General features: G+C 35.9%; 6 protein-coding genes and 1 long non-coding RNA gene across 14 annotated transcripts; 5 read left to right on the plus strand and 2 right to left on the minus strand.

Annotated features, from left to right (window-relative positions):
* Positions 1 to 27,262: 27,262 nt before the first annotated feature.
* On the plus strand, positions 27,263 to 38,267 carry LOC108204538 (ribosome biogenesis protein BOP1 homolog). Its single transcript, XM_017374029.2, has 18 exons — positions 27,263 to 27,446; positions 27,795 to 27,872; positions 28,167 to 28,301; positions 28,420 to 28,571; positions 29,371 to 29,488; positions 29,605 to 29,706; positions 30,573 to 30,723; positions 30,845 to 30,953; positions 31,036 to 31,138; positions 31,240 to 31,390; positions 33,446 to 33,578; positions 33,669 to 33,778; positions 33,872 to 33,942; positions 34,052 to 34,112; positions 34,540 to 34,767; positions 34,877 to 34,961; positions 36,305 to 36,483; positions 37,850 to 38,267. Exons 1-18 carry the CDS (start codon positions 27,342 to 27,344, stop codon positions 37,933 to 37,935), a joined length of 2,157 nt encoding a protein of 718 aa, XP_017229518.1. The 5' UTR covers positions 27,263 to 27,341; the 3' UTR covers positions 37,936 to 38,267.
* Positions 38,268 to 39,291: 1,024 nt separating this feature from the next.
* On the plus strand, positions 39,292 to 40,520 carry LOC108220196 (putative germin-like protein 9-2). Its single transcript, XM_017393893.2, has one exon. It carries the CDS (start codon positions 39,788 to 39,790, stop codon positions 40,403 to 40,405), a length of 618 nt encoding a protein of 205 aa, XP_017249382.1. The 5' UTR covers positions 39,292 to 39,787; the 3' UTR covers positions 40,406 to 40,520.
* Positions 40,521 to 42,244: 1,724 nt separating this feature from the next.
* Positions 42,245 to 43,236, plus strand: LOC108193361 (germin-like protein 9-3). The gene has a single exon (XM_017359975.2). It carries the CDS (start codon positions 42,468 to 42,470, stop codon positions 43,098 to 43,100), a length of 633 nt encoding a protein of 210 aa, XP_017215464.1. The 5' UTR covers positions 42,245 to 42,467; the 3' UTR covers positions 43,101 to 43,236.
* Positions 43,237 to 45,525: 2,289 nt separating this feature from the next.
* LOC108196662 (L-type lectin-domain containing receptor kinase IX.1) lies at positions 45,526 to 47,804 on the minus strand. The gene has a single exon (XM_017364061.2). It carries the CDS (start codon positions 47,683 to 47,685, stop codon positions 45,601 to 45,603), a length of 2,085 nt encoding a protein of 694 aa, XP_017219550.1. The 5' UTR covers positions 47,686 to 47,804; the 3' UTR covers positions 45,526 to 45,600.
* Positions 47,805 to 60,008: 12,204 nt separating this feature from the next.
* LOC108198563 (MADS-box transcription factor 23-like) lies at positions 60,009 to 97,699 on the plus strand. The gene is made up of 8 exons (XM_017366317.2): positions 60,009 to 60,100; positions 60,368 to 60,563; positions 85,976 to 86,054; positions 96,174 to 96,235; positions 96,948 to 97,047; positions 97,177 to 97,218; positions 97,317 to 97,400; positions 97,496 to 97,699. Exons 2-8 carry the CDS (start codon positions 60,382 to 60,384, stop codon positions 97,697 to 97,699), a joined length of 753 nt encoding a protein of 250 aa, XP_017221806.2. The 5' UTR covers positions 60,009 to 60,100; positions 60,368 to 60,381.
* Positions 97,700 to 101,367: 3,668 nt separating this feature from the next.
* On the plus strand, positions 101,368 to 121,682 carry LOC108197998 (MADS-box transcription factor 23). Of its 3 annotated transcripts, none has more exons than XM_017365777.2 (9): positions 101,368 to 101,524; positions 101,794 to 101,989; positions 106,185 to 106,263; positions 119,423 to 119,484; positions 120,507 to 120,606; positions 120,725 to 120,766; positions 120,865 to 120,948; positions 121,044 to 121,195; positions 121,292 to 121,682. In XM_017365777.2, the coding sequence occupies exons 2-9, from the start codon at positions 101,808 to 101,810 to the stop codon at positions 121,305 to 121,307; spliced, it is 717 nt and encodes a 238-aa protein (XP_017221266.1). In that variant the 5' UTR covers positions 101,368 to 101,524; positions 101,794 to 101,807; the 3' UTR covers positions 121,308 to 121,682. The 3 variants fall into 3 exon arrangements, with proteins under 3 accessions (XP_017221266.1, XP_063950625.1, XP_017221274.1); XM_064094555.1 differs by having other exon boundaries at positions 101,401 to 101,524; positions 101,741 to 101,989; XM_017365785.2 differs by having other exon boundaries at positions 101,439 to 101,521.
* LOC135153003 (uncharacterized) lies at positions 110,214 to 119,088 on the minus strand. 6 transcript variants are annotated; one of them, XR_010292432.1, is made up of 9 exons: positions 118,920 to 119,088; positions 118,724 to 118,794; positions 115,960 to 116,071; positions 115,247 to 115,333; positions 112,900 to 113,114; positions 111,912 to 112,012; positions 111,598 to 111,683; positions 111,331 to 111,402; positions 110,214 to 110,658 (listed from the first exon to the last, which is right to left on the minus strand). It is a non-coding gene; the product is annotated as an uncharacterized LOC135153003 (long non-coding RNA). The 6 variants fall into 6 exon arrangements; XR_010292431.1 differs by having other exon boundaries at positions 115,948 to 116,071; positions 118,920 to 119,087; XR_010292436.1 differs by lacking the exon at positions 115,247 to 115,333 and having other exon boundaries at positions 118,920 to 119,086.
* Positions 121,683 to 121,896: the final 214 nt, after the last annotated feature.

Genomic DNA, 121,896 nt, shown 5'->3' on the forward strand with positions numbered 1-121,896 from the left:
AGATGATAATAAATGTACAATGCGTAACGCCTCTTAGTCGTGGGAGAAAAATGAAAAGGTATAGCCGACCATCCTTTTGCGATGTCTATATTTGTTTCAAGGATAAGAATAAAGAAAAAAGACAAAACATAGTCATTCGTGAGAGAGAAAACGGAAAAGAAAAAATGACAATCATACAAAAAAAGAAACACTTTATATGATATTCGCAATATAGTAGAATCTCTGTGTAAGATTAACCTATTATCCTATTTATAATAATAAAATATATATTCTCCGTGAAAAGATAGCCACTATTTAAGAATACATTATTTAAGATAACAGTTTTTGAGATACCAACGATGTTACTGTATAGAGATTTTAGTGTAGCATGCAATTCCTTCATTATTGGATGTTGAGAATGAAGTGTTTGGATGTTGAAAAAGATTATTCAGGAACCACGTACAACTAATTTTCACCGATTTTTGATCAGTTCTTTGTGTCCTTACAAGAATATATCCAAGCCAATAGTTGTAACAGTACATTTTATTCAGATCATTCAGGCCTTTTTGTTCAGATTATTATCCGTCAAAAAAACCAGATCATTGTAGTGCTTAAAGCAAAAGGTGGAACATAAATTACATATTGATTGTATATATACCAGAATCATACGAGTTCCGTTATATAATTAAGCAATGTAAGAAAACAGGTACTTACCACTTCTAATCTGTGCTTAGTTATTTTAATTATTGCATCTGTAGACATGATACTCGGGAATTCCTGTAGGAGTTCCCTTTAGGTTCTCCTAGCGAATCTTCCCCGTACTCTGCGCCTTGTCTCTGCATTGGCCTTTCTGGAGCTGTATCTTATTGTCTTCTCGAACTTCCGCTCTTTCCTTTTCTCTCTGTACCTTAAGACTTTTGCCTTCCTGATATAGGGGCAGTATTTGATACGGTATAACCCGAAGTCTTGCCTACCCGGATTCATATATGGACCCCGGCACCAGCAAGACCGTCGACCACACAAGGCAATCAAGGCAACCCTCGATCTTACCCGGGTACACAACCACGGCAGGACTTCTTACCCGGGTACATCGAAGCTCACAACTTACCCGGGCACACCCGTACCAGCCGACACTTGCTGTACAAGGCACAGACTGACACGATAAAGACAAACATAACGGTCAACTACTGGCGATAGAGACAAGCCAGGGAACATTCCAAAATACTACTTCTACGCTGACACCTGGACACGTGTAGGGGATCAAACCCCTACACGTGTAGGACCAGGATCCAGGTACGCACCCCTGAACCCTAATCCTTGGCCTATAAATAGACCAAGGATAAAGAGTTTAGGGGTTAACTTCACACTCTCTCTACACACTCATTCATACACACACTTACACTCAGCATATACTAAAACACTCTCAGCCACCAGCAACCACCAGCCAAACACCTTCACCCACCACACATAGATAGCACTTTCTCTAGTCTTTATCCTTCCGAAACCTACGCTTACTCTCACGCCGGAGGCGCTTCGGGGCAAAACCCCCCCGCCGGCGTTGTTTTGTAGGCTCCCATCCAGCAGCTGCACCACGGAACCACCAGTCACGGCGGAGGAAGGACCGGGATCGGAGATTGGCGTTATCATTTGGCGCTAGAAGGAGGGGAAGGTGTCCTCTGTCCTGTGGTCACGGTGCCACTGGACTCATCTTCTTCAACAAACCCCCGAAACGGGGGTCCAAATCACACCAGTAAGCTTTCGTAAAACACCCAGCTCCTCAAAACCTTCAGCCATGGTTTTTCTTGATGTGTGCATGATAGCAAACCCTGCCTGAGCAAAACCCTAATCTTGTCTGTAGCACATAAAATCTTTTGTCTCACACCTGGTCACACTTTGTCACTTAACTACTTATAGTATTTCTGAAAATAGTAAGTTGACTACCTGTACACACTATTTCTGTCACCCTGTCACTATCTATACTATTTGCAAGCATTGTCACAAAAACAGCAACCATACGCCCTGTGTGAGTTCTTGAAACCATGACAAAAAGGACACGCTCCCACCTGGGGCTTCCCCAGAACCCGGATAACCCTCAGACAGACCAGGACAACCCGAACCAGGATCATGCCTCAGGACCCCTTTTCACCCATGTGAACCCGGACGAGAACCAAGCAATCAACCCTAATGATGCACGGGTCACGATCGAAGCGAATCAGTACAAGTACACCGACGTCCCGGTCACCACCCTCCACCTGTCCCAGCTCACCAATGTAGAGTTGGCCGAGGCCATCCGGCAGTACCATGATCGCCGGGAAAGCAACCGCAGACTTGAGGACATCGGTGAGTCCGAGGACTCCGGGAACAGCCGTCAATCCCGGGGTTCCGTCTTTGACCGGATCGGAGACAAAGCAAAGAAAAAGAAACAAAAGGAAAGTGAGGAGACCCGGCTGAAAATTTTGGCTGAAAGGAAAGAACAGATCCGAAAAGAGGAAGAGGAAAAACTTGAGCAAAAAATCGCCCTCCGGATCCAACTCGAGGAGGAGAAGTTAACAAAAGGATCCCGGTCCAAGCGATACCGGAAGGAGACAACACCCGAACTCATCTCTGATGAAGAGGATGAGAGACCAGGGCAAACCAACTTGAGAGACATGATCAATGAACTCAACCGGAAAATCGGAAATGATGCCGGGCTTGAAATTGGGGGAACCCTGACTCCCTTCAGCCACTCCTTGGAATCCATACCCCGACAAAAGGGTATGAAACACTACAACTTTGAATCCTTCAATGGACTGGGAGACCCGGAAGAACACCTGCACTACTTCGAACAGATAGCCCAGATCTACTACTACAATGATCTGACCAAGTGCCGTTTCTTCGCTTCCACATTCAAGGGAGGGGCACAGAGATGGTTCAGCCGGATCCCCTCCCGGAGCATCGGGTCCTGGAAAGATTTCAGGGAAGCCTTCCTCAGAAGGTTTCGAGCAAACAAGACACATGAACTCCACATGTGTCACCTGGAAACGGTTCGCCAATATGACAATGAGGCACTCTCAGACTACATGAAACGTTTCCAGGAAGCAATCAACAAAATTTCCAACCTGGATGAGCGAGAAGCCCTAAGCATATTCCGAAGGAACTTAGACCCGGAACAAAACGAGAGGTATGTGGTCGAGCTGATCAACAAGGAACCCCAGAGCCTGGCAGCTGCCTATGCCATGGCCGCCAAATTCATCAAGGAAACCGATGTACTCCAAGCCATGAGAATGACCCGACAGGGTAGCTCGAAAGGAAAACAGGTCGAGGATAGACCCCGGAAAGAATATCACCAGGATAAGAAATTCAAACCGGATAGACAGACAAACTTCATCCAGCAATCAGGTTCCAAGAGGACCAGCCAACAGGGATCCGGGTCCAGAAGTGACCCCGGTCCAAACAAAGCAACCAGGGAACCAAAACCAGAGCCCGAATGGACTCCTCTAAACAGATCCCGCGAGGACATACTCAAAGAGGTCAGGGACAAACCCTTTTACTACCCACCAAAACCCATGCAGACTCCTCCTGAAAGCAGACCTGCCAACAGGCACTGCGACTATCATGGCACCCATGGTCACAAAACTGAAAATTGCATATCCCTCAAGTACTTCATTGAAGAGCAAATCAGTAAGGGAAACATGGGACAATATATAGCCCGGAATACAGCCGACAAAACAGGAGGATCCGGGAAACAGAAGAACATTGTCAACGTAGTACTAGGCGGATCCTGTTCCCCTCCTCCCAGCCCGGACTCCTGTCAAGAAGTCATGTCCATCCAAGCCTTCCCCGAACAAGTCATCTCCTTCAGCAGCAAGGACTTCGAGGGTGTCACCCGGGGTCACAATCAGGCCCTGGTGGTAACCTTGGATATAGCCGAGAATGAGGTCAGACGGATCCTAGTGGACAACGGCTCTTCAGCAAACATCTTGTTTAAACATACCATGGACCGAATGCAACTAGGGAACATCCGGATGAACGACTACAGGGAGGACCCCTTATACGGATTCGGGAACAGCATCGTCCCGGTCCTAGGAACTCTTTACCTCCCGGTCCGTTTTGGAACAGCCCCAACCCAGGTCGTCCATATGATCAAATTCTATGTTACAGACACTCCTTCCTCTTACAATGTGATCATTGGCCGTCCGGGTCTAAACAAAATCGAAGCCATCACCTCTGTCACACACCTGAAATTCAAATTCCCAACCCCATTCGGTGTAGGCGAAGTCAAAGGAGATTCGGAAACAGCCGGGGTATGTTACAGCCAAGCCTTAGTTATGGCGGAAACCCACATGGACAACAAGAGAAAGGCTACCGTCTTCCAAAAACAGAGAAGTAACAAGAAGCATCGACCCTACCCGAGAACAAACCCTAAGGGTGAAGTCCAGGTCATCGATCTTGACCCGGGTAGTCATAACCCGGGAGCAACCAACCCTGATCCCGAACAAAGCAACCAAAAAGCAACCATGAGCTCCGCTCAAGATTTTGTGGAAAAGAACACTGACGCCCGGATCCAACAGATGATCTCGGCACAAGAACTAACCAAGGTCGAAGCTGCGGTAGAGACCGAGTCGGTCCCGATCGAAAAAGACAACCCGACAAGAAAAATCAAAATTGGAAAAGGCTTGGATACCGTTTTTAAAGAAGAACTCATCCAATTACTTCGGAGCTACGCAGATGTTTTTGCCTGGAGCCCGGACGACATGCCCGGGTTGGACGAGTCACTAGCAATGCACAGCCTGGATGTGGACCCCAAGAAGAAACCAGTCAAACAAAAACGAAGAAATTTCGCACCAGAAAGGCAGAAGGCAATAGATGAGGAAGTTGGCAAATTGATGAAGGCGGATATCATCTGCGAGATCAAATACCCGGAGTGGCTAGCTAACGTAGTCATGGTCAAGAAAGCGAATGGAAAGTGGAGGATGTGTGTCGACTACACGGATCTGAATGCAGCATGCCCCAAGGACCCTTATCCTCTACCAAGCATTGACCAGCTTATCGATGCCACGTCCGGACACCTGATGCTAAGTTTCATGGACGCCTTCTCCGGGTACAACCAGGTCAAGATGAACCCAGCAGACATAGCCAAAACAGCCTTCATAACCCACCGAGCAGTCTATGCCTACAAGCTGATGCCTTTCGGGTTAAGGAACGCCGGGTCTACTTACCAGAAGGCAATGAACGAGATTTTCAAGGACCAACTTGGAAGAAATTTGGAATGTTATGTCGACGACATCATCTCCAAATCTACATCAGTCCCGGGTCACATTTCAGATCTCAGAGAGTGTTTTGAGAACATGAGAAGAACTAAACTAAAGCTCAATCCGGACAAGTGCACCTTCGGGGTAGAAGCTGGAAAGTTTTTGGGTTTCATGGTAAGCAACCGGGGTATCGAGGCTAACCCGGAGAAGATCAAAGCTGTACAAGAAATGCAACCACCTCGGACTCAGAGAGAAGTCCAAAAGCTAGCGGGGTCTTTAGCAGCACTTCGGAGATTTGTCTCCAAACTCGCTGAAAGATGTCTACCGTTCTTTGAGTTGTTAAAAGGGGCAAAAAATCAGAAGTTGGTAGAATGGAGCCCGGATTGCCAAAGAGCTCTCGACGAAATAAAAGCATACCTGTCCAAACCCCCGATCCTGACAAAAGCCTTACCCGGAGAACCTCTCTATCTGTACCTGTCAGCCGGACCTCTGGCCGTTGGGGCAGCCTTGATCCGGGAAGAAGCCGGGCAACAGAAGCCTGTCTACTATGTCAGCCAAGTCCTCAAAGATGCGGAGACCAGATACCCCAACTTAGAAAAATTTGCATTTGCACTGATCACCGCATCCAGGAAGCTCAGACACTACTTTCAAGGAAGAGAGATCAGGATTGTCACAGACCAACCGTTAAGGAAAATTATCCACAAACCAGACATATCCGGGAGACTGGTGAACTGGGCAATCGAGCTCAGCCAGTTCAGCCTAACATTTCTACCCCGGACAGCAGTCAAAGCCCAGGTCCTGGCGGATTTCGTAGTAGAATGCAACTTCCCAGAAAATCAAACAACTCCCATGGAGACCGAACCAAAAGCCCCGGTAGACTCTAACCCGGGGTCTTGGATACTCCATGTCGACGGCTCCTCAACAACCGAAAGGTCAGGAGCCGGGCTAATCCTGAAGAGCCCGGATGGGTTCACCATCAAAACAGCAATCTCTTTCAACTTCGCAGCAACCAACAATCAAGCAGAGTATGAAGCCCTATTAGCGGGATTGAAGTTGGTCCGGACCTTGTCAATCCGGAACCTCACCATCTACAGTGATTCCCAGATCGTGGTCAGACAGACCAATGGGGAGTACCTTGCCAAGGACCCGATCCTGACCAAGTATCAGGCCTTGGTAAAAAGCTACCTTACCCTGATCCCCGGGTGCAAAATCTTGCAAGTCAACAGGGAAGAAAACGCGGAGGCGGACAATCTTTCCAGATTGGTCCAAAATGCAGCAGACCTGGATAGCTCGGTCTATTTTGAAGAGCTGCACAAGCCAACAATAGAGCAGGAAGAAATCTTTGAAATTAACAATGACCCTACCTGGATGACTCCCCTGATCAACTACATAGAGAAGGGAGAGTTGCCCGAAGACAAGGGGAAAGCACAACGGCTGAAGGCTAAGGCGGCCAAATTTTTTGTCGAAGGAGGAACACTCTTCCGCCGAACCTACTCATCCCCAATCCTGAAATGCATAGGTCCGGAGGAGGCCGAATACTGTCTAAGAGAAGTTCACGAAGGGATCTGTGGAGATCACATGTCGGCAAAAGGCCTGGCATATAAAATCATCCGGCAAGGCTACTACTGGCCAACTATCCACCAGGACGCCATGGAGTTTGTGAAAAAATGCAAAAACTGTCAGCTATTCAGCAACGTGCCCCGGGTAAGCCCTGTCCTACCCTCCTCAGTTCTATCCCCGATCCCATTTGCTGTATGGGGAATAGACATCATGGGACCCTTTCCCCGGGCTAAAGGAGACCTCAGATACCTTCTTGTCTCCATTGATTATATGACCAAGTGGGTCGAGGCCAAGGCAATGAGAACAATCAATCAACAAGATGTCATCCGGTTCATGGATAACATCCTAATGAGATTCGGGCTACCAAGAGTCCTGGTATCAGACAATGGACCCCAGTTCATAGGGTCAGATTTCGAAAGCTACCTGGCTGAAAGAGGCATCAAACACAAGAAGTCTTCAGTCGCCTACCCTCAAGGGAATGGCCAGGTAGAAGTTACTAACCGGATCCTCTTGAGAGGAATTGAGAAGAGGTTGGAAGAAAGCAAAAGCAAATGGCCAGAAGAATTGCCACATGTTCTCTGGTCATATCGAACCAGTCCCCGGACAAGCACCGGCGAAACCCCATTCAAGTTAGCCTATGGAACTGAAGCAATGCTCCCAATTGAAGTCGGGTCACCCTCCCATAGAGCAATCAACTTTGACGAAGTCACCAATGAAGAAGGACTCCGGGTCAACTTAGACTTGGTAGACGAGGTTCGAGATCAGGCAATCGCAAAAATGGAGAAATACAAGGAAAAGACCAGGGATCATTTTAGCAAGAAGTCCCGGGTCAGAAACTTTCAAACAGGAGACCTGGTCCTACGAGACACCGAAGCCTCTGATCCAACCAACACTGGCAAGCTGATGCCTAAGTGGGAAGGCCCTTACAAAGTCAAAGAAGTCCTAAGGCCGGGCACCTACAAATTGGAGCATATGGACGGATCAGAAGTATCCAACACCTGGCACGGACTCAGGTTAAGGAAATTCTACCAGTAGAATGAGGAAGAAGGACAAGGATCCTGGAAGACAGCTACATATCCCTAAAAGCAATCATGTACTTTTGATCGTTCTCAAAACTGTGTAATAGTTTTAATATCAATGAAGTCTTTTGCTACCGATGAATCTATGCTATTATTTACTTAGAAAATTTCTAAGGCAACCAAGCAATATCAACAATCAACCCGGGAAAGATCTACCCGGGTCCATCCATGCAATCATCTAACTTGGAAAAATTTCTAAGTATAAAAGCTAAAGAAAACAGCCAACCCGAGAAAAAGATACCCGGGTCCATCCATTCAACCATTTAACTTGGAAAATTTCTAAGTATAAAAGCAAACAAAAAGTACCCAACCCGGGTAAACATTGCCCGGGTCCATCCATTTCATTTCACTTAGAAAAATTTCTAAGTGCAAACATGAATAAAGCAGTCAACCCGGGTCCATCCATTTCATTTCACTTAGAAAATTTTTAAGCGCAAATATGTTAAAGCAGTCAACCCGGGTAGATGTTACCCGGGTCAATCTATCTTTATTTACTTAGAAAATTTTCTAAGTGCAAACATATTTAAGCAATCAACCCGGGTAGATGTTGCCCGGGTCCATCTATTTTTATCTACTTAGAAAAATCTCTAAGCACAAACATGTACAAAGCAATCAACCCGGGTAGATGTTGCCCGGGTCCATCTATTTTCATCTACTTAGAAAAATTTCTAAGTGCAAACATGTTACAGCAGCCAACCCGGGTAGATGTTACCCGGGTCCATCTATTCTTATTTACTTAGAGAAGTTTTCTAAGTACAAACATATCCTAGCAATCACGTAAAACAAATAAAAGCATCCACAAGGCAAAAGCACACATGAGTAAAAATGGCGAGACAATATTTGATAAAGAGCATCAAAACAAACTTCCATAATCCCGGGTCTACAAAGACCTCGGGCAAATACTCAGATCCAGCAAGACAAATTCGGAATTACAAAAGATTGTTTCAAATAACACAAACAGAATCAGGGAAGACAAGGACTAATTGAGGGGAGGATCGTTCGCCGGGGGACGGTTGACATTAGAATCCGGATCAACAGGCACATCCGAAGTAGTGGAGATGTTCGGGTTGGCACGAGCGATGAAGCTAGGAGTTGGGCCTTCGTAAGGCTCAGGTTCACCCTTCCCAGCTTTGATGTTATCTTTCGCAGCGAGATACAATTCGATGAAGCTCTGAAGATTAGCCTCCGGGTCAGATTTAATATGCCGCTCGGCTACATGCCAACACCGGACCACCTCCGCTGCCGCAGCATGGTTAAGGGCATCAGCATAGGCCGTCGACTTCTGAAATTCAGCGATGACCACCCCGGCCTCCTTCCTCTCTTCCAGGATCTTCTTCAGGGTGCCCACTTCCTCCTCGAACCCGGACGCCTTCTTTTCGGCATCAGCAGCCCGCGCCTCGGCCTCGTCTACTTTCTTCTTCCACTCGGCCCGCATCCGGGTCTCGACCTCCTTCACCCGCTTATCCATCTCAGATTCCAACTTCTCCTTCGCCGACCTCTCCAGAGCCAAACTTGACTCAGCTTTTCGGGTCCTCTCCCCGCACGCGTCAGCAGTATCCCTTTCCGACTTGATAACATCAAAAGCCATGGTGTTAAACCCGGCCAGCCGAGCCCCAAGCTGCAAACCCGGACCCATAAAGTTAATAATGTAAACAGAACACCAACATAAAAAGAGAAGGAAAGCCAAATCACATATACCTGCCCCCAAAGACTTCCGATCTCCCGGAAAACATTCACCAACCCGGTGTCATCCATCTTCACCCAGTCCTCATCAGTCGGGATACCAGACATCATCTTGATTATCTCCCTGGCCGAGTACTTGCCAGCACCAAGAACAACCCCGGTATCCTCCCTCTCCGGGTCCTCACTCTCACCAGTGTCAGACTCGGACTCCTCCATTATCTCCTTACCCCGGCCAGCCTTGGCCTTGGGAACCTTCGCAGGAGCCTTCCTCGCCGAGGGCTGTTTCCTCTTTGTCCCCCGGGTAACCAGGTCCGGGCTGCCAGACTCTTCGACCTCCACGGCCACCCCGAGAGCAACCTTTTCTGCAGCAACACTGGACTCCCCACCAGTTGCTTCCTGCCGGGAGGACCCGGATTCATCATTTTTTCCCGATCCGGACTTGGATTTAGAAGCAGGTTTTGGAATTGTATGGGTTCCCCCCAAATTCCTTAAAGCTACAGCAAAAGAGTCGTTAGCCATCTTCTTCCAGGCGGCCTTATCAAAATACGGCAGACCTACAAAGACAAATGAACACCCGGGTCACATAACAAATAACAAAGCAACACTCCATTTAAGCAACCAGCCCGGGTAAACATCACCCGGGTCCACCTGTTTCGTTTTACTTGGGGAAATTTTCAAATTCAAGGTACAACACACAAATACAAGAATATAAGGAGACAGACAAGGGAAACTTACATCCCCATTCATGCAGCTTATCATATTGCATAAAAGTATCCCGGGTCAGTTGCTGCCCGAGACACCCACAAAATTCCATCAGCTGGTCTCGGAATTTCCCAGAAGCACCCGGGGCCCCGAAGTTCGTTTTCACTAACTTATCATCAGTTACCAGATACGGCATATAATGAATATCAAGACCCTTAAGCATCAGGATTTCGCGATTCCAATTCTTCAAAGAAGTCTGATGCATCACCGGTTTCAGGAACCCGGGCCCCAAACCACATTCCTTAGACCGGAACCGGAGCTCATACAACGGCTTTTCCCCGGACTTCTTAAATTGAAAGAGCATGTGGAACAATTTGAAGGTAGGCTGATACCCCATTTCGTTGCAAGCACACAGAAACCAAGTCATCCATTTAATTGCGTTCGGGGTAATCTGCATCGGGGAACATTTGTACTCGTACTTACAAAGATGACGAAAAAACAGATGCCACCGAGGATTCCACCCGGATCTTAAATGTTCCATCCACACGGGAACAAACCCGTCAGCCGGTCAGTGATAGATCCTCTCCTCGGGCTCCGGCCATCTCCACTCAACCGCATCCGGAAGCTGGAAAGCAACCCGGATCAACCGATCCTGAACTTTCCAAGGCAACTCCCTAAAAGAACTCTTTACAGCATAAGGGGCCCGGGCAACGGCATACTCGCTAAACCGCTTGTCGAATTCCTCCTTGTTATAAGGTCCCAGAGGACCCTTCGGATGCTTAAATTTATAAAAAGAGGCTATCCCCCGGTAAAACTCCCTCTCATCCGCCAGAGGTGCTTTAGTGATAAAGTAGGACTTCGTGTCCATCCACATGCCCTCCGGGGTCATGATCACTTGTTTCCCCTCAGCCTGGGACACCTTCTGAAACTCCGACACGACCCCGGATTCAGCCACCTCCCTCTCAGCCATCTTCTCACGAGCCCGGTCTGCGAGAGATTGTCGCTCGTCGGTCTCGCTATCGCTAGAATACTGCCCGGGGACACCAGAAAAAGCTACAATATCTCGCCTGGCCCTCTTATGGATCCGGACCATAAACCTAAAGGAAAAGGAGAATCCGGGTCAGTTCAGCATTCAACCAATTTTATTTCAAATTTTATGTAGGTCCGGATCCCACCCTAAATCTATGTGAAAAAACAACAAATTGAAAAGCTACCAGGATACGACTAAGGTTACCCGGGTCTCTCGCTCTCTCTCTCTTCTTTCAAAGTTATGCAGGGAAGAGGTTACCCGGGTCCCGAAGTTGTTCAAGGAAGAGGTTACCCGGGTCCCAGAAATACCCTATATCTACATGAAAACCTCCGCGCTACCTACCCAACCCGGGCAGGAGATCCCTACCCGGGCTCAAGCAAAACCCCAAGAATCCCAAACAGCCACAAACAATTCCCAAAATCATTTCAAATCAAAATCAAAGATCAAAACAACCAAAACCCGCCTATACACACAAAGATATATACAAACACATAAACCAAGAACGTTCATATTCAACCCAAAAAAAACGAAATCAAAACCCAAAACCCACCAAAAACGCGCATAAACACAAACACGTTCATAAACTGATACTCCACAAACAAATCCAAACACAAACACAACATCCAGATTCGAAAAATCTACAAACAATAATGATCGAGCAGGTTAATGCGTATATACATTCACAAAGGAAAAAGCAGCCGAAAAGAAGAGAAAAGAGAGCGAAAAGGGGACTTACCGTGATAACCAGCGACGGAGCAAAAACTGCGATGACAATGACAACGATCCCCGAGACTCCAGTGAAACCTTCCGAGAAAACAAAACTCTCGAGCAACAGTGAAAGAATGGAGCAGAGAAACTACGAAGAAGAAAACAAAGGCAAAAGTAAAAAGTGAAAACTGAGAGGAAGGGCGGTACTTATAGTCACATCGCGGTCCAGGTGGCAATTTGTGATTGGCCCCTCAACAATTATTACAGCTGTAATAATAACTCCCTCAAAAGGCGCGCCGCTCCAATTTTCAAAAAACAAAACGGCTGCAGACCCCTCGAATTCCAAGGGACAACAATCGGTTCGACTCCCCTCAAACCCGAGTACAACCCCCCCCCACAAGACCCGGACACAACCTCAACACGGAGAACTCAAAGAAGAACTCAGAAGCAAAAACCCTAAACCATCCACCTGGATCTACCCGGACAGGGGGGCAAAAGCAAAAACTCTACCCGGGTCTACCCGGACATGAGGGGCAAAGCAAACCCTCTACCCGGATTCACCCGAGTACAGAAACACGAGCAAACCCCCTTACCCGGATACCAGAACAAAAAAGCAAAAGCAGCAACTCCACTCTACTCCCTCACATAGGAAACCTATATAAGGGAGTGGGGGGCAAATGATACGGTATAACCCGAAGTCTTGCCTACCCGGATTCATATATGGACCCCGGCACCAGCAAGACCGTCGACCACACAAGGCAATCAAGGCAACCCTCGATCTTACCCGGGTACACAACCACGGCAGGACTTCTTACCCGGGTACATCGAAGCTCACAACTTACCCGGGCACACCCGTACCAGCCGACACTTGCTGTACAAGGCACAGACTGACACGATAAAGACAAACATAACGGTCAACTACTGGCGATAGAGACAAGCCAGGGAACATTCCAAAATACTACTTCTACGCTGACACCTGGACACGTGTAGGGGATCAAACCCCTACACGTGTAGGACCAGGATCCAGGTACGCACCCCTGAACCCTAATCCTTGGCCTATAAATAGACCAAGGATAAAGAGTTTAGGGGTTAACTTCACACTCTCTCTACACACTCATTCATACACACACTTACACTCAGCATATACTAAAACACTCTCAGCCACCAGCAACCACCAGCCAAACACCTTCACCCACCACACATAGATAGCACTTTCTCTAGTCTTTATCCTTCCGAAACCTACGCTTACTCTCACGCCGGAGGCGCTTCGGGGCAAAACCCCCCCGCCGGCGTTGTTTTGTAGGCTCCCATCCAGCAGCTGCACCACGGAACCACCAGTCACGGCGGAGGAAGGACCGGGATCGGAGATTGGCGTTATCATTTGGCGCTAGAAGGAGGGGAAGGTGTCCTCTGTCCTGTGGTCACGGTGCCACTGGACTCATCTTCTTCAACAAACCCCCGAAACGGGGGTCCAAATCACACCAGTAAGCTTTCGTAAAACACCCAGCTCCTCAAAACCTTCAGCCATGGTTTTTCTTGATGTGTGCATGATAGCAAACCCTGCCTGAGCAAAACCCTAATCTTGTCTGTAGCACATAAAATCTTTTGTCTCACACCTGGTCACACTTTGTCACTTAACTACTTATAGTATTTCTGAAAATAGTAAGTTGACTACCTGTACACACTATTTCTGTCACCCTGTCACTATCTATACTATTTGCAAGCATTGTCACAAAAACAGCAACCATACGCCCTGTGTGAGTTCTTGAAACCATGACAAAAAGGACACGCTCCCACCTGGGGCTTCCCCAGAACCCGGATAACCCTCAGACAGACCAGGACAACCCGAACCAGGATCATGCCTCAGGACCCCTTTTCACCCATGTGAACCCGGACGAGAACCAAGCAATCAACCCTAATGATGCACGGGTCACGATCGAAGCGAATCAGTACAAGTACACCGACGTCCCGGTCACCACCCTCCACCTGTCCCAGCTCACCAATGTAGAGTTGGCCGAGGCCATCCGGCAGTACCATGATCGCCGGGAAAGCAACCGCAGACTTGAGGACATCGGTGAGTCCGAGGACTCCGGGAACAGCCGTCAATCCCGGGGTTCCGTCTTTGACCGGATCGGAGACAAAGCAAAGAAAAAGAAACAAAAGGAAAGTGAGGAGACCCGGCTGAAAATTTTGGCTGAAAGGAAAGAACAGATCCGAAAAGAGGAAGAGGAAAAACTTGAGCAAAAAATCGCCCTCCGGATCCAACTCGAGGAGGAGAAGTTAACAAAAGGATCCCGGTCCAAGCGATACCGGAAGGAGACAACACCCGAACTCATCTCTGATGAAGAGGATGAGAGACCAGGGCAAACCAACTTGAGAGACATGATCAATGAACTCAACCGGAAAATCGGAAATGATGCCGGGCTTGAAATTGGGGGAACCCTGACTCCCTTCAGCCACTCCTTGGAATCCATACCCCGACAAAAGGGTATGAAACACTACAACTTTGAATCCTTCAATGGACTGGGAGACCCGGAAGAACACCTGCACTACTTCGAACAGATAGCCCAGATCTACTACTACAATGATCTGACCAAGTGCCGTTTCTTCGCTTCCACATTCAAGGGAGGGGCACAGAGATGGTTCAGCCGGATCCCCTCCCGGAGCATCGGGTCCTGGAAAGATTTCAGGGAAGCCTTCCTCAGAAGGTTTCGAGCAAACAAGACACATGAACTCCACATGTGTCACCTGGAAACGGTTCGCCAATATGACAATGAGGCACTCTCAGACTACATGAAACGTTTCCAGGAAGCAATCAACAAAATTTCCAACCTGGATGAGCGAGAAGCCCTAAGCATATTCCGAAGGAACTTAGACCCGGAACAAAACGAGAGGTATGTGGTCGAGCTGATCAACAAGGAACCCCAGAGCCTGGCAGCTGCCTATGCCATGGCCGCCAAATTCATCAAGGAAACCGATGTACTCCAAGCCATGAGAATGACCCGACAGGGTAGCTCGAAAGGAAAACAGGTCGAGGATAGACCCCGGAAAGAATATCACCAGGATAAGAAATTCAAACCGGATAGACAGACAAACTTCATCCAGCAATCAGGTTCCAAGAGGACCAGCCAACAGGGATCCGGGTCCAGAAGTGACCCCGGTCCAAACAAAGCAACCAGGGAACCAAAACCAGAGCCCGAATGGACTCCTCTAAACAGATCCCGCGAGGACATACTCAAAGAGGTCAGGGACAAACCCTTTTACTACCCACCAAAACCCATGCAGACTCCTCCTGAAAGCAGACCTGCCAACAGGCACTGCGACTATCATGGCACCCATGGTCACAAAACTGAAAATTGCATATCCCTCAAGTACTTCATTGAAGAGCAAATCAGTAAGGGAAACATGGGACAATATATAGCCCGGAATACAGCCGACAAAACAGGAGGATCCGGGAAACAGAAGAACATTGTCAACGTAGTACTAGGCGGATCCTGTTCCCCTCCTCCCAGCCCGGACTCCTGTCAAGAAGTCATGTCCATCCAAGCCTTCCCCGAACAAGTCATCTCCTTCAGCAGCAAGGACTTCGAGGGTGTCACCCGGGGTCACAATCAGGCCCTGGTGGTAACCTTGGATATAGCCGAGAATGAGGTCAGACGGATCCTAGTGGACAACGGCTCTTCAGCAAACATCTTGTTTAAACATACCATGGACCGAATGCAACTAGGGAACATCCGGATGAACGACTACAGGGAGGACCCCTTATACGGATTCGGGAACAGCATCGTCCCGGTCCTAGGAACTCTTTACCTCCCGGTCCGTTTTGGAACAGCCCCAACCCAGGTCGTCCATATGATCAAATTCTATGTTACAGACACTCCTTCCTCTTACAATGTGATCATTGGCCGTCCGGGTCTAAACAAAATCGAAGCCATCACCTCTGTCACACACCTGAAATTCAAATTCCCAACCCCATTCGGTGTAGGCGAAGTCAAAGGAGATTCGGAAACAGCCGGGGTATGTTACAGCCAAGCCTTAGTTATGGCGGAAACCCACATGGACAACAAGAGAAAGGCTACCGTCTTCCAAAAACAGAGAAGTAACAAGAAGCATCGACCCTACCCGAGAACAAACCCTAAGGGTGAAGTCCAGGTCATCGATCTTGACCCGGGTAGTCATAACCCGGGAGCAACCAACCCTGATCCCGAACAAAGCAACCAAAAAGCAACCATGAGCTCCGCTCAAGATTTTGTGGAAAAGAACACTGACGCCCGGATCCAACAGATGATCTCGGCACAAGAACTAACCAAGGTCGAAGCTGCGGTAGAGACCGAGTCGGTCCCGATCGAAAAAGACAACCCGACAAGAAAAATCAAAATTGGAAAAGGCTTGGATACCGTTTTTAAAGAAGAACTCATCCAATTACTTCGGAGCTACGCAGATGTTTTTGCCTGGAGCCCGGACGACATGCCCGGGTTGGACGAGTCACTAGCAATGCACAGCCTGGATGTGGACCCCAAGAAGAAACCAGTCAAACAAAAACGAAGAAATTTCGCACCAGAAAGGCAGAAGGCAATAGATGAGGAAGTTGGCAAATTGATGAAGGCGGATATCATCTGCGAGATCAAATACCCGGAGTGGCTAGCTAACGTAGTCATGGTCAAGAAAGCGAATGGAAAGTGGAGGATGTGTGTCGACTACACGGATCTGAATGCAGCATGCCCCAAGGACCCTTATCCTCTACCAAGCATTGACCAGCTTATCGATGCCACGTCCGGACACCTGATGCTAAGTTTCATGGACGCCTTCTCCGGGTACAACCAGGTCAAGATGAACCCAGCAGACATAGCCAAAACAGCCTTCATAACCCACCGAGCAGTCTATGCCTACAAGCTGATGCCTTTCGGGTTAAGGAACGCCGGGTCTACTTACCAGAAGGCAATGAACGAGATTTTCAAGGACCAACTTGGAAGAAATTTGGAATGTTATGTCGACGACATCATCTCCAAATCTACATCAGTCCCGGGTCACATTTCAGATCTCAGAGAGTGTTTTGAGAACATGAGAAGAACTAAACTAAAGCTCAATCCGGACAAGTGCACCTTCGGGGTAGAAGCTGGAAAGTTTTTGGGTTTCATGGTAAGCAACCGGGGTATCGAGGCTAACCCGGAGAAGATCAAAGCTGTACAAGAAATGCAACCACCTCGGACTCAGAGAGAAGTCCAAAAGCTAGCGGGGTCTTTAGCAGCACTTCGGAGATTTGTCTCCAAACTCGCTGAAAGATGTCTACCGTTCTTTGAGTTGTTAAAAGGGGCAAAAAATCAGAAGTTGGTAGAATGGAGCCCGGATTGCCAAAGAGCTCTCGACGAAATAAAAGCATACCTGTCCAAACCCCCGATCCTGACAAAAGCCTTACCCGGAGAACCTCTCTATCTGTACCTGTCAGCCGGACCTCTGGCCGTTGGGGCAGCCTTGATCCGGGAAGAAGCCGGGCAACAGAAGCCTGTCTACTATGTCAGCCAAGTCCTCAAAGATGCGGAGACCAGATACCCCAACTTAGAAAAATTTGCATTTGCACTGATCACCGCATCCAGGAAGCTCAGACACTACTTTCAAGGAAGAGAGATCAGGATTGTCACAGACCAACCGTTAAGGAAAATTATCCACAAACCAGACATATCCGGGAGACTGGTGAACTGGGCAATCGAGCTCAGCCAGTTCAGCCTAACATTTCTACCCCGGACAGCAGTCAAAGCCCAGGTCCTGGCGGATTTCGTAGTAGAATGCAACTTCCCAGAAAATCAAACAACTCCCATGGAGACCGAACCAAAAGCCCCGGTAGACTCTAACCCGGGGTCTTGGATACTCCATGTCGACGGCTCCTCAACAACCGAAAGGTCAGGAGCCGGGCTAATCCTGAAGAGCCCGGATGGGTTCACCATCAAAACAGCAATCTCTTTCAACTTCGCAGCAACCAACAATCAAGCAGAGTATGAAGCCCTATTAGCGGGATTGAAGTTGGTCCGGACCTTGTCAATCCGGAACCTCACCATCTACAGTGATTCCCAGATCGTGGTCAGACAGACCAATGGGGAGTACCTTGCCAAGGACCCGATCCTGACCAAGTATCAGGCCTTGGTAAAAAGCTACCTTACCCTGATCCCCGGGTGCAAAATCTTGCAAGTCAACAGGGAAGAAAACGCGGAGGCGGACAATCTTTCCAGATTGGTCCAAAATGCAGCAGACCTGGATAGCTCGGTCTATTTTGAAGAGCTGCACAAGCCAACAATAGAGCAGGAAGAAATCTTTGAAATTAACAATGACCCTACCTGGATGACTCCCCTGATCAACTACATAGAGAAGGGAGAGTTGCCCGAAGACAAGGGGAAAGCACAACGGCTGAAGGCTAAGGCGGCCAAATTTTTTGTCGAAGGAGGAACACTCTTCCGCCGAACCTACTCATCCCCAATCCTGAAATGCATAGGTCCGGAGGAGGCCGAATACTGTCTAAGAGAAGTTCACGAAGGGATCTGTGGAGATCACATGTCGGCAAAAGGCCTGGCATATAAAATCATCCGGCAAGGCTACTACTGGCCAACTATCCACCAGGACGCCATGGAGTTTGTGAAAAAATGCAAAAACTGTCAGCTATTCAGCAACGTGCCCCGGGTAAGCCCTGTCCTACCCTCCTCAGTTCTATCCCCGATCCCATTTGCTGTATGGGGAATAGACATCATGGGACCCTTTCCCCGGGCTAAAGGAGACCTCAGATACCTTCTTGTCTCCATTGATTATATGACCAAGTGGGTCGAGGCCAAGGCAATGAGAACAATCAATCAACAAGATGTCATCCGGTTCATGGATAACATCCTAATGAGATTCGGGCTACCAAGAGTCCTGGTATCAGACAATGGACCCCAGTTCATAGGGTCAGATTTCGAAAGCTACCTGGCTGAAAGAGGCATCAAACACAAGAAGTCTTCAGTCGCCTACCCTCAAGGGAATGGCCAGGTAGAAGTTACTAACCGGATCCTCTTGAGAGGAATTGAGAAGAGGTTGGAAGAAAGCAAAAGCAAATGGCCAGAAGAATTGCCACATGTTCTCTGGTCATATCGAACCAGTCCCCGGACAAGCACCGGCGAAACCCCATTCAAGTTAGCCTATGGAACTGAAGCAATGCTCCCAATTGAAGTCGGGTCACCCTCCCATAGAGCAATCAACTTTGACGAAGTCACCAATGAAGAAGGACTCCGGGTCAACTTAGACTTGGTAGACGAGGTTCGAGATCAGGCAATCGCAAAAATGGAGAAATACAAGGAAAAGACCAGGGATCATTTTAGCAAGAAGTCCCGGGTCAGAAACTTTCAAACAGGAGACCTGGTCCTACGAGACACCGAAGCCTCTGATCCAACCAACACTGGCAAGCTGATGCCTAAGTGGGAAGGCCCTTACAAAGTCAAAGAAGTCCTAAGGCCGGGCACCTACAAATTGGAGCATATGGACGGATCAGAAGTATCCAACACCTGGCACGGACTCAGGTTAAGGAAATTCTACCAGTAGAATGAGGAAGAAGGACAAGGATCCTGGAAGACAGCTACATATCCCTAAAAGCAATCATGTACTTTTGATCGTTCTCAAAACTGTGTAATAGTTTTAATATCAATGAAGTCTTTTGCTACCGATGAATCTATGCTATTATTTACTTAGAAAATTTCTAAGGCAACCAAGCAATATCAACAATCAACCCGGGAAAGATCTACCCGGGTCCATCCATGCAATCATCTAACTTGGAAAAATTTCTAAGTATAAAAGCTAAAGAAAACAGCCAACCCGAGAAAAAGATACCCGGGTCCATCCATTCAACCATTTAACTTGGAAAATTTCTAAGTATAAAAGCAAACAAAAAGTACCCAACCCGGGTAAACATTGCCCGGGTCCATCCATTTCATTTCACTTAGAAAAATTTCTAAGTGCAAACATGAATAAAGCAGTCAACCCGGGTCCATCCATTTCATTTCACTTAGAAAATTTTTAAGCGCAAATATGTTAAAGCAGTCAACCCGGGTAGATGTTACCCGGGTCAATCTATCTTTATTTACTTAGAAAATTTTCTAAGTGCAAACATATTTAAGCAATCAACCCGGGTAGATGTTGCCCGGGTCCATCTATTTTTATCTACTTAGAAAAATCTCTAAGCACAAACATGTACAAAGCAATCAACCCGGGTAGATGTTGCCCGGGTCCATCTATTTTCATCTACTTAGAAAAATTTCTAAGTGCAAACATGTTACAGCAGCCAACCCGGGTAGATGTTACCCGGGTCCATCTATTCTTATTTACTTAGAGAAGTTTTCTAAGTACAAACATATCCTAGCAATCACGTAAAACAAATAAAAGCATCCACAAGGCAAAAGCACACATGAGTAAAAATGGCGAGACAATATTTGATAAAGAGCATCAAAACAAACTTCCATAATCCCGGGTCTACAAAGACCTCGGGCAAATACTCAGATCCAGCAAGACAAATTCGGAATTACAAAAGATTGTTTCAAATAACACAAACAGAATCAGGGAAGACAAGGACTAATTGAGGGGAGGATCGTTCGCCGGGGGACGGTTGACATTAGAATCCGGATCAACAGGCACATCCGAAGTAGTGGAGATGTTCGGGTTGGCACGAGCGATGAAGCTAGGAGTTGGGCCTTCGTAAGGCTCAGGTTCACCCTTCCCAGCTTTGATGTTATCTTTCGCAGCGAGATACAATTCGATGAAGCTCTGAAGATTAGCCTCCGGGTCAGATTTAATATGCCGCTCGGCTACATGCCAACACCGGACCACCTCCGCTGCCGCAGCATGGTTAAGGGCATCAGCATAGGCCGTCGACTTCTGAAATTCAGCGATGACCACCCCGGCCTCCTTCCTCTCTTCCAGGATCTTCTTCAGGGTGCCCACTTCCTCCTCGAACCCGGACGCCTTCTTTTCGGCATCAGCAGCCCGCGCCTCGGCCTCGTCTACTTTCTTCTTCCACTCGGCCCGCATCCGGGTCTCGACCTCCTTCACCCGCTTATCCATCTCAGATTCCAACTTCTCCTTCGCCGACCTCTCCAGAGCCAAACTTGACTCAGCTTTTCGGGTCCTCTCCCCGCACGCGTCAGCAGTATCCCTTTCCGACTTGATAACATCAAAAGCCATGGTGTTAAACCCGGCCAGCCGAGCCCCAAGCTGCAAACCCGGACCCATAAAGTTAATAATGTAAACAGAACACCAACATAAAAAGAGAAGGAAAGCCAAATCACATATACCTGCCCCCAAAGACTTCCGATCTCCCGGAAAACATTCACCAACCCGGTGTCATCCATCTTCACCCAGTCCTCATCAGTCGGGATACCAGACATCATCTTGATTATCTCCCTGGCCGAGTACTTGCCAGCACCAAGAACAACCCCGGTATCCTCCCTCTCCGGGTCCTCACTCTCACCAGTGTCAGACTCGGACTCCTCCATTATCTCCTTACCCCGGCCAGCCTTGGCCTTGGGAACCTTCGCAGGAGCCTTCCTCGCCGAGGGCTGTTTCCTCTTTGTCCCCCGGGTAACCAGGTCCGGGCTGCCAGACTCTTCGACCTCCACGGCCACCCCGAGAGCAACCTTTTCTGCAGCAACACTGGACTCCCCACCAGTTGCTTCCTGCCGGGAGGACCCGGATTCATCATTTTTTCCCGATCCGGACTTGGATTTAGAAGCAGGTTTTGGAATTGTATGGGTTCCCCCCAAATTCCTTAAAGCTACAGCAAAAGAGTCGTTAGCCATCTTCTTCCAGGCGGCCTTATCAAAATACGGCAGACCTACAAAGACAAATGAACACCCGGGTCACATAACAAATAACAAAGCAACACTCCATTTAAGCAACCAGCCCGGGTAAACATCACCCGGGTCCACCTGTTTCGTTTTACTTGGGGAAATTTTCAAATTCAAGGTACAACACACAAATACAAGAATATAAGGAGACAGACAAGGGAAACTTACATCCCCATTCATGCAGCTTATCATATTGCATAAAAGTATCCCGGGTCAGTTGCTGCCCGAGACACCCACAAAATTCCATCAGCTGGTCTCGGAATTTCCCAGAAGCACCCGGGGCCCCGAAGTTCGTTTTCACTAACTTATCATCAGTTACCAGATACGGCATATAATGAATATCAAGACCCTTAAGCATCAGGATTTCGCGATTCCAATTCTTCAAAGAAGTCTGATGCATCACCGGTTTCAGGAACCCGGGCCCCAAACCACATTCCTTAGACCGGAACCGGAGCTCATACAACGGCTTTTCCCCGGACTTCTTAAATTGAAAGAGCATGTGGAACAATTTGAAGGTAGGCTGATACCCCATTTCGTTGCAAGCACACAGAAACCAAGTCATCCATTTAATTGCGTTCGGGGTAATCTGCATCGGGGAACATTTGTACTCGTACTTACAAAGATGACGAAAAAACAGATGCCACCGAGGATTCCACCCGGATCTTAAATGTTCCATCCACACGGGAACAAACCCGTCAGCCGGTCGGTGATAGATCCTCTCCTCGGGCTCCGGCCATCTCCACTCAACCGCATCCGGAAGCTGGAAAGCAACCCGGATCAACCGATCCTGAACTTTCCAAGGCAACTCCCTAAAAGAACTCTTTACAGCATAAGGGGCCCGGGCAACGGCATACTCGCTAAACCGCTTGTCGAATTCCTCCTTGTTATAAGGTCCCAGAGGACCCTTCGGATGCTTAAATTTATAAAAAGAGGCTATCCCCCGGTAAAACTCCCTCTCATCCGCCAGAGGTGCTTTAGTGATAAAGTAGGACTTCGTGTCCATCCACATGCCCTCCGGGGTCATGATCACTTGTTTCCCCTCAGCCTGGGACACCTTCTGAAACTCCGACACGACCCCGGATTCAGCCACCTCCCTCTCAGCCATCTTCTCACGAGCCCGGTCTGCGAGAGATTGTCGCTCGTCGGTCTCGCTATCGCTAGAATACTGCCCGGGGACACCAGAAAAAGCTACAATATCTCGCCTGGCCCTCTTATGGATCCGGACCATAAACCTAAAGGAAAAGGAGAATCCGGGTCAGTTCAGCATTCAACCAATTTTATTTCAAATTTTATGTAGGTCCGGATCCCACCCTAAATCTATGTGAAAAAACAACAAATTGAAAAGCTACCAGGATACGACTAAGGTTACCCGGGTCTCTCGCTCTCTCTCTCTTCTTTCAAAGTTATGCAGGGAAGAGGTTACCCGGGTCCCGAAGTTGTTCAAGGAAGAGGTTACCCGGGTCCCAGAAATCATGTGTACTGCATGTCTGCTGCTTTGGGGCTTTTCAAGTTAAAACTATCGAATTCGTCGAGCAAAACTTAAAGTAATAGGAGGCATCCTCTCGAGTTGCATGAATGAGAAATGTTAGATGTAAATGTATATAACAAGGATCAGCTAATGTGATATTATCAAGGTTAAAATAAAACTGTATATATCGGAAGCGTACCTAATTCCATAGCTGTAGATAATAACTGGGATTGGGGACTTTAACTTCCACAGACTTTATTCGCCTCTAGTCGTATCTCGCTCAAACTGATGGGACTAGAGGAGTAGAGGTTGGAAGAGACTTGGGGATCAAAACTCTATATTGTTCGTATTTTTATCAGACCACATTAACCCTAATAAGGCTTACGAATGGGTATTACACATTACAAAGCTCATACCGAATGAGATGATTGAAGGACTCTTTATTTTAGACCACTTAATTAGCCCAATAATTACAATAAACATAATTGTCTTTAATTTGTATGCCCACATATTATTATTGGATTATTAAATATAATCTAATAAGAAATCCTTTAAGGTTGATATAGATGCAACTCTACTCGAGTACATAATACAAAACGAATCTTTTTATCTCAGGGTCACCTCTTATAGAGAGGGTCCCTGAAAAAATACTCCGTTTTCATCTGGATCCTTTCATTGATTAATGGATTATTTTTTTTTGAAATTTTATTTTTGGTTTCAACATTGAATATGCAAAATTTAGCACACCATCATTCATTCACTTATGCGCATTTTTCTAGGTTCGACTAATTCATTATATACTTACGTATTTAAAATTTTAATCTTCACTCTCCATTTTTATGGGATAGATAAATTCATGTACAATTATCATTCTAATTTTAATTTTCACTCCAATATATGACAAGATAAAATTAGGGTGTAGACGAGTCAAGTTGAGTCAAACAGTGTCAGCTCGAATTCGAATTCGTGCTCGAGCTTAGTCGAGCCAAAATTTTTAAGCTCAAAATTTGGTTTGACAGAATTCTAATAAGTCTAAACTCAGCCCAAAAAGTAGAATTAGTTTGACTAGATATTGATAAAAATCTCGAATGTGATATATTTGACTCTGGTTTGACACAATTTAATATTTGAAACTTTATCTAAATATCATATATTTATATAATAATCTAATATAATTATAACACATATAGTTAAATAGTTTCTACTACACACTTAAGAAACTCTCAAAGTATCATACAAAACGTATGGTAACATTTTTTTAATAGATTTATAATATCTTTACTTTTACTTATTTTGAAATGCAATCTTTAGTTCTTTACCTTCACTGGTATCCAACAATTTTGCAAACCCATTTCCTAGTTACATGTCTACAATAATCTCTTTTACTACTCAAAAACTCAACATTGTTTTAATTTCCATCATAACCCAACACCCCTCCTTATCATGCAAGTATGAGGTGTTTGATATATTTGTGCACTCAATTATCTTTATGCACTCTCCAGACTATATACTTAGTAATGGAATTCTAATACTACGAATTACTTTATATTTTTTGTTTTGAGTAGGTACTTTTGAGTATTATTCTAATAATAATGAGAGAAAAGTTAAAATACGAATCGTGGCACGATCTTTGTCACGTTTAATTCATTAACTAGTTTATATATATTTTTAAAAAATTGCAGTATTTGATTATGGTTATGGCATATGGTGTTGAGTGAATTTAAGAGGATTATATTTCATGTACCGTTCAAAACTCAATTAAAAAGCACACAATATTTTATTTGTGCTATAAATAGGCATTGTGCTGCTAGTATCAAACTTGCCACCACTATTTCCATCCTGGGAATAGCCATCAAACATATTCATAAATAATAGTTATTTTTTTAAACTCTATAACATCAACACTCATTTTACATTAGTTTTTAAGTTTGCAATTTAACATTTTAGAAATGAATTGCAAAATGAAATAGTTAACTAAAGCGTGTCGTGATTTGAAACAAATCTAAATTAGAGGAAAAATGTGATATCTGTATGACTGATGTTTGCCTATGGAACACTAGTTCAAAATGTCTTGTTATAGTTGTCTTGTTGAAGCTCAAAGTTTATGTTTGACAGTTGATGATGCGAGCTTTTGTAAATATCTGGATCATGTACTTATTCGCAGCTTCATTAAAATACATTATGTGTTAATTACATTGGAAGAATGTACCATGTTGTTCAATCTGTGGCCCTTTGACGGGCTTCCTGATGAAAATTTAAAGGTATGGAATTTTGATTATATTTAGTTATTGACATCAGTTAAATTGTTCTCAAGATTTTATTTAGGATTATACTATGAAAATTTATGTCAACTTTTTTTTTTTATTAATGATCAAGGATGGTAGTGCTGATTTTATTATGACTTATAACTGTTCTGCATTGTTAATTTATAATACTCCTACAAAATTAGAGATTTAGTCGCTAATAGTTTAGACCATGGGTGTTGATGATAGTTTGATGTGAGTATTAAAAATTGATTAAGTGAGATCTTAAATATCTCTGTCATTCCTTTCACAGTTTCATATTATAAGAGTTTAAAATTTTGCGTGATGTTTTATTGGAAAAAGCCGCAATATGATCTGTTTAACATAATTTCTTCTTTGATTTTGCTTGAAATAAAATGAGATCAGCATATTATATTCATTATTATATAATTATATAGTGGAGACCGATTGTCGCCATCTTGATCACTACGTCGGTCATGGAACACCAGCGAATCAACTAACCGAAGCAAGATTGATTCCATTCTAAATTACTGCAATAATATTTAATATCCTCGGTCAAACAAATAAAGCTCTAGAGATTATGGTGTAACTTAGACTCAGAGTTGTTTAATTATATGCATTCACTATCTATGTAAAAAAAATCAACACAAGATTATAACTAACGTAAATATTTTAAGAATATGTTTATCCGTTGATAACTGAAAATATTTCAAATATCATGCTAAATTGTTGACATAGTATCATGAACTCTCTATACATTAACATATATTGTAATATTGGTCGAAGTAGGATTTAGTGGGAGCGGCATATGACATATTGTGAGCTCTTGGGAGTTCCAAGAGCTTGCTTGCCGCCTGTTAGAAGCCTAACTGAGGCAACAAAAAAATCCAAGATGGATTGAGTAGGATTGGAAGTGGAACTCGGGTAGGTGATGTCATTTTAGGGGTGGTAATGGCATGTAATGGACGAGTAATGTTGTATAGGAGAAATCTGTTTTGATTACAATGTTTATGTTCTGCAGAACAAAAATCTTAATTAATTGTTAAAATTAAAAGATATTATTGATTAATTGATAATTACGTTTATGACAACTTATAAATGATAAATTATATATAAATTTAGATAATCAAAGATATTATTTTTGACTAAATTAAAAAATTATGACTTGTACTTTATTACTTCAATGTTATTATATATCCTATAAAACTAACCCTTATATATATGACATATGAATTTAATATACAAACACTCATAATATAGTAAGTTAAATTAAAATCTTAAGTTTTGACGATTTAATCTTACGATTGCAGTTAAATTATTTTTATGAGCTAACGGTTGAATACAAAAATAACTCATTAGATGACAAATTATGCCCGATAATAATCATAAATAATAATATAATATAATAATAATATAGAGAGGATACATACCGGAGCTTTGTAACGGGTTTTTACTTTTTTTATTCATGATACTATTGACTGTGAATCGAAAATACTTCTAATATTTGTTATCTACAATTTTTTTTTTTTTTGACAGAATTTGTTATCTACTAACAGTGTTGACTGTGATAGTGTGATATATGCACATATATCCGGCCCAAACATTTTACACACGTCATAAAAATATACATCCAGCCCAAACAAGTTTTACCCTAAACAATTTCGATACACAGGTCCAGCCCATCTCTAAGACCCGAATGCAACAATCTTCTTCTTTATCGTCTTAAACCTCTCTAAACCCTAGTCTCTCTCTTTCTCCTCGTAGAGATTCTCTCTCTCTCGCAATGAAGGCGCCAAAGTCAAAGCAAGAATCAAAGTCCAAAGAGAAAGAGCCTCAACAACACGTGGTCGAAGAAGAAGACCCCGTTGTTTCTGATTCCGATGATGAGGTATATATGACGCGCCACTTGAAACTAACTTTATACTTCATTTCTTTTGTAATTATTCTAAATAATTGTTTCTCAATTTTGTGTTAATTTGACCTGTTTGATTTTGAATTGTAAGAAAATAAAATTAGTTTGTATATATAAATGTGTGTATACTTCATGTGTTTGTTATAAATACGAATACTCGGCATTGTCGTATTAATAATTATGTAGCTGCTTGATGATTAAATTGAAGTTCAGGCAAGGTGTGTAGTTGTGAATAGTGTATCAGTCGGTTTGGCTTTATTGAGAGTTGAGTTTGTTGGAACTTTTACTGTTTAGATTTTAATCGTTTTGCTTATTTTTGTGTAGGATTGGTCGGTGGAAGAAGGTTCTGAAGGCAGTTTGAGTGATTCGGGATTGGAAAATAGTGATTTCACAGATAATAAGGTACAGTGTTAATGCCTTATTGCCTTGTAAATATATCTGGTAAGACGTAAGAGTATTACTATCATAGGATGATTTTTTTTCCTTCGCGTATAAACCTTGTTTTTGCCAATTATATTGATAAAATGGATGACTTAGTTGAGCAGTTTAGACGTTTAGGTATTTGTTTTGCTCAGGATGCATGAATTTATAATTACAATTCTTGTTTCAGCTTCGCAAAAAATTAATATACTTTCTAGACAAATTTTATATGTGACTATATATGTCTTATAATTTTCGCTTTAATGATAATATTAGGAGGACCTTACTACAAGCGATGATGCTGTCTCCCTTGACGACGAGGATGATGATGATGATGTTGGTCAGGACAGTCAGAGTGAAAGCGGAGAATCTCATCAAGGGGTTGAAGAGAGTGATTCATCCGAGGATGAGGTGTTTAACATTAGACCATAAATTTCCTATTTTTCTAGTTTAATTAGCTCTGCCTGTAACTAGGCCATGAAAAACTCCTTGCTGTTCATTCATTTCATTATCCTCATTCCTTCATTAGGCTGCACCGAGAAATACAATCGGCGACGTCCCTCTTAAATGGTATGAGGATGAGGAACATATTGGGTATGATATTTCTGGAAAGAAGCTGAAGAAGAAGGAGAAACAAGATAAACTCGAATCTTTCTTAGAGAGAGCTGATTTAAAAAATTGGTGAGTAATTATTTGTCTAACTGATTTTGGATATAAGAATAAAATACCCGAATTTTTCTTAGAGAGAGCTGATTAAAACATTGGTGAGTAATTATTTGTCTTAACTGATATTGGATATAAGAATAAAATATGTTCTTACTCCCTTTCACTCTCTATAGACTATAAATCTGTAGACACATATGCCTACATACTTGTATAAAATTCCTGTCTAATCTTGATTGTTTATGGCAATATTTCCATGATTACGTTTGCTCAAAGGCAACCAAGTTTGGAGCTTGTGTATTGACTCTTGTCTCATCTAAATAGTAGTATATATGTGATTGGGAGCAATGTATCTTCATCTTGGTTTCATGAGAGAATGATAAAGGATACTAAACTCTTAATTTAAAGAGCTTGCAAGTATAATTAAACACCATCTGACCATCTTTTGTGACAAGAATTTTACTTATTTAGCATCCTGGTATATTCTGTTTTCTAATAATTTAATAAAATCTATTGAAGTATCTTGACTTTCTTTACCTAATTTTCTGTCCTTGCTGTTAAGATGTGTTCAGATGATAGTGTTAAATGCAGTAATTTAAATCTCCAATAGAATGTATGCAATCTGTAAACTGTTTAAAAACTTTTGGCATTACTAAACAGAGTTAATTTGACTTTTAAAGTGAAGTAGTGGCGTACTAAAATTTCACCTTATCGAGAGGAAGATAAAGAGAATTTTAATGTAATCTTTGAAGTCCATAATTCCTTGTAATAGAAGCTTTTGAGATATATTTTATTGGTTTTTCTTTATAATGATCAGGCGTAAGATCTATGATGAGTACAATGACGAGGAAGTTGAAATAACCCCAAAAGAAGCTAAGATTATTCGTAGACTGCTGAAAGGAAAGGCTCCACATGCTGAATTTGACCCACATGCGGTGTGTATAACGTTACTGCTTAAAGCCCTCATTACTTCGTAATTGTACTCTATTATATAGGCGAGTTATTTTCTGTGTAGTGATTCCTTAGTTTTGTTTTGGTGTGTTGCATGCAGCCTTATGTTGATTGGTTTGCTTGGGATGGTGCTAAACATCCAATGTCAAATGCTCCGGAACCAAAAAGGCGTTTTATTGAATCAAAATGGGAACATAAAAAGGTAATCATGTTACAACACCTGCTCATTCACATTGCTTTTTGAGTTACATAAAAATATGTACATGTTTCGTCATGGGGATTAAGATAAAAAGATAGTGTGAATTTATTTAATAGAGAGGACTATGATGACTTCCTGAGGAGACAAAAAAAAAGACAAGGATGAGATATTTGTGGGAAGAGAAAAGATAACGGAAATATTATACTGGGATCGAGACTTTCAAAGTCATGAATCCCATGTATTCTGTAACACTGGCTATTTGTATTGGTGTTTATTTTATTACTAACATGCAACGATAAATATATGATCCTCTAGTCAGGATGAGAGTTGCTAGCTTTATCTGTAATTACATATATAATATCCGACTCCTGATCCGATCCGATCCGAATCCGATAAAATTAAATGAATTAGGATATGGATTTAGCTAGATCCGATCCAAATCCGATCTGTTTACAGGCCTACATATATCCCAAAGTGTGATGAAATTGTACTTGAATCATATATGCTTGTCTACTAATGACTCAAGTTGGAACTTCTGGATAAAGTCATAAGTTATAAGTGATAAAATATGAGAGAATAATATTAAAAAAAATTTGCAAGTCAAATTAAGAACTTAAAATAAGTTACTAAAAGTACTTATCTCCTCCTTTCATAAATTAAACTTACTATTCAGTTATAAGTCTTGTGCTTATTTTTTGCACATAGACAAAGAAGTAAAATTTTAAGCTAGAAGGCTAAACAATTAGCTTATTTAGCCCCTTCATGACATTTGAATTGGCGAGTTTTGACATGTTGGAAAGTAGTGTTTTCTTGGAACTGCCATATAGAATCGAGCTTATGTCTTTTGATTTCTTCCCACCAATCTGCAGATTGTAAAGTTAATCAGAGCAATCCGCAATGGATATATAAAATTCGATAAGCCGAAAGAAGAACCGAAAGTTTATAACTTGTGGGGTGATGATCAGACAGAGAAGGCAGGTGGCTTGGCATATATTCCTGCTCCAAAGCCTCAATTGCCAGGTTTGAAGTTAACAATTTCTTTTTCTATCATTGAACTTTCATTTACTTTAAAGATCTGAAATATTTTTCTTCATTCTTTGTCAACTGGATTTTATTGTGTTTATAAGCTTTTCCCTTGCAGGCCACGAGGAATCCTATAATCCTTCTTTAGAATTTATCCCAACACAAGAAGAGTTAGACGCTTATCAGCTTGAGTTTGAAGAAGATAGGCCTAAATTTATTCCAAAACGGTAATTCATTTAAGTTTGTATGCCCATTCGGTATGTTTAATATTTTAACATACTAGAACTTATTTGATTTCTATTTGTATAGGTTTTTGTCATTGAGAAGTGTCCCAGCATATGAAAAAGCTGTCAAAGAAACATTTGATCGTTGCTTGGATCTGTACTTGTGCCCTCGAGCCAGGAAAAAACGTGTAAGACTAGGAGCATGTTTTTTACTGTATATTTTGAACTCTAAAATCGCCTATCAGTTTCAGTTAAATTCACGACGATTGTACATTTATTTCATTTTCAGATTAATATTGATCCTGAATCTCTAAAACCCAAGCTGCCTAGCCGAAAAGATCTTAGACCTTACCCAAGCACATGTTACCTTGAGTACAGAGGTCACAAGGGTCCAGTCATGTCAATTTCTACTGATCCCTCTGGACAATGGATTGCTTCTGGTACAGATTTTTATTTGTAGAACTTTGAGTGCCGTTATTAATAAAATAGGAAAACTTATATTTTTATAGAAACAAGACTGCATGTCTGGGAATATCATGCCATGCTTTATGATGTGTAGGTTTAATTCTGTGTGTGTGCAAGTATAATGGAGAAGAGAAGAAGGATATAAAGTGAAATCATATATATAATTGTTATCATCTGCATGGGCTTTATGTAAGCCAGGAACATACTGAAATAACATATCTACCTAAAAGTACTGCTACTATTCAAAACTAATTCAAATTTAATCCTAATCTAATTTAACTTAAAGATTTGGTCAACATCCACCAATTATTAAGACAAATCTTAATTTTAAATTCAAAGCATAATTTTAACACTCCTTGCTTTTATATTTTAATCTGTCATTAAATCAAAAATCATCAGCTTCATGTTCTTGGGTAGTAGCCTCTTTTGTCTTCTCATCTTCTTGAAATATCATTTTCTTGTTGCACTTCCGACTATATTCTTGTACATACTCCTCATTAGTTGCCCCCCTCGCTTTTCGCCAATGTGATATTGTGCTTCGGTTTTTGGTTGTGTATTGGATATGATTTTTGTATGGCTTCTTAGCCATTGCATGTTGTTATTTATGGTTATGGTTATGTATGACTTCTGAGTCATGGTATGTGATTTTATGGTTATAGTTGTGTACTAAGTTACCCGGACACGGGTATGGGTATCGGACACGGGTACAGATCCAAGAGTCAGATTCGTAGTTTTAGGATAATTAGGATTCGTGGACATGGATCCGGAATTAGACTCGGGTACGGGGACTTGGCACTTAAGCTCCATGCAAGTAAAACTTTATATAGACTAGTCTATTGTACATTCATAAAAATAGTGTCTACTGCACATAAATCACATACGCTGAAAATTGAAGCATAAAATCAATAGAACAACATAGAAACAAGTCATTCATGGATCTTGATCTCTTTAAACAAGTTGAAACAAGACCTAAGTTTTCATTTTGACCTGGGATGTTACAAGGTGAGGTGTCCGGTTGTAATAAGAAGGATCCGACACAGATCCCATACCCACACCCATGTCATGTCCGGTGGACACGGGTATAGGCACAAAAATGGAGAGTCCGGGTAACATAGGTTGTGTATGACTTCTCAGTTGTGACATATGGCTATAGTTGTGGGTTATGGGTCATGATGGTGTTTTACAGGCCCCTTAATAAGAGAGCTCTTGAAACCATTTGTAGGTTTATTTATATGTGTACAAGTATCATAGAGAGAAAAAGGATATAACGTGAAATCATATATATTCTTATTATCATCTGCATGGGTTTTATATAAGTTAGGAACATAACCGCTACTATTCTAAACTAAATAAAATCTAATCTATACTATAATATAATAAGCCAACATAAGTTTAATTTGTAGTCGTACAAAATTTTGGTTTGGTCATCTCCTCTATAACTACAAGTCGGTCACATGTAGACTTCTCTTACTCTTACAATATTAAAGAGTTTTATACCGTTCAAATTACAAACACTTGTGATGTAATACAATATAAAAAAAACTTTACCATTATTCTTTTAAATATAATTTATATATTATTTATATACTATATTATAATTATAATAAACCGATATTGATATAATTCGTAGTCGTCCAAAAAATGTAATTAGTTGGTAAATATAATCTGGTTAAAATCTAATTCATTAATACTAAAATACTAATAAGATGATGTTAAAATTTAAATTATAATTAATAAATTACGAATTCTACACCCGCCCGTGCTTCGCACGGGTTAAAGGCTAGTTCTTTTATAATTTAACTAAAAGATTTGGTCAACATCAACCAATTATTTAGACAAATCTTAATTTAAAATTCAGAGCATTATTTTTAACATGATGGAAGCTAGATGATCAAGCAAGATAACTGGTGACTGTAAAATGTACTTCATTAAGCCGTTTCTCATCGGTGTGGAAAATAAATAATTTGGAAATTGTTTGTGGTGTGTAATTTGATTGATTTGAGTTTGACTATAATCTTTATTCCATAAAGGGTCAAGTGATGGAACTGTGCGTATTTGGGAAATCGACACTGGAAGATGTCTTAAAATCTGGGAGCTAGATGAATCTGTAAATTTTGTGGCATGGAATCCTTCTCTAGAGCTTCCTATTTTAGCAGTTGCTGTGTAAGACAAAGTTTTATATATACGTATATATAGCATTTGTTTCTGTTCTTCACTACTGAATACAAGTACTCTGGTGCAAAACAATTGCAGGGGGGCAGATGTTTACCTTTTGAACGCTGGTTTGGGAAGGGAAGAGCAACATAAGATTGAAGAACTTCTGCGTGTTGAAAAACCTGAAGCACCTGCACCAGATGAATCTAGTCTGTTTAAATTAGATTCGTCATTTTGGCTTTATATGTTTGTGTAGTGACTAGTGACTGATGGCTGATAATTACATAAACCGTATTGTATAGGTAAAGGTGCGCCCACTGTAATCTGGACTGAAGATGAAAAGCAAAAGGGAATCAGATTAAAGCACATAAAGGTACTTTTTTGAATTTACCTGTGACATATTTTGTAGCACAGTTGTATGAAATATTAATATGCAATTAAACTCTTAAGTAATTTCAGTTCCATGCTTTTGTACGTTGCAGACAGTGACTTCAGTGGAATGGCACCGGAAAGGAGACTATTTCTCCTCAGTAATGCCATCTGATATCCTTGTTATTGGTTTTGGGCAGTTCTTATTTTGGAATAATTAAGGAAGAGATATAATAAATTAGGAACTTATGATTTCTGCTCAACTATGTGCTCAGTTCTTTGTCTTGTTCATGTTTGTGATGACTAATACGTCCAGATTAGCAATTTTCTTAGATTGCAGGTAATAACCTATATGCCTTTTGGATTGTGTACCTGCATGAAGAAGATACTTATGTAAGTGTCTTCATGTATGAATTATGGGCTCGATGTCGCAACTTTTTAGGTTCCTAAATGATCCTATGAAGGTGCTTGTAATCTCATAGTATTCACGAGGGGCATGCCTTTTTGAGCTTGCTATGTATATATGTTCACATTTTTGCCTGCTCATTTAAATTAATTTCACTTCTCAATATTATGTGCTATTTCTTAATTCATTCGATACCAGAATCTAGAGCAATTTCAGTTCACCAGCTTTCGAAGAAATTCACCCAAAGAATACCATTCAAGCTGCATGGACTGCCTGTTTCAACAGCTTTCCATCCAAGTAGATCATTTTTCTTTATTTCTACGAAAATGACTGTGCGTGTTTATGATTTGCTGAAGCATGAGCTCGTTAAAAAGCTTGAAACCGGGCTTCGTAATGTTTCTTCTATTGCCATTCATCCTGGTGGTATGTTACCAGTTTCCTGTTTATTTCTAGTTGCAGTTTTTCCTTCTGTCTCATAAAAGCCAATTTGTGTTTTCCTTTTTTATTAGTAACATATATGCTGCTTCTGCAGGGGATAATGTCCTTGTTGGTAGCAGAGAAGGAAAATTGTGCTGGTTTGACATGGACCTTTCATCCCAACCTTACAAAATCCTTAGGTATCTAGTTCTTGAATCCTTACTTTTTCGAGTTTTCTGTTGCTTAATATTCAGCAGTTATTTTTAAATAATTTAATGGAGTTTAATATGAAAGGAAGGTCACTTTTAATTAGACATTTAGTTTTTTTTGAACATTTTTGTTTCTGTTCGCTGTAGACCCTTTCCCGACCCTAATTCTGAGTGGGACGTGGTGGGTATGTTTGACCCCAATGGTAAATTAAGAAATGATTTGAAACCCATGGTAACTTGTGGTCACCTCAAAATAATGTCTTATCTTAGTAAGATGTGGGTATGTTTGACCCCAATTGTAAACTAAGAAATGATTTGAAACCCATGGTAACTTGTGGTCACCTCAAAATAATGTCTTATCTTAGTAGAAAAAGATGATATAGGCTTAGGGTATTTAAGCTCAACTTTATCTGTACTTTCTCCCAATTGCAGCATAAACTGTTTTCCATACTATTCTCATCCCCAAAAATTTAATCTTTTGCAAACATTCAACGGGGTAGACAGGTGTAATATGAAAAAGATCTGCATAATAAATTATGCATATACAATGATAGTTAACATAATATCTTGCTATACCTGTAAATAAATTTGCAAGAAATAATTGTTTGTTTAATTGTTTATCATAGCACAAGTATTAAAATCATTAATGTTTTGTCCCCCTGAAATTCGAAGCATGATGTTTGGGTAATTCAATCCTTGCACTTAAGATATTTCCTGCAATGGAAGTATACTTTCATAGTCAGTAATACAAGTGTTGGCCCTTTGTGGTCCTGCCTCTCTGACACAGCTCTCTGCTTATAGGTGCTTGTTGCTGATTCAGTTAGTAAAGACAAATCTATTATAATGTATAATTTAGATGATACAATTTGTAATAATGTTGGCATGCATTGTTTTTATTCCAGGAAGTCGGGTATAACTAGTTTAGTTGAGCAAATATTGGCATGAAATTTGTTGGATTAGTGCTCTCAGGCGTTATTCAGTAAAATAATTGTCCTACTTATGGACTCTGTGACAAATTATAGCATTGTCATAGAGATGAGGGTAAAAAGTTTGATGTGGTGATTTATAGATGATTCATTGAATTTGTATGCATAAAGAAAAGTTTACCATTTGCTGCAGTGTAGCACAAATAGTTGAATAATGTGGTTAGCATATGCTTCAAAACTGCCTTTACTTTCTCAAATGGAGTAAATTCTTAGACCAGTTAATGTTGCTATAAGCTACTAGCCTGCAGTTGGTGTGTACGACTACAAGTGCATTTGCATATATCATTCTTGTATTAACATTTTGTCAATACGTGTTGAGTTTCTCTAATCTTATTTTTGAATTCATAGGTGTCACAAAAAAGACATAACCAGTGTAGCGTATCATCGGACCTATCCCTTATTTGCATCATGTTCTGATGACGGCACAGCATATGTCTTTCATGGCATGGTGTATTCCGATCTAAATCAAAATCCTCTTATTGTTCCATTAGAAATTCTTCGTGGGCATCATAGCTCAAATGGAAGAGGTCAGTGCTCTAACTAATGCCTCTCTTGTTATGTTGTATATATATGCACAATGCGTTTATAGCGTAAAGTATATAAGCTTCTTGTATATTTTACAAGAAATGTATTTATAAAAAAATTATTAAAGCTTTATATGCGATCAGGTCCCCGTCCATCTGTCAAGGACCATATTTTTATATAAATAATTTATCCAGTTCATGTGAGTTAACTTTATATTGTTGTAATGTATATATACAACTATACCTACATAAATACACACACAGACACAAAATTATACATATATAATATATATATGTGTCTGTGTTTGTCTGTGTTAAATTTGTGTGCGTGTAAATATTTTCATAGCATTTAAATAGAAGGAAAACAAAGCGGAACTAAACTAGTGATGGGTTGTCATATAAGCACTGACGAGCCACTTCATGAACTTGTTCAAGTTGCTGTTTAGTGCTCAAAGCCTCAAATCATCGAGTCTATTGGATTTTGTTGTATAGTATTTACATTAAGAACTATATATTGGCAACTCCTGATTTATTTGTCACTGGTCATATCCTAATGAGTTCTGTGTCTACTAAGGTACTGATCAATAACGGTTGGTTGAATATTCATTATAAGTTATAACCACCATAGATGATATTAAACTAAGAAACTAGGGACACGGTGTTTAGTACTGGTATAAGGCATATATGAAAACATGGGGATTCAGGTGCGTGGTTGGATACAACATATATAAAAACCTCATTATTGGTATGATGTTACACTTACATATGATATATTCAGTCGCAATCAGGCACGAGAAGATCGTTATACCATCTTTAACACAGATATTACTTTCTCAAACGAGAAACAATAAACATAAAAATAAGAGCCCTATTGTTGCAGAATTTATCGTCATGTTTAAGAGGAAAAAGTCAGAATCCTTCAAGTAAATGTGGATTAGCAGGAGGGTGGAGAAAAGATGAATTGTTTATGTCCATAAAGAAAATATCATAAATTATATGTTAAATACGTATTAAGTCTAACAAATTAAGAATATAATTAAATAATGGAAGAAACAACTTTTTTTTTACGATGCGCTAATTTATATATAATTATTGCCACTGCTGTAGCACAGACGGCGTGACTGCCAAACTGCCATATATTTGCTGCTGCTATTTTTAAACATGTGTTTTAATATCAAACTTCAGACTTGAATTTTTGCTGTTATGATTCATCAAATCTACAGTTATTAATTGGAAGATATTCTGTTGTAAATCATTAAATTAAATTGAGAAGTAAATTCCCTTTACTTATTATCTGTATGCCTAAATGATATTTTTATATTCATATTGAATACACACTGACATGTTTAAGTTGTTTTAATGTTTACAGGGGTCATGGACTGCAAGTTCCATCCAAGGCAGCCCTGGCTTTTCACAGCCGGTGCTGATTCTGTTATCAAGCTTTTCTGTCATTGAGAAGCCTGCAAGCCACCAATGTATTTCTATACAGGAGATTCAAAATTTTGCAAATCGAGTTGTCCAAACTCAGGAGTTGCTGACACCTCAAAAACATCCAACAGGTCACGCGCGGTATGTCTAATTGTGTGCTGATGCTAGTTTGACCTAGCTGGGAGTTCTGGATTAATTGTTACCATACCTCAGATGTAGAATTATGTACGCCACAGTATATTGTATGGTATGCAAGCTACTATACTTTGTTTATTTTATTTCAAAGGTATTTATAAGTCCAGCGGTTTTGTTACTACTTATTATGGATATGGGTTTTGTAAAAGATAAGTTAAAAGCCATTACCCTCCAGGATAAGACCACATAACTTGAAGTGGTCAAGATGAGCCCTAGTTACACAAAATTTGCATGTGAGGATTTTTAATTTACTCGAGTCATGATAAATTTTAGTGAATTGAATGGTCAAGTAAAACATATCAAATTCTCAGAGTTCATTTGAATTCATTTCATAATTTGATTATTATTGTAATTAATATTTAGTTGATAGTTGATTGAAACCGAACCTTCCAAATAATAGTTCTGCTAGATGGTATTCAGATTAATGGCAGTCCTTTCTTTATATTCTTCATTTCATTTTTAATTTCTTTTCAAGTCAATAATTAACTCACTCTTGTTTTAAGTGAATGAAGCGTGGTAATTTTGTTGTGAGAACTGAGAATTGAAAATGAGTCTGCTTTGGCAATTTCTGGTAGGTACTGATGAGAACCTATCTTGTTAAGTTACCAGTACCAAGAAATCTCGAAGCATCAGAGAAATGAAATCCAACTATATTATTTGTCTTATTTTACATATCCATTTTGACTTTTGATAGCTAAATTGACCGTAACTTGATCGAAATTTACATGTATCATATAATTTAGAAAAATAACAAAAACTATAACATTAGAGTATATTTATTCTAGTTTAATATATAATTTTCAGAATTTAAAAATAATGAATAGATAATTTATACTCTGATGTTCAATCAAAAATTGGTCAATTTGACTCCTTAAAAATCAAAATGAACATGTAAAAAATGACGGAGAAATTATATTTTAATCCTCTCTCTCTCACTTTAATCAACGAATCAATCCGTGGGGCTAAATGTATGAGTAAATTAAGCAAGGGTGGTGACCTCTCTACTCTAATAACATGTTAAATTAATATCTTTTCAAAACTCCAGAGATGTTAGGATTTGATTTAATTGGTTCATATTATACCGCCAAATTTCATGAAGAATTTTTTATGGGAAAACTCGAAAACTATATATGCTTGGGGTACATATTATGCTTGGGGTACATATATGGTGTTGGAGATTTTGAATAAGACAGTAGTCTCCGTCTATGTTACATTGCACTCTATAATTTGGGGTATAAAACTATATTTAACTCCTGCACGACCTTCATCCTAAAGGACAATAGTTATTGAAGCAAGCTTCACTGATCACTCCTCAACAAAGGGTTCACAGAAGGTTTTTTTTGTAGCATTTGTCGTGAAATCATCAGGCTGAGGAGCATAATATCGACCTAAATTTCATGCTTAAATGTTGTCTTTTAGCGTTCATCTTATGCACATCCTTTCAGCTAAACTTGTCATTTACCCTTTGTATTCTGCTAATTCTGTTCTAATCAAAGAGAACACGTTTAATTAAACCAACAGCAGAAAAATATGAAAATGCATTGTAGTTCCCACAATGTTGCCGCAGCCATCTTCATATCGACGAGCTTTGTACACTCCAAACACCTACTATAAGTACTGCAACATTTAGGTTCGTATCAGATATCCACGAAAGCAGTAAACAAGAAGTGACTACTATCAATTCATGGCAATGTTGAACCGTTTCTTCTTACTGGTAGCCTGTTTTGCGGTGATTGAGATAATAATGGCCGGTGATCCGGACATCCTGACTGATTTCATAGTCCCATCAAACGTGACCTCAGTTAACAGCAGCTTGTTTACGTTCACTGGCTTCAGGGCACTTCTTGGTGGAGAAAGCCCCCCTGCTTTTAAGGTCTTGAAAGCAAGCATGGCTGAGTTCCCGGCTCTCAATGGCCAGAGTGTGTCGTATGCTGCTCTCCAGTTCCCTGCAGGCGCCACGAATCCTCCCCACACTCACCCTCGGGCATCTGAGCTTCTCTTCGTGGTCGATGGAACTCTGGAAGTCGGCCTAATTGACACGAGCAACAAGCTTTACACTCAAACCCTTCAAACTGGTGACTTGTTTGTGTTTCCTAAAGGGCTTGTTCACTTTCAGTTCAATGCTGATGCAAAGAAGTCTGCTTTGGCGATTTCTGCATTCGGGAGTAGTAGTGCAGGAACTGTTTCGATTCCAAGCACAGTGTTCGCCACTGGGATTGATGATAACATCTTGGCTCTTTCGTTCAAGACTGATGTGGCAACAATTCAGAAGATCAAGGCCGGTCTCGTCCCTAAGCCTTGAAGAGTTAACATCTACCGATTTATTGTATTGAATAAAAATTCTTTCATGATGTACTTGCATTCTTGAACCTATTTGTGGTACTTCTTATAATTTTTTCTTACAAATTACAAGCACTTTCCCCTGTCCGATTCATCATTCATTAGGTTCTTTTCTCTATGTTATCTGTTACAACGTACCCAAAAAGTTGTTAGTTGACAATATTTGATTGGCTTTACTCACATTATAATAATGGGCTTGCACAGAAACCACCCAATTAAAATCAGCAATTTGTTTGTCACGTCATTGGGGAAAAAAAAAATTGGGACAAGATTTGGGATACGTAGCAATACTCGTCACAAAAGGGATGTAGGAGATTATATACATTGCTGATATCCTAAGCATCTTCTTAGCTGCAATTGTCTGATATACTTGCCAGTAACTTTAGTGAGGAATGCAATAGATAATATATATTGCTCTTTTTGTTAGATTTAGGATAACTGCCTTGACATGACTGGGCAGTTGGGTCTTAATCACACGGTCTATTTATGCTCCAGAAAACTGATTCTGGTTTTCTAACATAGATGTTGTGTTTGGCTGGGCAAAAACAAGGTATGAATGTTTATAATTTCATTCAGGCCTCTAATCTATCCAGTGTTCACATCCATCCATCTGTGATCCAAGAAGTCCCAGCTTCTCCATCCTACTCGTTTTCATCATTAGAAATTGAACTAGGAGAAGAGACTCGTTATTTTGAGGAGAAAATTGACGAAAAAAGACCCACATGAAAAACGTTGGATAACAAGAAAGGCATTTGCAAGATGACATATATTATTATATTAAAATCGAGTATTTCTCATGATCATATTCAAAATTGAAGATATCGGGCTTGAATTGTGGCTATAGTAATGATCAATGGACTGGTTCGTGAACAGCTCGTTTCGTGAACCGAGATTTTATCGAGCCGAACTCAAACTTGTTCGCGAACAGCCCTAATGATCATGTTTGCAGTTGCATGTTCACTCCATTTGTATTATTATTAGATTTTAATTAATATCTTTAACTGATTGAAAAAAAATAATTTTCGAGAGTTTTTCATCTTCCTGGATGGATTTCAAAAACTATCTTGCTCAAATTTGTGTGCTTTATTGAGTTTCCGTTCTGCATCAGATATTGCATTTTTATCACTCTCCCCTCCTACCACTGTATATTCTCCTAAATCACAATTTTCCATTACATTTGTTTCATTCTTAAAATTAAAATTACAAACTGAAGGCTAGGTGGGGAGATTCTGAGGATTTATGTTTCCATTTAACAAATGTAAAGGCTTAACGGTCAATATCTTAATAACCCCACGTTAACTTAATTCACTAAACGTAATGAATGACAAAATTATTATTCTTTATCACTGTTTGACATGATCAATCATTGACACCAAAACTTTCGGGCCGTTTGGGTTAGTTTAAAAGAATCGACTTCTTGCTTGAGTAAAGAACTCGAGCGGAAGTGAAAAATAAATTAATAACTATAAGTTGTTAAAGTGTTTGGAAAAGTAGTAGAAGTTGTAAAGAGAAGTTAGCATTTTCAACTTCCAACTTCTTTCTCACGACTTATTAAAATTACTTCTTACTTTTTTACACAAATGGGTCAAGAATTACTGAAGCAAGAAGTAGCTCCCGCTTCTCTCCCCCAAACAGGGGCTTGATTTACACACCGCCATCAAGAAATTATAGACATCTAACATGAGTAAGCCGGTTACTTATTCTTAAAGAAGATATTTCTGTACATAAGAAAAACAAAGGGAGCAGCTAATCTGCAACGTATGATAATACCAAATGGAATATAAACTATATCTTCAACATATTCTCATAGGTTTTGGCACAGCTGTAGCAACACAACATCAATAACAAAGTTAAAACATTGTAGTCCACATTCCACAATGAGAAGTGTTCCAGGTGCAACAACAACTAGAGTCCAAGGATCAAGATCATAATTCCATACTATAAATACTTGCCTCTTGTGGGTTTCTAGTCAACATCAAGGAAAAGAAACCAAAAGTTCACTTTAAGTGTAGACTACATACACCATGGGATCATCACCAAGATCATTTCTCTGCTGGTTCTTTTTCTTGGTGGCTTCTTTCTCTGTCGTCGAGATCACAATGGCTGGTGATCCAGATATCCTCACCGACTTCATAGTCCCATCCAACGTAACCTCGATTGATGGGAACTTCTTTACATTCACTGGCTTCAGGGTACTTGTTGGTGCACAAACTCCACCTGCTTTTAAGGTCTTGAAAGCAAGCATGGCCGAATTTCCAGCGCTCAATGGTCAGAGTGTTTCGTATGCTGCTCTTCAGTTCCCTGCTGGCACGACAAACCCTCCTCACACTCACCCTCGTGCATCTGAGCTTCTTTTCGTCCTTGATGGGACTCTGGAAGTTGGCCTTATTGACACGACTAACAAGCTCTACACTCAGACCCTGCAGACTGGTGACTTGTTTGTTTTTCCCAAAGGACTTGTTCACTTCCAGTTTAATGCGGATGCACAGAAGCCTGTTCTAGCAGTTTCTGCATTCGGGAGCAGTAGTGCAGGAACTGTCTCAATTCCAAGCACTGTGTTTGCCACAGGGATCGACGACAACATCTTGGCTCTCTCTTTTAAAACTGACGTTGCCACAATTCAGAAAATCAAAGCCGGTCTTGTTCCAAAGCCTTGAAAAATAAGCTTCATTCTCAAATTGTATTGAATAAACATTCTTCGCGCAAGTTCTGACTTGTTAGTGAAAATCAACAATATTTCACAACATTATCATAATTATCTGAATTCAAATTCTACTCGGGCTGTTAAATTAAGGAATATCTCATTTACTTCTTTGGGCAATTCTCTAAGGTGGGAATAGGATAACAGTAATTTCCTACACTTCTGATCCTCCACAATTCCATTAACCCCCCCGCCCCCAAATCATGATTGCTATTCGTAGTTTCCAATTTTGCAAGAACCTTCATACAAATTTATCCGGTAGTGAAACATAATCTATAATTTTGTTCATTGTATATTCCTACCACGAGAATAGAAACCAGAGTCATTTGAAATTTGCAGAAAAAGGTAGTCATTGCATAGTTTCTATTATATACTCCCTCCGTCCCACCCAATTGTTTACATTGTGTTTGGGCACGGAGGTTAAGAAATATGTATACAATAGTGGAAAAAAGGAAAAAAAGTGGGTGAAGTGGTGAGATCCATTGATTTTTAATATATAAGAGCATCTCCAACCATGAGAAGTAGGGCTGAGCATTCGGTCGGTTCGGTTCAAAACCGAACCGAACCGAAATAGCCGAAATCCGAAATGTCAAAATTTTCATAAACCGAACCGAACCGAATTATATATTAAACCGAACCGTAACCGAACCGAAATATTTCGGTTAATTCGGTTTTGGTTATGAAATAACCGAATTTTTTGGATTTTTGAATTTTAAGAAAACAATATTATGAAAAATCAAGATATGAAACATCAACATATGTAGCCAAAAGTGTTCTGAAGGCTTGATGTCGCTGATTTCTTCTGATGCCTGTATGCAGGTACTCAAAAGTCACAGACTCACAGGCCAACATCTGATTGGGTATAAAATCTAAACACAAAGTAGGCAAATCAGAAGATATATATAGTACTTAGTGAGTAGTCGATTAGATACCTTTGATGCTTTGAATTTTTGATTTGATTTTTGACTATATATACAGATGCTTGAAGTCAGCGGCCGGCGGTGAGCATTGTCGGGAGGCGGGAGAGCGTGCGTGTAATTAGGGTTGGTGTAATGTGTTTGGGTAGAGTCAAGGGTCAGACAATCAGACCTATCTATTCACTATTCTTTTTAACTAATTCTTTATTATATATAAATTATAAATTAAAATAATACATATATATATTTCGGTTATTTCGGTTAAAACCGAATTTATAATTTTAATAACCGAACCGAACCGGATTATAATTCGGTTAATAACCGAAAACCGAATTAACCGGAATTTTCAGAAAAATAAAAACCGAACCTAACCAGAATTGCACGGTTCGGTTCGGTTATTCGGTTTCGGTTCGGTTTTGCTCAGCCCTAATGAGAAGCCCTCAGCTAAAAGCTTAGTTGGCATACCAAATATAAAAATTATAGCCAACGTCTTCAAAAAACGACACTCCAACCACAGCCACCCCTTGTCTATAATTATAGCCAACCTGCTATGGATGACTATATTTGTCGATCCACTACAGGTCTGTAAGAAAATTACACATCACTTATTACCATATTAAAGTGATAGATTCTATTTATAACGATCTAAAATATTAGTAAGATACTATTTTTAAATTATAGCCAACCAATATAGCCAAGACCATCGAAGCAAAACTTCAGCAAATTTTACATAACATTCTACAGGTCCAATTTAGCCAACCATTATAGCCAACCCCGTTGGAGATGCTCTAAAAGAGAATTGGTGGAGTAAAAGTAGTGTGAAAAGGGAAGAAAAGTGATAAAGAGGTGGACCATTACTTATTTTGGGAAAGTTTTGTAATGTAAAGAATTGGGTGGGACGTTCAAAAATGAAAATTGTAAAGAAACTTTTGGGACCGAGGGAGTATGTTTTAAGAACCTTCTTGCTGATGTTTGCAGTGAGGTAATGCTTCATGACCAGAAACAATGACTTCTGCTATTTAATTATCTCATGAGTTTGCGGCAAAAGAAAATTATTATCGAGGTTAAAGTCATCAACAGAGTTTACCTAAAAATTTGCAGTTGGTCTAATTTATAAGATTAATCAACACGCTTGGTTAGAAAAACATTTTGAATAAATCAAAACAACTTTTGTTTCTAGTTGATGTATTTGCATGCCAATCTGGACGACATAAAAAATATTAGCGAATAAAGAATGCAATCAGTCAATGACTGAAAACTAAGCAAGTTTTGTTGGAAGATCGACAAGTGCCAAACCTTCGGTTTTCTTTCTTCTGTGCCATGACCTTACTGATATGATAACCATAAGCAGTGAAGAAAACTGAGTACCGGAATATATCCGGCAATTACTTAATAATTACAATCAAAGTGAATCCGATATAATATTCTCATTCTATCAACTCCGTAGAGATAGAAATTTGCAGAAAAAGAACTTATAGGCTACGTAGAAACATAATATGAACAAAATAATAATATTGACATGTTAATCATTAATCACTCCTATCTAGTATTATGTAGAAGTGCTGCAGAGGCAGAAACTGAAGAACCGGTATCATTACTATGGCCTGAATTCTGAGTTTGGCTGCTCTGAGTGGTGGACAAGCCATATCCTGAGGACACAGATGAATAGTTTAATGGGGCGGAATAGGTTGCCACAGGCATCTTTGGTGGAAGATTAGGCAATGGAGCATCAAAATTGAGAACGTGCATAGCTTGCCTAATAGAAGGCCGAATAGTGCTATCTGGATGTGCACACCAGAGCCCGACGATCATCAGGCGTTTCATTTCCTGCTCGTCATAGTCCCCAGAGAGTTTTGGGTCTGCCGCTTCAAGAATTTGTTCCAGTCCATAAAGGTCCCAGACCCACTTTACTAATTCTCTCTGGCTTTCTTCAACCTTGGGGTCAATAGGCTTCCGACCACATGCTATTTCCAATGCTACAACTCCGAAGCTGAAAACATCTGATTCCCTACTCGCTTGGCCCGTGATAAAACATTCAGGAGCCATGTATCCTCGTGTCCCAGCTACAATAGTTGTCTGTGCACCCTTGTCATGATCAACCAATCTTGCCAACCCGAAATCACCTAGCTTGGCGTTAAAACTTGAATCTAACATGACATTGCTTGATTTAATATCTCTATGCACCACACATTGCTCCCATTCTTCGTGTAGATAAAGCAATACCGATGCCAGACCTTGAGCAATATTGTACCTTACTCTCCATGACAACAAGCTCTGCCCCTTGAAAAGATGGAAATCCAAGCTACCATTCTGCATGTACTCATAGACTAGTATAAGATTTCTTTTCTCATGGCACCAACCAATGAGCTGCACCAAATTTTTATGTCTCAAACGACTGATGATCTTCACTTCTGATGCGTACTCCTTAATTCCTTGACTAGAATCTCTCGATACTCTCTTGACAGCAACATAACAATTTAATTCTTCCGAGAAGCCTTTGTAAACTCCCCCGAATCCTCCTTCTCCAAGCTTGTCTTTCAGTGCAAAGTTATTTGTTGCCTGAGCAAGAGCATTATATGAAAACCTTTTAGGTCCAATTCCTTTCTCAAATTCACCATCCATAGAATCATCCTCAACAAGAATATCATCCTCATCCTCCTCTCTCTTTTTCTTCCTCAAGATAAGGTATATGCCCAAAGCTGATGCACAAAGAACAGATCCCCCCACTGCCAATCCAACCACTAAACCGATCTTGTTACCTTTCGTTTTAGAGGGATTTGGGCCTCCAGGACCAGTTGGACCTGTTACATCATCATCCGACTCCAGACTCGAATAGAAGTCCCATGAATTGATTCTATTAATAGATAACAACTGTCCTGTTGCAGCTGAAAAGCCAAAACTGACATAATCTGGCAAAACCTCGCGTAAATCAACCACAAAGTGAAGACTTTGATTCCTGGTACTATTAGTACTATTCAAACTTGTACGAACGACAACACTAAGGTTCTTGGAACTAGAATCATAACTGATCCAGGCTTCATTTTCCCACCCCTTCTTAATACTAGAGCTACTATTCAACCAGGGAACACTAGCCTCAGATCTCACAGAGCTGATATCAACACCTAAATGCTCAGAAACATTCTCCGGGTCCCAACCGCTGTTCCTAAAAATGTCAAACTCAACAGCAACAAATTTGTTAACCGTGGTGTTCAAGGGCTCATCATCATTTGTAAGTCCTAATGATCCCCCTTGTTTTGCCCTTTCGGGTACCTTGGTACCATTTGGAGCTAGAAAGAACGCGATACCATCACCATAAGTTGTTCTATCCTGCGAATCAATGACAAAAGAAAAATGGGTGGTGAAGTTTGTAAGATTTCTTGAGGCCTTGTCCCACAGATGCATAGGCTTCTTATATGTCACTCGGCCTATGCTAGTAGCCAATGATTCGTCTTGTAAGTTCTTTGTGAGCTGGATGGCTTCGTTTGCTGGAACCGCGTCTCCATCATAAATTATATCATCACTATTAGGACTGAATCTGGTAAGGTTAAATTCCAAAGTTGCAGCAAAATGAATAGTACTTAAATAGAACAGAGATCTTATAAAAACAGAGGGGCTGAAACCCATGCCTAGTTGATTACAGGACTTTTGCAATGCAGTGGAAACTTATTTGCAGAACACTTGCATATATGTAATCATTCAAGATTTATAATTTTAAACTTGCTCAGCTTGACCATTTCTTTGCATTGAAATGTTCTGTTACACGCTGCAGTCTTTCATGTTACTATACAATTTTTTACATAATCTACGCATGAGTCAGAATATTTGATCATAGAATATTCGCAGTAGAGAAAAATACAATATCAAAAAAAAAATTCAACTCATGTTTAATTGTCGACATTTGGACTATACGATAGTTAAATCATGCGACTTTTCGTATTCTTATAGTGTTAGTAAAATAATTTCATTATTCTCAGTAAAAATTTGGCTTCTCGATATACATGTGAAAATCATCGTGCAGGGCCTAACAATGATATCGACATATTGATAATTCAATCAATAAAATTAGAAAAATATTCCTAACATACTCCCTCCGCCCAAGCCATTTGTTTACAAATGGTTTGTACATGGAAATTAAGAAACATATATAAAGTACCAAGCCATTTGTTTACAAATGGTTTGTACATGGAAATTAAGAAACATATATAAAGTAGTTAAAAAAGAGGAAAAAAAGTCGATGAAGTTGTGAGACCTATTGATTTTTAATGTATAAAAGGAGATATTGGAATAAAAATATTGTGAAAAAGGAAGAAAAGGACCGCACTCATATTGCTTCATTAGCTGAGTATTGAAGCATGAGTTACACTACTTCTGAAATGATTTGGCTTGAAGGTCTTCTGCAGGATCTGCATGTTCATGTGCCAAAGCCAATCAATCTTTATTGTGACAATAGTTCAGCTCAACATATATATATTGCAGAGAATCAAATATTTCCGGAGCGTACTAAGCATCTTAAGATTGATTGTCATTTCATTAGAAAATATGTTCAATCTCTGTTTCTTCAGATTGTCCATATTAGCACCTTTATTCAGTTGGCTGATATTCTCACAAAGCCACTGGATGCTGCTCATCACAAGTTCTTAAGCATCAAGCTTGGACTTCATTTTGATCCACCTTAAGTCCAGCTTGAGGGGGTGATACTGAGACATATATATTTGTATTTTCTATAAATAGAAAGTAAGAAATTCCAGCAAATTGTTAGGAGTTAGTTAGAGAGTGGTGGAGCTATAGTCTATTCTTGTTTCTATATATAGCTGATAGCAACAACATTTCTGTAACAAGTTTAGTTCAATACAGTACATATTTTCCATCTTCTCTTCTTTGCTTTGCATCATGATATGAGAGAAACTGTAACATCTGTTCAATTATTCTATCAAAATACGAGTTTTTAATATGATTAGTGCTATTTTAAAATAAAAGTTAAAATTATGGGACCCTAAGAAAGTTTTTCTCCTTCATTTGTTAGCACAACGGGACTTGACCTTAGGGACAGTCCTGAAAGTGATGATATGAATTTTGGAATAAAAATTAAATTTTGATCAAAATGATTCGTATATATTACCACAAAATCGAGTTGCAACTTGATTCTGCAGGAACACATGCACATATTCCCATATTCAAGATGCTAAATTTTCGTAAACATGCACAATGTGACTTCGAAATGTAATTTTCTTACCTTTGAAATGTTCTGACTTCTTACCTTTTATATATCAATATTAGTTGTTATATTATCATCTTTATTACAAGTTTACAAACTGAGAGAGCTGGTATATGCTCCCTCCGTCCCAAAATAGTTGTCACATTTGGTTTTGTGCAGATCAAATTGACTAAAGTTTGACTGAAATTTATTAATATTTTATCAATTGACAAAATAAACGTGTTACGGAGGAGCAGAACGAAATGTTAGTTGCAGATTTGTCATTTGAAGAATTTTCAACTGCAATCAAGCAAATGCACCCTGACAAAGCTTCAGGTCCAGATGGTTTGAACCCAGCTTTTTTTCAAAATTTCTGGTCTATTTTGGGGCGTGAAGTCTATGAATGTTGTAAGATTTGGCTAAACACTATTTCTTTTCCAGCACAACTAAATGATACAAATGTTGTTCTTATTCCTAAGAAGGAGAATGCTTGTTGTCTGAAAGACTTACGACCTATAGCTTTGTGCAATGTCTTGTACAAGATTCTAGCTAAGGTGTTATCAAATCGGTTGAAAATTCTACTGCCTAATCTGATCTCTGAAAACCAATCCGCCTTTGTGCCGGGCCGTAGCATAACTGACAATGTGCTAGTGGCTTTCGAGGTTGTTCATCACATGAGAAGGAAGAGTCGAGGTAGTGAGGGTGAAGTTGCTCTGAAATTGGACATTAGTAAAGCCTATGATAGGGTTAATTGGTCATACTTAAAAGCACGGATGCAAGCTATGGGTTTTTGTCAAAAATGGATTCAGTGGATCATGCTTTGCGTTTGTACGGTCTCTTATGAATTCTGTTTCAATGGTGTTTCTGTAGGACCGGTTTGTCCTTCCCGTGGTTTAAGGCAGGGGGATCCATTGTCCCCGTACTTGTTTCTATTCTGTGTGGAAGGCTTATCAAATGCTTTGGACAAAGCTGCTTGTGAGGGTCGTATTCGTGGTTCGCAGGTTAGCCCAACAGCTCCAACTCTTACACACTTGTTATTTGCGGATGATAGTTTTCTGTTTTTTCAAGCTAATACAGTTGAAACTACTGCTGTTAAATCTCTGTTGAACGAGTATGAGGCCTTATCGGGACAATCTGTGAATTTTCAAAAATCTGCTATCATGTTTAGCTCTAATGTTCGACAATCGGAGAGGGCTGTTTTGTCTGGTATCTTGGGTGTAAGTAATGATCTCCAGCAGGGTAAGTACTTGGGACTTCCATCTTTTGTTGGTCGCTCTAAGAAAAGGGTGTTTGGTTTTGTTAAAGATAAAGTCCGTAAAAGGTTGCAGGGATGGCAGTCGAAGTCGATATCTCGAGCGGGTAAATCAATCTTAATCAAAAATGTGGCACAATCTATCCCCTCGTACTGTATGTCATGTTTTTTACTACCCAAGTCCTTTTGCCAAGAACTTGAAAGAATGTTGAATAAGTATTGGTGGTGCACCTCTTCAAATGATCGACGAGGTATTAGCTGGCTTTCATGGGACGCAATGAGTACATCGAAGAGTAAAGGTGGTATGGGTTTTAGAAACCTTTATGGTTTCAATATAGCATTATTGGGGAAAAACTGTTGGAATTTTATAAAAAAGCCTCAATCATTGGTTGCTCGTGTTTTTAAAGCACGTTATTACCCAAATTCACATTTTCTTCATGCCTCTGTGAGTCTAGGCTCTAGCTATGTTTGGTCAGGAATTATGACGGCAAAGAATAGTATTTTTAAGGGATACAAGTGGGTGCTAGGAGATGGTGTGGATATAAACGCAGTTAAAGATCCGTGGATTCATGGCACGACTGATTTCTGTGTGACACAGGGCATTGAGTACGGAACAAATCATATCCCTGTTTCAAGTTTTTTCCAATCTGATTCTAGGAGTTGGGAGGTTGAGAGGGTGAAATCTTTTTTCACTGAAGCAGATGCTCGCTTGATTCTGGCAATGCGTATTCCTCAGACTAATGTAGTAGATAGACTAGCATGGACAAGAACAACAAATGGCCAGTACACAGTCAAAACTGGGTACCAACTTTGGCACGAGTCCAATGTGGGGGTTGGCACTATAATTCAATCAAATGGCTGGAACAAGCTCTGGAGATTAAATCTTCCTCACAAGATCAAGATCTTTCTTTGGCGTTTCTGCAGAAACAATGTGCCTGTTAGAAGAAGATTAAGTGCTAAAGGAGTGCGATTACCAATTACGTGTCCCATGTGTATGTCAGATGTTGAGCATATGGCTCATGTGTTCTTTGACTGCCCATTTGCTCTCAGCTGTTGGCAATATGCTGGTATAGTTTATGATATGCAAATGGTGGAAGATGTTACAGAATGGCTCCTTCAGAAGATCAGTATTGCTTCAAGTGAAGAGACAGAAGTATTGGCTAAGGTATTGTGGGGCATCTGGTTTTTCAGGAATAAAAAAGTCTGGGACGACAAGGTAGTTACTAATGTAGTGGCTATGGACTGGAGCACTAAATCAATAGTAGACTGGAAGCTGGCTAAACAGAATAAGTCTCAATTCCAAGCACTGAGTGCAGGAGTTATTGCTCGATCGTCTCACAAATGGAAGCCACCTGATGAGGGATGCTTTAAATTAAATGTTGATGCTGCTATAAAACTCGGAACATACACTTTTACTATAGGTCTAGTCCTTCGAGATCATCGAGGACATTTTGTGGCAGGTAAAACTATGTGTATCCGAATGGTGAGCACTGTCCTTGAAGCAGAAGCACTGGCCTTGCAGGAAGGAATAGTCTGGTTGTTTTCGATGACCCACCAAAAAGTATGCATTGAGTCTGATTCTCTCCTTTGTGTGCAAACGATTAAAAATGCTCATGAGATTCATTTAAAAGTAGGTCACATTCTGGATTATTGTCGTGTGGCACTACTATCTAGACCAGGTTTTTCAGTAATGTTTGTTAAACGGCAGGCAAACAAGGCAGCCCATCTTATGGCTCGTTTACCTTGTTCGCTAGATTGTCCAAACATATTAACGTCTCCTCCAGAATTGTTGTTGGAGACTCTTTTGCTTGATGTTGCTTAATGAAATCCACTCATTTTCTTCAAAAAAAAATAAAATATGTCATCAGATACAACTTTTAATATACTTTAAGATGTAATTTTCAGTTTTTTAAAATAATGAGCGAATCACTTATAATCCTTGGTCAATTTGACCAACAAAAATAGAAATGTGACAACTATTTTGAGACGGAGGGAGTAGTATATAATAATATTGTTGCAGAGTAGAATAGCAACCGCCAAGTATATAGCAAGCAGAAGAAAACATTTATTTGCTTGATTTAATAAGGTAATAAAGATACAGGAATTAGAAGTATACACTATACAACCAATAAGTCCAAATGCATCAAGAAAAGAAAGCATTTCAGCTGAGCTGAGTTAGATAGTTTTGTCATTCTTTTCTGGAAATTGGTTCTCTGTAAATATCTCTTTTATGTATTATAATTTCTTATATTTGATTCTTTTCTAGTTATTTTTTTTATCACAGAGGTTTTGAAGTTTTTAGTCCATACACTACGACAAATTGGACTATTTACGACGGAAATTAAACCTAATCATCCGAGCTAACCATTGTTGTAGTGATGATTATTTATGTAATTGTTCTCGTTGGCCTGATTCATAGACGAATAACCTTCTTGAAGTGATGGCGAGTGTGAACAAAAGGCAGGGACAGGCCTCGGAGATTCACACTGCTCGTGAGGCATGGCAACAGGTAGGTATGGTTCGTACATATAAAATATCCAAATCCAAATCCAAATTGTTTTCAAATCCAGATCCAAATTATTTTAAAATTCAAATTCAAATCCAAATCCAATCAAGTTTCTCATATCAAATCCAAATTCAATTATCCAAATCCACGGATTTTGGATCGGGTTCGGGTTTATCCAAAACCCGAATTCCAAAAAATAAGTAGTACTATAATAATTTTATTTTTGATTTTCCCGCACATAAATTTCTTTTAATTTATATTTAAACTACATAAATAATAAATTATTACACATTAATAAAATCTTAAACCGTATTTAACATTTCTAAATAAAAATCTTCATTATACAGAGTCTGAAGTTTTAAAGTAATTCATTAATTAAATAAAAAAAGACACCATCTCACTCAAAAATATATACATTCACACTTATCTATATATATTATAAATAAAATTAAGTATATATACTTATATATATATATATATATATATATATATATATGTATTATGTATGTATATATATAGGCGGCCAAGATATAAGATGAGCATATGAATATGAGATTTTAGAATGAGGGGTCACAAGACCTTGTGAAATGAGCCCTTGTGAGAGACTGAGAGTTGAGACCTTTGAATGTGCACGTGACTCATGACCTATAGTATAATATTAAATAATAATTGAAATGTATAATAATATATATATATTATGGCCCAAAATATTATATATAATATATAATATATACTATTTGGATTTTTTTTCGGGTATCAGATCGGATTTGGATTTCGGGTCGGATTTCGTTACGGAATTTCTAATATTTAAATCCAAATCCAAACTCGTTTGGGTCTAAAAATCAAATCCAAATCCAAAATATTGGATTCGGTAAAACTCATTCGGGTTGAAACGGTCGATCATCCATTCGGATCAGATTTTTCTGCCATCCCTACACTCATGCCGTTAACTTTGAATGAGCCCCCTCATCTGATCACATTGTTTACCTATTCATCAGTCTTTACATCTACACTGAACTTAAAAAGTACAACAAATCTTGGGGGTGTTTGGTCGGGCTTAAAACCCGGCTTCTGGATTTATAAGTTAGACACACTTATTTGTATTTTTTTTGTAAAAAGTGAAGAAGTACTTAAAATAAGTTGGGAATACTACCTTTTGTTTCACGGCTTCAAATTCTTTCCCAGAACTTTAAGCACTTATGTCTTAACTTGCTTCTAAATTCTATTTCACTTTTTTGCGTTAAACAATAAGTACTTATTTTAAGTTTACCCAAACAGCCCTCTTATTTAAATTAAATCTCAATGTATTACATACTCCTGCAATTTATGTACTCTTGTTCAATATTAAATTGGTATACTATTTTAAAAAATTTGAGAGGATCTTAAGGTGATAATTAGTAAAAGTATGTATTATTATGTACATTTTAAAAAGTAAAGAACACTTAATTAGTAAAATTATTTGTTATTATGTACATTTTAAAAAGTAAAGAACATTTTAAGATTGGATTTTTCCCGTGAAAGGAGCATTAATATAAATAAAATATAAAACCAAGTGAGAAGAAATAAAAAGAGATTTTTTTTTATTTTTTGAGAAGGAAAATAAATTTCCATTGATACTAAATATCGAAGATACAATGTCCTATGGATCAGAGTTTCTATCGTCCACAAAAGTATACAATCTAACCGAAAAGTAAGCAAGTACTCGCGGAAGTTTAGACGATGTGACCTTTAATGTCTGAAAAGAAAACCCCCAAATTGGGCATCGTTAAAACCCCTTAAGAGTAAAACCCTATGGGAAAAAACTCAAGGGAGAAAAAGAGTACCCTACAAAAAAATACATCCTTTACAAAATATTTACAAAAAAACTCGTGTATCTTCTGAAGCTCCTACTATCATCAATCTTTATAGTTACAAATACTTGTACATTTATGTTCTTCCATCTGCTATCATCAAAATTCCGTAGAATTAACGCCCTCAATTAAGGCACAATTAATGCTTCCGTTTTGAAACTGACTCCGGCTTTGATTCTGATCCAACACCGGCACCTCCATCCTCTCCGGCCACACCACTACAAAATCTGCATTATTATCACCATCAATGGCGTCCGCGAAAATTCAGAGCCGATCCAAATCACCGTTGAGCAAATCCTCCGAGAAGCTCGCGAGGGGCAACAAGCAGAAATCCGACCGACCAAATAGACGATCGCAAGATTTGAGTATATAATCAAACGGAAGTGGCAGAAGCTATTGATTCTCAGAAGAATCCTTGAGTGGTTAATGTGGAGTGTTTGATGGTTACATGATCATCATGGCTAAAGCAGATACGCTACGGAATGATTGATCGTTATGAAATATATTAAACAAAGAAAAAGTTATAACTGAGAAACTTGGTGAACTCTTAAGATCAATATGTATGTGTGGGAGAGGAATCGGAGGGGGGAGAGAGAGAGAGTGAGTAAGAACCTGCAGAGAGAGAGGGGGAGAGGTAGAGAGAGAGAGAACGGAGGGAGAGAGAGAGAGAGAACTTGCTGAGAGAGGGAGGGAGGGAGAGTTTCGGTGGTGTTTGACTTAAAAACCCAAATAAAAAAGAGAATTAGAGGCTTAACACACAAAAAAAGGGTTAAATGGCGTTTTGGTCACTCAACTGACTATGAATTTTCACTTGGGTCATCAAACTCAAAAAACTTTCAGTCAAATAATTGCACTAACAAAATTTTTTAATCAAGTCACTGGCCGTTAGTAACGTTAACTTTTGGACGGAAAAATGAGTTGGCTGCTTACGTGACCAACAAAAACCCCCAATATCCCCGTAGAAATTAAACAACACACATTCATATTTTCAAAACAAACCCTAAACCCAAATTCAATTACATAACCACAGAAGTCTCATCAACATACACAAATCTAGTATCACTACAATCCCGATCCAATCACAACAAAACAAACTATCCAAAACCTCAACAAATCACACAAATTTCGCGTATTTAGAGTCCCGTGTATATGAAAAGGCTTACAAACGAGAGGCAAGACAAGTAGGACGAGCGCCCAGAGTTCCCACGAAGCACTTCATTCCCCGGAGCATAAAGAACGGTGAAGGAGGAAATGATTGTAGTTAAGATCATTTGAGCGGTGAGAATTTCATAGATCTTGCGAATGAAGTCCCAAGAAAGTTGATTCTCGTCATGGCTCAAACCTGGGTACATAGTTGATAGTATGATTCGATGTCTACATCTTCGCTTCAAGTTGTATGTATAATTTAGGGGTGGAGTTTCTGAATTAAGGTTAATTTGGAGGTTGAATTGAGGGTTCTAAATTAGGATAAATATGTGGTTTTGTGTTGGATCGGGTTTAAAGATTAGCGGGTTAAGAAGCTGATGTGTCACATGATGTGGCACTATCAAACGGCAGACCGTTTAAAGTCAAACATATTCAACGGCCGTAAAAATTTTCATGTGTTTAGTTATTCGTTTGAAATATTTACACCGTTAGGTGATTTGAATGAAAACTTTTTGAGTTTGATGATCCAAGTGAAAGTTCGTATTCAGTTGAGTGACCAAAACGCCATTTAACCCAAAAAAAAAAACCACCCAGAGCAGAGTTCAAATGATGTATGATCATTTGACACTTGGCACTCTACTGTGTCCATTAAATACTTGATAAGCACATATACATGTCTTCTATGAACCTTTTAAATTCAAAGAGGAAAAAAAAGTTGTATCAGTAACAGTGAGTTAGTATCACACACACACACACACACAGATATCTATATATATATATATATATATATATATATATATATATATATATATATATATGTCTCTTTAGGCCTTCCTGGTGAAAAAATAACAGTTATGGAAGTTAAGAAGCAGCTTAAAAAAACCTAGGCTGCTGGAAGAGGAGGTAGATTGCAGAATGAGAATACAAGCCCCAAAGGAAATTGTGGCGCGTCAAAAAATTTTGTCGTAATGAACTTTAATGTAACTATTAGGACTATAATTATATTTTACGAATTTTAATTGGTCAAGTAAAAACTGGTGAAAACAATTTATAGTGGAAGTGTGAGTGTGTGATTATTACGATAGCTTGATATTGAAATTACATTTTACATATCTTTATATACAAATTGTTTATGGACAACTTGTTTCGAGTTGAGCTCGACTCAAATTGTTTATGAGCATACTACGACTCATTTATTAATGAGTCGATCTTGAATATCCCGTTTTTTTTATAGGTTGCAAAATTGAAATATGTTCAACTCGTTTGAAAAAAGTTAAAATCGGCTCACCTCATGTCAAACAAAATGCGGCTCCACCACTTACTCTCTCTATTCCAACCATTTTTTTGCACTTTTTTTTAGGATGTCATATCCACGTCTTTACATTTCAATACTTATTAAATATAATACTATAATGTTTTTGTGTACTCCATATAACTTGACTCAATATAATATACAATAAACATTAACTAACTCCCTTCTTTTCTCTATTATTATTAACTGATATTTTTAATCTTAATAGGTCCCATCAATATTCTCACTTTTCTTACTTATTCATAATTATTATTCTAATTATATTCTTAATTTCGATATCTATTTTATATATAAATATTTAGGTGGAACGGGAGAGTAATCGGTTTACTTTGATGTACACTTAGACGCATACACACCAAACGGAATAATTTCTTTAGATGACTGCAAATTGCAGGAGCATATTAGAATCTTTTGATATGGGGAGGTCTAGCTTGATATTGAAATTACATTTTACAAGCGAGTAACATGTTTATATATGAACTGTTTATGGACAACTTGTTTCGAGTTCAGCTCGACTCAAATTGTTTATGAGCAAATTTCTACTACGACTCATTTATTAATATTAGTCAATCTTAAATATCCTTTTTTTATAGGTTGAAAAATTGAAATATGCTCAACTCGTTTCAAAAAAAGTTAAAATCGGCTCACCTCATGTCAAACAAAATGCAGCTCCACCACTTAGTCTTTATGTCCCAACCATTTATTTGCACTTGTTTTTTTAGAATGTCGCATCCAGTTCTTTACCTTTCAAAATTTAATAAATATAATACTAAAATATTTTTATGTACTTCATAGAACTTGACCCGAAATAATATATTATAAACATTAACCAACTCCCTTCTTTTCTCTATTATACTTAACTGATATTTTTAATCTTAATAGGTCCCATCAATATTCTCATTTTTCTTACTTATTCATCATTATTCCATTTATTTTCTTAATATCGATATCCATTTTATATATAAATATTTAGGTGGAACTGGAGAGTAATTGCCTAATTGGTGTACTTTGGTATACACTTAGACGCATACACACCAAACGGCATAATTTCTTTAGATGACTGCAAATTGCAGGAGCATATTAGAATCTTTTGATATAGGGAGGTCTAGCAGGTGAGGTTCAAATTAACTCTTTTTAAATAAGATTGACGAAAATATTTGTTTTTATTATCAACTAGTCTTTCTTAAATGATTATTTCTGGACATTGACAGGGGACTCGTACGGAATCATTAAACAAACAAAAACCTCCGATTCAAAGCCTTTCTAGTACGAGGTTTTGCTATACCACCAACCACATGTCAATCATCTATACGTACGACAATGAACCAATATTCTAAATATATGCACTACTTTTACACTTTCTCCTCCAATATTAAAGGTGTTTGTGGGACTCCTAGGTAAGTATTTCCTTACTCTCAACCCTCTACTCTCCCTCTCTGCTCGACCTGTGTGTACTTGCAACCCTTCTGCTGCCTGCTTGCAGTGATTTCGAAATTAGGTCATAGACCTCCACTTGACATGTTCACTTCCCTTAAAGTTAGGGGTGCATGGCAATCGTTTCGTTTCGTGTATTTTCGTATTTCGTGTAGTCGAGGGTGAAACCCGTATCCGTCCGTTATTAATTTTGTGTACCTAATTTGAAACCCGTATTCGATCCGAAACGTTTCGTGTATATTTCGTGTACCTTTCGTGTATATTATATATAAAAATATTAATATATTTTTAATCGAAAAATAGATTTAATATATATTTTCCTTTATAAATTTATTAAATATGAATGATATATTTATACTTGTACACAATTCTCTATAAATTTGTTAATGTATCTGCAATATATATCCACACATACATATAAATATATACTTTTTACTCAATTATATATTCAATATATCATAATATATATATATATATATATATATATAACATATATTATCTATAAATATTTCGTGTACTTTCGTGTATTTCGTGTACCCCAAATGAAAATCCATATCCGACACGAAATCTATCGTCTAATTTCATGTTCGTGTGCTTTCGTGTGTTTCGTGTATCGAAAATCAAAACCCATATCCTTTTTTTCGTGTCGTTTCGTTTCGTGTTAGCCTGTTACGTGTCAAATTGCCACGCCTACTTACAGTTGGGGCACATGTTGAGTGTAATTTACTCATGTGGCTGATTTTCGAAAATATCATAATGTTATACGTCAGTTTTTGTGGCATAAAATTGTTTCTCATATCTATAATATATTTTAAAAAAATATAACAACAATTCAATTCAAATTTTCAGTTAGCCTCAATTTGATACACACGAGATGTTAGAGAAATATTTTTTTACGAGGATCACAATATTCTAATAGAATTACTAGATAAATTTTGAATAAGCATCTTTGTATATTTAACTTTTGTGGGTGTACTTTCAATTTTTTACTGAACTTCTAATCACAGAAAATCTTTTAAAACCATGTTAGACTGTTAACAATACAACCTTAAGATATTAGAGAACGGTCTCATGTACAAAGATGACAGGTGAATCACCTTTGCTGCTGACTAGACCCAACCTGCGAATGTGGGCGAGTACACAATTTTTATTACTCTCAGGAGTGCAAATAGTAATAGGGGTCATGTGGGTAAGTACAATAATGGGCACAGATAGTCCTATGTTTAATCCTCCTAGTTGATACCACTTTCAGCTTTCCTTATAAAGAAAAGAGCTGCTTTGGAAAACATCTCTCTAAAGGAAGACCTCTCATTTCTGCATTGAGATCTATCAAGGCCTCAAAGTAGTAAGCCTTCTCAATCAGCCCTTCATGCTTCTTTCTTCTCTTCTTGTCTTTATTTAGCTTTTGTTCATTTTTATGATATTTTCTGGAGCTTTACAACATCGAAAAATTTCTATTTTAGTATTACCTATGTATCTCAGCATACCTGCCTTCATAAAATCTTACTCAGAATCTTAACTGTTTCCGATCTTTTCAATTCAATTTGTTCTCTGAATTAACGATACTACACCGACGAAGACCTAACTGATTAATCTTGATCAAATTCACAAGGCTGATACGAAGATATGGGAAGGGGGAAAATTGTGATCCGGAGGATTGACAACACCACAAGCAGGCAAGTCACTTTCTCCAAAAGGCGAAGTGGATTGCTTAAGAAAGCCAAGGAATTAGCCATCCTTTGTGATGCTGAAGTCGGACTGATGATTTTTTCTAGCACCGGGAAGCTCTATGATTTCGCAAGCACCAGGTGAACACAAAATCTCCCTAAATAAATAACTTCAACATATGTGTATAAATGTTTTAAACTGCTAATTCGTCTCTTCATCATCGCCCACCTGTTGTATTTAAGATAGTTTCTGGGAACCAAGGTTGATTAGTTTTGCATACATCAGTACCAACATATATATGAATTATGTACTTAATTATGTGTAGATGTAATATGTGTCTGCATGGGTTATAAGCAGATGTATAGAAGTAGGCAGCTGAATAGATGAAAGCCTTGGACTAGGATAACCATGGAGTTGTATAAGCTCTTTGGATTTGGAGTTAAGAAAAGATTAAAGAGATCTGAAGCTAATTGTACGACTTAAGGTGTGGTTGTGATCATGGGATTTCAATCTTGTTATATTTCTCGGAATTACAAAATGTGTTAACACAAATTTGTCACCGCAGCTAATTGCATTCAACTTTTTATATCTGGTAAACCATAGGAATGTTATATTTAATATGGATGTAGTAAAAATATAAACCAGCGGAAGAATAGAACTCATTATCAATCCAGAAGTAGATGGTAAATAATGGGTATATCATATATGGGTTTGTGTACTTATCTGTGCGTGTATATAATTATGTCCTGGACATGCTATACTTATGTCCTGGTCATGTCCAGGGTGTACTATATTACTACATTTTATTCTTTCTCAGCCTTCCTTGTTCATTCACACACACATATATAGCAAACTATCTTCATTTATTATTTATTATAAATATAATACATCATAAATTAGTTATTAAATTTGTTGTTAATTACTGTAAAATTTGTTTCAAATATTTCAAGGAGTATATTTAAGTACATTATAAATTAAATAGCTTATTATATTAGGATATAATATAGACTTATATTTAATTACTCTTTCCATTTGATCTGGAATGTATATATACTTTGGTGACATTCACATTAGGTCATAGGTCTATTCTCTTTGCAGAATCATCGACTCAAATTTCTCATTCCATTTGTGGCTGTCAAACTTTAATTTACAAAGCAAAACGCAGCCCCTCTTGGCCTTATTTCAGAGATAGTTTAATCAAACATGACTACATAGTATCCGAATTCTGCAGTACAATAAATTAAGATTTTTCCGGCAGGACCTCTCGGTTTCCGATATAAATTTGATATCCCATTTCTTCCCAAAAACTAATTCTATTAGGAAAATCCTAGTCAAAAATTCTAAATTTTTATAATAAAAATAGTCAGTAAGCTCGGGATTAAACAACTGTTTATAAACATTTACACAACATATAAGTTGCATGTAAAATTAACAGTAATTTTGAATTGCAAACAGTCATAAATTATGTATACATTTATATTAATTCATGATATATATTACCATATAATTAAATGGCTAAACATTCACGGTAGATTCCAAATCCTGAACCAAGCCCATTTGAAAGTAGTTTCCAACCAGCATGTATACCGATAAATAAATTATGAATAGATTTGCATACAACACAACTTCCAGTATGTACTTAAAATTGTTTGTACATCGTGATTTACTGTATTATTCAATTTACATTTCAATAGCCGGCTCAACGAGGAAATATGGCGTGGGTTAGATAAGAAAAAAAATTGTTTAAATAGAAAGATAAGTTTAGGATTAATGAATGAAGCTTTACAAGATGAAAACTGGATCATGGTTATGCAAGAAGAACTCAATCAATTTGAAAGATGTGATGTTAAGAAATTTGTATATTCACCTAAGGATTCTTCTATCATTGGAATGATATAGGTATATATTCTAGAATAAAGTTGACGAATTTTGAATGATTACTCGATACAAAGCAAGGCTTGTTGCACAAGGTTATAATCAGCAAGAAAGGATTGATTTTGATCAAACTTATCCTCCGGTTGCAAGATTGGAATCTATTCGGATGCTCTTATATTTGGCATGATATTAGAAGATCAAGCTATATCAAATGGATGTAAAAAGTACATTTTAAATGGATTTTTAAAGGAGGAAGTCTATGTCAAGCAACCACCTAGATTTGAGAATGAGAAATATCTATTCTTTTGTTCTTCTTGTGCTGTGAAGGCAGTATAAGCATAAATGTTGGCTTGAGCTTTCCTTTGATCGATCCCAACTGATTTATACCAATTATCAACTCTGGTAGATGATTTTTCATTGTTCTAGTTGACTTTCGAAGATTATGTTGAGCTATGACTTCTATATGCCTTAGAATCTTCCTTGGACGTGTTTGATTAACAAATTCTTGGCTTCGTGATAATGTTCTACCTCTAGAGTCATCCAATGTAGCCTTGACAACTTCTCCAAAGTTTCTTCAAGAGGTGAGGTAGGTTCAGTTGACTATTTGCCTTCTGACGTTGTAGAAGTTGACCTGTCAACTGGCTGAGTTCCAGTTTCTTTCACTGTCAGCTTGATGCCAGTACTTGTACCTGCACAATCTTCCTCTTCCCTTGACAGGTCATCGGTATATTCTTGAAATGAAACATCAATAGAATCTTCAACAATATGGTTAGTAGATAAATTATGTACTCTATAAGCACAACTAGTTAAAGAATAACCTAAAAATATTGCTTCATAAGATTTAGCATCGAATTCACCGTCATTATCAATAATTTTGATTACGAAGCACTTGGATCCAAAAACCTTGAAAAAATTAATGTTCGCCTTCTTTTTCCTTAGCAATTTATAAAGAGTTTTGTTTAGAATTGGCCTGATAAGCATCCTATTAAGAACATAGCTTACCGTGTTGATACTTTCTGTTAGGGATAAAAAATGAGATTCAACTTCTAATGCAAAGCACACACACAGCAATATATTTGACGTAGAAACCCCACGTCCCAACTTATATTATTAATCAAAACCGTTATCAATAATACAATCAACCAAACTTGGATACTCAAGCGCCTACTACTTAATCATCCGCCGCAAGCGATACCTAAATCTACATCTTGAGCACACCTATCAAACACAATATGACTATGTATATATAGCCATCTCAAACTTAGACAAATTAAAATCTAATTCTAAAACACCTAAACAACTAATCCAATTCTGATTTCTAACTCAAATCAGAATCCAATTCTAACTGGGTCTTCTAACTTCGTGACCAAGACATATCTTTTACAATAATTGTCTAAACATACAATTATTATCCTTATATATTTTGGATCACCAAAGTCCATGTTACCATTGTAATGGGATGATACCTAACAATCCTCCCCTTCAGCCCAATACAATTCCATAACCGAATCAATAGTCACAATCAAGATACAGACTTTCATCCGTCAATGTCTCCCCTCGAACAAGAATCTTCCTTTCTCGTTCTTCCAAACTTTGAGTATCACCAAATTTTACATTAATAAACTCCCAACCACCGTTCTCCATCATAACAGTATATCCATCTACAAAATCACGTGCATCAACCACGAGTGCCCTTCCATGTAACCCGATCCTTGCTTTCACAATCTTCCAGCCTCTAGAAGAACGATCCAATCTTCTTCCATCTTGAGTCCATCATGATTGATCCACTGTGCAAGTCAACCGTCATACTGCACGTAACTTGGTCTCTTTCCACTTTCGCAACTTCTTGCCAGCAAATCCTTCATCATACTTTCCATTATCAGTTAAATCTCGAACTTATCCTCAACCCCATCAATCACGATGCTGACCTCGGCTCTTGATACCACTTGTTAGGGATAAAAGATGAGATTCAACTTCTAATGCAAAGCACACAAACAACAATATATTTGACGTAGAAACCCCACGTCCCAACTTGTATTATTAATCAAAACCGTTATCAATAATACAGTCAACCAAACTTGGATACTCAAGCCTACTACTTAAGCACCCGCCCGCAAGCGATACCTAAGTCTACATCTTGAGCAAACCTATCAAACACAATATGACTATGTATATATAGTCATCTCAAACTTAGACAAATCGGAATCTAATTCTAAAACACCTAAACATAATCCTAATCCAATTCTGATTTATAATTCAAATCAGAATCTAATTCTAACTGGGTCTTCTAACTTTGTGACCAAAACATACCTTTTATAATAATTGTCTAAACATACAATTATTTTCCTTATATATTTTGGATCACCAAAGTCCATGTTACCATTGTAATGGGCTGATACCTAACACTTTCTACCCAGAAACTTCTTGGCAGCTTGCCCTCCTGAAGCAAAGTCCTTGCTATTTCCTGCAAAGATCTATTCTTACGCTCTACAACTTCATTTTGCTGAGGTGTACAAGGTACTGAGAACTCATGAGATATTCCTCTTTCTTCACAATAAGTAAGAGCAAACCCAACAGTATCCTAGTTGGAGCCTCAAATATAATATAAAAAATGATGTCCTAGTGATTTAGGACATGTTTATCTAAGTTCAACTCCAACAATGTGCCTTATTTTCAATATATGTTTAAAAATTCTTTTTCATCATTAAAACACAATATAAAGTAGAGAGAGAAATGGAGTGTATATAAGAATTTATTATTAAATATAGGTTTAGACAAGTAGAGAGGTGCCCTATTAATAGGGTGTGAAGAGGTTGTCCTAGTTATAGAAGGCATCACTAGGACATTGTTGGATCCACATTTTTCATCAAATGCATTAAATTATGACTTAGGATATATTATAAGGTATCTCTTGGATTTGCTCTAATAAGTAACAAATGTATATTGTTTACCTCCAATTAATACTCTTATTAGCTTTAAGACCAAAAAGATCTAAATGAATTGAAGCTCTAAGGATTTAGAAGTAGACACCATTTTCTTGGCCTTGTGAGGTGTCCTTGTTTGCTTTCAAGATTGACAAGAAGAACATGTCTCCATCTTGACATACTTCAATTTGGGCAATCCTCGAACTAGTTGTTTTGCTGACAGCTTGTTCAGAATGTCCATATGAGCATGTCCTAACCTTCTATGCCAAATTTCTAGATTAAAATCCATAGTTGCTAAACAAACACCTGCATCCTGTTCTTTAAAGTTCAAAACATAGATATTTTTCTCATTGTACAGATATAGAGGTTTTTTTAATTAGCACCAACAAGTATAGCACAAACAAGTTAACCAAAATTAACAATAGGATCATCGTCAAAAAACTGTGTTATACTAAGCAAGTTATAATTGAGACCTTTTAACATGTAGTATCTCGTTGATTGAGATGATATTATTACCTATTGTTCCTTTACCAAGAATAGGAAGAGTTTTTCTATCACCAATTGTGACACGACCACCCTTCTTCATCCTTAAGCTAAGAAACTGAGTTTTGTCTCCACTAATGTGTTTAGTACATCCAATATCAAAATCCATTGGTTTGGCTTCACTTTCGACACGAGATAAAAATCATAAGCTGTTAATACAATTATAATCTGTTGTCAGCTAACTAGCAAACAAGATTTAGTTTCATGCTAATAACTTGTTGTTAGTGTGATTATCAAAATCTTGACAGTTTCATAACTTCTTAAAATTGCATTTCGAATTAAAAACACATTTATTTTTTAAAATTATTTTTGTATTTTAAAAAGTATAATTTGTTTATATAGTTATACTTTTTATATATATGGTGTATAGTATTGTTTTTTATTTTGGAAACTCTTTACAGTTTTATACTTTTTAAAATTAGTTTTAGCTCCTTAATCTTTACTGAAAACTGATTTGAACACAATATTTATTTTCATGAAACTCTTTTCAAATGCTAGACACCCCATTTATGTTCATGGAATTGTTTTTATAAGTTGAAAAATTAAAATAAAGGTTTTTTTATTATAATTTAAAAAACATAAAGAAATAAAAAATATTAAAATATTATTTTATAAAAATAAAACGTTTAGTTTTACAATTACTAATTGGGTCATGTTTAAGAGAGAATCATTATAGAGAGAACCCATAGAACCCTTACTTTATTTTTAGTATTAGTTAGGATTCTAGTATTAGTCAATATCTATGTGTTATATTTTAAAATTATTTTTGAACATACACAACGCTGAAAAAACATGGAAAAACATGTATTTTTAGATTTAGATCATAAAAATCTATTTAAAATTTAGGGTTCTGCAGCAAACCTTAGTGGTTATCTAGTTGGGTTTTTTTTTAGCGCGACCCTAATTTATGTGTATTGAGAAAATAATATTAAAGACGCCTCATTGATGAAAATAAATAATATAATGAAAAGAACAATTTTATAATGATGCTAAAATGAATTCTATTTCATTGCAATGTCACAAGTAAAAGCTCATCAATATACTTATATAAAGATATAAAGGAGAAGCGAGGGGCGTGTAGGTGGCGTCTCTCACGTTCTATTTTTCAAATTTTCTGTAATTTTTGGATGAAAAATACCATAAATTAGAACTACCTTTTTTAGTTTCGGATATATTCGAAGCAAGTTTCAGAATTTGATTATATTTCTAATTATTTATGGAATATAGTAGCTTGAAAGTTTTAATCTGATTTTGTTTCAGATTATTATTTAATTATGCTCGATTTTTAAAGAAGAAGCAAGGGCCGTGTAGTTGGCGCCTCTCACAATCGCTCCGTTTTATTTTTATAATTTTTTAGAATTTTTGGATGAAAAATATCAAAAATTAAAATTATGTTTTGGGTATATTAGAAGCAAGTTTCAGAATATGATTTTGTTCCAATTTCGTAGGAAATAGCCGAGTTAAATTGTACAAGTAGTCAAGTATAGCTGACTCATTTTCGCAGGGACGATTATGGATGGAAATTATCCTTAATTGATGTCGTTTTTTGTTATAAAAATTGATTTATTATTAATGTATTATGGCGCCATAGTTTGATTAAATCCTATCATTATTATTAAATTTGATCCTAAACATATTTGATAGTAATTGTTATTGGCAGAGAAAGAAAAGGCTAGGTACACCAAAAAATATATCCAATTTTTTTCTTTCATCTCTAGTTTGAATCAGTGTCTTAATTATTATGCTTTTTCCTTACTTGAAAATAACAAGATTTTGACAATATCAATGTATTATTACATTTTGAAAAATCCAAACAACATGTTCATCAATATACGGGGCAAAAACTAGAATTTTATCTGGTTAAGATCATTAAATAATTGGATAAAATTCTGGAGTGAGTCCTTGTAGGCACAATAAATAAAGTATGACACCATAAAATATAGTCCCTCGGTCTCAATTGATACCGATCACGATTCTACTTGTCCTCGTTATTGTTGGCTAAATTCAATTATATAGAAAGTTAAGTGTTAATTATTTTAAATTATTAGTAAAATAACATAGTTTGTTGAAATTTTGTATGAAAGAATAATCTGGATGGTGAATAAAAATTGTTGTTTGTTTATCGATTTCATCTGAATGACAAAATTCATGAATCTCATGATTTTTTATCAGTAAATTTGATTTATTAATTATTATTTATACTATATATTATTTAATATAAATATTTTTTTAATTAGAGCACGTCGCAGATTCAACAATCACAATTTCTTTTACGTAGAATTTATTATACTAATATTATATTATATACACTTATTTTTTTAAAAAAATTTCTATTAATTTTATAATAACATAATTGTTAAATTGTTTATCAATTACTAAACTAAAATTCTATCAGTCTATAATTTTGAATAAAAATATTAATAATATTATTAATGAATACATATAAGAAATGGTAATAATACATATAGGATGACTAACTTATAGCATGAATTATAATTGGGCTTATCATGTATTTTATATTTTTTTAATTAATTTTAAAATAAAATTTAATATGTTGATGAAAAATGAAACTTAAGCCATTTAATAAAACTTTTTTTATCGAATGTATTCTTATAGTTTAATATAAATATTATGCTAAATAATTAATACTATTATATAAAGTAAATTTGAGTCACTGATGTTTAAAAATAAATTATATTTTTTGCCATTCATATACTTATATCTGATGAATTTTACATATTTAAAATTTTAATATTTTTTTTATTATACAAATTTCAAATATTTAATTTTATAATAGAAATGTTAAATTGTTTTAATAATCAGGCTCATAAAGATAAGTTCAAAAGGAAGACCTAACTCAGATAAACAAGAGACAAATATGAGGTCATGTTTTTTTAAGTGGTCCAGCCAAACTAAAATCAATCAAATGATCTTAAATGGAGAAAATTCTGGACGAGCCCCTTACTTTACTCATACTTGCTATCACAGTTTGTTTAAGATACATGAATAAAAATTGAAATTCAATTAATGATGGACAAAATAAGTGGGAGGATGGGAGTATTAATCTAAAGGTAGATAATAAGGAACAATTATTTCATATATTAATACTAATTAGCCCTAAAACCCGTGCAGGTACAGTATCTAGTAATTGGATTTATAAATAGATTTTTTTTGTAGAATTTGAATACGACCAGTTCAATATTATAATATTTAAAATGATTATTGATATATATATTTTGTGAACTCTGTAATATTATCGTCTTCTAACAATAACCTGCGTGCTATTTTTCACATCAATTTTAAGAATTATACTTGTTGGCTTAAAAATTTTATTTGGATATAAATTCTATGAGTTACTATTTTTAGAATTCAACGCAATAAAAAAATAAAATGAAATTGAAATGTTAAAATGTTTATAATAAATTTGTAGCTACACTATATTATTAAAACTAAACATGCAAAAGTTTTGTCGTTGGTTAGTCGGTACAGTGTCTTATAACCATTAGATCACTTATTCAAATTGATCACAACCATTAGATTGAATTTTTTTATATTCTGCATCCTTGCAACAAAAGGTTCAAGCTACGTCAACAACATATAATAATAAATTATTAATTTAAACACATATAAAAATTGATCATCAGTTTATAGTCGGGCGCTGAGTTATAATAGTTACATCACTTGATTGAATTGATCACAAGCGTTAAATTTAATTCATATTTCTAAATCTATGCTGCTAAAGTTAAGGGTTCCAATCTCATAAACAACATATCATAATCAATTATTAATGTCAACACATATGAGAAAATTATTAGCTATTTAAATACACATGTGTATTGCATGGGTTATAAGCCAGTATTTGTAATCGACAATATAACATATGTACCTATAGTCAATTATATACGGCTCTAAAGTAGAGTACGAAGAGAGTGTTCTACACAGCTTACATGTATTCAAGTGATATAAGATATTGTATTCGAGCATTAATATTTAAGTATATCATCTAAATCATTTAAATCTTTATCTTTTATATATATACACAAATTTATATTTTAATTCGATTTGTTTGTTTGTTAATTTTAATAATAATTATATAATATATTTAAAATGAAACATAATCTAATTATTGGACTATAAAAGATGTGTATCTCAATTTATAGGGATATTAAATTTTTAAATGAAAACTAATTTAAAGATAAGATACGACTACATTAATTATATGATATGAGGAGAGAATGACGATTTCCTTATATTTTTTTTATAAAACTTGACACATAAAATTATTTTTATTATTTTAACCTTATAGGCTAATTCGGTATGTATATATTATTTCTACATTTTAAATCATATCTATTATACACGCATACATGTTATTAATTTTCGATCATTCTATCCATGCAGATGATTTAATTTGATTTTTTTTCACTTATAGGAAAAAATTCGCTCACACATATTTTGTTTATAAAATATGATCAATCACCTATTCATAGTTAAAGTTTTTGTGACTAAATATATATCATTATATCTATGTATACATGGTAAAATACTAAGTAATTTTCGATAGTAGTGTTTTGTCTTGACGAAATGCGGGTGAATGTAAAGTTATTTGCCATATGCTGCATTTCGAGAATGTATTCTTTTCAAAATTATCAACAATCATTTAAATATAAAGTGGATATATTAGCAATAGTGTGTCGAATTCATGTACCATTTCAGCAACTGTGTCTTTTAAAGGCAACGTTGTCTCAGATTGAGACAAAAAATTCTTATATAATAAATTTTCAGAATGTACGATATTTAATCTAGTCATTTTTATGATATCGAAATTTTCTCTAAATATAAGTAGACTAAAAATCATATATTATAAATTTATATTATTGGCCGATATATTATATATTAATAAATATAAAAAAGTGATTATCCAAAATTGATGGTATTTAAGTTTGTCTAAATAAAATATCAAATATTCTTTTGTTCACATAACAGATACATATAATATGTATTATATTAATGTCAAGTGACATAGTGGTAAAAAAACTGAAATTAAACACCTAGAGGGGGGGGGTGAATAGGTGTTATGGCTAATATGACCGATTTTTAATGTTACCTAATATTTATACTGTCACAGACAACTTGCTGTTAATTATCAGAGTAAACAGTCAGCTAGCTAACAATGCAGATGCAATGCAAAACAGATATAATCAGTAAGCTAGCAACACAGAGAATTTTAGCCAGGTTCGACCCCTAACCCTAATGGTCTACGTCCTGGTCCCCTACCAACTGGTAAGAGATTATATTATTAATCAATAATGTCAACGATTACAATGATTCAATAATATAACTCCCTTTATCCCTTGTTCCTGTTATCAGCTTGCTGAAACCCCTGAACCACGAACCAAAAGCTCTCCAAGACCTATACTTCCCAAGTATACTCTTCTAGCTAACTAGTCCCCTTGTTCCCTTGTTTCACAAGCTCGATACACAGCAACAAAACATTACACTTTGAACAATACAATGTATGAGTGTAATACAACCGAAACTATGAACTCAATATAGATATATAATCAAATATAAGCACTAGAGCTCAAGTAAAGATTTTGCAATGTAAGTGTGTTGTATTTCAGAAGCTTGAAGTGTGTTCTTGTTCTCTACCAAAACGGAAACCACACTCAAGTTTATATACCATCATTCCAAACGGTCATAACTCAACAAACTATCCAACGTTCTTGGTTCAACAACCTCACGTTTAATTTGCTTTAATAATGAACGTTTGAATAATGTTATCTTTACTGAGTAAGAGCATAAAGACGTTTGAAACAACTCAGTAAACGTTTATTTATAAAACCATAATTTGAAATCAAATAGGATGTGTTTTTAGATAAGATCGAAATAGAGATAAACACTCCTATAAGTTAGGAAATCGTTTTTGTTTGAAATTCTGATTTAAAACTGAGCTCTAATATTTATATAAGTCATATATAAATATTAAAGTCCTTACAAATCGATTCCTAATAAATCTCCTTGCTTTTCGACTTTGATCCTTATCCATTTGTTATTCTGTTCACGCTGTGAGCTCGCTGATAAGCCTGAATGATAACCTGTAAGCTTGCTGACAGTTGAACATAACACTGAAACTCATTAAGCTGTTAGCACATGCATATATTCCATTGATAGCTCGCTAACAAGCATCAGTTTTATGCTATTAGCTTGCTGGCAGTGTGATCATCAAAACCTTGAGAGTATCAATCTCCCCCTTTTTGATGATTACACCATATTTAGGAAAAGTAATAATACTCCCCCTGAATACAGCAATCTAATATCATTAAACTTAACAAATATATCAATTCAGCATATAAATCCAATATAACAAATATGACATGCAAGGCAGTAGATAAATCAATCATAATATGCAACCAGAATTCCTAAATCAAGTACTTGCATAAATAGATAAGCTAAACATCTGACCAGGATAAACCACCTGGATACAGATCAGCATCCAAAACAACTTAAACAAATTTAAACACATTCAACTCAGGATAAACCACCTGAGAACCAAATTCAAATCCAACCAAACAACTTAAGACTTAGTCTGTAGCAAAACAGCAAAACACATAGGGCCATAACAGTTTGTACTTAAACAAATAAGCACACACAGGTTTTATTATTAAAGTTCCTAAATTTCTCCCCCTTAATCATCCAAAAGGTGAGAAAATCAGGATTCTTCATCGTCCTTATCACTCTTCTCCTGAGCAAACTTCTTCTCGAGCTCCGCAGCAATACGATTCTGCTCCATCACCAAATTTCCAGCATCAGCATAGACAGAGTCAGTGCCTGCAGCCTCCTTAAGAACATCCATAGCAGTACGTGGCCTAGGACTGTCAGTACCATCCTCAGTAGAAGTAAAAGTGAACTTGACATCAGAAGACCCGCAAGACCCAAACATCCTCTTGCGTAACTCATATTGAAGACTCCCGGAGCTACACTTCTGAGGAGTGTTCCCAGTCTTGCCTCCAAAAACAATGTCCTTCCAAAAATCAAACTGATTTGACAACTCTTCCATCTGTTCAGAGAGTTGTTTCTGACCATCTACCAGCTGCTTGTGATTTGCCCTTAATTCCTCCATATAATCCAGAATCTCCTTAGCAGAAATGCCCAAATCAACACCAACAGACTGAGATGGACCTGGAGGTGGTGGTGACACCAAAACCTCAACAGTGGATAAGGTTCCATCTTTCTCCAGCTTCAAATTTGATTGAGTTAAACACTTGAGATCCAGAAATTCTTTAGCCTGGATACTCTCAGCCCCATCAAAGTTCACACCAAACCATTCAAACACTCTAGTAAGTAACAACCCATATGGAAGTCCAGTTGATGACTTCCCATCCACAACACTCATCATAGTTTTCAAAACTAAATCAGCCATATCAAATTATTTCCCAGACAACAGCATAGAAACAATTACCATATCCTGTGCAGACAAATTAGAACGCGTACCCATCCTAGGACTCACATTCTCTATAGAGACTTTAAACAATGCATGAGCAAGAGGAACAATGGTAGTAGTGGAGGGATATGTGATATCAGTAGCACACTCTACCCCAGTAATCAAAGTAAACTGTTCTTTCCCAGACAAACCATCAACATCCTTAAATCCTCTCTTTGTAAAAATGGACACAGGGAAGGGAGGAGTTTTCAAGATAGCATTCAGAAACAGAGGTGACAAAGTAATCTTAGTGTCATTTACAAAAGACACAACCTGACCCGATTCAGTTTCAGTTAAGTTCCCATAAAATTCCCGGACCAAAGATGGATAACAGATTTTAGGTAAATCAACAAGAAATGATTCAAAGCCTAGTGAGGAAAATAACTTAACCACACCGCAAGAATGAAAGGCCTTACCAGACAAGGGTTTCCCCAAGATGACCTTTCGACTAGCGAAATCAGAACCTTCACCCTTTTCTTCAGACTTAACTCTTTTCTTCCCAGATTTCTCAATACCAGACCTCAGAACGCCTGATTGTTCATCGCCGCTTTCAACATCGACCGGAGCTACAATCTCCTCAAGATCATCTTCATCAACCAAAGCCCTCTTCTTGGAAATAGGGGTGTGACTCTTGATATTCGCTCGCGTCTTCATCCTCATGGCAACTCGAGCTCCAATCGTAGCAATGGCGAAGAATGTGTATCGGTTGAAAAAGATTGATGAAACCCTAGGTTCGGGGGCGCTTTTAAAGAAGAAGTGATAAAGACTCGGGGAAAGGATAGACTTTAAACCCTTTTGAATCATTATCGGGGGATTTATTTTAGGAATTTTATTAACGAAACCGACTTTATTTAAATACTGCATTGTGAAATAATTAAGATAAAATCTAATAACAAATCTAATCTCAGTTCCACTTATATAGCAACGGATAAAATTTGAATTCTAAAACACCAACCATAAATCACATAGATTAGCACAAAATCACGTAACAATATTCAACACATAAAATCATGTTAATCTGCACATAACGGATAGTTAATTTATGAAGTGAATTTAACAAGAAACTCTTGAAATAACCCTCATGCAAAAATAATAAGCAATATGTAAAGTACAGAGAGTAAGCTGATAGTACCCGGACCAAGCTTATTAGCTTGCTGACTGCACATCACACATACCCAATTCCCTTCTCAGCACGATATATCGTTCTTCAGGAAGAGGTTTTGTGAAAATGTCAGCTAGCTGATCTGCTGTAGCCACAAAAATCAGCTTGACAGAACCTTTTGCAACATTGTCTCTCAGAAAATGATGTCGAACATCAATGTGCTTTGTCCTTGAATGATTGACTGGATTTTCTGAAATGTTGATTGTACTTGTGTTGTCACAAAAGATAGGAGTTTGCTTGCATTTGATTCCAAAGTCCTTCAATTGTTGTCTCATCCATAGCATTTGAGAGCAACAGCTACCAGCTGCCAAATACTCCCCCTCAGCCGTAGATAGAGCAACTGAAGTTTGCTTCTTGCTTAACCAAGAAACTAAGCTTTGACCCAAAAATGCACAAACACCACTTGTACTTTTTCTATCAGTTTGACTACCTGCATAATCTGCATCACTATACCCAACAAGATCAAAAGCATTTGTGATAGGATAGAATAAGCCCAAAGTAATAGTTCCACTTAAATATTTGAAAATCCTTTTAACAGCTTGTAAGTGAGAATCCTTTGGTTTTGCTTGAAATCTAGCACAAACACAAACACTATACATAATATCAGGTCTAGAGGCTGTAAGATAAAGTAAACTACCAATCATACCTCTATACATTCGAATATCAACATCTTTACCATGTTCATCTGCTGTCAGCTTGCTGACAACGCTCATTGGTGTTGATTTCGCCTTGATATTCTCATATCCAAATCTTTTGAGTAGATTCTTGATATACTTGGATTGATGCACATAAATTCCTTCTGGAGTTTGCTTAATTTGGAGCCCCAAGAAATAATTGAGCTCTCCCATCATACTCATGTCAAACTCACTATGCATGCACTTTGAAAACCACTTACACAAAGAATCATTAGTAGATCCAAATATAATATCATCTACATATATTTGAACAACTAATATATCTTGACCTTTGAAGATAGTAAACAAAGTAGGATCAATTTTACCTCTAATGAAACCATTTTTGATCAAAAATTCACTTAACCTTTCATACCATGATCGAGGTGCTTGCCTTAATCCATATAGTGCCTTCTTGAGCTTGTAGACACGGTTTGGATATTTTTCATCCTCGAATCCTGGTGGTTGCTTGACATAGACTTCTTCCTTTAGATATCCATTTAAAAATGCACTTTTGACGTCCATTTGATGTAGCTTGAACTTCTTGTAGCATGCAAATGACAAAAGCATCCTGATAGATTCCAATCTTGCAACCGGAGCATATGTTTGATCAAAATCAATCCCTTCTTGCTGATTGTATCCTTGTGCAACAAGTCTAGCTTTGTTTCGAGTGATAGTACCAAATTCATCAACTTTATTCTTGAATACCCATTTGGTTCCAACAATTGAAGCATCCTCTGGTGGATCTACAAGTTCCCAAACATCACATCTTTCAAATTGGTTGAGTTCTTCTTGCATTGCCATGATCCAATTTTCATCTTGTAATGCCTCTTGAACATTCTTTGGTTCCTCTTGAGCTATGAAGGCAGCATAAGCACAAATGTTGGCTTGAGCTTTCCTTGTTTTGATTCCAGCTGATTTATCTCCAATGATCAACTGAGGAGGATGATTCTTCACTGTTCTAGTTGACTTTGGTAGATTATGTTGAGCTATGACCTCTTCATTCCTTGTAGTCTGCCTAGGAGGAGTCTGATCAACAACATTTTGGTTTGCTGATGAAGTTTGACCTCTGGATTCATCCAATGTGAGCTTAGACATCTTATCCAAAGTTTCGTCAAGAGATGGAGTGGATTCAGTAGCTTTATTGCCTTCTGAAGTTGTGGCAGTTGACTTGTCAGCTTGCTGATTTCCAGTTTCCTGCACTGTCAGCTTGCTGCTAGTACCTGTACCTGCACATTCTTCCTCATCCCTTGCAAGATCATCAGTAGACTCTTGAAATGAAACATCAATAGACTCTTCAACAGTATGTTTAGCAAGATTATACACTCTATAAGCACGACTTGTTAAAGAATAGCCCAAAAATATAGCTTCATAAGATTTAGAATCGAATTTACCATCCCTATCAATGGTTTTGAGTACGAAGCACTTAGATCCGAAAACCTTGAAGTAGCTGATGTTAGGCTTCTTTTTCCTTAGCAATTCATAAGGAGTCTTGTTGAGAATTGGCCTGATAAGCACTCTGTTAAGAACATAGCTTGCTGTGTTGACAGCTTCTGCCCAAAAACTTCTTGGCAGCTTGCTCTCCTGCAGCAATGTCCTAGCTGTTTCTTGTAAGGACCTGTTCTTACGCTCTACAACTCCATTTTGCTGAGGTGTACGAGGTGCTGAGAACTCATGAGAGATTCCTCTTTCTTCACAATAAGTAATGAAGTCTTTTTGGAATTCCCCACCATGATCACTTCGAATACCTACAAGTCTTGTATCTAGTTTGTTCTCAAGCAACTTGATTAGTTTCTCAAATTCACTAAAAGCACAATCTTTAGTACGCAAGAATAATACCCAAGTGAATCTAGAATAATCATCAACAATGACAAAGGCATATTGTTTACCTCCAATACTCTTATAAGCTTCGGGACCAAAGAGATCCAAGTGAAGAAGCTCTAAAGGTTTAGAAGTAGATACCATTTTCTTTGCCTTATGTGGAGTCCTTGTTTGCTTTCCCAATTGACAAGCTTTGGTAGTCCTCGAACAAGCTTCTTTGCTGACAGCTTGCTGAGATGATCCATATGAGCATGTCCAAGCCTTCTATGCCAAATTTCTGGATTATTATCCACAGCTGCTAAACAAACACCTGCCTCCTGTTCTTCAAAGTTCAAAACATATATATTTCCTTCTCGTTTTGCAACTAGAGGAGTTTTGTTAGCACCAACAAGTATAGTACATTCATCCTTATCAAAGTTAACAATATGACCATCATCAAATAACTGACTTATACTAAGCAAGTTATAAGTAAGACCTTTAACATATTGTACCTTGTTAATAGAGATGATACTATTACCTATAGTTCCTTTGCCAAGAATAGGAAGAGTTTTGCTATCACCAATTGTGACACGACCACCCTTCTTCATCTTCAAGCTTAGAAACTGAGATTTGTCTCCGCTCATGTGCCTAGTGCATCCACTATCCAATATCCATTGATTTGGCTTTACTTTAGACACGAGACAAACCTACAAAACAAACACAAACAACTCAACGTTTTGGTACCCAAATTTTGTTGGGTCCAGCAGTGTTAGTTGATAAAACATATAGAACATTAAGATCAGATTTCTTGATCCACATTTGGACCACTTTAGAACTCTTCTTCCATGTTCTGCTGGTCTTATCAGCATACTGTCCCGGAGCTGTCTTCTGTCTGTTTCTGTTGTCAGCATACTGCCAGTGAGCTGACTTCCTTCCCCAGCTTGCTGATTGAGAATTCTTCATTGGACAATTATTAGCAAGATGGCCCTTCTTTCCACACTTGTGACAAGTCACCCAAGGCATGGCATAATTATATGGAATGCCATTTTTCCCTTCATATCTCATTGAAGAAGTGGATGTAGAAGCTGCACCAATGCCTCCTTTGTCATGAGAACCTTTAGCTTGTTTCATTATAGATTTGAGACTTTCTTCTCCTTGAACAAACTTTCCCATGGCTTTCTGAAGATCTTTAACTTCTTGCTCCAATGATTTGATCTTTTCAGCTTGAATAGAGATCTCGGCTAAGCTTTGTGTTTTGCTCAACTCGAATGCCTCCAAGCTTGCATCCTTAGCTTTAAGATCTGCTCTCAGCGAGCTGAGTTCCTTCATGAGTGTATCATTCCTTCTTTGGATTTGCATGTTGTTCCCTTCAAGTTGTGAGATCTGTTCCTTGAGGGCAGCAATGATTCCACTACTAGCTTTGGCACTCTTTTCATTCAAGAAATCACCTATGACTTTCTTCAAATGAACGTTTTCTTTCTCGAGCTCATAATTCTCATTCTTAAGATCAATGAGTTCCATTATTGATGAACAACTCTTATCCTGCATGGTTAGTTCACAAGTAGTTGTATCAATAGCATGTAATTCAGAATTAATAGAATTTACCTCACTGTTAGTGTCCGTATCTGAATCCGTTGTATCAATTGAGCCATCGAGACCAACAAGAGCCAAGTTAACCATCTCATCACTAGAATCATCAGAAGCTGATTCATCTTCATCATCACTCCAAGTTAGAAGTGCTTTGGATTTCTTTTTATTCTTGTAATCAGCTTGCTGTCTAGGCGGCTTTGACTTGTTTTTCAGCTTGTAGCAATCCCTTTTAAAATGCCCTTTCTTGCCACATTCAAAACATGCATCATCCTTTGGATCTTTCTTTGCACCAAACGCTTTGCCTTTTTCTCGCTTCATTTTGTTTTTCTTTTCAATCATTCTCTTGATTTTCCTGGACATAAGAGCTAGATCCTCATCTGATTCTGTTTCCTCATCTGTTTCCAGCTTGCTGACAGAGGAGTGCAGTGCAAGATTCTTCATTTTCTCTGTTGGCAGCTTGCTGCTTTCTGAGCTGTTAGCTTCAATCTTTGCTTCAAATTGTTCCAACTCAGCAAATATAGCCAGGTGATCCATAGTATCAATGTTGAGAGCTGACTCCAATGCTGTGACCTTGGCACCATATTCGAATGGAACGGCATTTAGAATATTCATGTTGATTTCCGATTGAGGAATCTTTTTGCCAAGTCTTTCAAGACTGTTGAGAGTGACTTGGAATCTAGCTTGGCTTTCTCGAATGGATTCTCCCTTCTTGATAGCAAAGCTTCCAAATTCTTTCATAAGCTTCCCGAGCTTGACTTTCTTTAATGCCTTTGAGCCTTCGTGATATGTCTCCAATGCATCCCAAATTTCTGTTGCAGATTTGAGAGAAGAGACCTTGTCATATTCAGCTTGATTCAGCCCATTGATTAATGTACTCCTTGCTTTTCCATTTGCAGCAACCTTTGATAGCTCGTCCGCTGTGAGAACATCAACGTCCTTGACTTTGCCATCGCTATCAAGATATTCATAAGGACCTCTTTGCACAACTCTTTGCATTAGGGGATCTCTGGATAGATGAGCCTCCATTTGGCCTTTCCACCAATTGTAGTTGTCAGAACCCGTGAGGAGAGGAGCTCTAAAATCGGACTTTCCCTGAAAGTTATCAGCCATATCGATCGATACTATTCCTGTTACAGAAGTATTAGTACAAACCTCGCTCTGATACCAATTGAAATTAAACACCTAGAGGGGGGGGGGGGGGTGAATAGGTGTTATGGCTAATATGACCGATTTTTAATGTTACCTAATATTTATACTGTCACAGACAGCTTGCTGTTAATTATCAGAGTAAACAGTCAGCTAGCTAACAATGCAGATGCAATGCAAAACAGATATAATCAGTAAGCTAGCAACACAGAGAATTTTAGCCAGGTTCGACCCCTAACCCTAATGGTCTACGTCCTGGTCCCCTACCAACTGGTAAGAGATTATATTATTAATCAATAATGTCAACGATTACAATGATTCAATAATATAACTCCCTTTATCCCTTGTTCCTGTTATCAGCTTGCTGAAACCCCTGAACCACGAACCAAAAGCTCTCCAAGACCTATACTTCCCAAGTATACTCTTCTAGCTAACTAGTCCCCTTGTTCCCTTGTTTCACAAGCTCGATACACAGCAACAAAACATTACACTTAGAACAATACAATGTATGAGTGTAATACAACCGAAACTATGAACTCAATATAGATATATAATCAAATATAAGCACTAGAGCTCAAGTAAAGATTTTGCAATGTAAGTGTGTTGTATTTCAGAAGCTTGAAGTGTGTTCTTGTTCTCTACCAAAACGGAAACCACACTCAAGTTTATATACCATCATTCCAAACGGTCATAACTCAACAAACTATCCAACGTTCTTGGTTCAACAACCTCACGTTTAATTTGCTTTAATAATGAACGTTTGAATAATGTTATCTTTACTGAGTAAGAGCATAAAGACGTTTGAAACAACTCAGTAAACGTTTATTTATAAAACCATAATTTGAAATCAAATAGGATGTGTTTTTAGATAAGATCGAAATAGAGATAAACACTCCTATAAGTTAGGAAATCGTTTTTGTTTGAAATTCTGATTTAAAACTGAGCTCTAATATTTATATAAGTCATATATAAATATTAAAGTCCTTACAAATCGATTCCTAATAAATCTCCTTGCTTTTCGACTTTGATCCTTATCCATTTGTTATTCTGTTCACGCTGTGAGCTCGCTGATAAGCCTGAATGATAACCTGTAAGCTTGCTGACAGTTGAACATAACATTGAAACTCATTAAGCTGTTAGCACATGCATATATTCCATTGATAGCTCGCTAACAAGCATCAGTTTTATGCTATTAGCTTGCTGGCAGTGTGATCATCAAAACCTTGAGAGTATCAAAAACAAGTAAATGTTAGTGGATGTTTAATTTTATGTCTTTTCAAATGAATAAAATATCTCATGATTTAAATTTTTTATTTTAATTTCATGACTATATATATTAATTAATTTTCGCGATATTTCATGAGTATTTTCAATATAGTAATATTGGACATACTTGTATTTTGTAATTTTAATCGATATCATATGGTATGAATAATTTAAAATAAGATGATTTTGATGTGAATATGATTAGCTCTAAAACACTCATGTTGAAACATTTTGGATGTTTAGACAACTTGAATTCATGAATTGAAATAATTTTTATTATCAACTTTTTTAAGTGTTATCAATTTTTTAACTTATTTGAGAGTTTGTGTTGCAATTCTCTTTTCAAATGAAATAAATGACTCATGAATTAATTGAAAATTGACGATTATTAAGTCTCTGAAAATAAAATATCAAATATTTTTTTGTCCGCACGACGGATACATATTATATGTATGGTGTCAAAACACAAATGAAAAGCTGACGTACTGGTATGAAAGAAGTGGATGCTAGTGGATGCTCTCAAGTTCGATTCTACATAACCACTAACTTTTAACAAATATTAGACAAGAGGATAAATCAGTCATTTCACACGAATAAAAAGTCTCATAAATTAACTTGCTCACATGCCCATAGATAGACCGTAGAAAAAGCCATACAAATTATCAATAATAAGCCATACAAATTATCAATAATTATCTATAGATAGACAATAAAAAACGCCATACAAACATATGATTATTCAAGATTCCCCTAATTATATATATGCACGCATACCTCGAACTGATTATTCAAGATTCCCCTAATTATATATATGCACGCATACCTCGAACTGATCTTATCATAATGCGACTGACGAACATTCCAATGAAACCCAGACACGAATTCATAAATTGTACCAAATTCAATGTTTAACCAAAATAAAACATAGCTATATCTAAATTTTATCGAGAAACTAATATATAATTCCAAAACAATAATGAAAGAGAAGGAAAGGAACACAAATCTCACAAAGGTATCAATCCCATTAAAGGGCAAAAGAAAGAGAGAATACAATAAAAGATTTCACCAAAAAAAATATATAATCAATTATAAAACTAAAACCAAACTCAAAACAACTGAAGGATTTATCTTCACTGAATTAAAAAAGTACCCAACAAATTATTAAAAAAATGAAAAAAAATATTGCCCAAGAAAAACTTGAAACCGAAATAAGAATCAATTTAAAGGAGGGTGATGAGAAGAAACAGAAGTAGAAGAATACTTGAACACCATGTTAAGCTTATATAGCCATCATCTAAATAATAACAAGCGATATTATTCCAATAAAAAAGATTATATAATAAGATAATTATCTCATAATACTATACTAATAATAAAATTCTAAATGACTAGATATGATTGGTAGTAGTTGATGTGACCACCATATGAGAATTGATGAATTTTTATTTTATAGATATAATTGAGATACACATGCAATTAAGTAGGTGGATCCTAATTAGAAAGTGTTTGTCGTCGAGACATCATAATCGAGGTTAAAAAGGATTTCAATCATAAAATTAATTTTATTGTTTTGGTAGGTCTAGGTTGAGAAATATATAACTCTTCATTGATATTTCATATGAACTGGCGCATATAATTAAATCGCCTTATTCCACAAAATTGGTTGGAAAAACCTAATGTTTGCGTTGAATTGATGGTTAATAAGAATTTACAAATGCGTTGAATTGATGGTTAATAAGAATTTACAAAATCCAACCTAGAAACTGTTAAGTGACCAATTCTCCTAAAACCTCAATGTGTTAGGAGGAGGGCTTACCAGGATCATATTCTAACAGAAACAAATTGTGAACAAAGCCATATTAATTAACATAAACAAAGATAAAGTTTATAAGAGTTTGTAAAGTTATTTCTCATACTTTGCCTAAGTGTGGGGTTTTTATTTATAATGACTATATGGGATGACCTTAAATCTAGTGGTCATTAGAGTCTTATCCCTATATCTTCCATGTTATAACTTTTGTCAATTCAAAAAATATCTTCTCTTTGAAAAAATCTAATGTTTGTGTTGAATTGATTGTTAATAAGAGTTTAAAAAGTCCAACCTGGATAAAAAATATGAACAAACCCATATTAACATAAGCAAAGATAAAGTTTATAAGAGTTTGTAAATTTAATTCTCGTAGTTTGCCTAGGTGTGGGGTTTCTTATTTATAATGACTTTTCGGCTGACCTTAAATTTAGTGACCATTAGAGTCTTATCGTAATATCTTGCATGTTACAACTTTTGTCGATGCAAAAAAATATCTTCTCTTTTGAAATACCCTTTACATATTCAACCGTTTTACATTATTAGTATTGGCATGAGTGAAATTATGCTTACAAAGAATAACAGGGTTAGGGTCCATATGTTGCTTCAAAGATACAAAACCTTAAGTTTCCAATATTAAATATGAAAAGTGATACGTTCGATAATTGAATCAATATGTCGAGGAAATGTATCACCAACATGATCTCATATTTTTTACATGCTGCAAGCTTCATTATTAGTAAGGTTCTATATCTAAATTAAATAAAAATTGATCATAATGACCATGCAAGTTAGCAATTAACAACTTTGAATTTAAGAATAAATATTTTTCATGTCAATCAAAAATAGCAAATTCTCACTACATTGGCTGAATAAAAAAGATCATGGATAGAGCAATAATAAAACGAAATACCCCTTTTACGAATTCAAATTATGCCATAACTTAAGAGGTTAGTCGTTTGAGCAATAGTAAAAAGAAAATACCCCTTTACGAATTCAATTATGTCAAAATTTAAGGGGTTAGTCGTATGATATTGCTATGACAGTCCAAATCTTCTTGTGGTCAAAAATAAATAATGAAACTAGTTTATAGTATTTATTAGCATGTTGAAAAAACATATTTGCTTAATAACCAAATATGCATGTCAATATTTCACATGTAACTAGGGTGAGATGAATTAGGTCGATAAACTTATACAAGATCTAAAATAAGTTTAATTATAACAAATAATATTACGAGGATGTTAGGGAAGAGATTAAACTTGATTGTAGCGCTATAGTTTTTCCAAACTGAAGACTTGGTTATTTTAGGAGACGTAGTGGTAACGTCCTTAAGGTATGGTGCATCATCGTTGTTCCCATTTTCTCAATCATGTTCTTAACAAGTTAAACATTAATTTTCATTAGGTAGATTATTAAATTGCTCAAAATGAGTCTAGATCCAATTCCGAGATTAAATTTAAAGAATACCTCATGTGAGATGATTAAGTCACATAGAGTAACCACTTTTATTTAACTGTATAAGAACATGACAAAAGAAGGCGAATGAGCGAATCGAATGAAAAAAAGGGGTTAAATCATTAATGAAAATCATTCTTATTAATTTTATTGAAAATACTGAAGATATATATTTTTAGACACCTTCAAAACTCCCTCAAAATAGCTTTTAATTTTGAAAATTATATTAAAAAACTATATTAAATCATTCACTTTATAGTAAGAGTATAAGAAGTTGCACGAAAATCTTAAATTCTTCCTAGAGTTTAGTTGTTAGTGATTAAAATGATTTGTGATTGTAACAAATTTGAGTTTTATAATGGCTATAAAGTAAACTCAACTCAATTATCTTTTCTTTTAAATTATAATGTGCAAATCATATATTAGTTTTGATGTCTTGCGACTTAAATTCAATAATAGAATCAACTTTCTTATAAAAATTTAACTTTATAGTTTTTTACTAAGATTTATTTGTTTAGTATTCCACACTAAAATAATAAATTCAATATTATATAATAAAATTTAGAATCGTTCATAAAGAATTCACAACAAAATAACTTTTTGTCTAAATTTTAGATTTTGATTTTTTTGTTAAGGTTTTATATGATAAGAATCAAATTTTCCCTTGTAAAACATAAATATGGTTAGTTTTAGAATCATTTATGAATTTTGCATTAAAATCAAAAGTTAAGTATATATCCTTTATCTTCTCCTGTCATGTCCTCCGTTCGCATTTCATTGACATCTAAGATTTACTAGAAAAGATATTATTATTTTATAAGTTTATAAACACTTTAATTCCAAAATAAATTAATAATTAACTCTAAAATGTTATGTAAGATGGTTTTCCAACATACTTTAGCTTGTTTCACATATATAATATGAGAAAAATTATATGTAAATCACTATATTATTAGAAATTTGAGAGATCATATATGTATTACAAACAAAACAAAACATGTATTGTATACTATTATAATGTTATAATTGTTTGCCGAGCAAACATATTGTCTAAGTCTCAAATATAAAAAATGATCTATATCCCAACCCACCAAATATGATATATACAGTATTAGTATATTATTAACATGGGATAGTCGTATTATTATATAATTTTTTTATGATAAAATTATTTTATTAGTATTTAGTTAAGCACATGTCTTCTATTAATAGTGGAAAATTTATCATAATAAAATCTCTACTATTGTCAAGTAGGTTTACACCACTACTCTGGGGCGGTCTTCTCTAAATTGTCTTTTTCTTTAAATCTTGTAATTGCCTTTTTCATTATCATTAAATTGATTTGATTTTTGTCTTTAATTGTAAATATCGTTTTTTTTCAAATCAATTAATCAGACGAACTCGTAGTTATTTAGTGTAGTTTTTATTTTATTTTTGTTATCATTCAATGAGACTGACTTGTCAATGGGATTGTTTTGCTTTTTATGGTGCTCTAAGTAGTTTGCCTCTTTTTTTGGTACAAGTTATTTTTTCCTAGGATTATTCTTTATAATATTACTATATAATTAATTATAATATTATTAAATATTTGAATTATTATATTAATTTCACTGATAGAAAATTTTCTTATTATTTAGATGCTGCCGCTCTTCTATTGTAAACTGAGAACAAAATTTATCATAATAAAATCTTGTTGCATTTTTTTCTCTCTACTTTATTTCATATTGCTTTAAAATCTATGCAATTTACGCAGCAGGGCATCATCTAATTGGCAAGAACCACCTGCACATTCACTCAGCTGATAATTATGGTTTTTGTTGTTCGCAGCATGAAATCTGTGATCGAACGTTACAACAAAATGAAAGAAGAGAATTATCAGCTGCTGAATCCTACTTCAGAAGTCAAGGTACAAATTATATTTCTACACTAACATTCAGTTTCCTCTATGAGCTTACCTGTATTGATTCATGCACAGACATTGTTCTTTTAGTATGCAAAATAAGCTAGCTCCCTAGGGTAGAGAACTGACATAGAGCTCCATGGCGGAAATGATTAGCACTCGCTTTAAAATGTGGAATCCTTTTAAACCTGCAATCATGCACATCTTCATACGACATAAAGCTATCATTGTATGTATTTTCTGAACTGAGAAAACAATTCTTATCATCCGTTAACCAGGCTGCATTTTAAGGTCTTGAAAATGAGAAAACGCTTCACGTACGCCAATTGCTAAACCAATTAGGTCAGTCAACCAATTCTAATCTGAAAACTCTTGGCATTTTCAGACAAAGATGGGTGCTTTAATCTTTACCAATACTCTTTCTACTACAATTATCCCCAAAACAAGCCCTTAGTACACTCTTAAGTAATAAATTGAGGTAGGGCTGTAAATGAGTGAAGCCAAGCCAAATCCTCGAATGCTTGTGTATGGTTTTTTAAAAAAATAAACTTGAAATCAAGCTCGGTTTTCAATCAAAATAATAAAATTAATTGAGCTTGGTTAACATTGAGAAAAAAGATTGTTTACTAATGGTGGTGAGCGGTTCTCGTACTTTAAACAAATCGTTAACAGTATTCTCATCACGCTTTTTCACAAGACAATTTTATACCCACAAATAAATCATAAAATTATTTGTGAAATTAACTCACTTACTTTCTCGCATACATCTCATTAAAGAATTATCATATGTATATTTGTTCAGTGATTTTTTCACAACTATTTCAAAAATGATGATCATTTTTTTAATCCAAGTCAACTCCAATTTCATGTTATTTTACATCACTGTATCCACTACAACATAAATAACATAGGTGTAGTTATAATAATTTAACAATTCATTTTCCCCATTAAAAAATACAATATTGTTTTATTGATATAAATTTAACTATTGTAAATATTTGACACTAAAATATGCTAGTCGAGATATCATAGCAAGATTAAGTTTACAAAAATACATATGTGAGAATGAATTATTTTAATTATACAACCAAATTAACTATCAATTATGACTAGCTTATAAACCGTGCTTTGCACAGGTGATTTATGATATTTGTAATTTTATCGTCTATATTTCAAATTTAATTGAAATACAAATCAATCATAATTCATACTGACCGAATTTTTAAACTTTCACTCGACTAACTGAACTAATATAAACTTGCAATTAACTAACTAAACTAATATAAACTTGCAATCAAATAAGTGAACTGAACCTCAATTTGTAATTAGGTAATCAAAATCAAAATATTATAAAGTTATAACATATTTTCGTTTATATACATTTTTTTTGACAAATGCAAGAAAATTTTATTAACTTGAATATAATACAGTCGGGACAAACCCCGACTGTCAATACAACCAGGTGGTAAAAGAAATAACATGATAAAAACAATTAGATGATTTGTATCCTTTTAACACATAGAATTTAAAATTTCTTGAAACTAAAAACGAAATCAAAGACATCCCAAGCGATCCAAATTAGATCAAAATCTCCGGAAACAGTAACATCGTAATTGACCATATCACATAAAAATTATTGTTAGCACAATATCAATAAACTCGTTCTCAACAGATCCAACACAAAATAAACCCAATCATGATTGAACAAAAACATAACAAACACTCCAAAAGGAGAGACAAACCACACACTCCATGAGTAGAGACACACAAACACCCAAAAGATTGGGTTTTATTGAAAAGAAATTAACGAGAGTAAAATATAGATAATGTAGGGGTTTGGGGCTTTCCACCGGAGAAAACCAGTGGAAGCCTCCTCGATTTACTTGAAAAAGGACAAACCCTAATGGAGAAGGAAGAGAGGAGGGAGGCGGCTAAACTACTTGCTGCTCATTTATATACATTTATTTACTCAATTCAAATTAATTTATTTAGTTTTTAATATAGAAATTAACAATTGAAATCAACTTTGTACTGATCATAATCATAAAAAAAAAAAGATAATTGTGTTACAATTATATTATAGTATTCGAGATAAAATTATTAGATTGGGATAGGAGTGAGATGGAGATTGAGAGAGATTGGGAGAGAATAAGGAGGAAAGAGATTAAGAAATGAGCCATATTGAGGCTATGTTTGACATTGTTGTTGAATGCAACAGATTTCCATACTTGTGAAGAAAGCTGATTTTTGGCTTTTCCATGAAATTGTCATAAAAATTCAATATCAAAGCTCATCAAAAATATTATTTTTGATATTATAATTTAATATATGTAAATATCAAAAAGATTGAAAGAGAAGAGAGATGAGAGTGGTTGAGATTGAGAAAGGAGATAGACAGAGAGAGATGAGAGTGATTGCAAGTTATTTTTGTTGAGTGTATCGCATATGCAAGTTTATTATTATTTCAGTGTACCTAGTTACAAGTTTTCATAAATTTAGTGATATAAATACAATTTGGGATTGAATTGAGTTTTATAAGTTGCAAGTTCAGTTTTTATTCTCTTATTTATGTTAACGACCGGTAGATAAATGCAAGTTTTATTTTCTTGAATTATTAAATGCAACCCTTTTGAATTCGGTAACCCAATTTCAACTTTTAGGTTAGTTCAATTATGTTTTAGCCTATTAACCCTACCCAAGTTTAATTGATATTGGATTTGTTCACCGTCTATAAATAATAAATAAAGCTAGCATGCTTGTGAACTTACTAATAAAAGTTATTCATAAACTTGTTCTAAGCTAGTTCATGAACTCTACTCAGAACACATTATCAAAGTTATTTGTGAACTATCAAGTCTGATTACACTGATCATATTATGCTTGCCTATAAATCAATCATTAATATTGCGTTCAAGATCTACTCGTTTATGAATCAAATCAAATCCAAATTGAACTTTTCCGGTCGAAATTGTTCATAGTGTATGAGATCATTTACAACCTAGCTTGAGGAGAAGGCGTTAAAATTCGATTTCAACAATTTGTCAAGTATCCTATAAATTCTTATATATGAGTCTCTATGACCTCCTAACCATATTTATGAGACTCTCTCTCCCTCCTTTTCTTGTATAATTCTTTATTAGTATATTATTTTTTCTCAACTTTACAGTGATATCAAATTTCTTTATTTATGTATGGTAAGAACATATAATAAAATATGTGTGTTAATTTAGAGATGCAAGGCCAAGGAGACTTTGTAAATAGAAAATATTAGAGTGTCTTAAATAGCTAAGATTCAATACTTTAAATTATTTTTAGAGAGAGTGTTGAATGAGTATTCAAGTTGCTTTAAACACTTGTTCGATATTTAAAATTGAAAGCACTTCCCACCACTAAAAGTACAAGATACACTAAAAAAATGGTACAAAATCAACGGCAAAAAATGGTTGGTATGGCCGATATGGTCGGTTTAAGACACTTTATCATATCTCCCTTCATTTTCAACCTTGCAAATTTCATAAAATCCACCTTCAACCTTGCAAATTTCATAAAATCCTCTACACCTTCTCTATATTCTTAATTATATATATTATGCGCGCGGTCGCACATGAACATCACATACAATACAAATTATCTAAAAAACTTGATACGCATACATGAATTAAGAAAATACTTACTTTGTTTTTTATCTCCTTCCTCCTTTTTTTTTTCTTCTCCTCTCTTCTCTCCACTAGCATGCTCTACTCTTGTTGTTGTTTATTTAAGAGTGATTGACACTTTGCACCCCTTATGTTCAGGCGCTTTTTCGATTTGATCTCAAACAATGTTTTTTGGCAGTATGCACCCTAAAGTTTGAAAAATGTTTCGCTTTGAACCCTTTGACCACTCTCCTTTTAATTAACTGTTAAAGTTAACAGATATGAGATTTTCACTTTACACCCCACAATTTTAATTAAAAAAGTTTCAACGAAACAAAGCAAAAATGAGTTTTTCTAGTCATGACAAAATCGGCAGGCTATCTAAATCAAGCGGTCATTTATGATATTTAACATGAAACGACGCTATAACCCACATGCAATTATATATTTTCCTTTTCAAGCTAATAAAATCTTTCTAAAATATTAAATAAATACGGAAAATCGAGCATGGTAGATAGCCGGTTTTATCTTCTGAGTCAAACAATGTCGCTCAGCCTCACTAAATATTAGAAATTGAATTGAAAAATTTTTAAAGAAAAAACATTTTTGCTGTCAAAACTATAACTGACCATAAATTTTTAGTTTGACACGTCAGACATAAAATCGACCACTTCTTTGGTCGGTTAATTCGGTCATAATCATGCCAACTCGGCAAAATGACATCATCTTTGTCGTAACCGACCGAACATTGTTGTCGGTTTTATCCCGACCCTTTTTTTGTCGGTCGGTTCGGCTTTAAGCTATTGGTTTTGTCATGTTTTTTTGTAGTGATATGATAAAATAGAAAAACGAGTGTGTACATGAGTTCTCAGTTTATCACAAAATATAAGTATGGAGATCACTATTTTTAAGTTAGGAGGTCCTTTGGAAGAGGAGGCAGAGGAGGAGGCTAGGGTGAAGGATATGATGGCTCCTAGTAATTTAAGATTCATCAATAGACTTTTGGAGCACTGAGATGCTACTTTTGAAATCTCACACAGAGAAATTGGATTCAGAATTATGTGAGATAGGGCATACCAAACAAGGATACAAGTAGAGCATGTCTGAACTTATCACTAGTTTTCAAGAATTCGATTCTGCCTTAAAAATATGTTACCAATCCGGTGTCCCCGGCTAATGAACAAATATAAACAAGGTAAACACAATCTAGTATGAACATATACAAATCAGCTGATTAATACAAACTCATCCAGACCACCAAATCAGCTGATTAGTACAAACTCTTCCAGACCATCAGGCAACCATGCATATATGGTACTTCCCAAAGATATTGAATAGTACTCTAACCAACACAAAAGAATGTACATAAATATGTTGGTACTTATTTTACTGCACCCTTGGTACTGCAAAATCACCTCCATTACCCGAATATTGAGTTGCATACTTGTCACCAAAAACTTGTTTATAGAGAGCAAGATCTATAAATGTGTTATTCTTTAAAATTTATGATATGTTTAAGATAAATATTTAGTGTTTATTGTTTGTGGCAAAGATTATATATGTATTAATGCGCACACTAAATTAGTCTAATAAAAGTCCTACTTGTGTCTGGCACCAGTACCCGAGCTCCAGATAACATAAAATACCACAAACTTACTCTTATTTATAATTAGCGGAGAACTCAGAACTTTGAGTTCCAACTCACATACTCTAAGTTTGAGGAATATATTAGAGTAGGAACAAGATTGACGAGAAGGGAACAAGATATACCTGAATCCATGAATTGAAAGTAGGGCCATCATCAGGGGAGATGATAAAGATGAGTTTATCTTGTCAAGGGACATCTATGAAGATGATGAATATGATTTTAGCAGGAGAATACATTTACAACCAGTGGGACTTGTAGTTTGTGTTAGTTAAAACAGGAGAATACATTTACACTTAAGTACATATTTTCCACTGAGAAAGATTCTCTGCTGCACCTTCTGCCCTCCCAAAAAATGTTCCTCTGGAAATTAAAAACAATTTTTAGGAATGAGAAGTATAATCTTTTGTGAGGCCAACCCGAGAGAATAAAACATAAAACATCAAAAAGACATGAACCTCAAAATCCCAAGAGATTGACATAGATATGCATGGATTAGCATAAAGGATGATGTAAACATGCAGAATGAGCTTTGGCTTACCAAGAAGGTAGAAAAGAATCTTCAACTTTGTCCCAGTGAACAAGCTTGTGTTGAGAGCTGTGTCTATAGGAAGTTGCACCTTTTACACAGTACATAGATCCTTTCAGCCCAAAACAAGAGAAGCCGCACAAAGCTATAGAAGCCCTGCCTGCACTCGTTTTGATTTTAATCCAAAAGGTTGCTATCAGTTATTGTCAGTTGACTGACATCTAAAGATTTTTATTGAGGAGAACTAGAGACCATAAATTTAAGGGCTGCTAAAACTTTGAGGCAAAACAACCTATCAAGACCTATGTTATTATAGAATTGAAATCCCTCAAGCGGCCTCCAGAAGAAGCCAGAAAAGTAGCAAGTAACCGAATTCAACCCCACTAAAGATAACAAATCAATTAACCAAAAATATCAAATAATGGAAACATTTGCCAATAGCTTAATTATTTTCTCATCCTTTCAAGGTTCACAATTTTACAACTTCGGTTCTTATAAACACAACCCAAAATTGTTCAAGTGAGTTGGAATAAATTACCAACTGCAATACTTAGGTAAATTTCAGGCGAAAAACATTAATTTAGTGATGTGGAAAAAAACTGATGTGGATAATATGTGATGTCACAACAAGTTGACAAGATATATATGTGAAATCTCCTTTAGTTAATGAAGCAAAAGAACTATGTCATATTTTATATGAGGAAATACCAGGGTGACAAAGGGTTTTTAACTCTGTATTCTTCATGTGATATTTGATAAAATTTTACAAGATGCTCATACCTGAATGAGGGAGCAACCAGATGCTAAGAGAATTAGATTCAAATATTAGCTTGCAAATAAGTTTAACAACTTATAAGTTGATACAAACATTCAAGGTCATGCAGAAATAGGTATTACGCCCAATTGGTACTTTAGTTGCAATAGAAATGCATATAACTGAAATTTAGTAAATCCAACTATGTCTCAGATAGAGATCATCCGAAAAATGCTGCTCAGAAAGAAATTAACATGGTTGTCTGCAGAGCATAGTGAAAAGAAGCAACTACTCCTACCTTGTAAAAGTAGTTCCACATAATAATGCCTCTTTGTTTGCAATGCAGAAGAACAGCTAAACACCTTTACCATAATAACTTGACTTGTAAGGCTGAAGTTGAGATATGCAAAGTAGAAGCTGCTGATGGTCTGCAAACTCGAACTTGCAGATGGCGTCTGCCAAGTTTCAATGTCTTTTCAAATTTGAACTATCTGATGACTCTGCAAGTTTATCAAGGCTGATGAGTTTCATTCAAAAACAGTTCGTTTGTTTTGACTTAGCAGGTTAGATATTGCTAAAAAGCATTCACTGAAGAAGTGGAATGTTTTGTGGGAACAGCCTCTGAATTTTGGATTACATACAACTTCCAAGAGGTACGAACTTACTTTAAAAAAATGAAGAAAATAGAGTGAAGCAATTATCTTTGGATATATACGTAATTCAATATCTAAACAACTCAACGTAAACCATTTTTGATGCAAAGCAATGTTCAACATAATATTTTCACACATTATTAATTTTATTTGGTGATTAGGAGAGGAAAAAGATAGTTTAATGACAATAAAGATAGAGCACAAGGATTCTAAGTCATTAATCATGTCGTAAAAAAGAAAAATTACCCTCGCTTTTAGGAATCTTCTGAAACCATGTGTTCTCTCAAAACCTAAATCCTTTGTTGAGAATCAAGGATGGATAGTGACTGAGATACACTGGCAATTTGATCTGGTATTGTGAGTATACCTAGTGCCACTAGGTTAGGTGGATTGTTGGCATTGAAAGGCCTAGGACCCTCGATAGATAGAGAGGATTAGGGAACAGACTAATGCTTCAGAGGCTAATGAACATTACATACTGCAACATATTGTGTACCCATTTATTTGTAGCTGCAGAACCAGCTTGAAACTTGTATACCTGAGGGAATGAGCTAATGGGCTATGAACATAAAATTTAAGCAGTTTAAGAGTACCACCTGACAGAGTAATTAAGTAATTATGAAACTAATCTGCGCTCAAAATCATACTCTCCTTATCCCCTTTGTTTATCTTGAACATTTATGTGCCATTGCTGAATTTTTGACATCATGATGTTATAGTCACTCTACTACCACGATCATGATGATCAGAACATGATTTTGCTTCATCTAATAATGCCGCAGTTAATTTCTAGCTAATAATAGACATTTCTGAACAAGGTATTTTCACTGAAGTTTAGATTATACAAGAAAATGGGACCCTTAAAACATAAGAAACTAAAGAAATTTTATTGACACAAAGGTTTTATTATCAATTATCATTCCTTTCTTGTCAGTTTAAAGAACTAGATGCCCTCTTTTAGTAATATTTATATATTTTAATTATATTATTATATAAATATTTAATATTTAAATAAATTAATGAACTTGAGCCGAACCAGTTTTCAAGCTTTTATTAATATATCATAGATTTGAGCTTTCGAGCCGAGGTGATCAAACCTATCACACTATTGTCAAGCCGATCGAACTTTGAACTTCAAAATAATGGTGCCTTCAAGCTTCGAACTGGAGATCGATCCCGAACTATTAAGTCGAGCTTGAACTTGAGACTAACAGTGTTTGGCTCAACTCGATTACACCCCTATCTTAAGATGGAAAAAAAAAAAAAAAAAAAAACCAAACTTGGGGAAACATGCGAGCAAAATGCAGAAAAATCATAAAATTATGTCAATTTTCTGACTAATTAAACAAATGATGAAATTAAGAAGGGGTAAATAAGTGTAAACAGTAGAGATAAGAAGCAAATATGTTAGGGTTCCCAAGCCCTTGACAATTGCCGTGATACTATTACCTTGTTCAACCGTAAAGTAAATGATAAACTTCTAAATTCGAATTTAGTGAGGAATTATATCATGCATGTTAGTTTATTCAACCGTAAAATAAATGATAAACTTCGAATTAGAAGGATGAGGAATTACATCGTACATATATCCTAGCTTATTCAATAAACTTCGAATTACAAGGATGAGGAATTATATATGTCATCTGATTTCATTAAACTGATTTAACTTGTGAACCTGGGTTGAAATACAAATGAGAACGAAAACTTGCAGATACAGAAATAAATGTCTATTTGTTAGAAGATATTTGTTAATTTAACATGGTATCAGAGCTTAGGTTGACAAAAGATGTCCCTAGCACCTTAAAGTTTAGGAGAACCGGTAACTTAGCAGCAAGAATAAATAAAAGCAAGATTACAGGATTCTCTACTGAGACATAAGTTGAATCACCTTTTGAATTATCGAGAATTTCAAGAATGAAATGTACCTGTAATTGTAGCATGAAGAGCCTGTTTCATGTATTAAATAGAAATATGCATAGCTGTTTCATCCAGTCTGAAATGACAACTTAAGCTTAAATAAGTATATAATTATATATCCAAGAGAAGACGCAAATAATAGATGGAAGTTTTGTTGCTACTGTGAATATATTAGAGTTTCCATACGTGCAATAAAATTTGCAATAAACTTATTCCGAACTTTTTTAACAGTTCAATCAGTTGATGAAGGTGTAAAACAATAGCTTTTCTGTTGGCTTGTAACAGATAATAGAATCCACATACTAATTTCGGCGATTGTTGAACTACACTTAATCAAATAATAAAATTTTAATGTTTCTATATTCCAAGGCTTAATGACCTTTTAGCCCTCGAAGTTTGGATGGATGTTCCGATGCGGCCTCGATGTTTAAATTTGCTCGATTCAACCCTTAAAGTTTCACTATTGTACCTTTTAGGCCTTTTTTCAAATAACGGTATATAACGAATGGTAAACTTGATAATTCATATTCAGGATAAAGTTTGGGCGTACCTTTTAACCCCTAAAGTATACATCTCGTTCCTTTAAACCTTTAAAGAATACATTAAAATACATTAGATGCTACTTTTAACCCTCGAGGTTTAATGCCTCTTTTGATCCTCACGTGTGAAATGTCAACTTTGTCCACCCCGTTATATACCGGTATATGCCATAAGGGCTAAAAAGTACATTCGGAAAACTTGGAGGGTTGAATCGAACGACTTTAAACATCGAGGCCGCATCGGAACATTATCCAAACCTCGAGGGCTAAAAGGTCATTAAGCCATATTCTAATCTAACCTAAGAATGTATTTGCCATATGTATGACAAAAAATTTATCCTCAGCAGTTTACTTTGCAAGAGTAAAATTAATGGTTGATTTTAATATATATTGATGCGGCTCATCTCTATGCCTTCCATCCGAACTAAATTTAACTTCTCACTTCAATGTTAGTTTTGGCAAGGCGAAGTAGAAAGATTGAGACAACAGCTGCAATACTTGCAACAAAGCCACAGGTAACAGGCATCTATCCTTGTTTTCTTTAGAAGTTCAGTACTAGTCATCTGTCGTAATTTTCGACTCGTAATACCACCAACACGCAGTACCTTCAAATTAATTTTGAAAAGCACTAGATTTAGAAGTTCTTTAGAAGATCAAGTATACGGTGAACTGATCATTGTGCGTGTCTCAGAAATTTAAGTCAGTTGCGGGCTTGCTATGAGATAATGATACGCTACATGAGTTCTTTCTCAATTTTGAACTATTTAATTTTTAGGCTAATTATTTCTCAATTTCTGGCTTCAACTGTATACTTCCAGCAAAGGTCTGTCCTTCCACAGATCTATAAGCTAATATGTTTAAATTATGGAAATTCATAGACTTGAACACATGTTTTTGGAATTTAGAGAAGACTTCAACATTACCTCGTAGGAAAAGGCCTTTTAGTTTTACGTTTGCTCTTCTAAAATTTTTGGGTGCAGTTCATTTTTCCTTCATCATTATCCCTATCACTAACCATATAACAATTCCACTATTCAGATTTTAATTGAGAAAAAATATTGGCAGAAGAAAACAGAATTTCTGTTTTTAATGGATCAATATATCACCAAAGTTCTCTGCATTTATGAGAGAATAACTTATGATTATTGATTAAGTTTATAACTGGACATATGAAGGCTCATAAAGATAGTTTGTAAAATACTGAAAACTTACTCTACGAAAATGCAGGCAGCTGTTGGGAGAAGAACTTTTTGGTTTGAACATCAATGATTTACAGAACTTGGAAAATCGACTGGTTATAAGTTTGAAAGGTGTTCGTATGCAAAAGGTATATGTTATATTACTATTATTATTATTTTCGGGGCAAAAGGTATAAGATATTTAGTCCTAGCATATAGCTTATGGTCTAACTTAAAAGACTTCTTCTGCACATTTACTGAAAGTACAATATTTGCAGGAGCAATTATTAAAAGATGAAATACAAGAACTAAACAAGAAGGTCAGTCTGCAAATTAGCCAATATTGTTGCATTCTTATCCTTTCATTAAGTTGTTTACTAAGGAACTGACTATCATTTGATGATTCAAATATTTGCAGGGGAGTCTAGTTCATCGGGAAAATATAGAACTCCACAAAAAGGTAACCCTCATCCAAGAAGCAAACCAGGAATTGCGTAAAAAGGTATTCACAAAGAATACATATAGTGAAGATAGCACATGTACCTTCTTTGCATAACAATTTAGTAGCCTGACCCAAAGTATGAATTAATGCCCCAGGTTAACGAATTAGCGAGCTCAAGTACACACATAAGAAACCAGACTCCATTTGGCATCAGCAATGGGTATGACTTAAATGAATCCATCAGTCTCCAGCTGATTCAGCCAATGACAAAGACGAACCCCACACCAGAAAGAGATGTAACACTTGGGTACACTTTCCTTTCCAAAAGATCCTTAATCATTCTCCCATGGACAATGTAATCAACTTAGTATTCATCAAAGTGCCTTAAAATTGTATCAGGTTAAAGTTGCAGTAGAGCACTATCTCCCAGCTGTGGATGAACTCAGGTGACTAATTAATCAATCGGCTCATCAAATACTTCGCTTGCATTGAAGCTAAATTCCTTCGAAAATAGGCTAAATGATGCATAACTTCTTATTGAATTTGGTATAATGTGACTTATTAAATGATATTCCATGCACCATAAATATTTGTAAATTTGAAATAATTGGAAACATGCAGGATCGACTACAGTAAGTCCCCAATTCAGACTGAAGTAAGCATTTTTAGCATGTCATGAAAGGATTCATGTATGGTTGTAATATTGATGTTAATTTATGATATTATTATTATGACATAAAGTGTTTGACAACTAAGCTCTCATTAAAATAATGACTTATTTCTTATTACTATAAAAATGACTAAATTTGACTGACAATTTTCAGTCCTAATTTGACTTCAATTAATCATTTTTAGTTCTGAGTTTTTGTCTCCAATTTTTTCGTCATATTGAAATTTCCCGCTACAATTTCAATAAAATTCAAATTTCCCGCTTTTGTGCTTAAATTTGACTAACTGAGCCGTCATATTTATAAATTTGACTGTTTTATTAGAAATCATATATATAAATTTGACTATTATACTAGTAGTCACAGTTATAAATTTGACTGATATATATTCAGTGGTCGCATCTATAAATTTGACTAATATTAAATGGTCATATTTATAATTTTTACAGGTTTGGGCAAATAAAATGTGCCAAATATGACTGCATTTTGATCACATAATATTATTACGACCACAAGCAGCCAAATATATTAAAAAAATATTTTTAGCATGACGTTTTTGTTTCTGTCATAATCCCACCAGTATTTTTTTTATCCAATCATATAACTATCTAACCAAAATCAACCAAGATGAGGGCAAAAATTATAAAAGATAAACAACTTCAAATACATGCATGTTCAGACCATACGGGAAGCTTGGATACCGGAGGTTCTGCAAAATATTTAGCAAAATATGTTCAACCAACTAAAAATTTAGGCATGAAAGTTATTAAAGGCTGCCTACGACCCTACAGACTGGCTACGTACTATAGACTGATTTTTTACGTGAAATATTCATCTCATAAATGTTTAGTCTTTACCGTCAAGTCTCAAAAGATTTGTTCCCTAAGTTAAGTTACCGGTAAACCTTGCAGCTAATAAAAGAGAAAATCCTCCGTATCATCATCTTCATCATTGATGCGAGAGGTATCACGATCTATAGATGCCTTTTCAATACTAGTTCGCTGCAATATATAAAGTTGGTTCAGCTAGTTAAAGAGGGAACTTGTATCTTCTTGGTGTTCGACTCCCGAAGGGAGCGAAATTTGTGATTATGCCTCCTAGACCAGAGCCTATCGCTTAAGTGCGGTTTCACCAATCCAATCATATAAAATATGACTATGCCAACACATATAACAAAGAAATCATCGACTACTTAACATATATGCGTTCAAACAGCATATGTAACAGTTTTTTAATTAAAACTAATGTAATATATAAAAAGAAACATATACCGCATGTATTTTTGTTTTTAATACTTTTTCCGTTAAACCTCATCGTGATCATTATTTATTCTCTGCCATATGTAGACAATTCAAGTAATTGTTTGAATTTATAACTTGTTGACTGATTATTATATGTGTTTTTTTTCTACCTTAGCTATTCTAGGATTGTGATAGCCGCATAATCCTTGCGCAGAATCCTAACATTAACGTGGATGAATGCAATCCAGTGGTTTTAACACTCACACAGATAGAATTTTTGACCGAATGCAGTCATATTTAAAGACGATCATATTGTGTCGGTCATTGTTACCTGTTTTTCTAATAGCGAAGCTGATCTTATATATTATTTTTCCTCTTAGTTGTAAAATTAATTAAATTTATTCAACCCGAGCAAAAATTAAACTCGAATTTTTCTGACAAATTAAATCTAGCTCGATTCTTTAAATTTACTCAACCCGAAGAAAAATTAAACTCAAATCATTCTTACAAAATCCAGCTCCACTCTTTAAGGCCTGTCAGTGCATATATGACGCAGACACACCAAACGGTATAATTTGATTTGATGATCATAAACTGCAGGACCTGAAAAGAATCTTTTGATAATAGTGAGGTCTAGCAGGTGAGGTTCGAAGTTACTCGTTTTAAATAAGATTGACGAAGATATTGTTTTTATTACTCCCTCCGTCCCAATGAATTATATACATTGGGATTGGGCACGGAGACCAAGAAAAAGTGTAAGAAATGAGTAAAGTTATATGGAAAGTGGGTAAAGTGGTGGGACCCACATATTTTTTTAATAATAGATTTGAGGTAGTGGAGAAAAGTAGTGGATGTAATAGTGTTTTTATTGTTATAGAATGGAGATAGTGGGAGAATGTAGTGGGTGGAGTAGTGTTTTATATTATAAAAAGTTGCTATTTTGAGAATGTATAGAAATGATGGGACATCCAAAAAAAAACTGTATAGAATTGATTGGAACGGAGGGAGTATCAACCAGTCTAGGTTTTTAAATGATTATTTCTGGACATTGACAAGGGACTCTCGTACGGAATCATTAAACAAACAAAAAACCACTCCGATTCAAAGCCTTTCCGGTACGAGGTTTTGCTATACCACCAACCACATGTCAATCATCTATACGTACGACAATGAACCAATATTCTAAATATATGCACTACTTTTCACTTTCTCCTCCAATATTAAAGGTGTTTGTGGGACTCCTAGGTAAGTATTTCCTTATACTCTCAACCCTCTACTCTCCCTCTCTGCTCCACGTGTGTACTTGTAACCCTTCTGCTGCCTTTGGTGATTCCGAAATTAGGTCAGAGACCTCCACTTGATATGGTCACTTCCCTTAAAGTTTGGGCCACATATGGGGTGTAATTGTTGAAGCGGTTGGTGTTTTCAAAATCTCATGATGTTATATGTGTGAAATAAATTTATCCTTTTACGTCTATCATATATTTTGAGAATATTAGAAAAACAGTCTAATTTGAATTTGTCTCTAACATGAGTTTTGTTACACTCGGACGTTAAAAAGTACTTTTATCAGAATCACAATATTTCAACAAAATAACTAAACAAATTTTGAATAAGCATCTTTTTGTATTTAACTTATTTTGGTGTACTTCCAATTTTTTACAAAAAAATTTAATAACAAATAAATGTCGAAAATCATAATATTATTATGTAACCATCTAATCTCAAGATGTTAGAAAAAGGTCTAAGCAGGATCACACACGAATCCCTTTTGCTGCTGACTAGACCCGACCTGCGAATGTGAGCGAGTACACAATTTTTTGTACTCTCAGGAGTACAAATAGTGTAATAGGGGTCATGTGGGTAAGTACAACAATGGGCACAGATAGTCCTATGTTTAATCCTCCTAGTTGATACTCCCTCCGTCCCCCCTAGTTGTATACATTGGGGGACAGGGACGCGGCACGGACTTTAATGCTCCTGTAGAGTGTAGTTGTGTAATTTATTTTTAAAATTTTCTTTTTCTGAATTAAAGTTTGGATGTTATATTTTTATTCAGGAAAAGAAAATCTCAAAAATAAGTTACGGAACTATATTTTATAAGAGCATTGAAATGCGTGTCGAGCAGTTGAAAAGAAACGTATACAATTAAATGGGACAGAGGGAGTACCACTTTCAGCTAATTTCCTTATAAAGAAAAGAGCTGCTTTGGAAAACATCTCTCTAAAGGAAGACCTCTCATTTCTGCACTGAGATCTATCAAGGCCTCAAAGTAGTAAGCCTTCTTAATCAGCCCTTCATTCTCCTTTCTTCTCTTCTTGTCTTTATTTTGCTTTTGTTCATTTTTATGATATTTTCCTGGATCTTTACAACATCGAAAAGTTTCTATTTTGGCATTAACTATGTATCTCAGCCTACCTGCCTTCATCAAAATCTTACTCAGAATCTTAACTGTTTCCGATCTATTCAATTCAATTCAATTCGTTCTCAGAACGATACTACACAGAAAAGACCTAACTGACTAATCTTGATCAAATTCACAAGGCTGATACGGAGATATGGGAAGGGGGAAAATTGTGATCCGGAGGATTGACAACAATACAAGCAGGCAAGTCACTTTCTCCAAAAGGCGAAATGGATTGCTTAAGAAAGCCAAGGAATTAGCCATCCTTTGTGATGCTGAAGTCGGGCTGATGGTTTTTTCTAGCACCGGGAAGCTCTATGATTTCGCAAGCACCAGGTTAACACAAATTCTCCCTAACTCAATAACTTAAACATATATATGTGTATAGATGTTCATGATATTGCATTTCTAGCTAGTTTTCCATCCAAATTTATTATATAAATTAAACAGCTGTTACTGATAATTAAACTCACTTAATTTAGTTAATTAGTTTTTCATTTCTTTCTGGGAAGCAAGGTTGATTAGTTTTGCATATATCAGTAGCAACATATATGTGAATATACTTAATTATGTATAGATGTAATTAATATGTGTCTGCATGGGTTATAAGTAGATGTATAAAAGTAGGCAGCAGAATAGATGAAATCCTTGGACTAGGATAACCATGGAGTCCTATAAGCTCTTTGCATTTGGAGTTGAAGTAAAAAATTAAAGAGATTAACACAATATTTGTCACTGCAGCTAATTACATTCAAATCTTTATATCTGGAAACCATATATAGGTATATATGTTATAATATATATGTAGTAAAAATATAATCCAGCAGAAGAATAGAATTTACCAATCCAAGAGGAGATAGTAAATTAATTATGGATATATCATATATACATGGGTTTGTGTACTTCTGTGTACTTTATCTGTGCGTGTATATAATTAATATCTGTGCACATTCATATGTCCTGGTCATATGCGGGGTGTACTATATGCCTGGAAGTTTTAATATTCCATAAAATACATTAAAAAAAACTCTAATTTGATTTACCCGTGTTTCATTTTAGTCAAATGTTGGTGGACTCAAATTTTATATATAGATCGTACTTCATCATTTTCATCATCAACATTTTTATTAACACATAAATTTAAGAATGGTGATTGTATTATAAATATCATTCAAACACAAGCAATAATGAATATGAGTTAATTACTAATACTTTTCAGAAAAAAAAAAGGATATGAGTTATTAATATATAATAATAATAATAATAATTATGAACAAGATTATATTAATAAATAATAATTATGTAGGTTAGTCACCTATACATGCCTTAAGTTGTAAAACTACATCATCTTGTATACTTTGTGGCTTATACCTGGCTGAAGGGGAATGGGTTGATTGCTTTATGAATCAACATCGTTAACTCAATAAGACAATTCTATATGTTTATATGACTTTATTAATCTCGCTTTAGTTAATCAACACGATCATGATCACATGAAAATGAATTATATATTGAATCATTAATTTCTTGCAACATAAAAGAATTGCCAGTTCTTCGGAATAAAAACAAAAATACACATTGTGTCTCTAAGTAGTGAAAACGTGTTTAAGAAATATCTTAGCAATTAGTATTCAAAACTTAAATACATTCAATAAAAACTCATAATGATATGATGTACGGTCATGCTCAAAAGAGAAGCCATTCTTAAAATAAAACCATAAAACCACCAAAGTTCTGCCGCAGACCCTATATTTTTCATAGAATTGCAGAACCCTAACTAATACCAAAAAGGTTCTAATATTGGTTCTATGCCTAATGGTTCTATGTGGAACATATAATAATAGCCATTTCTTTCATATTTTATGAGCATTGTTCAATTCTAAATATGGACTCAGTAAAACTGATAAACATCACTGTTGTATAAGAACAGTTAGATATTTATCTCATAAAAATTATTGTTATCAAACTAACTATATATAAAAATATAATAACAATGTTAAATTGAAGTATATGGAAAATTACATAAGCTAAGATAAATAATATTTATCAATTGACCCCATGATTGAGTTTCAATAGTCCACAGTTCGTCTCCAATAAATTTCTATAGACTAGTGATAAAACAGAGTAAAATGATATAAAAATAAGATTAGATTTTAATTGACTTGCTCTCTGATTACAATTAAATATAGGCTTATATAATCAACATTATAAAAACAAGTTCAAAAATACAACCTCGCTCTGATGTCAATCTGATGGGAAAAAGTGACCACAACGGCAACAACTAAGTACGGAATTAATCTTCATTGGACAATATTTATCCCTACTTGTACGAACCTTCGATGAAACAAACAAGTAAAGCAACAATACACAATACCCAGAATTATATGTGGAAAACCCCCTCAATGAAAAAAGTATGGAATCAAATAAGACAACAAAGAGAACAAAGATCCACGGCTAGGTTCAGCCTCTCCGCGACTCTTTGGATTCTGCCCAGCCCCTCAAATACACCTCCGAATCCGATCTCCACCGTTCAGAATTTAGATATCGGTGTTAGGTAGATGCTGTCCAAAAATATGGACGATCCGACCGTTGAAACTCCGGGAATCGCAAAAACAAAGCAGCTAGCGCAACCTGAAAATTACCTAAGAATTTTCTCTTTTGCCTATTTTCTCTCTTGCTTGTTTTCACAAATATCCTCCTATATTTATATATAGGGTTCCTTTATTTTTATGGGGCCAAAACAAGAGTAAACCTATTGAGTTTTTAATCTTATAGGTAGAAACTACGTAACAACTAGATAACTAGTCCATGTACCGGATGGGAATTGATTGATTTTCATTTTATAAATATAATTGAGATACACACATGCAAGTAGGTGGATCCTAATTAGAAGTGGTTGTCGTCGAGACATCATGATTGAGGTTAGAAAAGATCTGAATCTTAAAATTAACAAAATTAATCATAATGACCATGCAAGTTAGCCATTAATAGAATTAAATATAAAAATAAATATTTTTCATGTCAATGAAAAAATAGCATTTTCTCACTATATTGGATAAATAAGAAATGTCATGGATAGAGGAATAGTAAAAGAAAATACCTTTTTTATGAATTCAAATTGTCCATAGATTGAGGTGTTAGTTCTTTGATAGTGCTACGATAGTCCAAAATTTCTTGTAGTTCGAAATAAATAATAAAACTAGTCTTTTAGTATATATTAGCGAGTTGAAAAAAAAATAGCTTAATAATTACATGTGGGTGTCAAAAATTCACACTTATAATTAGAGTGAAAAGTGGAATTAGATCGATAAATTATCACAAGATCTAAAATATTTTAGATTGTGATTTTATTTTTGAAGGTTATACATGGTCCGAATTAAATTCTTCAGTCTTGTGAAATCATTTATGAATTTCACATTAAAATCAAAACTTAAATGTATATCCTCTATCATCTCATGTGACGTCTTGGATGCGCATCTCACTAATGTTTGAGATTTATTAGAAAAGATATTTTTAATTTATGAGCTTATAAACACTTTATTCCCAAAATAATCTAATGATTATCTATTAAACGTAATTTAAGATAGTTTTCAATGAAATAATGATAATACTACTTTGATACAAGATACCCAATATAGAAACCACTATTTTATTACAGTTTTCAAAAATTATATATGTATCCTAAGTAGAACATATATATTTTGAATAATATTTTGTAATATTAACATATATAGACTTCAAGATATCAAATAAAATATTGGTTACATAGAAATCAATTCAATATATATCTATCATAGAATAGTTGTATTATTATATTATTTTTCTTGACAAGATTATTTTCTAAATATTTAGTTGAGCTATCGATTGTGAAGAATTTATTATAATAAAATCTCTACTATTGTCAGGTATGTTTATTAGGATAGGTGTTTATGAGATTGCGAATGACGTCTTTTAAATGATTTCTTTCTTTAAAAAAACTTCTAGTTGTCTTCTTCATCATCATTAAATGATTTTATTTTTTTCACTATTTGTTATTGTCTTTTTTCTTTTGGAATCAATTAAGACAAAGTCTTAGTTATTTAAGGTAATTTTTATTTCTTTATTATTATGCTTCAATGAGATTGACTCCTTAAAGCGATTGTTACATTTTGTTTTTATCTGGTGCTCTTGGTATATCGGCTATGAGTGGTACTAGTTATTTGTTTTTTTTCGGGATAATTCTTTATAATATTATTATATATTTACAATATTACTTAATAATTATATTATTTATATTAATTTTTCTGATAGAATAATTTTTTATTATCATTTAGATGACAACTTATGGACAGCTCTAAATAGAGTACAAAAGTTATTTTAATATTGTTTCATAATTTTTTTTCTCTACTTTATTACATATTGCTTTAAGATCTATGCAATTTACATAGCAGGGCCATCCCTTGGCAAGAACCACCAGCACATTTACTCTACTGATAATAATATGCAGTTTAGATATATTCGCCTAAATATTTATTTTTTTTGCTGTTCGCAGCATGAAATCAATAATTGAACGTTACAACAAAATGAAAGAAGAGAATTATCAGCTGCTGAATCCTACTTCAGAAGTCGAGGTACAAATTATATTTCTACACTAGCATTCAGTTTCCTCTACGAGCTTACCTGCATTGATTCATGCACAGACATTGTTCTTTTAGTATGCAAAATAAGCTAGCTCCCTAGGGTAGAGAACTGACATAGAGCTCCATGGCAGAAATGATAAATAGCATCACTTTCGTGCAGTCATGCACATCTTCATACATAAAGCTATCCTTCTACATATTTTCTGAACCGAGAAAAACATTGTTATCATTATCGGTTAACCAGGCTGCATTTTTAGGTCTTGGAAATGAGAAAACACTTCACGTACCCTAATTAATGCTAAACCAATTAGGTCAATCAACCAATTCTGTATTAATCTGAACAGAGAAACTCTTAGCATTTTCAGACAAAAATGGGTGTTTTTATCTTTAACAATACTCCTAATTATACTAAAATTATCACCAACAAGGTCCTTAGTACACTCTTAAATCATAATTTGAGATAGGAGTGTAAATGAGCCCAGCCGAGGCGAATCCTACAATGCTCGTGTAATATCGTTTGTTAAAAAAGAATAAAACTCGAAATTGAGCTCGAGTTTCAATCGAATCAAAACAATTATTTGAACTTGGTTCATTAAGAAAAATCAAGAATGGTTTTCCAGCCGCTTGTACACATGTTTCATGAGTTTTCTTACGAGCTCATACTCGCAAACAAATCATTAACATTGTTCACGTACTTTTTCATGAGTATGCTCACAAATAAATCATAAAATTATTTGTGGATTTGGCTCACGAACTTTTTCGCATACATCTCATTAAAGAAGTATCATAAGTATATTTGTTAAGTATATTTGTTAACTGATTTTCTCACAAATATTTCAAAAATAATGATTTTTTTCTAAACCAAGTCATGTTCAATTTCAAGTTATTTTGAATCACTATATCCACTACTATATAATTAACATATATGTTATATAGTTATAATTAACACTTCATTTCACCCATAGAAAATATACAATTTTATATTTTGTTGATATAAATAAATTTAAGTATTGTAAATATTTGATATTAAAATTTACTAGTCGGGTTATCGTGGCAAGAATAGGGTTACAATAATATATCTGTAACTACGAATCATTTTAATTATACAACCAAATTAACTATTAATTATGATATTTAATATAATTATATAAAATAAAATACTTCTCGTATAATATATTATTATATTAATAAATAACGTAGTCGAGCTAATAATCACATTACATATATCAATTACTAATTGAATTATGAGCATATAAACAAGCTTAATTAATATTGAATTTGTTCACGGTCTACAAAATAATGAATAAAACTAGCATGCTTGTGAACTTACTAATAAAGATTATTCACAAACTTGTTATACATATTATCAAAGTTATTCGTCGACTATCAAGTCAAATTACATTGTGATCATCATGTTCAGCTCATCTATAAATCGATCATTAATATTGTGTTCAACATCTACTCGTTTGTGAATCAAATCCAAATTGAGTTTTTCCGAGTCGAAGTTGTTCGTAGTATATAAGCTCATTTATAGCGTAATTTGAGCAACAATCTGTCTAAGTGTCCCATAAATCTTATGAGCTTTTATATCCTCCTCATATTTACCAGACTCTTTGTCCCTCCTTTTCTTGCAGAGTTAAATATCAATCAGGTGACTCATTACAGCCCGATGACTCAACTTGGTCACTGATTGAAAAAGTGACTCAAATGAGTTCTTCATTTAAATTTTTTTATCAAAAATATCACTCTATCGTTATTCGAAATTCTGAAAGTATTATATACTGAGTTTCGCACATTTTTTATGAAAGGTATAACATCCAAATAAAAGGTTTCGAGTTCTACTATTTTAGCTAATTTTGTTGGATTTTTAAAATTTTATCAACTATTTATCTTTAATTTTTTTATTGTTTTATTTGATTTAAATAAAAATAAATAATTGATAAAATTTTAAAATTTTAACAATATTAGTTAAAATAGTAGAACTCGGAACCTTTCATTTGGATGTAAAATCATTCATAAAAAATGTGCGAAACTCAATATATAATATTTTTCAGAATTTCGACTAACGATAAAATGATAGTTTTGATACAGATTTTTAAATGAGTAACTCATTGGAGTCACTTTTTCAATCAGTGACCAATTTGAGTCATCGGACTGCAATGAATCACCTGATTGATATTTAACCCTTTTCTTGCATCATTTTTTATTAGCATATATCACTCTTTCTCAACTTAGGAGTGATATCAAATTTCTTTATTCAGGTATCATAAGAACATTTAATAAAAATATGTGTTTAATAGGCAAGGCCAAGAAGACTTGTAGATAGAAAAACATTAGAGTGTCTTAAATAACTAGAGTCAATATTTTAAATTATTTTTAGAGAGAATGTCGAGTGTTGTTCTAAATGCTTGTTCGATATTTAAAATTAAAAGTACTTCCCATCACTAAAATCCAAAAAAACAGGGTGAAATTGATCGCAGAAAATGGTCAGTTATGACCCGATATGATTGGTTTTAAGGCATTTCATCATATTTCCCTCCATTTCCAAGCTTAAAATGGGGTTAATTATCTAGTTAATCACTGAAGTGGGCTTAATGTATCAAGTTGGTCACTGAACTGAAAACAGTATCAAAATGGTCACTAAAGTCACCATAAATATCAAACAAGTACCTTAAAATATTAATTCAAGCAGTAAAAATATTATTTATAGAGTTTTACCCATCATTTTTAAATGTTACCACAACTAACTAATTAAAAGATTATGACTTCTAGTATTTATGATAATATATTTAGATATTATCAAGTTTATTTATTATTTATTTTTAATTAAAACAAAAAATTAACTGTATAATAAAAAATAAATAATAAATGAACTTGATAAAATCTAAATATATTATCATAAATACTAGAAGTCATAACATTTTACATGGTTATGATAATATTCAAGAATAATGTGTAAAACTCTACAAATAATATTTTTACTACTTGAACTCATATTTTGAGGTACTTGTTTGATATTTATGGTGACTTCAGTGACCGTCTTGATACCGTTTTCAGTTCAGTGACTAACTTGATATATTAAGTCCACTTCAGTGACCAACTAGATAATTAACCCGCTGAAAATGCATACATGAATTAAGAAAATACTTATTTTGTTTTTGGTCTCCTTCCTCATTTTTCTTCTTCTTGTCTCGTCTCCACAGCTTGTTCTACTTTTTTTTTTTCCAGTATTCTACTCTTGTTTTTTTGTTTCAAACAGTTTCAACAAATGAACAAAGCAAAAAAATGAGTTTTTTTTTGTCTGGACAAAACCGACATGTCTTCAAAATCAAGCGGTCATTTATGACATTTAACATGAAATGACGATGTAACCCGCCTACAACTATATAGTTTCCTTTTCGAACTTATTAAATATTTTTAAAATATTAAATAATTACAAAAAACTGAGCATAGTAGACGGTTGGCTTTGTTCTGAGCCAAACGTTGTCCCTTGCCCTTCTTGATTATTAGAAATTAAATTGAAAAAAAATCAAAAAAACAAAAAACTTTCGCTCTCAAAACTATAATTGACCGCACCGGTGTCATTTTTATAACCGACCACTCTCTTGGTTAAATTCGGTTATAATCATGACAATTCAGCAAAACGATGTCATTTTTGTCGTAACCGGCTGAACGTCGTGAGTCGGTTTTATCCCGACCCTTTTTTGTGTCGGTCGGTTTTAAGCGATCGATTTGCCCCTATGTTTTAAGATATGATAAAATAGAAAACCGAGTGTGTGCATGAGTTTTTAGTTCATCACAAAGTATAAGTATGGAGATCACTATTTTTAAGTTAGGAGAACCTGAGGAAAAGGAGCCAGAGGAGGAGACAAGGGTGAAGGATATGATCCCGAGACTTTTGGAGCACATGAGATGCTACTTATGAAATCTCACACAGAGAGTTTGGATTCAGAATTATGTGAGATAGAGCATATATACCAAACAAGGATACAAGTAGAGCATGTCTGAACTTACCACTAATTTTCAAGAATTTGATTCAACCTAAAAATATGTTAAAAATCCGGTGTCCCGGGCTAATAAACAAATATATACAAGGTAAACATAATCTAGTATGAAAATATACAAATCAGCTGATCAATAGAAACTCATCCAGACCACCAAATCAGCTGATTAGTACAAACTCTTCCAGACCGCCAGGCAACCATGCATAGTACTTCCCAAAGATATTAAATGGTACTCTAACCAACAATAGAATTTAGCTTATGCATACATAAATGATGTTGGTGCTTATTTTACTGCACTCTTGGTAATGCAAAATCACCTCCATTGCCCGGATATTGAGTTGCATCCTTCTTGTCAATATGGGCACTTAACCGTGCACTGTACCTGTTTGAAATGGGATTATAAGGTCCCCTAACAACTTCTTTATAGAGAGCAAGAGATCTATAAATGACTTGTATTTATGTTATTCTTTTGAATTAATGATATATTTAAGAAAAATATTTAGGTTGTGTTCACTTTGACTGAATAGAGTGGAGGGAGAATGGAATAAATTTTGTACTCTAGAATGGTGTTGATCAAAGAAAATGTATATAATTTTCATTATTTCGATCATTCCATCCCTACTATTTTAACTATAGTTCTAAACCACATGTTTTATAATTATTCTCACAAGAAATTTAAATACATTCATATTTTGTCGCTATTATTTCATACTTTCTTCTTTCTCCTTAAAACTTCTATGTATTTTTTCATTCCATTCCATCCAAGTGAACACAGCCTTAGTGTTTATAGTTTGTAGCAGAGATAATATATCTATTAATGCACACACTAAATCAGTCTAATTATAAAAGTCCTTCTTGTGTTTGGAAGACTGGCACCAGTACCCGAGTCCTAACATAAAATACCACAAAATCACTCTTATTTATAATGAGTGGAGAACTCAGAACTTTGAGTTCCAACTCATCACATACTTGAATACAAACTCACATACTCTAAGTTTAAGGAATATATTACACAGTAGGAACAAGAGATTGACGAGAAGGGAACAAGACATACCTGAATCCGTGAAATGAAAGTAGAGCCATCAGGGGAGATGATAAAGATGAGTTTATCTTGTAAAGGGGACATCTATGAAGATGATGAATATGATTTTAGCTTGTTTACAAGATGATGAGAACTTTACAGCAGACATTTAAATTGTGTTTATTCATTCACAAATTTCCTTGTAATCAACCAGTGGGACTTGGTCCAAAAGTATCGCTAAAAGGTAATTAGAAAGAGATAAGGCAGTTCGGAAATTACTGAAATCTGGAAATGACTTGCCTTTAGGCATCAGTACATATTTTGCAGTGAGAAAGATATTGTCTCTGCTGCACCTTCTGCCCTCCCAAAACTCAAAAGATGTTCCTCTGGAAATTACAAACTCATCATATGAACATTGAGCATAAAGGACATCACTACAAACTTAAAAGAGCCCAGGAACTTCCAACAATAATTTTTTGGAATGAGACATATAATCTTTTGTAGGGCCAACTCCAGAGAATAAAACATAAAACATCAAAAAGACACGAACCTCAAAATTCCAAGAAATTTAGCATAAAGGACGATGTAAACATGCCGAATGAGTTTTAGCTTACCAAGAAGATAAATCCCAATTACAGACAGGAAAGAAAAGCATCTTCAACTTTGTCACAGTAAACAAGCTTGTGTTGAGAGCAGTGTCCACAGGAAGTTGCACCTTTTACACAGTACATAGATCGTTTCAGCCCAAAACAAGAGAAGCCGCACAAAGTTATTGTCAGTTGACTGTATCTAAAGATTTTTATTGAGGAGATACTAAAGACCATAAATTTAAGGGCTGCCAAAACTTCGAGGCAAAACAACCTATCAAGACCTATGTGATTATAGAATAGAAATCCTTCAAGCGGCCTCCAGAAGAAGCCAGAAAAGTAGTAAGTAACGATGCAACCCAATTAAAGATAACAAATCAATCAACCAAAGATATCAAATAATGGAAATATTCTCAGATAGCTTAAGTATTTTCTCATCCTTTCAAGGTTCATTATTTTACAAGTTCTGTTCACATAGAACACCACCCAAAATATTGTTCAAGTGAGTTGGAATATATTACCAGCTCAAAGACTTAGGTAAATTCAGGCGAAAAACATTTAGTGATATGGAAAAAAACCGAGTGTGGATAATATGTGATGTCACAACAAGTTGACAAGATATGAAATCTCCTTTAGTTAGTGAAGCAAAAGGACTATGTCATATTCTAGGTGACAAAGGGTTCTTAACTGTGTATTCTTCATGTGATATTTGGTAAAATTTTACAAGATGCTCATCCTTGAATGAGGAGCAACCAGATGCTAAGTGAATTAGATTCAAAAATTAGCGTACAAATGAGTTAAACAACTTATAAGTTAATACAAACATTCACAGGTCATGCAGAAGTAGGTATAATGCCCAATTGGTACTTTTGTCGCAATAGAAATGCATCTAACTGAAATTTAGCAAATCCATATATCTATATCTCAGATAGAGATCGTCCAATCAATTGTTGCTCAGAAAAAACTTGACATGGTTGTTCTGCAGAGCATACTTAAAAGAAGCAACTACTCCTACCTTGTAAGAGTGGTTCCACATGCAAGGCCATGAGCTAATGCCTCTTTCTTTGAAATGCAGAAGAACATCTAAACACCTTTACCATAATAACTTGATTTGAAAGGCTGAAGTTGATGATATGCAAAGTAGACGCTCCTGATGGTCTGCAAACTCGAACTTGCAGATGGTGCTACCAAGTTGTCAATGTCTTGTCAAGTTTGAACTATCTGAGGACTCTGCAAGTTTATCAAGGCTGATGAGTTTCATTGAAAAACAGTTCGTTTTTTTTGAATAAGCAGGTTAAATATTGCTAAAAAGCATTCATTGAAGAAGTTGAATGAAATGTGGGAACAGCTTCTGAATGTCAATTACTGAATTATGGATTACATACAACGTCCAAGAGGTACGAGCTTACTTTGAAAATATGAAGAAAAATAGAGTGAAGCAATTATCTTTGGGCATATATGTAATTCAATATCTAAACAACTCAACTTGAACCCATTTTTGATGCAAAGCAATGTTCAACATAAAATTGCACACATAAATAATTTTATTTGGTGATTAGAAGAGGAAAAAGATAGTTTAATGGCATTAAAGATAGAGCACAAGGATTCTATGTCATTAATCATGTGTAAAAGAGAAAAATGACCCTGGCTTTTATATAGGAATTTTCTGAAACCATGTGTTCTCTCAAAACTTAAATCCTTTGTTGAGAATCAAGGATGGATAGTTACTGAGATACACTGGCATCTTGGTCTGGTATTGTGAGTATACCTAGTGCCACTAGGTTAGGTGGATTGTTGGCATTGAAAGGCCTAGGACCCTAGATAGATAGAGAGGATTAGGGAACACACTAGATAGATAGAGAGGATTAGGGAACAGACTAATGCTTCAGAAGCTTATTGGTGATAACCCTATGCTATTGCCTATTGGTGATAAGAGATCAAGGGTTCAAGAGTTTAATAAGTATAACGTGACTCGCAGGGTGGAAAGAACATTACACACTGCAATATATTGTGTACCCATTTATTTGTAGCTGCAGAACCAGCTTGAAACTTGTTTACCTGAAGGAATGAGCTGATGGACTATTTGCTATGATCTTAAACTTCAGCTTATTACCCCCAAACATAAAATTTAAGCAGTTCAAGAGCGCAACCTTACAGTGTAATTAATTATGTTGAGAACCGTTCCATCTAAAAACTTGAGACCTCCGCCAAACCAGAGCTCTGATACCATGTTGAGAACCAGTCCATCTAAAACCTTAAGGTGTTAGAGAAAGGCCCCAAATGATCTGTTGCTATATTTCAACATTATATTCATAAACTACTACTATGATCATGTAGCACTATGTCCCCCTTTCAGTTCTGGTTATCAGAATATGATTCTGCTTCATTTAATGATGCCACAGTTGCTAGCTAATAATAGACATTTCTTAACTAAATATCATCAGTGAGGTTTAAACTGAGAAAAGGTTCAAAAAGTCACTATTTTAAGCCAAATGGGCCTCAATATCATTTTCTGGAAAAATGGCCTCAACTGTCACTTCAAAACACAACTTGAAGTTGCATTTTGATTTTTCTGAGTAAAACACGACTTAGAGTTGCATTTTCAGCAGAAAACACGACTTAAAGTTGCGTTTTGTTAACACAACGCGAAGTTGCTTTTTGAAGTGACAGCTGGGGCATTTTTTCAGAAAATGACAAATAGAGAGGCCTTTTGATGCTAAATAGTGACACTTGGGGCCAACACCGGTTTAGACTATACAAGGAAATGGGACCCTAAAAACATAAGAAACTAAAGAAATTTTATTGACACAAAGGTTTTATTGTCGGTTATTGTTCCTCTCTTGTCATTTGAAAGAACCTGCTACCATTTTTTAGTAATTTATATTGTCAGTCCTGTCAGTTGGAAACCTTGAAGAGCAGAGCAGGGAGAAGAGTTAGAGGATAGCTCCATCAAAAAGTATAAACATCTGGAAACTTGGCATTCAATAATGATCATTTAATCACATTATTTTATGGAAACGGTTCGTGAGCTACTCGAGTTTGGTTCATAACATATTCGAATTCACCACAATAATAATAGAGCTGAGCTCGAGCTATTCGGAAAAACTATCTAACCAAACTCGAGTTCCAAACTGCTCAGCTCGTGAGGCTCGCAAGGCTTATTAGTAATATATATATATATATATATGTATATGTATATATATATATATATAATTAAATAAATTTACAGGTTGAATTGAGTCAAAATCGAGCCGAACTCATCTTCAAGCTTTTATTAATATATATATATATATTAGATTCGAGTTTTCGAGCCAAGCTCAAACTTATCACACTATTGTCAAGACGAGTTTTGAAATACTCACTCGAGCTTTGAACTGGAGCTCGATCCCGAACTATTAGGTCGAGCTCGAACTTGAGACTGACAGTGATCTCCTCAACTCGTTTACCTACTTTAAGATGCAAAAAAAAAAAAAAAAAAAAAAAAAACTTGAGGAAACATGTGAGCAAAATGGAGAAAAATAATAAAATTATGTCAATTTTCTGACTAAATAAATGATGAAATGAAGAACAGGTAAATAAGTGTAAACAATAGAGATAAGAATGCAAATATGTAGAGATAAGAGACAATTGATGTGATACTATTACCTTTATTAAACTGTAAAGTAAGGGGTCACTTGTTAAATTTGAACTGTAAATTCTGAACAGTTAATATTCTGGATGATTGATAATCTGGATGCTGGATGAATGAGTAAATGTTTTAGTTTCTGAATGAAAATATTTGTTTATTATACATCTATATTATAATGATACACAACTATTGAATTCAATTAAAATGATTATATATTATAATATCTACTGTAGTATGTTTATTCCTCTATTCTAATGTAATAATATTTTTTATTATTTTAGATGTATTTTCAAGCAATAAATATACTTATAGAAAAAAAATGATATATATATATATGAATATTATACATACCACTTAATTTTTAATTAATAAAAAAGCAAGAGGGAATAATAGATAGTTTTTAATATAAAACTCTCAAGGGGAAACTGGTAGTACCGTATTGCATACCGTGTCCTGGACCATCCAGCTTCATTTTTATGCCTCTCTCATCCAGACAATTTTTTTGGTCGTCCAGAACTTTTTTTTGTGTCGTCCAGCATATACCAGTTTAACAAATGATCTGAACAAGAGGTCTGGTTCAGATTGGTGTCATTCAGGTGTTAACAAATGAGGCCTAAATGATAAACTTGTAAATTTGAATTTAGAAGGATGAGAAATAATATATATCATACATGTTAGTTTATTCAACCGTAAAATAAAAGATAAACTTTGAATTTAAAAGAATGGGGAATTATATCATACATGCTAGCTTATTCGATAAACTTCGAATTTTCAAAGATGAGGAATTATATCATACATGTTATAATATCATTAAACTGAGTTAACATGTGAACCTGGGTAAAAATACGAATGAGAATGAAAACTTGCAGATACAGAAAAAATGTCACAGGCTCCCCTTGGTTTTTAAGAATTCATATTTTCAGAACAAATTCTTTTTGTCAGAAGATATTTCTTTCCAAATAATAATGATATCATGGTAACTTAACATGGTATCAGAGTTTACGTTGACAAAGGATGTCCCTAGCACCTTAAAATTTAGGAGAACCAGTAACTTAACAGCAAGAATAACTAAAAGCAAGATTACAGGATTATCTACAGAGATTTAAGTTGAATCACCTTTTAAATTACCGAGAATTTCAAGAATGAAATGTACCTGTAATTGTAGCATGGAGAGCCTGTTTCATGTATTAAATAGAAATATTCATAGTTGTTTCATCCAGTCTGAAATGACAACTTCACTTAAATATGTATATATCCAAGAGAAGACAAATAATAGATGGAAGTTTCGTTGCTACTGTGAATATATTAGAGTTTCCATAACTTATTCCGAAACTTTTTTAATAGTTCAATCAGTTGATGAAATTAATTGTAAAACATTAGCTTTTCTGTGGGCTTGCAACAGAAAATAGACTCCAGATACTAATTTCGAAGATTGTTGAACTGCACTTAATCAAATAATAAAATTTTGATTTTTCCATATTCTAATCTAAACTAATTAAGAACGTATTTGATGTTTCTATATTCTAATCTAACACTACGCCATATTTGGCCTATTGCAAGCCCGGAAAAATGTTGCGTAATAGCCTAAAAGTGTTACAACAGAGTCTATATATTGTAACATTTGACCAAAAATTAAGGCTTGCATTTGTGGCTGTAGATATGCGTCGATAAGATTACCAAGTTGGGTAGGGCCTGAGATTATGATCCAAAGAATAAGGTTTTCTAGTTTCATGTTCAACCAAGGAGGAAGGTTGTAATTAACAGGCCATGTGCTGTGAGAAATGCTCATTGTACGATATGGATTAAATACATCAGCAAACCCAACCTAGCTTTTCGAATTTCACGCGTAAAATTTGGATAACTGTTATCCATAAACTTCCAACCCTGACCATCAGCTGGATGCCTTAATCGCCCATCCTTCTTTCGTGCTAAAGCATGTCATATCATTAATTTAGACATTTCCAAGCTCAGGAACATTCTTTGCAGCCTTTTCTTTTAAAGGAAAATATCTCATCACTTTTAATGGGATTTTATGCCCCTTCACAACCTTATTGCTCTGAACACCATTGTTCTTATCTTCCATTTCTTTCCATCATTAAGCTCCACATTTTTTACAAACATCAAATTTCTCATTTTCGGCCCAAAATAGCATGCAATCAATTTTACATGCATTTATCTTTACATAGTTAAGGCCTAGATATTTAACCATAGTCTTTGCACCATTAAAAGTGGATGGTATGTTGACATTAGGAAAAACATCCTTAATCAACTTAAGTAAATCGCTAATTGCCGACTCACTCATTCCATGAACACACTTCAGTTGTAAAGTCTAACTATGAAACTAAGTAGAGTAAATGTAGTACAATCGGGATACAAAGGCTGCACATCCTCCTCAACAAGCTGATAAAATTTCCTTGCTTCATCGTCCGTCCCCTTTCTGCCTCCATGTTCAGTATCACTATTATTCACATATATATGTTCTATCATCTCCTCGAACTCATTTTCTAAACCTAAACCTTTTTCAAAATCCATCTCATCCTCAATGTCATTTTTCTTTTGGGTTAACACTTTATAAATCCACTCAATGGACTGTGGACACAGACCATTGCATATGAGGTGTTCAAAAATATCATTTTCACTACTCCAATAACTACCATCACATTTTCTACAAGGACATTTCATTTCATTTCGCAACCCAAATTCGGCAAAAGTATTTTTAACAAACTCTTTGACCCTCTTCCTATACTTTTCACTATACTTTGGAAATGTAAACCCATCTTTATCCTTCAAAATCCATTTTCTGTATTATCAGACAAATAATATTAAAGCTTCAAACACCACGCCACCATCACTGAAACAGGGCCTTAACACCACACCATCAAGAAAATAGAGACAAAACAGAATATATTGCATCACATCCACACTACAATAACCCAACATGACCATCAATTTTCTTTACATCGGCCTTATTAACACCAAAAATTACAAAACCAACAACCAACAAAGCAAATACACATAACCCAGCAGAACAAATATAAATATAAGTTAAGTGAGCAAAACTTAACATATATAGAAAATTAACCCAACAAACAAATACACATATAACCTAACATAGCAAATATACACATATATATAATCTCAACAAAGCAAATATACAAATAACCCAACAAATAAATACACATATAATCAAAAGCATATACTCTATATTTACCCCAATTGAGCAAATAGCCGGCTTAATTACTGTGAGAACCCTTAACCTTCAAGCTCAGTGGAGTCTTCAAGCTTAATTTGCACAAATTAACAGATGTGCATGTGAGAAATGAACCCTAATTTAGAGAGATGAACCTAATTGAGACAGATGCTTGAGAGAGATGAGAGAAACAAGAGAGGTGACAGAGATGAGATACCTGAGAGTGAGAGAGAGTCGACTGAAAAGATGGAGTGAAAGAAATGAGCGAGTTTTGGTGTTAGATTTTGGTACTAAAAAGCATCCGCCCAATGAAAAATCAAAACCCCCGCTTAAAATTCGGTCAAGTTGACCAAAGTGTAAACTCTCTTGCAACACTTTTTTAAAAGTATTGCAATTGCCCATGGTTTTGTAATTTCTTCAAAAAATGTTTATGATCGGTGCAACATTTTTTTGTCTGTTGCGACACATTATAAATTGTTACATTAGAGCTAAAAATTTTAGTCTATAGCAACACTTTATGCAACATTAATCATTTGGGGCTTGCAATAGAGGCTTAATATGACGTAGTGTAAACTAAGAACGTTTTGCCATAGACAAAATTTTATCCTCAGCAGTTTACTTTGCAAGAGTACAATGAATTGTTGATATTAATGTATAATGATGTGGCTCATTTCTATGCCTTCCATCCGAACTAAATTTAACTTCTCACTTCAATGTTAGTTTTGGCAAGGCGAAGTAGAAAGATTGAGACAACAGCTGCAATACTTGCAACAAAACCACAGGTAACATGCATCTATCCTTGTTTTCTTTAGAAGTAGTCATTTGTCATAATTTTTGACCCGTAATACCACCAACATGTAGTACCTTCAAATTAATTTTGAAAACCACTAGATGCAGTTCTCTAGAAGATCAAGTATACAGTCAACTGATTGTGTCTCAGAAATTTAAGTCAGTTGCAGGCTTGCTATGATGTAATGATATGCTACATGAGTTCTTTCTCAATTTCGAACCATTTTATATTTAGGCTAGTTATTTCTCAATTTATGGCTTCAACTGTATACTTCCAGCTTCAAAAGGTCTGTCCTTCCACAGATCTATAAGCTAATGAATGATGGAACTTCATAGACTTGAAAACATGTTTTTGGAATTTAGAGAAGACCTTAACATTACCTCGTAGGAAAAGGTCTTTTAGTTTTACGTTTGCTCTTCTGAAATTTTGGGTGCAGTTCCTTTTGCCTTCATCATTATCACTCACTAACCATATAACAATTCCGCTATTTATATTTTAATTGAGAAAAAAAATTGGTAGAAGACAACAGAGTTTCTGTTTTTGATGGATATATCACCACAGTTCTCTGCAATTATGAGAGAATAACTTATGGCTATTGAAACAATGGTCTCCACTTTTTGAAGCCGTAAAATATGTGTCAAACTCTTATCACCCAAGAAAAACGATCTTGGGTACATAAAAAAAATACTATATATAAAGATAGAGACATATATCAAATCATCAAAATATTACAAATTACCACTATATTTAATAATGCTACAAAGAATTAATATAATGCTAATAATCAAATCCGAACCTAACTTAGTGGCAAAAAAAAAAACCGAACCTAACATAAGTGGTTAAAATAAAAAAAACTTATAGTTGGGTGGCAAGTTTCTAAATACGGAATAAGTTGAGTGACAAAAAAATCTATTTCCCCCTCCATTTATGATTATTGATTAAGTTTGTAACTGGACATATGAAGGCTCATCAAGATAGTTTAAAATACTGCAAACTTACTCTACGAAAATGCAGGCAGCTGTTGGGAGAAGAACTTTTTGGTTTGAACATCAATGATTTACATAACTTGGAAAATCGACTGGTTATAAGTTTGAAAGGTGTTCGTATGCAAAAGGTATATGGTATATTATTATTATTTTGGGGACAAATGAGATATTCAGTCCTAGCATATCGCTTATGGTCTAACTTGAAAGACCTCCCTTGCACATCTACTGAAAGTACAATATTTGCAGGAGCAATTATTAAAAGATGAAATACAAGAACTAAACAAGAAGGTCGGTCTGCAAATTAAGTGAAATTATTGCATTTTTATCCCTTCATTAAGTTGTTTACGAAGAAACTGACTATCATTTGATAATCCAAATATTTGCAGGGGAGTCTAATTCATCGGGAAAATATAGAACTCCACAAAAAAGTAACCCTCATCCAAGAAGCAAACCAGGAATTGCGTAAAAAGGTATTCACAAAGAAAACAAATACTGAAGATAGCACATGTACCTTCTTTGCACAACAATTTAGTAGCCTGACCCAAAGTATGAATTAATGCCTCAGGTTAACGGATTAGCGAGCTCAAGTACACACATAAGAAACCAGACTCCATTTGGCATCAGCAATGGGTATGACTTAAATGCATCCATCAGTCTCCAGCTAATTCAGCCAATGACAAAGACGAACCCAACACCGGAAACAGATGTAACACTTGGGTACACTTTCCTTTCCAAAAGATCCTTAATCATTCTCCCATGGACAATGTAATCAACTTAACTAGTATTCATCAAAGTGCCTTAAAATTGTATCAGGTTAAAGTTGCAGTAGAGCACTATCCCAGCTGTGGATGAACTCGGGTGACTAATCAATCGGCTCATCAAATACTTCGCTTGCATTGAAGCTAAATTCCTTCGAAAATGGACTAAACGATGCGTAACTTCTTATTGAATTTGGTACAATGCAACCTATTAAATGATCTTCCATGCACCATAAATATTTGTAAATTTGAAATAATTGGAAACATGCAGGATCAACTACAGTAAGACCCCAATTCAGACTGAAGTAAGCATTATAAGCATGCCATGAGTGGATTCATGTATGGTTGTAATATTAGTGTTAAATTTATGAAATTTTTATTATGACATAATTAGTGTTTGGCAAAAATAAGCCATTATCAAAATACAGACTTGTTTTTATTAAAAATTTCATATTTATATAATTTCTCTTGAAATAAATATTAAGGAGATGGTTTATATTCGTTATCAAATGAAAATAAGAACTTAATTTCATTAAAAAGTAGGTTTTGCTTACTTCTTTTTATAAATAAGGACTTAATCTGAAAAATAAGATAAGCCAAACACAATTACATGTACAACGGGAAGGTATTGGCCGTATGGACGATCGTGGCACGATTTGA

This window comes from Daucus carota, chromosome 1, assembly GCF_001625215.2.
Source record: "Daucus carota subsp. sativus chromosome 1, DH1 v3.0, whole genome shotgun sequence".
NCBI classification, from domain to species: Eukaryota; Viridiplantae; Streptophyta; class Magnoliopsida; order Apiales; family Apiaceae; genus Daucus; species Daucus carota.

What these genes read in the sequence shown, in the direction of transcription:
- LOC108204538 (XM_017374029.2), top strand. Translation starts at nt 27,342, where the DNA reads ATGAAGGCGCCAAAGTCAAAGCAAGAATCAAAGTCCAAAGAGAAAGAG. An exon ending in CCTAAATTTATTCCAAAACG is followed by an intron (nt 30,954 to 31,035) that starts GTAATTCATTTA and finishes CTATTTGTATAG; the next exon opens with GTTTTTGTCATTGAGAAGTG. An exon ending in TATTGCCATTCATCCTGGTG is followed by an intron (nt 34,768 to 34,876) that starts GTATGTTACCAG and finishes CTGCTTCTGCAG; the next exon opens with GGGATAATGTCCTTGTTGGT.
- LOC108220196 (XM_017393893.2), top strand. Translation starts at nt 39,788, where the DNA reads ATGGCAATGTTGAACCGTTTCTTCTTACTGGTAGCCTGTTTTGCGGTG.
- LOC108193361 (XM_017359975.2), top strand. Translation starts at nt 42,468, where the DNA reads ATGGGATCATCACCAAGATCATTTCTCTGCTGGTTCTTTTTCTTGGTG.
- LOC108196662 (XM_017364061.2), bottom strand. Translation starts at nt 47,685, where the DNA reads ATGGGTTTCAGCCCCTCTGTTTTTATAAGATCTCTGTTCTATTTAAGT.
- LOC108198563 (XM_017366317.2), top strand. Translation starts at nt 60,382, where the DNA reads ATGGGAAGGGGGAAAATTGTGATCCGGAGGATTGACAACACCACAAGC. An exon ending in TACTTGCAACAAAGCCACAG is followed by an intron (nt 96,236 to 96,947) that starts GTAACAGGCATC and finishes ACGAAAATGCAG; the next exon opens with GCAGCTGTTGGGAGAAGAAC. An exon ending in TACAAGAACTAAACAAGAAG is followed by an intron (nt 97,219 to 97,316) that starts GTCAGTCTGCAA and finishes AAATATTTGCAG; the next exon opens with GGGAGTCTAGTTCATCGGGA.
- LOC108197998 (XM_017365777.2), top strand. Translation starts at nt 101,808, where the DNA reads ATGGGAAGGGGGAAAATTGTGATCCGGAGGATTGACAACAATACAAGC. An exon ending in TACTTGCAACAAAACCACAG is followed by an intron (nt 119,485 to 120,506) that starts GTAACATGCATC and finishes ACGAAAATGCAG; the next exon opens with GCAGCTGTTGGGAGAAGAAC. An exon ending in TACAAGAACTAAACAAGAAG is followed by an intron (nt 120,767 to 120,864) that starts GTCGGTCTGCAA and finishes AAATATTTGCAG; the next exon opens with GGGAGTCTAATTCATCGGGA.